The sequence below is a fragment of the Myxine glutinosa genome, chromosome 14 (genome assembly GCF_964187855.1).
Source record: "Myxine glutinosa chromosome 14, kmMyxGlut1.1, whole genome shotgun sequence".
Lineage (NCBI taxonomy): Eukaryota > Metazoa > Chordata > Myxini > Myxiniformes > Myxinidae > Myxine > Myxine glutinosa.
The window spans coordinates 12655938-12775784 of record NC_136274.1 but is presented as its reverse complement, the minus strand read 5'-3'; the positions used below and the strand labels follow the sequence as shown (position 1 = coordinate 12775784).

At 46.9% G+C, this 119847-nt stretch overlaps 1 protein-coding gene across 1 annotated transcript; it reads right to left on the bottom strand.

The window, feature by feature from the left end:
• Positions 1-13525: 13525 nt before the first annotated feature.
• LOC137439443 (solute carrier family 2, facilitated glucose transporter member 11) lies at positions 13526-109214 on the bottom strand. Its single transcript, XM_068135201.2, has 12 exons — positions 108982-109214; positions 97830-97928; positions 90690-90850; positions 90087-90211; positions 89525-89654; positions 81876-82024; positions 78283-78485; positions 75976-76086; positions 75650-75751; positions 69684-69759; positions 46132-46259; positions 13526-14835 (listed from the first exon to the last, which is right to left on the bottom strand). Exons 1-12 carry the CDS (start codon positions 109063-109065, stop codon positions 14638-14640), a joined length of 1566 nt encoding a protein of 521 aa, XP_067991302.2. The 5' UTR covers positions 109066-109214; the 3' UTR covers positions 13526-14637.
• Positions 109215-119847: the final 10633 nt, after the last annotated feature.

The window sequence follows — 119847 nt, the reverse complement described above, 5'->3', positions numbered from 1 at the left end:
ATCCTTCTGAGGTCGGCAAATTGAGTACCAGCTTGCTGGGATGAATGATCCCGGTGTGTACCCCGGTTTAGAATATGTATACCGTATCCCTGCGCATCGTAAGAGGTGAATAGGGGTTGGCATCAGGAAGGGCATCTGGCCATAAAAACATTGCCTCAAACAGGGAACCATGATTGTCATGGGGCCCGCAAGGCTAACCCCTGCAATGCCTTAAAACGATCATTCATTCATATTCATTCAAGTATCTTGCAAACAAATTTCACCTCATACAAATGCACAAAATATTTTTATTCAAGATAAGTTTTTTTAAAAATTCATTTCCACCACAATCTGGTTGGCAATATCAGTAGAACAAATGCCTGACATCTGCAACATTCGGTGACTTCGGACGTGATGCTTTGCTGACAAGTGAACGCTGCAAATCTGTGTCCCAGTCGTCAACTGAGAGATGATTATCTTTTTAAGGCCATTTTCCCTGCTAGAGCGGGGGTTAGCCTTGTGGGCTCCATGACAATCGTCATGTTTCCCTGTTTGAGGCAATGTTTTTATGGCCGGATGCCCTTCCTGACGCCAACCCTTTAGTCGCCTCTTTTGACAAGCAGGCGCACGGTGTACCTATTCTAAACCGGGGCACACACACCGGCATGGTCAATCGCTCCCCCGGCTCCAATTCACCTGCTCGGCTGTTTGACAAATAAAACCATGTCCGCGATGATCGCCAAAAACGGAGAGGACGTTCATTCACCGAGAGGAACTGAGAGAGAGACACTAATCACTCATGTGGTCGATGAACCAGGTGTGGGCCATCGTCTTCTATTATCTGCAATGCACAACCTGTCATGTCTCGGCAGCACCCAAGCTATTGCGCGTGGAGTCTCCAATATGGTGGTAGGTGGACAGGATCATGAAATGACCCTGCTCCGCACATAACATCATTGTCACCCTTGCAGTAAGCCTTAGTAGGTCTTCAACAAGGCTGTCGTCCAGTTGGGCAGTGAGTGGGCAGAGAGTGCTGACGCGATGTTGCTTGACCATCAGGATTGTGTGAGGTGTGGACCAGAGATGAAAGGTGCATCGATGGAGACTTAAGGACCATGGTATCCAAGTGGTCCGTGGCCCACACCAGGAACAGCCAGAGGTGTCATGGAGGCCCAATTTAGAAAGAATATTGTCGTGTGAATCCCTCAAGGTTAACACCAGGGACCGCGGAAGACCGAACGGCTTTAATGGAGGCGACGACCAAACACGGATTTTGCTATCACAGCATGGGAGAAAGAAGGGAAGAGGAAGAAGCGGCAAAAGTGCGTACCTGTAGAGGGAATGAACTCAAACGAACACGGGTTTAACAAGGAATGGAAAATAATGCAAGGGTTTATTTTAAATAAAGGTCGGGACAAGGAAACGCGATGATAAATCTAATAATGATCCTAAATCGGGATCCCGCACACCTCACTTCAGAAACGAACAAAGGACTGAATTAATAAAATAAATGTCTCGTCGTGTACCGGGGAAATGTGGTGCGTCTTATCTTTGTCTGTAGTCGTGTCTGCCGTCCAACGCGGCTCCAAGCTCCGGCGCGAAGAAACCCTTCGTCCGCTCGCTTCCACGCTTCGCCAGGCCTCGATGCGACTCGCTCTGCGGCACGCCACAAGGTCCCTCGCTCCAGTACCAACAGCACCGGATCCCGCTCCAAGCACCATGACGAACCAACGTCACTCAACACGAAGCACGAAGGTCCAGCACGTGAGAAGGAAGAGCCAATGAAGACCAGAGACAAGCGAATAAGGGGAAGGGCTTCAAGCACAGAGAGATCTCCAATACAAAGGGGTCCAGCACGCAGAGTCCAAGAGAGCAAAGAGAGAGCAAAATGTCATGCAGCGCGCCCCTTTGTAACCCTGCGTGTGACGTCAGCCCTGGCGCGCCCCCCAATCAGCGCCTCGTAGCTTCCCGCCGTCCACCGAACCTTCTAGCGCCTTCCCTCCAATGAACAACCTCCTTCTCAGTTGCGTCTTCGCGCCTCCCACCCTGATTGGCTGGAGGTCCGTGCCTTCTGCGCCAAGCAATCACACGTTCCCTGTGGCATGGGTTACAACTCGTCTCACACGATGTTGCTCAGCCAGCTGGTGGTGCGGCTGGTGGCGGCCATCCGGCGGTGCCCCGATCTGGCTTCCTGCCGGTCTTCTTCCATGGTCATTGTAAGGGAAGGGAACTAATTGTAAGGGAATGTAATGGAAGGGAACTGAATGTGTGCAAAACAAAAGAGATGATTTTGGACTTTCGGAAAGGTCACAATCATGAGCCTGTAACCATAAATGGTGATAAGGTGGAAATTGTTGGCAAATTTAAATACTTGGGCACCTTTATTGATAACAAGGTAACTTTTGATGGAAATACTGATGCTGTGTACAAGAAATCAATGCAGAGATTGTATCTTCTCAGGAAGTTGAATTCCTTTGGTGTTAGCTCTCGTGTGATGCGGATGTTAACAAATTCCTTACTGATCAGTGTTTTATCATTTAATTTGATTTCCTGGTGCGGTTATCTTAATGTGTGGAATAAGTCACGATTGAGAAAGGTCATTACACTGGCATTTAAAGCTGTAGGTGGGCCTTCAACTAGTCTGGAGTCTATACTTGTGAGCAAGGTGTGTACTGATGAAAGTCATTTCTTGAACGGACTTATTGAAAAACTGCCATCAGGGAGACGCTTTCGTGTAAGGAGGATGAAGAAGAACATTTTCAAAAGGTCATTTGTCCCATGTGCAATTCAAATGCTAAATTCAAATTCCGAGACATTTTGCTGTTTCGTCCATCTTCCATATTTTATATCTTTTTTTATTTCGTTTTCTTGTTCCCTTTGTGTTTTATGTTTTAATGGTCAACTTCCGGTGTCACCAAAGAATAATTTCCCTGAATATGGGACAATAAAGATTTATTATTATTATTTATTATTAACAAGGTGAAGATTTTTTCCGAAAGTCATCTTCATTATTTCAGAATTGCTCAACCTAAAAGGGGTGATGGGAAGGCTCCGAAGATGACTGTGCTGGTGTTTCAGCAATGAATTACCCCCCTGTCATGTCTGACATTCAGGAAGTGGAGAATGCACTGTGAATCATCTTATGGATTAAAATCATTTCATTGTTGAAATGTTGATCACGTGTGTTCCGAGTGTCATCTCCCAGCCTTTGAGATTCTTTTTTTTCTTTTTCTTAAAGAGGTCAATACTGTTCTGTTGGGCGAGCAAGATGGCCTAGATGTACGCACAATACGAATTTTGGTAGTTTGACCTTTTGACCTCAAAAATAGTTGGTTTTCCAATTTATTGACAATATGCAAATGCTGTTCAATTTTCAAGTCAATCGGATAAAAAATGGCGATTTTAGAAATTTGACTTCCAGATGACCTTTGACCTCAAAATCAATAGGCTTCTCAATTGTGACGACCTCTACAACCTCGTGAAGTTTCATGACGATCGGTTTAGAATTGTGACCTGTAGGCCAGTGACAAACAAACAGACAGACATGAACTGCATGAACACACTCAACCGCATGGACACGCCAAACCACATGAACACACTCAACCGCATGGACACGCCAAACCACATGGACACGCTCAACCACATGGACACGCTCAACCACACTGTCACGCTAAACCGCATGGACACGCTCAACAACACGGACACCCTCAACCTTATGGACACGCTCAGCTGTATGGACACGCTCAACAACTGCATGGACACGCTCAGCTGTATGGACACGCTCAACAACACGGACACCCTCAACCGTATGGACATGCTCAGCTGTATGGACACGCTCAACAACTGCATGGACACGCTCAGCTGTATGGACACGCTCAACAACACGGACACCCTCAACCGCATGGACACGCTCAGCTGTATGGACACGCTCAACAATTGCATCGACACGCTCACACGCTCAGCTGTATGGACACGCTCAACAACTGCATGGACACCCTCAACAACCGCATGGACACGTTCTGCTGCTAGGTGCCGTGGCTGACTCAAGGAGGTGCTGTGAACTTCTGTTCTGGAAGGTTTCAGTGCATTGGTTAAATATATTTTGGATACATTTGTGTGGTTTTAGTAAAATAGTGATGTATAATATTGTTACTGATCGCGGTTTAGGTGTTATAATGGGCCGAGCGGATGGTCCAACCGCGACCGTTACAGGATCCCCAATTGGCCCGATTCCACCCGACGTTGACCAGATCGCACCGCAGCTATTCAATAGGGAAAAGACAAAGGCGACACGGATGTGAAGAAGAAGAAGAAGACAAAAAGGTTGGAAATACTACTAAATTTATTCCTACTATTTACATGCTCAAAGTAACCAAGGAGAAGGAAAGATAATAAAATAATATACAGAAGAATCAGAGACACAGTGCAATTATTAACTTATACAAGCTTAATTAACCCAGGACAGAACAAACAGACCAAACTCACGTACACAAGAAGGGTGGAAAGGCAGGAGGTGGATGGCTGGAGGGAGAGGAAGGTCCAAGGGGGTCCTGCAGCACAACCGGCGCGTTTAGCAGCCGCCGTTCCTTCACGGCCCTGCTCCAAACCGCCGTTCAGGCCCCCAAGCTGCTGTTGTGGCTGCTGTGGACGTCGCGTGCTTTGCCAGGCCTTGTCCGACTCGTCTGGTCCAAACCCTCAACTCTTTCTTGGTCCGCTCACTCTTTACCACCGACTCCTCACCGCAACCAACGCAACCAACTGACCACCACCACCGACTCCTCACCGCAACCAACGCAACCAACTGACCACCGACTCCACTGACTGCCTCTTCACGACTCTCTCTCTTGCTTCTTGCGTGCGCGCCTTTTATAGCGCCTCCGGCGATTAAGCCGCCGGCCTTTTGGACACGCCCATCGGGGTGCTCACCTCGGCCCTGGTTGGTCGCGCGACCCTCGGGCTCCGCCCTTGATGACGACGGGCAGGCACGCCCCTCTTCCCCTCTATGACGAGGTGGAGACACGCCTTTCTTCTCCGACCCTGCCTCGTGGTCAATGGCGGTTATTGGAGGGGAGGTAATTGGCAATCGAGGGTTGGCAATCACGAGAGGGGATGTAAAAGGAAATGGAGATTTTGGGGATGGGAATGAAAGGGGATCTATTCTCTTTCACTGGTGCAATGGAGTACTTCAATTAATGGGAGACACAGCCTTACCCTAAAACACAGAATAAGAGATAACTATCAAACAGGGGTATTCTATTATTTGGCTGACGTGTATGCTTGTGGACTAATTATGGGATGCCCTTTCACCTTTACACAGCTCCGGAGGTAGGGGGGCGCAGAATAAACAATAATAATAAATAATAATACAGCACACAATCAAAAAAATACAGTCCTCATCTCCGCAACACTGCACCCTCCTCCTCTTAGGCACGTCCCGGGCCTACAACTTTTATTTAGTGTGACACGTAGGTGTAGTTCCCTCTACTTTTAACCTGACCCTGAGTGCGACAGTTTTAAAACATAAATAAATGTGTCCCGCTGCTCCATTGCACCCTGCCTAACAGACTTACGCCCACAGTTAACCGAATTGCGGAATGGTCTTCAAACTACACACTGACGGTGGGGAGCATTATTTACAATGACGCTATTTTTATTTACAAAACTAACCCAGGACCTGTGATTGTTCTTTCTGGGGGGGAGACAGTCTGCTCTGCATCGACGCACCATTAAAGCACCCAAAAACGCACCAATACAAGCACCCAAGCACCAATCGGTGCAGTCACCATTGTTCAAGAGTGTTCAACAAAAATAAATTCAACAACCCCTAACCCTGCAGGTGGTCTCTTGCTCTTCGGCTCCCTCTGCTGGTTATTATTATTTGGTCTTCCAGATGTTGTCATTTTCATTTTCTTACTGGCGGCCTAGTTGCAATAAAGTGTGCCCAATGTGTCCTTTTTATTTTCTTTATTTATGGCCCACAGGGCCGACTACGTGTGGTTCACCTGTGGGGCATCGGTGCCCTGTGGCCAAGGTCCGCCAGTAAGATTTCAGGCCCTCATGGCCAGTTCCAGCAGAGGGGCCATGCCCCAACCCATGGGGTCCATAAGTGGTGCTCGGCCACAGGCATGTGGTCCATAATGTGGTGCATTGATGCAGACAGCTGGTTCTGGGAATTTCGGGCGCACAATGGCCGACCCACGCACGCTCCCCTCAGCGCCCAATGGCGCACAGGTCATGTGGGAGACAAAAGAGGGACAATTGAGCGAGGGGTAAGGTCACAAGGGTACACATCAATAAGGCAATGCAAGGCGAAATGCGTACGGAGGGCGAAGTGAGAAAGCTCGTCCCTACCGTACGTCACCCCCATGTCACCTACACTACCCTTGCCCTTACCCCATATTTACAAAATCTACCCATTTACAAATTCGTCACTACTGTCACGTCTTCCCCATATTTCCCCTATACCAAATTCGTCTCCCCAATCCCTCTACTTCAAAATTTGCCATCACCAAATTCATCATCAATCCTCATAAGGAGGAAGAGATGGAACATCAAAGCACAATGTCACACCCACGTCATGATGCGTCTCACATTCCAAACATTTGCACAGTAAAAAAATAATCAAAACATGGCATGGTGTGGAGTTCCTGTCACCTCAGGTGAGTGGATGCAGATGGTGCGAGGAGACTTCATCCTAACTACTTTCTAAATGACATTAACACACTTTACACTACCCGGGGTCTCTCCCTGCCAATCCATTGGCCAACTTACACTATGGGTTCTAAAAACCAATTCCCATTGACCAAACTGTGGTGCTTCTCAATTTGGGGTCTCACTCCCCCGATTCATCTCCCGGTGCCCTCGCACAATTTCTGGGCTGCGACATGTAGCTCTCCCAGCAGGTCTACCCACCTGCACACCTCCACCACTGCAGTTGCCACCCGAGCTTACCTAGCTCCTCACCCTAACCTAACTAACTGGGGAAAGCCCCTCCTGGCTCTGTCACCCCACTCGGTGCCCTCTGGCACTGGGCTACCCGGGTCCGTCCTCCGGATCCTCGGGCCCCATCCACAACAACTACTACCGGCTCCCAGAGCCCACCTGCGGCCTCACCTGGCCGACATCCTCACAGTGGTGGAGTGCCCAACCAACTACACACACTAACAGGCTACACGCCCAGCCATTTCCACAACACTAATGCACCCATCCAAAGACCATTCTTTCACCCGCACCACAGATGCCAATATCCAACCACAATTTACCTGTACCCTCTACCTAACACTTACACTACCCGCCCCGGGTATCCGTGATGGGGGTCCACTCTTCCCCCATTCACACCTTCGCACCATCCACTCCACTCCACAATTTCCACCATACTCACTCCATGACCATCCATTCCAATACTCCATACCATTTATTCCATACACCTGTCCTCCATTCACCTGTTGTTGCACACCTGTGCAATCATACCTGGTGCCACCTGCACCCTCCTTTCTTCCTGGACCATTTGGTCAGCACAACACGCAATCACCACTACTCCCTCATACACTGCTCCATTCACCTGTTCAGTTGCACACCTGTGCAATCACACCTGTTCAATCACACCTGTTCAATTTTCAAACACACAGCATCATCTCATCTAACTACTCCCCTCTGAAACTTGCGCTTCCCAGTCGTCCCTTTAAACTATTGCGCTCCCACGTCATTATCATCCACACTAAACTACCTGCGTCCCCACTACAGGTATCAGTCACTAACTAACCTTAACGTTACCTAATGTCATCTTCGCTAGATCCCTACACACGATATATCCTAACCCACCCGGGCTAGTTTTCACTGCCATACACCCCATAATCTATAGCGCATTTGCCCCACCCTGTGAGGGATGACAGAGTTGCCATCCCACCACATGGGGGGCGTTCCCACTATACTCCCCCCCAGTCCTCTGACGCTACGAGCCCCCGTCGCAAGAGGTACTGGGTCCTGCCTCGGCATCTAGAGCCGAGGCGATCCATGAGGGCGCCTGCTCGCCGGCATAAGGTCTTATCCGGTCGGCATGGACGATCCGAGGGGGGGCCCGTGGCCCTATTTTGATTTTAATGACCACGTCACAGATTTGCGACAGGACGACTCCCGGGCCTTGCCAGGGGGAGGTGAGTTTCGGGCACCTGCCCTTCCGCCTCCGGGGATTAAAGAACCAAATCTTCATCCCCGGAGCGTATTGACTCCCCTGGCTCCGGTCGTCGTACCTAAGCTTCATCTTGGCCCCCGCCAGATGGAGCTGGCGGCGGGCGAAGGCATGGACCCGCTCCATGCCTTCCTCCAGGTGACGTGCGTAACCCTCCCTCGGCGGTGTATCCGTGGTGTCTGGCACGGGACCGCATAGCAAGTCGGCGGGAGCCCGTAACTCCCGCCCATACATTAGCAACGCTGGACTGCATGCGGTGGCCCCGTGCTGGCTAGTTCGGTAGGCCATCAACAGGTACGGGAGATGTTTGTCCCAGTCATCCTGACGGGTGGTGGTGAACAATGCCAGTTGTTGTATCAATGTTCTGTTGAACCGTTCCACCATCCCGTCAGATTGTGGCCGCAAGGGCGTGGTTCTTGTTTTCCGAATTGACAGGAGTCTGCACACATCTTTTAGTAATTGGCTCTCAAAATTTCGACCCTGATCGGTGTGCAGCTCCTGTGGAATCCCGTGCCGACATACAAATCCTTCTACGAAGGCCTGTGCTACCACCCCTGCTTCTTGGTTGGGGAGGGCATAGGCCTCCGGCCACTTGGTGAAATAGTCCATTACAACGAGGATATACTTATTACCTTGGCGGGTGCGGGGCAGCGGTCCTAGAATATCCATAGCCACCCGCTCAAGGGGGGCCCCCATCTGGTGTAATTGGAGGGGGGCCCTCATCCTCCGTGCTGGTCCCTTTTTGGCAGAACAGGCGTCGCATCTCCGACACCAGTCCTGTATGTCGCGCCCCATATTCACCCAATAGAACCTCCGGCGGACCCGAGATATTGTCTTTGTCCTGCCCAAATGGCCGCCGGAGCGGGTACCATGCACCTGTTGTAAGATGACGTTCTTGAATTTGTCTGGGACTATCACCAGCCAGGAAGTTCTATCAGAGGGAACCTCCACCCACTTGCGATATAAGATGTTGCCTTTCAACTCCAGGGTCTGCCACTGAGCCCAATACGCCTTTGTTTGCGCCCCGAGGGGGGTGACCTCTTCCCCCTTTGGTCTTTGCCCCAATTTGACCCAATTGAACACCGGCCCCAGGACAGGATCCTCCTGCTGGGCCGTGCTCCATGCCAAATCTCCAAATTCCTCGTCCGCGGTTAGTGGCAAAATTGGCCCTCTCACCCGGGTTGCCCGGACGACGAGAATCGGGGCAGAATCGCCCAATTGCTCCCTCTCCTCGTGTCTCGCACAAAATTTACAGTTTTCCCCCAGACAAGGACGCCGAGAGAGTGCGTCCGCATTACCATGGGCCTTCCCGGCCCTATGGGCCACATCAAAATCGTACTGCTGCAACTTTTCCAACCACCTTGCAATTTGGCCCTCCGGTTCCTTGAACCGAAGGAGCCATTGCAAGGAGGAATGGTCAGTTCTAACCAAAAATTTCCGCCCGTACAGGTACGGGTGGAAATGGTTCATGGCAGCCAGCATAGCCAATAACTCTTTGCGAGTGACGCAATAATTTCGCTCGGGCCTACTTAAGGCCTGACTATAGTAACCAATCACTCTCTCCACGCCCTCCTGTGTCTGAGACAAAACTGCGCCCAATCCTTCCTGGCTCGCATCCGTGTCCAGGGTAAATGCCCCGTTGCTAGTGGGGTAAGCTAGAAGGGGTGCGGATGTTAGACACCCCTTCAATTTTTGGAAGGCCTCGTGGCACTCCCGTGTCCATTTAAATCGCGTCCCCTTCTCCGTAAGCCGATGGAGGGGACGGGCCAACTCCGCAAATTTCGCCACAAAGCGCCGGTAGTAGGAGCAGAGTCCCAAAAATCCCCGCACCTCCTTGATGGTACGTAGTGCGGGCCACTCCTCTACCGCTTTAATTTTGTCTGGGTCCGTTTTTACCCCCTCGTGGCCGATCACGTGACCTAGATAGGCCACCTCTCTTGCAAACAAAGTGCACTTACTCGGGTTCAGCTTCAACCCTGCCTGTCTGAGGCACCCGAACACCTGGTCCAAATTAGCTACTGCCTGGGGGAACGTTTTGGCATGTACTAGGACGTCATCCAGGTATACCAGGCATGATTGCCATGGCATGCCGCCCAGTACATGCTCCATCAATCTTTCAAAGGTGGCGGGGGTGTTACACAAACCAAACGGCATCACAGTGAACTGATACAGCCCCTTACCTGTGGAAAATGCCGTTTTCTCCTTCCCTGCCCTATCCATCTCCACCTGCCAATACCCACTCTTGAGGTCCAAAGTTGAGAACCAATTTGAGCCCGCAACGGCATCGAGGGTGTCATCAATCCTTGGCAGGGGATATGAGTCCTTGAGTGTCACGCTTGATTACAATTTGTAAGAAAAAATACCGTGGTATATTGATTATTAATATAAAATGTACAATTTTGTTTCAATGGCAATTGGTTCACGTCCGTCTTATCAGTTGATGATCGTCATGTTACGATCGAGGAACAGATTATTTCAATCAAAAGTTGTATTTTGAACACGAATCGGAACTTGAATGGAAGAAATGGGAAGTTTGCCGTTTCGCATTACTTTGTCTCTGAATTTGTCCTGGTCGGACATGGGCAGAGAGTAGTGAGATTATTATTTTACTCTGTCTGCCTGGTTGTGAAATAAAATTGATAATCATTGCAAACAGGAAACTGACTGTTATGGATGTCATAAAGGATACAAACAACAAGCACAAATAACTAATGTAACGTGTTACATGGGGTGGTGTAATAGACGCTGCGTCAAAGGCGGTAAAACCCAGAATTATTATTCTTAACGACACAAATCTATGTTTGAAGTAAATCGATTGTTCGCTTCGCAACATGAGCTTTGATTTATTATTTGATGACAGTATTTGAGCCCTTTAAAATAAAGCGTGACACACACACACACACACACACACACACACACACACACACACACACACACACACACACACACACACACACACACACACACACACACACACACACACCAGGTCCGTTCCAGTTTTTGCCTGTAAAGCAATTCCAAAAAAAAATTCACCAACAACATCTTCTATGAACTTCCAATTTAATCATCAAACACTTTTGTAGTTCAAGCTTGAGAAATGTCTCGTTTCATTAATTCCAACATTAGAATTGCTGCCTCTGCTCGCAGTACCAGGCCATTCCAGGTTTTCTCAACATTAGAATTGCTGCCTCTGCTCGCAGTACCAGGCCATTCCAGGTTTTCTCAACATTAGAATTGCTGCCTCTGCTCGCAGTACCAGGCCATTCCAGGTTTTCTCAACAGATGTATTTTAATTAAAAATTACAATAAAATCAATGGAGTTATAAATCATCCAATAAACCGATAAAGTGCTTTCAGGTGCTGATAGTTTCAGGTATTGCTTATTCGCTTCACCAAAGTAAGGGTTTGGAGGACATGGCCGAGCAGCTCCTTACCTCCACCTTTCCGGTGTCTATGTTCACACGTGTGTCCTCAAGTATAAATCGGCCTTGGTAAGCCGAGGCAATTCTGTTGTGTAAGACGCTCAGTGCAAAATAGTTGCAACATTTAAAAATGTCGAACACCGTCTTTGTTCTGCGGTCATTTCACCAGCTGCTCTTTTCCTCCTCAAATACATCATCGTCCATCGTTAAGGAGTGAAGGTAAAATAAGATTTAATTTAAAAAAAACGTCAATACTTGTGAACGTCAATACGTCAATACTTCCTCCGTTGTGCGAAGTCCTTCCTAGGCACACCTGAGCTCCTCACCACATACAAGGCTTTCATCCGCAGCTCAATGGAGTACTGCTCTCCCCTCTGGGCTGGTGCTCCTGCCTCACACCTAGTTCAGCTTCACGCTGTTGAAGCCAAAGCTTTCAGAATCATTGGAATCTCCTGCGATGAAGCTGACTCCGAGGGCCTTTCACTCACTCACCGCAGGCAGGTTAGTGGTCTTTCTCTCTTCTACCGACTCCTCTCCGGCCTTGCTCCCCCCGCTCTCTCTGTGCTCTGTCCCCCAAATATTCCTTCAGGTCGCACAAGATCTGCCAGCAACCCTCTTATGGTTAAACTGCCAAAATCAAGACTCTCTGCTCACCTTCACTTTCATTCCCCTTTTTCCCCACCTCTGGAACAAACTCCCTCACTCTCTTCAATCCCACTCCTCCCTCCAGGTCTTTAAAACAGCTGTTCACCACCATCTCTTATCTTCCCCCATCCAAAACCTTGATCTTTTCTACCCCCGCTAATTCACCCCAGATACACTTTTTCGAAATTCCAACTTCTTTCCTGGAAGTCCTTGCAGTGTCCACATGTTTTATACCTCTCCCACCTCCCCCCAAGCCCTCTCCCTCCCACAGTTCTCTCAATGTCCCTGCTCTCAAATGTTGTGTTTGTGTCCTTCCCCCTCTCTCCCCATCTTGTCTACCGCTCCCCTTATTTTGTGTTTTATGTGTCGGTTTGACTTTTGACAGAAACTTTTGTCGGTTTGACAGGAATGAAGGTATTGGAAAGGGTGTTGGAGAGGAGGATAAGGAAGAAAGTGAAGATCGACGAAATGCAGTTTGGATTTATGCCAGGAAGAGGAACGACAGACGCACTTTTCATTGTGAGGCAGTTGCAGGAGAAGTACGTGGAGAAGAGGAAGAAGTTGTTTCTTGGGTTTGTTGATCTGGAGAAAGCATTCGATAGGGTTCCACGTGAAGTATTGACATGGGCATTGAGAAAGTTAGGAGTGGAGGAATGGTTGATCAGAGTAGTGATGGCAATGTACGAAAGAGCGCGCACAGCTGTAAGGACGAAGGACGGGAACAGTGGTGAGTTTGAGGTGAAGGTGGGAGTGCATCAGGGGTCGGTACTAAGTCCACTACTATTTGTAGCTGTGATGGAGGTGCTGGCTCAGAACGTAAAGGAGGGTTTACCGTGGGAGTTGTTGTATGCAGATGATCTGGTGTTGATTGCGGAAAGTATGGATGGACTAAAGGAAAAGATGAACAAGTGGAAGGAATGTATGGAGACAAAAGGTCTGAAGGTGAATATCGGAAAGACGAAGTTGATGGCAAGTGGTAAAGCATGTGGTGAGGTGGAAAGAACTGGGAAGTGGCCCTGTGCTGTGTGCAGGAAGGGTGTCGGAGTGAACTCCATTCAATGTACAATGTGCGCTGAGTGGGTTCATCAAAAATGTAGTGGTCTGAGAGGGTCATTAACCAGTGTGACAGCTACATTCAAATGTAAGGTGTGCACAGAGGGAGCTGCAGATGGAGGAAATGTTGAGTTGGATCTTGGAGACGGCATGAAGCTGGAAGGTGTGAAAACATTTTGCTACCTCGGAGACATGCTGAATGGAGAAGGTGGATCAGACTCGGCAACGGTTGCTAGAGTGAGATGTGCATGGAAGAAGTTTCGGGAACTGAGTGGCGTGCTGATGAGGAGGGGAGTGTCGTTGAAGCTGAACGGAAAGGTGTATGCTGCATGTGTGAGAAGTGTTTTGATTTATGGGAGCGAGACATGGGTAATGAACGTGGAGCAGCAACGAAGGTTGGAAAGGGTGGAAATGCGAATGGTTCAATGGATGTGCGGAGTATCGTTGAGAGAGAGGAAGATAAATGATGAATTGCAAAAGATGATGGGAATAGAGCCTGTGATTGATGCTGTGAAGAGGAACAGGTTGAGATGGTTTGGTCATGTGTTGAGGAAGGATGAAAGTGACTGGTTGAGAAGAGTGATGGAAATGAATGTAGAAGGAAGTAGAGGACGTGGAAGACCGAGAAAGACTTGGCTAAAGATGGTGGAAGAAGAAATGCGGGCAAGGGGGTTAACAAGGAGAGATGCATAAAATAGGGCAAAATGGAGAAGATTGCCATGGGGACCTCAAGGCCACCCCCCGCTCTAGCAGGGAAAATGGCCTTTTAAAATGCATGTTGTTGTTGTGTCGGTTTGACTTTTTGTGTGATTCATGTTCGCTCTTTCACGAGCCTCGATCTTGTATACAAAAAAAAACAGAAATGTCGCATTGCTGAACCTGAACATTACAGTGATCTCCAACTACGCAAACTCCGCAAAGTTCACATCGGATGTTCTACCTGGTTACGCAGGGTCGTTACAAGCTCAAGTCATGGTCACAGGTGGTCATGTCGTTCAGAAAGCTTTGATGATAAATTAAGGAAATCAGTGAAAGCCCTAATCAAGAATTTCATGAGATTTGGTCCTCATCTAAACCTTCAATATGATGATAATACACCTGCATTGCAGGTGGCCTTCAATAAATCACAGGTGAGCGAACCGCACCAACCGAAGAATTCTTTTGATCATGGCATGCAATATGAACTTTTACATTCTTCGGAAAAAGAAATTAAAACTTTACACCTGGTGTAGGAAATAATCTGGAATGTGACGTTGAGAATGGTTTATGCAATTTGGTGAATATCAAGGTGTCGGAGGTCAGGGCGGGTCTGAGGAGATCAGAATCATTGGGATGCGCGTGTTATTTAGCTTAAGTCCTCCTGATGTTCACTCTAGAAAGTTCTGTGCATTCTGGCTCAACGTAGACCTTCCTGTTGTGCCGCTGAAAGTAGGACGAAATCTCGAGGAAAGAGCGGTTCTTCGTCTCGGGGATGAAGAAGAATGTGAAAATTGCAGTTGCCACGCAGTCGATGAGGAAGAAGAGGAAGCAAAATGGTCCTAGTCCATCCTGAGTAAAAAAAAAGAGGACAAAACGCCATATTATATGAGCCTGGTTCACATTGACCTGCATTTTGGTTAATGAAAGACAAACTTAATATCAATGGATTCATATTTTTGAGAAACATGTTTGTTTAATTTTTTTTTTTTTTAATTTTTTTTGTATACAAGATCGAGGCTCGTGAAAGAGCGAACATTAATCACACTGAAAGACAAACCGACACATATAACATCGTGAGCGGTAGACAAGATGGTGAGAGAGGGGGAAGGACACAAACACAACATTTGAGAGCAGGGACCGAGAGACATGGAAACATCGAGAGATCTGAGAGAGGGAGAGGGCTTTGGGGGGGGGCATGGGAGGGGGGGGGGGGGGAGTGGGAGAGGTATAAAACATATGGACACTGCCAGGACTTCCAGGAAAGAAGTTGGTATTTCAAAAAAGTGGATCTGGGGTGAATTCATGGGGGAAGAAAAGATCAAGGTTTTGGATGGGGGAAGATAAGAGATGGTGGTGAACAGCTGTTTTAAAGAGGGAGGAGTGGGATTGAAGGGAGTGAGGGAGTTTGTTCCAGAGGCGGGAGAAAAGAGGAATGGAAGAGTGAAGGTGAGCAGAGAGCCGAGATTTCGGCAGTTTAACCATCAGAGGGTTGCAGGCAGATCTTGTGCGACCTGTAGGAATATTTGGGGGACAGAGCACAGAGTGAGCTGGGGGTGCAAGGCCGGCGAGCAGTCGGTAGAAGACAGAAAGACCACCTACCTGCCTGCGGTGAGTGAGTGAAAGGCCCTCAGAGATAGCTTCATCGCGGGAGATTCCAATAATTCTGAAAGCTTTGGTTTCAACAGCGTGAAGACGAGCTAGGTGTGAGGCAGGAGCACCGGCCCATAGGGGAGAACAGTATTCCATTGAGCTGCGGATGAAAGCCTTGTATGTGGTGAGGAGCTCAGGTGTGCCGAGGAAGGACTTCGCACGACGGAGGATGCCCAGTCGGCGACTGGCTTTGGAGGCCAGCTTGGAAATGTAGTTTTCCCAAGAAAGATCATGGCAGATAGTGAGACCCAAAAGCTTGAGCGACAGAACTTCTTGGAGAGGATTGTTGAGAAAGTAGATGGGAGGGTTGTCCAGTCGATCTTTTCGGAGAGACATAGTAAGAGTGTGAGATTTGTCCGGATTGAAAGACATGTTCCACTTGTTTGACCAGTCTCTGATTTTGTCCAAGTCTTCAGAGAGTGAGGAGGCTGCAGACTGCCGATCTGAGGGAAGAGGAATGGAGCGGCAGAGAGTGGAGTCATCAGCAAAGAGATAGAGAGGATTTTCCAGAGAGTCGGAGAGATCATTGATAAAGACCAGAAAAAGCACAGGGCCCAGAACACTGCCTTGGGGAACTCCAGCCTGAACAGGAAGGGGAGATGAGAGAAATCCATTCAGGGCCACACGTTGACTACGACCAGAGAGGAAGTCCGCAAGCCATGCATGGAGATTTCCATGGATACCATAGGAGGAGAGTTTGGTGAGCAGAGCTGGGTGCCAGACAGTATCGAAGGCACGTGATATGTCAAGGGAGACAGCTCTGATTTCCTGTTTGGCATTGAGGACCTCCATCCATTGTTGAGACAGCAGAAGCAGCATGTCCAGAGTAGAGTGACCTGGTCTGAATCCAAATTGATGATCAGAGATCAAGCCATTGGAGAAGAGGAAAGATTTCATATCCGAAGCAATGATGGATTCCATGACTTTGCTGATATTTGGGAGCAGGCTGATTGGTCTGTAGTTGCAAGGATCTGTTTTTGCACCTTTTTGTGTAAAGCGGTAATGTTTGCTGATTTCCAGGATGCTGGCAGATGACCTTGAACAAAAGAGAGGGTGAAAAGAACAGAGAGAGGGAGAGATAGAGCGGCAGAGCAGGATTTTAGGACCCGTGGGCTGATGCCGTCTGGTCCAGTTGCAGAATCAGAGTCGAGGTTAGACAAAAACTCCTCCACCTTGTCAGGAGAGAAGGACACAGAGTCCAGGAGCAGTTGGGCTCGACTGGTAAAGGTGGGAACAGAGAGAGATGGGGTTGGGACTAAAGATTTTGAGGCAAACACAGAGTTGAGGCATTCGGCTTTGTCACGTGCGATGTCAACTGTGTGGCCGTTTGAGGTAAGGGAGGGGATGGAGGGGGAACAAACACCAGAAACGGATTTGACCAGACGCCACCAGGATTTGGAGGAAGGAGACAGGTTTGAGAGTTCATTCTTGAGTGTGGAGAGATAGTGCTTCCTGGCACTCCTGAGGGTAGACACACACTTGTTCCGAGCTTGGTGGAAGGAACTGAGATTGCCTTCAGTTGGATTAGCCTTCCAAGAGGCAAAGGCAAGTTGTTTCAGGGCAACTGCCTCACCACAAGATTCAGTGTACCATGGACGGGAGGAAGGGTAAGACAACTGAAGACGAGATGGGATAAATCTGTGCATGAGAGAGAGCAATTTGCTTTGGAAGAATTCCCAGGAAGAATTGATGTCAGAGGCAGTGGAGATGGGAGACCACTCCAGACGATTGATGGCTGCTTGAAGACCCCCCATTCGGCCTGAGTGAAATGCCAGACTCGACGACGCTGAGGAGGCTCTCTGAGAATGGCCAGAGAGATGTCCACTTTGACAAGCACATGATCAGAAGAACCGATTGGAGCAGAAGAAGAGCAGCAGACATTAGCAGGGAAGTTTGTCATAACCAAGTCAAGAAGAGAAGATACTCCATTGGCTGAGATCCGGGTCGGGAAATTGACAGATTGTGTCAATCCCAGTGAATCACAGAAGTCCTTTGCTGAGGTGCCATGACTGGTGAGAGAGGAACCCACACCCAACCAGCTGGCATGATGACAGTTGAAGTCACCACATATGAGGAAGAGAGAGTTGGGATGAGTGGATAGATGTTGGTCCATGTTGTCAGACAGTGAAATGTAGATGGAGTCATCACTGTTTGGAGGATGGTACAGAACACAATATATGAACAAAAGGTGGGAGCGGAGAGGAAGCCGTAGCCAGAGGTACTCCTGGGGGTGAGGAGGAGAGAGGGCAGTGCAAGGAGAGTGAGGAAGAGAGTTTTTGATAAAGATAGCCACCCCACCACCAGGACGAGGCTCAGGTCTATCATACCGGAGGAGGGAGTAACCAGGAAGAGATATTAAGGAATCAGAGACATCTTGAAGGAGGAAAGTGCCTGTTAAGCAGATCAAGTCTGGATTGTCAGAAGCAACCTGTATGGAGAGATCAGTCAGGTTTGAGCGAAGGCCCCGGATGTTTGAGGTCCATACCGTTAATGAAGAGAGAGGGGGAGCATCGGGTACAGGACAGGGGAGGGGAGGTGTAGGGTAAGATGAAGGATGAGAGGGGGAGGTAGGAAGAGCAGTTGATAGTGTGTCAGAGATTACAGAAGAGTTCCAAGAAAGGGAAGGATGAGGAGGATGAAAGATTTGATGGTGAAGGGATGAGGCACAGTGAGGGGTTGTTTGAGGGGGGGCAGAGGAAAGTAGAAGGTTGGGGGGGGGGTGGAGGTATGAGATAGAAGGGAGATGAAGTGGGGAGGAGGCAGCTTTGAGGAGGAGGGGGGAGGAGGGAGAATTGGAGAGGAATGGTATGGGGGGAGATTTGAATGGGAGGGGTTGGGGGGGAGTTTTGAAGGGGAGGAGTGAGGGGGGAGTTTAGGAGGGGAGGGGCAAGGGGGGAGTTTAGGAGTGGAGGGGCAAGGGGGGAGTTTAGGAGTGTAGGGACAAGGGGGGATTTGGAGGGGAGGGGCAAGGGGGGAGTTTAGGAGGGGAAGGGCAAGGAGGGAGTTCAGGAGTGGAGGGGCAAGGGGGGAGTTTAGGAGTGGAGGGGCAAGAGGGGAGTTTAGGAGTATAGGTGCAAGGGGGGGGGGGGGATTTGTAGGGGAGGGGCATGAGGGGAGTTTCGAAAGTGGATGATTAATGAAAGACGAACATTGATAACAAATTGGGTTTGTTGTGATTTTCAAGTTAGCAATCCGATTCAGAACGATGGAGGAGGGGTGGAATGAATGTGAATTTAGACCATGTAGTGATTTAGAGTTATAAGGGATTGAATTTCTTTTTTTTGACGTGGAATGAGATGGAGAGGAATTTGAAAAAAGCCTTTTAAATAGGAAGAAAAACAGCGTGTTGTAATATACCACTGAATAAAACACTGAAGGGAAAAGTTTATACATATGTCAGCCATTAGGGTTTTAAACCCCATGGCTTAATTGATCATAACATCTGAAATTATATATCGTGCTTCTGAAAACTGATTTGAACTCAACTGCAGGCAGAGGCGAGTGGACAAAAAGTGGTTTCGAGGCTCGACGTGCAGGGTGGATCCTTAGCCTAGTAAATTAGTCCTTGAATTATGTGCCAAACAGTAGATAAAATGTTCGCGACCCACGTACAGGAAAACATGGCGCCAAACGCCTCCTTCACGAAGGGAATAATTAATTATATATCTTTGTAGTTTCAGTATGTCTCCTAAAGCAAGGACGTAACCTAACACCTCGGAAGAAATATAGACATTACATATACTTGATTGTAATGGTATTCAGCATGTGTATCCAATCATTCATCTACCATTTAGCCTAGTGTATGAGAATATTTTCTTCGGCCTGCGCTCAGGTCTGATATGTTTAGATAAAAAGCCAGAAAGGCGCAGCCTATCATTATGCTTACATCGTGTTGTCTAAATTTGACCTTCTGTAGGACGGGACAATGGGAGATGTTGTCCTTATGGCCCAGTATTGCTATGTTTTAAGCGCAGATTCTTGTCTAATATTTTGCTATAAATGAAATGCCTTTTTGCTCATTCATCAGCGAGTGTCTTGAGGAATTGTCTGCTGCGTGTAGGCGGTACATTCTCGAGCCTCGCTCCACACGTGTGTATATAATCGATTTTATTAAACATTGTTGTTCTTCTTCTTCTGATTCTTCTTCTTCTTCCTTCCCTTGAGGTCTTCGACCGAGAATTTGGTGTCAGGAGTGGGATACATCCAAGTGTGCAGACGAGGTGGATCCTCACGTTCCAGGTCGGGAGGGAGGCCTGCCGGCATCTAATTTGGTGGGTACGCATTTTTGCACCTCGAAATTGAAGCCTCCCGCCTTGCTTTGGACGTGTGGACCTCTGTCGGCTGTACCACCTGGCTTGCATTCCGAACCAAATTTAGTTTAAACCAGAGCAGCAGTGGGTAATGAATCGATTATACAGGGCGCCCGGGATAAGGAGGGGTATCCCTCAGGTAAGCTTCCTGCGTGGGAAGCAGGTAGACCCATATGTGGGTGATAGATAATAGGTATTAAGTTACTCCGGCGTGAGAACTGCGTTTAAGGTTAGGAATCGGGGGGCGACCCGATCTTAGGACTACCAGGAGGGACTAGCCCAAGAAAGGTAGAATAATGAGTATTTTAAGTTAAGCTACGCACTGGATGTGTTAGAGTTCACAGGTAAGTAGGATTGAAGTGTGCATGAGTGTGCATGAATTTATACTGTATTGTATGGAGAATGAAAGGTCAGTCACATGGTATTTGTGTATAAGGGAATGAATGATCTGTCATTGCAGCGTGTATTTGTGTTTATTGTGTGTGTGTCATTGATGTGTGTCATTGACTGACAAGGGATTCCCCAAATTGCCTACGGGCGTTGGGCAATCCGGATGAGTAAAATTGGCAGGGAATAATGAGAATGTTATGGAGAGCATGTGTAGACAGGGCTTTAAAACAAGTGTTCAATTACATCCCCACATTAACGGCTCTCCAGATGTAGCAAGGGAGAATGGGAGTGAAAGTCAAAAATAATAGGCTGTCAAACGACAGGGTGTTTATTCAACGGCATGGCCGGGGCTTGTATTTGGCCGACGTGGGATGACAGAATGCGTTGAATGAAGGCAAGAATGACATGTGATGCTGACGTGAGTCCAATCGGAAGGATGGATGGTTATGGTTTCACCCGGTCCGTTTATCTGTCTGTCTGTCCGGACACAGAGCTCTTGGGGAGAGCCAGAATGGGTTGGGTTGACCAAGATGAATGTGGACAATATATTAATTGTTTATATTAATCTATTAATCTCTGTATATTAATCTGTAAAAATATATTAATCTCTGTGTGTGTGTGTCCGTATTTGTCTGGCTTTCTGGCTGTCTATGGAGTCATGTCTCTGAACACTGATTTTGAGGGAGTTGCTGGTGCGGACCAAAGCGGTGTCCGCGGTATCTACTGGGGGTCGAATGTCACTCCCTCAGTGTCTGCGAACTTGTCGTTCGGCAGTGTCGAAAGACAGGTTCGATTGTCGGTCTGTCTGCTTGATTTTCGGGTCTCACTCTGAGTATATGGCATATACTCTGAGTATATGGTCGTTTTCTGTTTTGTGCTTTAATGGTGGTTGATTTGACTTCCCTGAAAGGGGGACTGAAAATGCTTTGATTTTTTCGTGGATTGCCCATTGGGCATGTTTAGGATTTAATAGAGTGGTGGAGTTCTGTGAAATATGATGACGTTGTCTTATGGACACTTTGTGAGTGACTAGACACGTGCCTGGAAGGGGAAATTGTATTCATAACTCATGTGGGTTGTGTCTGAAGAAAAGGTTTAAAGTAAGTATGAAGAAGGTCATGGAAAGTGCGAAGATGTTAAAGGAAAGTCGAATTAGATGGATCATTTGTCAATGACAAGTGACTTTGCAAGGTTTGCTAAGAAAGGGAGGGGAAAAGATTATAAAAGTTGATGGAAAAGACGGGAAATAAAGAAAAGTGGTTAGTTATGGACTGTTGTTTTGTGATAAGAAGGTGATTGGGGGCTGGTGAAGATTGGATCACGGCTCTGCAGACCAGGTGAACAGAACTCCACCAGGAGTGGGTATATGGGAATCACACCAATTAAATTATTGCTCAAAGGGAGGTGATAGAGCAAAATAAAAAAGATTGTCATGTGGACCGCAAGGCTAACCCCGCTCTTGCAGGGAAATGGTTTTGGGAGGCTAGTTATTTTTCAGATAATTTTTCCAGTGGGTTTATACTGATGTGAAATTCGCGTATCTAGGAAGGAAAGGAAAAAATTGTCCAGGTATTGATAGGATAACAGTGAAATTTTGAAGTGAAGTGAAGGATAACAGTGAAGAGTTAGTGTGTTCGTTGCGATTTTTGGGAATGGCAGGGTACGGTCGTACATGGATGATGGACCGACTGCGGAAAACGCCAGTAAGGCGTCGATACAATGTTGAACACCGAACGGTCCATGTGTTGGACAACAATGAAGGGTTCATAATTAATTTGGCACCTCAAGACAGACGTTCCGACATCCGCACCTACAGAGTTCGATGTAATACAATTACAAGCCGCGGCCTCAAACGTAGAACAGCAAAAATTGGATTAAATTGGGAGCTCAACGCCCCGCAGAAGGACAAATGTGGACGATTAATGACAAACCCGTGGCACCGCGAGCTTTATTGCCATGGTTGGCACGCATGGCGCATCCAAATGGCCATGTGTGCCATAGGGGGGTGAGGTGATGAGGCAGGTCACTTCCACCTGGGCAGCACCAGGCCTTTCGACTGTGGTTACCATGGTCTGTCGCTCGTGCGCTATATGTCAACGGCATCAGCCAACAACGGATATGGCAGCACTTGAATTACCTATCATGGATGACATGTTTTTTAAAGTTTTGCATAGATCCCTCCCATGTGGCACGCAGCATACATGAACGTGTTCGGGAAGCCCTGCCGGAGCCAGCAAGCAAGCCTATCCACACCACCATCCACACCACCAAGTTCTTCTGATCACACCAACAGCGGTGTTTTGGTGAGGGCAAGTCGTCCTGGGTACATGCCACACATTGTAAGTTGGCCATACCCACAAACACAGACACCTCAAACGCACCACCACAGATCGAGGATGCTGCACCACCGCCTGTTAGGGGTGGCAATCACACTTAGTTTAATTTACAGCTTTGCCAGCACTGGGGACACGAGGGCATGGGCGAACACGGAGACATATGTATATGGCGACCAAACTGTTAAGGTCTACCGGCAGAGAGTTATCTGGGGTCAGAGGATAAATATACCCTGCTGCCATGTAAAGGAAGACGTATGGACACGGATAATGTGGAGGGTGTTGTACACAGACTCACATGGAAGGAAGACAGGTTTTGCTGCCCTCAGTCGTTTGAAGCAAGCGCCACGACAAGGCGGCGCACCAATAGTAAACATGGCCAGGCCGGGTTACAAATGGGGAAAGGACTCGAACAATTTAACCACGCATGTATTACTGAACAGCGGCACTACTCTATTACTACAATGTGAATTCATGACCTCCCCCTACGATGATAGGCCACCATGCATTTCACACATATTAATTCCGCACCCACGGATCGAAAGCAAGAAAAAGCCAAAGGAAAATACGTATTGGACAGTGACCCGTGCAATGGCGGAGGTACAGAACCGATCACGGTGTTGGGTGTGTATGCATTTTCCCCACACCAGTACGACAGGGATAGAAATGGTAGTGCTACCCCTGTCCCTACGAGATATGTGCTCAGGACCCTTGCGTACCCCATGTCTGACCACAACCTTGGAACTGATAGGCCCAAAATCGCAAGCAGTGTGTTCCCGGGAGTTTCGATATACCCCACCCATTAAGCAGGCTTTGTTAGACAAACCACCTGATCCAGTCTGGGTGACAGAGCAAAAGGGACGGGTGTGTCTTATAGGAAAGGGACACGTTCAGATGGGAACCTCGGAATGCACCCATACCCTGCCATCCGACACCAGATGGAGAGAAAAGGGAGGCCCCCTTGTAATAACCATAGATGACCAAGCCCAGCATAACGTAACCAAGCTAACCATATCTTGGGGGACACCAAGCGCCACCCGCGTTGAGATCGGTAAATGCATGGCCTCGGCCCTTATCCCACCCCATGGAGTAATGTTTATTTGCGGAAATAAAGCATATCCATACCTACCCGAACAGTGGGGAGGGACTTGTTATCTGGGATCCATTTTTCCCAAGGTAAATTTGGTAGTAAAGCGCGGCGTTACGCGCGCTGCTTGTGAGCAAGGAGGAAGCGGACAAGCGGTAACATATAAACGTCTTTATTGTAAGACTACACTGTAACACTAAACTCCTCCGGGCTGGTCGCCCGGGGTATATCATGAGGCCACGCCTACCCCTCGGGCGTGGCCATCGCCCACTCGGTGCGTGGAATGATGTCACCACGCCAGTGGGCTTTTGTGTCCGCCACACGCGCCCCCCCAGAATTCCCGCGCACCTGGAGGGCCAGTTTGCGGGGCAGACGAATGACCCGGCCGAAGCGCCCCCTGGCGATCGGCGGCGTCCGGGGTGCAGGGATACCAGGTGGGATGCCCCTGGCTGCCCCTGGGATGGGTGCAGGACCGGGGGGCGCCGTGGCGGCGGGGCTGGGCGGTGCCGGGGGTCCGCCCGCAGGAGGGCGGCCCCGACGTGGGGGTCGGGCCACTGGCGGTGGATGGTCCACATCGAGGTGGGCCGGCTTGAGGCGGTCTACCGAAACGCGGTCAGGAGTACCGCCGATGTCCAGGGTGAAGTGCTTCGCCCCGGTCTCCAGCACGCGGAAAGGCCCGTCGTACGGGGGCCGCAGTGGTGTCCGATGGGCATCGTGGCGGACGAAGACGTACTCCGCCGTGCGAAGCTCCGGGGCGACGTGCATCGGTGGGTGCCCGTGGCATGCCGTTGGCACCGGGGCGAACCTCTGGGCGGTCTCTTGCAGAGCGGAGCGCTGCTGTGCCGCGGACCATGGTGCCGTGGAGTCGGGGAGGAACTCGCCCGGCACCCGCAGCGGTTGCCCGAAGACCAACTCCGCCGCGGATGCGCGCAGGTCCTCCTTGGGCGCCGTCCGGAGGCCCAGCAGGACCCAGGGGAGCCTGTCGACCCAGCCGCCGTCGCGGAGGGTGGCCCGGAGCGCGGCCTTCAATGAGCGGTGAAATCGCTCACACAGGCCGTTAGCCTGGGGGTGGTAGGCCGTGGTTCGGTGCAGCCGGACCCCGAGCCCCTGCGCAACCGCCCCCCAGAGCTCCGAGGTGAACTGGGGGCCGCGGTCGGATGAGATGTCTGAGGGGGCGCCGAACCGGGCGACCCAGGTGGCGATGAAAGCCTGCGCGACATCGGCCGCCGTTGTCGACGCCAAGGGCACGGCCTCCGGCCACCGGGTGGTGCGGTCCACCATGGTGAGGACGTAGGTGAAACCCCGCGAGGGGGGCAGAGGTCCCACCAGGTCCACGTGGACGTGGTCAAACCGGCGTTCCGGCACCGTGAACGGGGCCAACGGGGCCTGGGTGTGCCGGTGCACCTTGGCGCGCTGGCACGCGAGGCACGTCCTGGCCCAGCCGCGGACGGCCTTCCGGAGGCCATGCCAGACGAACTTGTCGGCGATCAGCCTTTGGGAGGCCCTCGCGCCCGGGTGGGACAGGCCGTGGATGGCGTCAAACACCTGGCGCTGCCAGCCCGCGGGCACAATGGGGCGAGGACGCCCGAGGGAGACGTCGCACAAGAGAGCCGCGCCCGCGCCGTCGAACGGCACCTCGGTGACGCGGAGGCCCGTGACGGCGGTCCGCAAGGCCTGGATGTCGGGGTCAGCGGCCTGGTCCGCTGCCATCCGGGCATAGTCGATGCCGAGGTGGACTGCATGGGCGACGGCCCGGGAAAGGCAATCCGCCACCGGGTTGTCCTTCCCCGCGACGTGCTGGATGTCCGTCGTGTACTCGGACACGGCCGAGAGGTGACGCTGCTGCCGGGCCGACCACGGCTCGGTGACCTTGCCCATCGCGAAGATCAGCGGCTTGTGGTCGACGAAGGCAGTGAACGCCCGGCCCTCGAGCAGATGGCGGAAGTGCCTGACCGCCAAGTGAAGTCCGAGCAACTCGCGGTCGAAGGTACTGTAACGGCGTTCGGGCGGGCGAAGCTGCCGGCTAAAGAACGCCAGCGGTTGCCAAGCTCCACGCACCCATTGCTCGTGCACCGCGCCCACCACGTAGTCCGAGGCATCGGTGGTGAGGGCGATCGGTGCATCGGGCGCCGGGTGCGCGAGCATGGTGGCGTTAGCCAAGGCGAGCTTCGTGCCCGTGAACGCCGTGTCCATCTGCTCGGTCCAGGTAACGTCGCCTTTGCCCGGCTTACCTCGGAGAGCTTCGTGCAGGGGGCGCAGGAGCTGGGCGATACGGGGCAGGAACCGATGGTAAAAGTTCACCATGCCCAGGAACTCCTGCAGCCCTCTGATCGTGCGGGGGCGCGGAAACCCCTTCACCGCCTCCACCTTGGCCGGCAGGGGGACGGCGCCGTGCCTGGTGACACGGTGCCCCAGAAAATCGATTGTGGCGGCGCCGAACCGGCACTTTGCGGGGTTCACAATCAGGCCATGCTGGCCCAGGCGTTCGAAGAGCGTGCGGAGGTGGCGCAGGTGCTCTTCGCGGGACGCGCTGGCGACGAGGATATCGTCCAGGTAGACGTAGACAAAATCCAAGTCGCGCAGGACGCTGTCCATCAGTCGCTGGAACGCCTGAGCCGCATTCTTCAGACCGAAGGGCATGCGCAGGAACTCGAAGAGTCCGAATGGCGTGATGACCGCCGTCTTCGGGACGTCCTCCGGCCTGACGGGGACCTGATGGTAGCCGCGTATGAGGTCCACCTTCGAGAAGAAGGACCTGCCCGCCAAACGGGCGGAAAAGTCCTGAATGTGGGGGACGGGGTAGCGGTCGGGAGTCGTGGCGTCATTGAGACGGCGATAGTCCCCGCACGGTCGCCATCCCCCGCCGGGCTTCGGCACGATGTGCAGCGGCGACGCCCAAGCGCTCTCTGAGCGCCGAACGATGCCGAGTCGCTCCAGGGTAGCGAACTCCGCTTTTGCCACCGCCAGCTTCGTCGGCTCGAGGCGGCGTGCCCGGGCGTAGACCGGTGGCCCGACGGTGGGGATGTGATGGGCCACCCCATGCTTGACGGCCCCCGCCGAGAAGGTGGGCCGCGTGAGGGCCGGGAAGCCGGCGAGGAGGCGGGTGAATGCGTCCGCTGCCGGAAGCGTACAGACCAACGTGGCCGGAACCGAATCGTTCGGCAAGCCGCTTGGCAAGCCGCTCGTTGAGCTGGGCAACGCACATGCGAGCGAGCTGAACGTCTCGGCCTGGACAAGCCGTCTGCGCTTGACGTCGACCAGGAGCCCATTAGCGCACAGGAAGTCCGCGCCAAGCAGTGCCATGGGCACGTCGGCGGTGACGAACGTCCATCGGAAAACCTGCCCTCCAAACCGCAGAGAGAGGCAGCGTTTTCCGTACGTACGGATGGGCGTCCCGTTCGCGGCAAGCAGCGCGGGGCCCCCACCCGCGGCGTGCTTGTCTGACGTGCCGGCGGGAATGACACTCACCTGTGCTCCCGTGTCGCACAGGTAACGGCGCCCGGAGAAGGTGTCCGTTATGAACAGCAGGCTGCTCGAACGGCCGGCGCTCATCGCCACAATTGAGCGCCGGCCCGGGCGTTTCCCGACCCGTTGAAGGAGCACGGCGGATGACACCGCCGAGCTTCGTGGCCGAACTTGGCGTGGAACCAGCACCAGGTGGTGGAGCTGGAGGAGTGCGGCTGGCTCCGCCAGGCCGGTGGAGTCGACGGGTTTCCCCGCGGTGGCGGTTTTCGCCGCGGCGGTGGGCGGGGCGTGGCGGCGTTCACGAGGTGCGTATCAGCATGCTGCTGAACCACAGCGTGCTGTAGAAGATGATGCTGTGGAACATCAGCGTGCTGTAGAAGATGATGCTGTGGAACATCAGCGTGCTGTAGAAGATGATGCTGTGGAACATCAGCGTCGAAGGCCGTGACGGCCACGCCAACGCTCGCCCGCGTGTCCGAAGCGGCGAAGTACTTGTCCGCCTCGGCCGCCAATGCTCGGGGTTCCGTTAGCCCGGTCCCGGCCAACGCGAGGCGAACCTGCGCTGGAAGTTGGCGACGGAAAAGCGCCCGGAATAGCGAACCGGGGGCTTCGTCGCCCAACAGTGACAGCATATGGTCCATTCGGACCGACGGGCGCGTCTCACCGAGCTCGGGGAGATCCAGGAGGCGGTCGGCCCGTGCGTCGTCCGTGAGGCTGAACGTGGCTAGGAGTAGCCGCTTGAGTGCCTCGTACTTGTGGCCGTCCGGTGGGTGGCGAAGGACGGACACAACTCGAGCGGCCGTGCCGGGCCCGAGGGAGGCGACGACGTGGCAGTAGCGCGTGTCATCGCCGGTGAGGTGCCGAAGCTGAAATTGGGCTTCGGCCTGGACGAACCAGACTTCGGCCTGAGCCTCCCAAAATTCCGGAAGTTTGACGAAGGCGGCCATGGCGATGGCGTCGCGTGTGGAAGGATCGCTCCGGCAGATCCAACGTCGAGGGTCACCAGTAAAGCGCGGCGTTACGCGCGCTGCTTGTGAGCAAGGAGGAAGCGGACAAGCGGTAACATATAAACGTCTTTATTGTAAGACTACACTGTAACACTAAACTCCTCCGGGCTGGTCGCCCGGGGTATATCATGAGGCCACGCCTACCCCTCGGGCGTGGCCATCGCCCACTCGGTGCGTGGAATGATGTCACCACGCCAGTGGGCTTTTGTGTCCGCCACAGTAGATCATTTTAATGAAACAGGGTACACCCCTACCCACGAGAGGAAGAAACGATTCTCTCTTTGGAACCCGGATGAAACAGTAAGACTGGACGGACGCTGGTGGCAGGTCCTATTAGGAGCATTTTTTCCCCAAGCGGGAGTGACTATGAATGATTGGCGAATAGATAGTCTCGCATTAGTAATGGAACGAATTGGAAACGAAACCCGAATCGCGGAACTACAATTGGAAGACGAATTAGTGCATATGCGAACAATGGTGATGCAGAATCGAGTGGCTTTGGATATGTTGTTAGCAGAAAAGGGAGGAGTATGTGGGGTTATTGATGGAAAATGTTGCACATATATCCCAGATCACTCGGAAGGCATAGAGGCCTCAATCAGTCGGCTCAAGGCCGCGACCCAGGGTCTCACGGATAGCCGAAAGGAAAGGGAAGAAGCCAATAATGTATGGTCCAGCATATCAGCCTGGTTCAGAGGATGGACAGGGGTCATTGTAAAATGGCTATTGACAGGCCTGGCCATAATCGTGGGAATCGTACTCACCGTGATTATAATGAAATCGCTAATCATGATTTGTGTGAGAAAATGTTTCACAGGATGGACCCCACCCACCACCACCAATGGGATGTTACTTTCACTATACGGGAAGGATCCAAAGGCCATTGGTGAACCGGCCAACTCTATCGTCTCGGACCCCCACGATTGGGTTGATGGCCTCGACGTTTCGTGGCAGGAGGATGTGGCTTTAGGGATCTATGATTCCTGGCTTGAAATCAATGAACCTATTGATGCTTGGGATTCTGATAATGATTATGATTTTAGTTGGGATGATTTAACCTGTAATTTAGAAAGTGTAGGTTCTTTTAAAAGTTATTGCTATTATACCAGCAGTGAGGAGCGGATGGCAAACATGTATCTGGGATATCCGGAAGAACCACCCTCACCACCACTTACACCACCTGTAACAACCACTTTGGGATCGTCTCAGCTCAAAACACCCAACACTTTGAATACTGACGTTGACACAGACTATGAGGAGATGGATATTGGTGATGACGAATGTGCCTCCTTGTCTTTCACAGAGCAATCACATGTACAAAGCTTGATGGCATTGGACGTCGATTGTTTGCCCTGATTCGCGAGGACCTCACCTGCATAAAGAGGGCCCTTAATCTGGCTGGCAACCGGGTCGCATCTACGCTGCAGCGAGGGTGGATTCGGAATCTGGCGGGCGGCAGCAATCTCTCAACCAGGCGCCGTCGTCGCGAATCATGGCTAACAATTTATGCGTTGAATGTGAGACGACCAGTTAGGGCCGGTATCTCTCTTTGAGCATACGTGACGCTATGTCGTGCCTGGCATGTAACTAATTGATGAATTTGGTGTCTTTCCAAGGAGGTGTCTTGTCAAGACAAAGGGAGGAATGTCAGCCATTAGGGTTTTAAACCCCATGGCTTAATTGATCATAACATCTGAAATTATATATCGTGCTTCTGAAAACTGATTTGAACTCAACTGCAGGCAGAGGCGAGTGGACAAAAAGTGGTTTCGAGGCTCGACGTGCAGGGTGGATCCTTAGCCTAGTAAATTAGTCCTTGAATTATGTGCCAAACAGTAGATAAAATGTTCGCGACCCACGTACAGGAAAACATGGCGCCAAACGCCTCCTTCACGAAGGGAATAATTAATTATATATCTTTGTAGTTTCAGTATGTCTCCTAAAGCAAGGACGTAACCTAACACCTCGGAAGAAATATAGACATTACATATACTTGATTGTAATGGTATTCAGCATGTGTATCCAATCATTCATCTACCATTTAGCCTAGTGTATGAGAATATTTTCTTCGGCCTGCGCTCAGGTCTGATATGTTTAGATAAAAAGCCAGAAAGGCGCAGCCTATCATTATGCTTACATCGTGTTGTCTAAATTTGACCTTCTGTAGGACGGGACAATGGGAGATGTTGTCCTTATGGCCCAGTATTGCTATGTTTTAAGCGCAGATTCTTGTCTAATATTTTGCTATAAATGAAATGCCTTTTTGCTCATTCATCAGCGAGTGTCTTGAGGAATTGTCCGCTGCGTGTAGGCGGTACATTCTCGAGCCTCGCTCCACACGTGTGTATATAATCGATTTTATTAAACATTGTTGTTCTTCTTCTTCTGATTCTTCTTCTTCTTCCTTCCCTTGAGGTCTTCGACCGAGACATATTTAAATAATATTAAAACAGAACCGCAAACAATCTTATATGCACAAAGTACCAACGGGGGGAGAGCCGAGAGGGACCACCACGAGTCACGTGGACAGGGCAAAAGGTGGATGGCAAGGAGATAATGGGGGCAGGGCGAACAGTACACCTGGACAGAAAGTACAGGATGAGACAACAGCACACGTGGAGAAAGGAAAATAAATGTTTTTGGTTTTGTTTTTTGTTTTTTTTTGGGGGGGGGGGGGGGGGGGGATTTAAAACGTTAGACAAAGAGTATTATGTTCGGGGTAGAAGGGAAAAAACTAAGAGCCAAGCAAAACACGATGTAGGGGACTTAAGTAAACAAACACCGATGGGGGTACAAGGCCGCACACGCGGAGCAGAACACGATTAATTAATTACGAGTTACAGGGAATTCAAACCAAAACTAACTATAAACAAACAATAACGCATGGACGATAAAATAACGAGTTTAAATTTGACAAACACACGAATGAAAAAATATCCGCTTTGGATGCCCGGAGAGAACCAGGCTTCAAGGTCGGAAGCTTCAACAACTAGGCCGCGTGGCGCGAAATACTCGACTATTTTTTACTGGTATGAAAGATTAACACCGATAATCTTTCGAGGGACACGCAAAAGGTACACACACGTATGATAAATACAGTTTCGACCATCTGTCGTTTGTAAGCAATACCCATAACCACATGTTCTCTGATGTAGTGAAATTGCAGAAAATGGATGAAGCAACTAACGAGGTCAGAAAAAGTGGAAAGGTAAATAATTATTGAATTTCTGTTCAAGGAAAACTCCATGCTTGTTGGAATTCAAGGAATATCTGATTGTTATGGTGATGGTTTGTTATGGTTGTTATGGTCCCCGGTGTGTACCCCGGTTTAGAATAGGTACACCGTATCCCTGCGTGTCGTAAGAGGCGACTAAAAGGGTTGGCGTCAGGAAGGGCATCCGGCCAGAAAAACATTGCCTCAAAAAGAGAACCATGACAATTACGACTACATATGGGCAGGGTACAGCCCGAAGTACCCCGTGGGGGACCCCACTCCCTCTCGTCAAAACTCAAGGGGCGGAACCCGATCTAAGCAAGGGTGGAAATCATTCCATTTATGACGACGAAACGTCTGATGCCCGACGTGGAGATCGGTTTCTGAGGTTTGGGACATGGAATGTAGGGACAATGACAGGGAGATCAGGCGAAGTGATGGAAGTATTGGTCAGAAGAAGAGTGGACATATGTTGTGTGCAGGAGACGAGATGGAAAGGAAGTGGTGTGAGAATGGTGAAGGGTAGGCAGGGACAGAAATACAAGTTTGTGTGGCAAGGGTGCCCGGAGGACGTGAATGGTGTTGGTGCCCTGTTTTCTGAGGAGTTTGTAGACAGTGTGGTGAGTGTGACGAGAGTGAGTGATAGGTTGATGATGGTGAAAATGATGATTGGAAAGCTCTTGGTGAACATCATCTCGGGATATGCTCCGCAGGTTGGTCGGAGCGATGAAGAGAAGGACAAGTTCTGGTGTGCTATAGAGAAGCTAATGGAAAACGTGAAAGATGAGGAGGTTGTTGTGGTAGGAGGAGACCTAAATGGACATGGGGGAAGGAGTATGGACGGTTTTGAGGGAGTTCATGGGGGTTACGGATATGGTGTGAGAAATGGAGAATGAATGATCGTTTTAAGGCCATTTCCCCCGCCAGAGCAGGGGTTAGCCTGAAACCAGGTTAGCCTGAAACTGGAGAAGGTGAAAGGATTTTGGAGTTTGCTGATGGAGCTGATTTGTTGATTTGTAATACTCAGTTCCAGAAAGAGGATAATAAGCTTGTTACATACACGTCAGGTGGGTCGACGACAACCGTTGACTACCTGCTGGTGCATAGGCGAGATAGGGGGCACCTCCGGGACACAAAGGTGATCCCGGGGGAGGAGGCTGTTTCACAGCACCACTTGGTTGTCTGTGACATAAGGGCGAAAGGTGCGAGGAGAGCTCGGCGGGTGAAGTATCAACCGAGAATGAAGGTGTGGAGGTTGAAAGAGGTGACAGTGAGGGAGGCATTAAAAGAGAGGCTGAGTATGGTGGAGGATGATGTGGTTGAGCTTGAAAGTGGTTGGATGTCAATGAAAGATAGTCTGTTGGGAGCCGTTGGTGAGGTATGTGGATGGACAAAAGGACCACCGATGCACTCGGAAACATGGTGGTGGGATGATGAAGTTGGAAAGAAGATTGACGAGAAGAGGAAGAAGTTCAAGGAGTGGCAGAAGGCAAAGGGTATGGGGGCAGAAAAGGCAGGGCATGAAAGTTATAAGGCAGCCAAGAAGGCCGCAAAGAAAGAGGTAGCAAAGGTACAGGAGGCATGTAGGAAAATGTTCAGAGAACGCTTGGATTCGGAAGAGGGTCAGAGAGCAGTATTCAGGATTGCAAAGCAGATAGCGAAAGAGAGGTGTGATGTGATGGGGGTGAGTTGCTTGAAGGATGAAGTGGGACAAATCGTTGTGGACCCAGATGGAATTAAAGGAAGATGGAAGAGATATAGGGAAATACTGTTGAATGCAGAGAATGAATGGGATGGCAACATAGAGAGTAACCCAGTTTTAGGACCGGCAGAGAAGATAACTGAGAAGGAAGTTGAGGAAGCGATAAAAGCAATGAAGAGTAGAAAAGCGGGAGGACCGACTGGAGTTGTGGGAGATATGTTGAAGGCAGCGGGAAATTTGGGTGTGAAGAGAATGACAGAGATCTGTAATCTGGTGGTGAAAGAAGGCCACATTCCAGGGGATTGGGAACCGAGTACCCTCGTCCCTCTATACAAGGGGAAAGGTGACTCTCTGGACTGTGGCTCGTATCGAGCGATAAAGTTATTGGAGCATGGAATGAAGGTATTGGAAAGGGTGTTGGAGAGGAGGATAAGGAAGAAAGTGAAGGATTGACGAAATGCAGTTTGGATTTATGCCAGGAAGAGGAACGACAGAGGTGCTTTTTATTGTTAGGCAGTTGCAGGAGTAGTACATGGAGAAGAGGAAGAAGTTGTTTCTTGGGTTTGTTGATCTGGAGAAAGCATTCGATAGGGTTCCACGTGAAGTAGTGACATGGGCATTGAGGAAGTTAGGAGTGGAGGAATGGTTGATCAGAGTCGTGATGGCAATGTACAAAAGAGCGCGCACAACTGTAAGGACGAAGGACGGGAACAGTGGTGAGTTTGAGGTGAAGGTGGGAGTGCATCAGGGGTCGGTACTAAGTCCACTACTATTTGTAGCTGTGATGGAGGTGCTGGCTCAGAACGTAAAGGAGGGTTTACCGTGGGAGTTGTTGTATGCAGATTGTAGTGAAATTATACCAAGGTGAACCCAGGGTGTGCTCGCTACAGAAGGGGCGTCTATAAGACCCGGGACAACCGGGGCGCGCGGACACTCCAGCGGAACTCACTGTGACATAGTCCTGTAGTTTGAATGGTATGTACGCCCCTAAATGCTGCGCTGACTGTCCTCTCTGTTGGACCATTGCTATATTGAATCGACCGTTGCTCATGAAATACTCTGATTTTAATGCCTGTTGCATGCATGTATTCTTACAGGATGTACTACAGATCTAAATGATATTAAACCTACCCAGAGGTCAAGTCGTGTCTGAGCTTGATTTTCACGACATTTAATATCATTTAGATCGCCGGAATGGCTGACCACAAGATGATCGTGGTACCGATTCTCGGAGCCGACCCTCAAGCTGAGGGATCAGCATCGGAGTTCACTCACTGGCTCAAAACGCTGGAGAATTACTTTGCTGCTCACGAAACAGAGCCCACCGCAGCGATAAAGCTGTCCGTGTTACAGTCGAAGGTCTATCACACCGTTTTCCGGAACATTTCTCGATTTGGGACGTACGTTACGGCTCTAGCCGAGCTGAAGCGCCTCTACGTAAAGACACGGAGCGCTGTGCACGGCCGGCATCAACTCTCTCAGCGGCGACAGCAACCATCTGAATCGATCGATCGCTTCACGCAGGAGTTGCGCTACCTGTTGGCAGACTGCGTGCAGGACGTCCGGACCCACGAGCAAGTGCAGGACGACTTGCTCCGAGATTCATTCATCTCCGGAATTAATTCTGGAGCTTGCGGCTCCGGCTCCTGGAGGTCGCGGATCTGACATTTACAGAGGCACTACGGCTGGCACGCGTATACACAGATGCCCGAGAACAATCCACCGCATATGATCACCCACGAGTCGTGGCGGGGACCTCGCAACTCGCGCGACCGGAGAGGGCTACCGCCGAGGATACGGAGGAGGATCCGACCACTACGGCCGAGTCTCTGGGAGCTCCTGAAGCGGACTCCGCTTCCGGCCTCACTGCTGACGCCGCTGCCCGGCCACGGCCTGACCGGTATGCAAAATGTTATTTTTGCGGGAATCGGCAGCACCCTCGCTCTGAATGCCCGGCCCGGGAGGCTACATGCCACCTGTGCTCCACCAAGGGCCATTTTGCAAAGGTCTGCAGGAAGGCCGCTCGGGGCACGCGTCCCCGCGCGACCTTGAATGGGCTCATCGCGGAGCCAACGGATCGAGCGCCGGACGGGGCGCCTCACTCGGCTTTGAAGAGCCGCTCTCCTTCTCGCGGGCCTCTGGCTACACGCCCGACCTTGGTGAGATACACCGGGCCACCGAAACAAATGGCGCGAACACGACCGGCCACAGCGCGACCGACCTTGACTGGCGTTCGAACGCCTAATTCAAACAAGCGACATGCTCCTGCTTTGGAAACTCCTCTCAAAGTGCGGCAAACGCAGCACGTGACTCGAACCCCATCTGACGGCGGCTTTTACGAATTACATGCACCCACTTTGGCATATGAATCTGCAGACGGCAGAGATCTTTCTCACGTGACGCGAGCGCCATCTGGCGGCGGCTCTTACGAATTACATGCACCCACTTTGGCATATGGATCTGCAGACGGCAGAGATCTTTCTCACGTGACTCGAGCGCCATCTGGCGGCTGCTCTTACGACCAACACACACCCACTCTGGCAAATGAAACTGCTGATGAGCCAACTGACGTCAATGCTCCTGCTGAGGCCCAACCTGCCGACGCTGCCCGAAGGATTGCAGCCGGCGTGGGATCCACCCGCGAGGCGCGATCTTCTCGCCCGGCAGGTACAATACCTGCCGGGTCTGCCGGCCTTGCGCAGGCCATCATTCCGCTCACGGTCGCGGGCGTTTTTGCGCAAGCATTGATTGACACGGGGTCCACGGATAGTTTTATCGATCAGCGACTCGTGCATCAACATGGGTGGCCGGTTCTCGGGACAACCCGCCGGATCTTCATGGCCTCTCAGGGACTTCGGTTGAGCACAAAAGGGGCGTGTCGATTGAAACTTGTGATAAAGGGACGCACGTTCCCGGACGTGTATCTCATGGTATTACCTGCTTTATGCGCTGACGTTCTGTTAGGACTTGATTTCCTTAAGCGGCATGGACGTTTGGAAATAGACTTCGGAGGGCCGGACACGCTCGCTGTGTGCGCCCTCGCTCAAATGGACATGGAGCCACTCTCACTGTTCCCCAACCTGACCACTGATTGTACCCCTATAGCCGTCAAATCGCGTCGCTACTCTCGCGCGGACGCGCAATTCATTGCGGAAGAAACAGCCCTGCTCTTAAAGGACGGTATTATAGAACACAGTAGGTCACCGTGGCGGGCCCAAGTCTTAGTGGTGCGGAGTGAGGCCCACCGCCGGCGCATGGTAATCGACTATTCGCAGACGATTAATCGTTTTACACAGCTGGATGCCTACCCCTTACCGGGGATGGACGCCCTGGTACGCCAGGTGGTCCTGTATTCCGTTTATAGCACTCTCGATCTGCGTAGTGCGTATCATCAAGTCCCCATCTCTAGGGCTGATCGCGTCTTTACAGCCTTTGAATCGGGTCAGCGGTTGTACCAGTTCACGAGACTTCCCTTTGGGGTAACTAACGGAGTCGCTTGTTTTCAGAGGGCTATGGATGACCTCGTTGCGAAGGAGAATTTGACCGATGTCTTTGTCTATCTGGACAATCTTACGGTTTGTGGGTATGACCAGGAGCATCACGACGCTAATCTGAAACGCTTCCTCGAGGTCGCGCGGAAATATCGCCTAACCATGAATGCGGCTAAGTGTCGATACTCTCTACGCACGGTAGACCTTTTGGGGTACACCGTGACCCATGGCTCCGTCTCTCCGGATAAGGAGCGTCTGCGCCCTTTGCTCGATATGGCTCCGCCTAGCGATCGGGCTTCGCTGAAACGCGCTCTAGGGCTGTTCGCCCACTACTCAAAGTGGGTGCAAAATTTCTCCGCGAAGCTCCGCCCCCTCGTGGCCTGCGACACTTTCCCCATGGGCCCGGCCGCCCTGGCGGCCTTCGAGGGCCTTAAAGTCGACATCGCTGGCGCCGCTGTCGCGACGATTGACGAGAGTGCCTCTTTCGTTTTGGAGAGTGATGCCTCGGATCATGCGATAGCGGCGACTCTCTCCCAAGGAGGCCGCCCTGTGGCTTTCTTCTCGCGGACTCTCACCTCCGCCGAGCGGAGGCATTCGTCTGTCGAAAAGGAAGCGTACGCGATCGTCAAATCAATTCGGCGATGGCGGCCGTATCTGCTTGGGCGGAGTTTCCAAATCGTCACGGACCAACAGAGTGTTGCGTTTATGTACGACACCTTACATGCTCAGCGCATTAAGAATGAGAAAATCACCCGTTGGCGTATCGAACTCGCCGACTTCTGCTACACCATCAAATACCGCCCGGGGAAGGATAACCTGGTCGCTGACGCCTTATCGAGGCCGGCCACTTGCGCGGGGGTTGTAACTTTGGAGGGGCTGCGCACTTTGCACGGCACTATGTGTCATCCCGGGGTAACGCGCTTCGCGCATTTTGTGCGCGAGGGCAATCTGCCGTACTCGATTGAGGACATCCGCCGCATCTGCCGTGATTGCGCGATCTGTGCGGAACTCAAACCGCGTTTTTATAACCCTCCTATGGGGACACTCGTTAGGGCTACTAGACCGTGGGAGCGCTTGGCGATGGACTTCAAAGGGCCGCTGCCAATGTCGAGCAACTCTCGCTATCTGCTCACTATCGTCGATGAGTATTCCCGATTCCCCTTTGCTTACACGTGCGGGGATATGTCGGCTGCCACGGTTATTCGGTGCCTGCAGAATTTGTTTTCTATGTTCGGGTATCCGGCCTACGTGCATACCGATCGGGGTGCGGTGTTCCTGTCCCAGGAGGTGAGGGGCTACTTGCTCCAGCATAATGTCGCTTCGAGCTACACCACCCCGTACCGGCCCCAAGCGAATGGGCAGATCAAACGCTTTAATGGGATTATATGGAGGGCCGTCATGCTAAGCCTTCGGACCCTCGGCCGAGGCCTCGATAAATGGGCGTGGTCACTACCTGCCGCTCTAAACTCGATCCGGGCTCTCCTATGTACTGCCACCAACCAGACTCCTCACGAACGACTGTTCCACCACCCTAGAAGCTCCGGCAGTATCCAATCTTTACCCAGCTGGCTCGCTGAACCGGGGCCCGCCTATCTCAAATGAGCGGTTCGCGCTAGCAAGTACGACCCCCTTGTTGACAAGGTGCAGGTCCTCCAGGCTAATCCCGAGCATGCTCGCGTGTTAACGGCGGATGGCCGCGAGTCTACTGTCTCCGTACGCCATATCGCCCCATGTGGGGACGACGACCGGGATATCGACGAACCCGTCTACGAGTCTCTGGACTCTATCGAAGCTTCCCCTATGGAAGGAACTACCACCGTTACTCCCGTCGTCCCCCACTCCCGTGCCCGAAGGCGCAGGGGCGCCCCCTCCGACTCCCACCTCCGGCGACTATTCCGACGCGGGGGACTCCGGGCTTGGGGACGCCGTGCCCGGTAGATTCCGAACACGAACTGGCAGGGAAGTTCGCCGCCCCGACCGCTACGGGTGGACCGACTGACGTGGATTGACGTGACCCATTCGTTTATTGCTGATGCTTGCTTGCAACCTGCCGAGCGGCAGTATAGTTCTAACGGCGGGGAGAATGTAGTGAAATTATACCAAGGTGAACCCAGGGTGTGCTCGCTACAGAAGGGGCGTCTATAAGACCCGGGACAACCGGGGCGCGCGGACACTCCAGCGGAACTCACTGTGACATAGTCCTGTAGTTTGAATGGTATGTACGCCCCTAAATGCTGCGCTGACTGTCCTCTCTGTTGGACCATTGCTATATTGAATCGACCGTTGCTCATGAAATACTCTGATTTTAATGCCTGTTGCATGCATGTATTCTTACAGGATGTACTACAGATCTAAATGATATTAAACCTACCCAGAGGTCAAGTCGTGTCTGAGCTTGATTTTCACGACACAGATGATCTGGTGTTGATTGCAGAAAGTATGGATGAACTGAAGGAGAAGATGAACAAGTGGAAGGAATGTATGGAGACAAAAGGTCTGAAGGTGAATATCGGAAAAACGAAGGTGATGGCAAGTGGTAAAGCATGTGGTGAGGTGGAAAAAACTGGGAAGTGGCCATGCGCTGTGTGCAGGAAGGGTGTCGGAGTGAATTCCATTCAATGTACAATGTGCGCTGAGTGGGTTCATCAAAAATGTAGTGGTTTTAGATCAGGGGTCAGGAACCTTTTTGACTGGGAGAGCCATAAAAGCCAAATATTTCTAAATATATTTCATTGAGAGCCATATAGTATTTTTAACGTATAATAAATTAAATATGTCTTACTTTTAATGCGACTTCTGGTGCTGCATGGTTTTGCTGATGGCCTTGTAGTCTGGTTCATACGTGGTGAGGTTGAGCTTCATGCAGGCGTTGAGGCTTCCATCAGTTAAACGTGAGCGTAGGTTGGTCTTAATGTTCCTCATATGCGAGAATGACTGCTCACATGCATATGTAGAGCCAAACATGGTCAATACGGCAATACTCACACGCTGCATTGTGTGGTATGTCACAGGAAGCTCGTTCCAAGTTTTAAGAATCAGCTGGTCTTCAGGTTGAAGATTTTTCATTTCTGTCCACTTGTGTTCCCTCGCCAGCTCTGCTCGCTGTCGCGCAAGACTTTCCAACTCTCCATTAAGTGACTTGAACTTACTCATCCACATGTCTGATGCCTTCAGGTCAGCAACTTCCAGCTCAAAGTCTCCGATAGAGACCCCGGGGATGCATGTCAGGTCGATTTTGTCCACTGCACACTCATGTGGATGAGTGATGAACTTGAAAAGACCAGTGCGTGCACGAAATTCTACAAAACGTGCTTTGAATGACTGCAGGAGATTGGACGTAAAGCCAGCTAGCTTTTGCAGGACATTCCAAACTGATTTTTTTTTTTTTTCAACTCAAAATTGTCTGGGAGCCATATGCCGTCACCGGAAGAGCCATATATGGCTCGCGAGCCATAGGTTCCTGACCGCTGTTTTAGATGGTCATTAACCAGTGTGGCAGCTACATTCAAGTGTAAGGTGTGCACAGAGGGAGCTGCAGATAGAGGAAATGTTGAGTTGGATCTTGGAGATGGCGTGAGGCTGGAAGGTGTGAAAACATTTTGTTACCTTGGAGACATGCTGAATGGAGAAGGTGGATCAGACTTGGCAACGGTTCCTCGAGTGAGATGTGCATGGAAGAAGTTTCGGGAACTGAGTGGCATGCTGACGAGGAGGGGAGTGTCATTGAAGCTGAAGGGAAAGGTGTATGCTGCATGTGTGAGAAGTGTTATGATTTATGGGAGTGAGACATGGGTAATGAACGTGGAGCAGCAACGAAGGCTGGAAAGGGTGGAAATGCGAATGGTTCGGTGGATGTGTGGAGTATCGTTGAGAGAGAGGAAGACAAATGATGAATTGCGAAAGATGATGGGAATAGAGCCTGTGATGGATGCTGTGAAGAGAAACAGGTTGAGATGGTTTGGTCATGTGTTGAGGAAGGATGAAAGTGACTGGCTGAAAAGAGTGATGGAAATGAATGTAGAAGGAAGTAGAGGAAGGGAAGACCGAGAAAGACTTGGCTAAAGATGGTCAAAGAATAAATGTGGGCAAGGGGGTTAACAAGGGGAGATGCGGAAAATAGGGCAAAATGGAGAACATTTTCATGGGGACCGCAAGGCTAACCCCCGCTTTTGCAGGGAAAATGGCCTTAAAATGCCTGTTGTTGTTGTTGTTGTTGTTGTATGGTGATGGTTGCCAGTCAAGGCCTTCATATTTAAGAGCAATTTTGGGGACAAGAAACCATTGACTAAAGAGGTTATCAAGTACAATCATTTTTAATGATCATCTTTTGTATGTGGATAGTCACAGCCCATGGAAGAGTAACAAGGGTTACGCCTCGGTCCCCCATCGGTGAAGTGATGCGAGTTGACAAAGTGGAAGACGCAAGGCGGCCATCTTGGATTTTGACAAAGTGACCCAATTTTCAATAGTGTTCTTCCTTATGCGTAGATACACCCACACACCAGATTAGAAGCTAGTAGTTCGTTTATTTTTCAAGATATTTCGCTCACAAGGTTCAGACATATATATGGTGGCGGCCATCTTGGATTTTGACATGGCGACCCAATTTCCAATAGTGTTCTTCCTTATGCGTAGATACACCCACACACCAGATTAGAAGTTAGTAGTTCGCTTATTTTTCAAGATATTCCGCTCACAACGTTCAGACATACATGGCGGTGGCCATCTTGGATTTTGACGTGGGTTGCACCCACACACCAAATTAGAATTCGGTCCTTCGCTTACGCACACATGCACGGACGGACGCACACACGGACAGAGGGGAAAACCATAGTCCCCTTTCGCTCCGCGGTGCGACGGGGGACAATAAGGTAACCTAACCCAAGAAATAAAGGAAACAACACACAGTGCGATAACAGGTGGACTTCACAAGCAAAGGAATCATTAATAAACAAAAATGGGAGAGAGGAAGAACAAAATAAGAGTTTGGATAAGGGAGGGTTCATAGGATGTAGATGGAGATAAAGAAAATGATCGTGAGTAGATGGAGGACGACAGGAGATGGTGGTGCATTGCCACCTTGAAGCCCTGGATTGGAAAGTGTAGGATTGATCCACTTCCAAGCCCTGGATTGGAAAGTGTAGGATTGCTCTGCTTTCCAGCCCTGGAATGAAAAGTGGAGGATTGCTCCGCTTCAGGAATGTGGCTCCACAAGAGGGAGAAAAGAGGAAGATTGGAGTGGAGGTCAGCAGTCAGTCTGGACATTGGGGGTCTAACAAGCAGAGGTGTTGCTGGAAGAGCACATGTATCTTGGAAAAACTGCATAGGTGGGAGGGTTAAAAAAAAAACAGAGGAAGCAAGACGAATAGAGGCAGGAGGAAACAGAGGGCACCAGCATGTCTTTGATAGGAGAGCAGAAGGCCCAGATTTTTAATGGAGATCACAATGATGGTGAGAGGAATGGATCCACATTGTCCAAAGGAGACAGAGAGGGAGTTACAGAGTGAGAGACAGAGAGGGGGTTACAGAATGAGAGACAGAGAGCAGGTTACAGAGCGAGAGACAGAGAGGGGGTTACAGAGAGAGACAGAGAGGATGTTACAGAGCGAGAGACAGAGAGGAGGTTACAGAGCGAGAGACAGAGAGGGGGTTACAGAGTGAGAGACAGAGAGGAGGTTACAGAGCAAGAGACAGAGAGGGGGTTACAGAGTGAGAGACAGAGAGGAGGTTACAGAGCAAGAGACAGAGAGGAGGTTACAGAGAGAGAGACAGAGAGGGGGTTACAGAGTGAGAGACAGAGAGGAGGTTACAGAGAGAGACAGAGAGGGGGTTACAGAGTGAGAGACAGAGAGGGGGTTACAGAGCGAGATACAGAGAGGGGGTTACAGAGCAAGAGACAGAGAGGAGGTTACAGAGCAAGAGACAGAGAGGGGGTTACAGAGCAAGAGACAGAGAGGGGGTTACAGAGCAAGAGACAGAGAGGAGGTTACAGAGCGAGAGACAGAGAGGGGGTTACAGAGTGAGACACAGGGAGGGGGTTACAGAGTGAGAGACAGAGGGGGTTACAGAGTGAGAGACAGAGAGGGGGTTACAGAGTGAGAGACAGAGAGGAGGTTACAGAGCGAGAGACAGATAGGGGGTTACAGAGTGAGAGACAGAGAGGAGGTTACAGAGCGAGAGACAGAGAGGGGCTTACAGAGCGAGAGACAGAGAGGGGGTTACGGAGCGGGAGACAGAGAGGGGGTTACAGAGTGAGAGACAGAGAGGAGGTTTCAGAGCGAGAGACAGAGAGGGGGTTACAGAGTGAGAGACAGACAGGGGGTTACAGAGTGAGAGACAGAGAGGGGGTTACAGAGCAAGAGACTGAGAGGGGGTTACAGAGTGAGAGACAGAGAGGAGTTACAGAGCGAGAGACAGAGAGGGGGTTACAGAGCAAGAGACTGAGAGGAGGTTTCAGAGTGAGAGACAGAGAGGAGGTTGCAGAGCGTGAGACAGAGAGGGGGTTACAGAATGAGAGACAAAGAGGAGGTTACAGAGCGAGAGACAGAGAGGGGGTTACAGACTGAGAGACAGAGGAGGTTACAGAGCGAGAGACAGAGGAGGTTACAGAGTGAGAGACAGAGAGGGGGTTACAGAGTGAGAGACAGAGAGGGGGTTACAGAATGAGAGACAAAGAGGAGGTTACAGAGCGAGAGACAGAGAGGGGGTTACAGACTGAGAGACAGAGAGGAGGTTACAGAGCGAGAGACAGAGGAGGTTACAGAGTGAGAGACAGAGAGGGGGTTACAGAGTGAGAGACAGAGAGGGGGTTACAGAGTGAGAGACAGAGAGGGGGTTACAGAGCAAGAGACTGAGAGGGGGTTACAGAGTGAGAGACAGAGAGGAGGTTACAGAGTGAGAGACAGAGAGGGGGTTACAGAGTGAGAGACAGAGAGGGGGTTACAGAGTGAGAGACAGAGAGGAGGTTACAGAGCAAGAGACAGAGAGGGGGTTACAGAGTGAGAGACAGAGAGGAGGTTACAGAGCAAGAGACAGAGAGGGGGTTACAGAGTGAGAGACAGAGAGGAGGTTTCAGAGCAAGAGACAGAGAGGAGGTTACAGAGCAAGAGACAGAGAGGATGTTACAGAGCGAGAGACAGAGAGGGGGTTACAGAGTGAGAGACAGGGAGGGGGTTACAGAGCGAGAGACAGAGAGGGGGTTACAGAGTGAGAGACAGAGAGGAGGTTACAGAGCGAGAGACAGATAGGGGGTTACAGAGTGAGAGACAGAGAGGAGGTTACATAGCGAGAGGCAGAGAGTGGGTTACAGAGCGAGAGACAGAGAGGGGGTTACGGAGCAGGAGACAGAGAGGGGGTTACAGAGCGAGAGACAGAGAGGAGGTTACAGAGCAAGAGACAGAGAGGAGGTTACAGAGCGAGAGACAGAGAGGGGGTTACAGAGTGAGAGACACAGAGGGGGTTACAGAGCGAGAGACAGAGAGGGGGTTACAGAGTGAGAGACAGAGAGGAGGTTACAGAGCAAGAGACAGAGAGGGGGTTACAGAGTGAGAGACAGAGAGGAGGTTACAGAGCAAGAGACAGAGAGGAGGTTACAGAGAGAGAAACAGAGAGGGGGTTACAGAGTCAGAGACAGAGAGGAGGTTACAGAGAGAGACAGAGAGGGGGTTACAGAGCAAGAGACAGAGAGGAGGTTACAGAGCAAGAGACAGAGAGGGGGTTACAGAGTGAGAGACAGAGAGGGGGTTACAGAGCGAGAGACAGAGAGGGGGTGACAGAGTGAGAGACAGAGAGGGGGTTACAGAGCAAGAGACAGAGAGGGGGTTACAGAGAGAGACAGAGAGGGGGTTTCAGAGCGAGAGACAGAGAAGGGGTTACAGAGAGAGAGACAGAGAGGGGGTTTCAGAGCAAGAGACAGAGAGGAGGTTACAGAGAGGGGGACAGAGAGGGGGTTTCAGAGCGAGAGACAGAGAGGAGGTTACAGAGAGCGGGACAGAGAGGGGGTTTCAGAGCGAGAGACAGAGAAGGGGTTACAGAGAGAGAGACAGAGAGGGGGTTTCAGAGCAAGAGACAGAGAGGAGGTTACAGAGAGGGGGACAGAGAGGGGGTTACAGAGAGAGAGACAGAGGGGGGGGGGGGTTTCAGAGCAAGAGACAGAGAGGAGGTTACAGAGAGGGGGACAGAGAGGGGGTTTCAGAGCAAGAGACAGAGAGGAGGTTACAGAGAGGGGGACAGAGAGGGGGTTACAGAGCGAGAGACAGAGAGGGGGTTACAGAGCAAGAGACAGAGAGGGGGTTACAGAGAGAGACAGAGAGGGGGTTTCAGAGCGAGAGACAGAGAAGGGGTTACAGAGCAAGAGACAGAGAGGAGGTTACAGAGAGGGGGACAGAGAGGGGGTTTCAGAGCGAGAGACAGAGAAGGGGTTACAGAGAGGGGGACAGAGAGGAGGTTACAGAGAGAGACAGAGAGGAGGTTACAGAACGAGTGACAGAGAGGGGGGTTACAGAGCAAGAGACAGAGAGGAGGTTACAGAGAGGGGGACAGAGAGGGGGTTTCAGAGCGAGAGACAGAGAAGGGGTTACAGAGAGGGGGACAGAGAGGAGGTTACAGAGAGAGACAGAGAGGAGGTTACAGAACGAGTGACAGAGAGGGGGTTACAGAGCAAGAGACAGAGAGGAGGTTACAGAGAGGGGGACAGAGAGGAGGTTTCAGAGCGAGAGACAGAGATGGGGTTTCAGAGCGAGAGACAGAGAGGAGGTTACAGAACGAGTGACAGAGAGGGGGTTTCAGAGCGAGAGACAGAGAAGGGGTTACAGAGCAAGAGACAGAGAGGAGGTTACAGAGAGGGGGACAGAGATGGGGTTTCAGAGCGAGAGACAGAGAGGAGGTTACAGAACGAGTGACAGAGAGGACCAAGCTCCGAGGGGAATCCAAAAATTCCGCCCGCTTTTCCATCTCTTCCTGCACCAACACACTAACATTTGCCTGGCACGTTATCCTTCTTTTAAATTCCTTTACTCAGGGGCTGTCTGCTCCGATTTATCCTGCCTGTGGAATAGCCTCCTAGGCCTATCCAACACTGGGTCCACCTTTTCCCATTTAGTCACAAGCATCTCAGGTGAGTCTGATGGTGGTGTTTTATCAGGATAATGCAGTGGGAATTCTGGATTGTCCAGGTTCAAATCCAGCTTAAGTCCAGGATTTCAACTCTCTGATCCTGGAACATGAGATCATATCAGAATTACCAAGCTGCTACGGAATTGTCGGTAAAAACCAAGCTCGCTCATGAATGACCGTAAAAGGTCAATGTCAATGAGTAATGTCTGTTCTGCCTGATCTGGTGAATATGTGATGGCAATCCACATTTTGACATTAACTCTAAAAATCCTTCAGGGTAAATTGTTCCGAGTACTAAAATGAAATATACACTGCAAAGCCCAGTTACCATACTCGTTTGGTAGAAGTATGATATTTGGAGTAATTCAACTGGTTTTCTTACCACCATGAAGGGGAACACCATGCCAATGATGAAGAGGAAGGACCAGTTGCTCATGCCGTACAAGGTGTAGGCCCCAGATCGAGCCTCCTGTGTGAAGAACTCCGCTGGAAGCAATGATGTAACACACCCTGAAAAACAAATTGACAATTGCTGCGATTATGACAATCAGCGGATCTTTTTCTATTGGAACTCTTAATATTCATAACTGGCTGGAACACCATGATAGAAAAAAACACCATGATAGAAAAAAAAACACCTTCATAGATAAAATAAACACCTTGACTAAAAAAGAAAACACCTTCATGGAAAAAAACACCATGATAGATTAAAAAACACCTTGATAGATAAAAACACCATGATAGATTTAAAAAAACACCTTGATAGATAAAAAAAAAAAACACCATGATAGATTAAAAAAACACCTTGATAGATTTTAAAAAACCACCATGATAGATAAAAATAACACCTTGGTAGATAAAAAAAACACCATGATAGATTTAAAAAACACATTGATAGATTAAAAAAAACACCATGATAGATTTTTAAAAACACCATGAAAGATTTTTTAAAAACCTTGATAGATAAAAAACACCTTGATAGATAAAAACACCTTGATAGATAAAAATAACACCTTGGTAGATAAAAAAAACACCATGATAGATTTAAAAAACACATTGATAGATAAAAAAAAACACCTTGATAGATTTTTAAAAACACCATGAAAGATTTTTTTACAACCTTGATAGATAAAAAAAACACCTTGATAGATAAAAACACCTTGATAGATAAAAAAACACCTTGATAGATAAAAAAAACACCATGAGAGATTAAAAAAACACCTTGATAGATAAAAAAAAACACCATGATAGATAAAAAAAACACACCTTGATAGATTACAAAAACACCTTGATAGATAAAAATAACACCTTGATAGATAAAAAACAACACCATGATAGATTTAAAAAACACATTGATAGATTACAAAAACACCTTCACAGATAAAAAAAACACCTTGATAGATAAAAAAAACACTGATAGATAACAAAAACACCTTGATAGATTAAAAAACACCATGATAGATTTTTAAAAACACATTGGTAGATAAAAAAACACTTTGATAGATAACAAAAACACCTTGATAGATTAAAAAACACCATGATAGCTTTTTTTTTTAAACCTTGATAGATAAAAAACACCATGATAGATAAAAAAACACCTTGATAGATAAAAAACACTATGATAGATAAAAAAAACACCTTAATAGACAGATAAAAAAACACCATGATAGATAAAAAAAACACCTTGATAGATAAAAAAAACACCATGATAGATTTTTAAAAAACACCTGGATAGATTAAAAAAACACCATGATAGATATTTTAAAAAACACCTTGATAGATAAAAAAACACCTTGATAGATAAAAAAAGCACCTTGATAGATTTTTAAAAACACCTTGATAGATTAAAAAACACTATGATCGATAAAAAACACCTTGATAGATAAAAAACACCATGATAGATAAAAAAACACCTTGATAGATAAAAAACACCTTGATAGATAAAAAAAACACCATGATAGATTAAAAAAAAACACCTTGATAGATAAAAAAAACACCTCGATAGATAAAAAAAACACCTTGATAGATAAAAAAAACACCATGATAGATTAAAAAAACACCTGAATAGATTTTAAAAAAAAACCATGATAGATAAAAAAAACACCTTGATAGATAAAAAAAACACCTTGATAGATAAAAAAAACACCATGATAGATTAAAAAAACACCTGAATAGATTTTTTAAAAACCACCATGATAGATAAAAATAACACCTTGGTAGATAAAAAAAACACCATGATAGATTTAAAAAACACATTGATAGATAAAAAAAAACACCATGATAGATTTTTAAAAAACACCATGATAGATTAAAAATACACCTTGATAGATAAAAAAACACCATGATAGATTAAAAAAACAACTTGATAGATTAAAAAAACACATTGATAGATAAAAAAAAAACACCATGATAGATAAAAATAACACCTTGGTAGATAAAAAAAACACCATGATAGATTTAAAAAACACATTGATAGATAAAAAAAAACACCATGATAGATTTTTTTAAAACACCATGATAGATTAAAAATACACCTTGATAGATAAAAAAAACACCATGATAGATTAAAAAAACAACTTGATAGATAAAAAACACCATGATAGAAAAAAAACACCATGATAGAAAAAAAAACACCTTCATAGATAAAATAAACACCTTGATTAAAAAAGAAAACACCTTCATAGAAAAAAACACCATGATAGAAAAAAAAAACCTTCATAGATAAAATAAACACCTTCATAGATAAAATAAACACCTTGATTAAAAAAGAAAACACCTTCATAGAAAAAAACACCATGATAGAAAAAAAAAACCTTCATAGATAAAATAAACACCTTGACTAAAAAAGAAAACACCTTCATGGAAAAAAACACCATGATAGATTAAAAAACACCTTGATAGATAAAAATCACCATGATAGATTTTAAAAAACACCTTGATAGATAAAAAAAAACACCATGATAGATTTAAAAAAACACCTTGATAGATTTAAAAAACACCTTGATAGATAAAAAAACACCATGATAGATTTAAAAACACATTGATAGATAAAAAAAAACACCATGATAGATCAAAAAACACCATGATAGATTAAAAAACACCATGATAGATAAAAAAAACACCATGATAGATTCAAAATACACCTTGATAGATAAAAAACACAATGATAGATTTTAAAAACAACTTGATAGATAAAAAAGCCACCATGATAGATAAAAAACCACCACGATAGATAAAAATAACACCTTGATAGATAAAAAACACCATGATAGATTTTAAAAAACACATTGATAGATTAAAAAAAACACCATGATAGATAAAGAACCACCACGATAGATAAAAATAACACCTTGATAGATAACAAACACCATGATAGATTTTAAAAAACACCTTGATAGATTTAAAAAACACCTTGATAGATAAAAAAAACACCATGATAGATAAAAAACCACCACGATAGATAAAAATAACACCATGATAGATAAAAAATACCATGATAGATTTTAAAAACACATTGATAGATAAAAAAAACATCATGATCGATAAAAAAAACACCTTGATAGATTAAAAAAACACCTTGATAGATTAAAAAAACACCATGATAGATAAAAAAAACAACTTGATAGATAAAAAACACCTTGATAGATAAAAAACAACACCATGAAAGATAAAAAAAAAACCTTGATAGATAAAAAACACCTTGATAGATTTTTTTTAAAACGCCATGATAGATAAAAAAAACACCTTGATAGATAAAAAAAACATGATAGATTAAAAAAACACCTGGATAGATAAAAAAACACCATGATAGATAAAAAACACCTTGATAGAAAAAAACACCTTGATAGATGAAAAAAACACCTTGATAGCTAACAAAAACACCTTGATAGATAAAAAAAAACACCATGATAGATAAAAAAACACCTTGATAGATTTTAAAAAACCATGATAGATTAAAAGAAACACCTTGATAGATTTTTTTTTTAAACACTATGATAGATAAAAAACACCTTGATAGATTTTAAAAAACACCATGAAAGATTTTTTTAAAACACCTTGATAGATAAAAAACACCTTGATAGATAAAAACACCTTGATAGATAAAAAAAACACCTTGATAGATAAAAAAAACACCATGATAGATTAAAAAAACACCTTGATAGATAAAAAAAACACCATGATAGATAAAAAAAACACACCTTGATATATTACAAAAACACCTTGATAGATGAAAAAACACCATGATAGATTAAAAAAACACCTTGATAGATTTAAAAAAACACCTTGATAGATAAAAAATAACACCTTGATAGATAAAAAAAAAACACCTTGATAGATAACAAAAACACCTTGATAGATTAAAAGAAACACCTTGATAGATTAAAAAAACACCTTGATAGATTTTTTAAAACACCATGAAAGATAATTTTAAAAAACCTTGATAGATAAAAAACACCTTGATAGATAAAAACACCTTGATAGATAAAAACACCTTGATAGATAAAAAAACACCTTGATAGATAAAAGAAACACCATGAGAGATTAAAAAAACACCTTGATAGATTAAAAAAAACACCATGATAGATAAAAAAAACACACCTTGATAGATTACAAAAACACCTTGATAGATAAAAATAACACCTTGATAGATAAAAAAAACACCATGATAGATTAAAAAAACACATTGATAGATAAAAAAAACACCTTGACAGATAAAAAAAACACCTTGATAGATAAAAAAAAACACTGATAGATAACAAAAACACCTTGATAGATTAAAAAACACCATGATAGATTTTTAAAAACACATTGGTAGATAAAAAAACACTTTGATAGATAACAAAAACACCTTGATAGATTAAAAAACACCATGATAGTTTTTTTTTTTAACCTTGATAGATAAAAAACACCATGATAGATAAAAAAAAACACCTTGATAGATAAAAAACACTATGATAGATAAAAAAACCACCTTGATAGACAGATAAAAAACACCATGATAGATAAAAAAAACACCTTGATAGATAAAAAAAACACCATGATAGATTTTTTAAAACACCTGGATAGATAAAAAAAAACACCACGATAGATATTTTAAAAAACACCTTGATAGATAAAAAAACACCTTGATAGATAAAAAAAAGCACCTTCATAGATTAAAAAAAACACCTTAATAGATTAAAAAACACTATGATCGATAAAAAACACCTTGATAGATAAAAAACACCATGATAGATATAAAAAAACACCTTGATAGATAAAAAACACCTTGATAGATTTTAAAAAACACCATGATAGATAAAAAAAAACACCTGGATAGATAAAAAAAACACCTTGATAGATAAAAAAAACACCTTGATAGATAAAAAAAACCATGATAGATAAAAAAAACACCTTGATAGATAAAAAACACCATGATAGATAAAAAAAACACCTTGATAGATAAAAAACACCTTGATAGATTTTAAAAAACACCATGATAGATTAAAAAAACACCTGAATAGATTTAAAAAAAACACCATGATAGATAAAAAAACACCTTGATAGATAAAAAAAACACCTTGATAGATAAAAAAAACACCTTGATAGATAAAAAACAAACACCTTGATGGATAAAAAAAACACCATGATAGATTAAAAAAACACATTGATAGATAAAAAAAAACACCTTGATAGATAAAAGAAACACCAGGATAGATTTAAAAAACACCTTGATAGATAAAAAAAACACCATGATAGATAAAAACCACCACGATAGATAAAAATAACACCATGATAGATAAAAAATACCATGATAGATTTTAAAAACACATTGATAGATAAAAAAAACATCATGATCGATAAAAAAAAACACCTTGATAGATAAAAAAAAACACCTTGATAGATTTAAAAAAACACCATGATAGATTAAAAAACAACTTGATAGATAAAAAACACCTTGATAGATAAAAAAACAACACCATGAAAGATATTTAAAAAACCTTGATAGATAAAAAACACCTTGATAGATTTTTTTTAAAACGCCATGATAGATAAAAAACACCTTGATAGATAAAAAAAAACATGATAGATTAAAAAAACACCTGGATAGATAAAAAAACACCATGATAGATAAAAAACACCTTGATAGAAAAAAACACCTTGATAGATGAAAAAAAACACCTTGATAGCTAACAAAAACACCTTGATAGATAAAAAAAACACCATGATAGATAAAAAAAACACCTTGATAGATAAAAAAAAAACCATGATAGATTAAAAGAAACACCTTGATAGATTTTTTTTTTAAACACTATGATAGATAAAAAACACCTTGATAGATTTTAAAAAACACCATGAAAGATTTTTTAAAAACACCTTGATAGATAAAAACACCTTGATAGATAAAAAAACACCTTGATAGATAAAAAAAACACCTTGATAGATTTAAAAAACACCTTGATAGATAAAAAAACACCATGATAGATATAAAAAACACACCTTGATATATTACAAAAACATCTTGATAGATGAAAAAACACCATGATAGATTAAAAAAACACCTTGATAGATAAAAAAAACACCATGATAGATTTTAAAAAACACCTTGATAGATAAAAAAAAACACCATGATAGATTTAAAAAAACACCTTGATAGATTTAAAAAACACCTTGATAGATAAAAAAACACCATGATAGATTTAAAAACACATTGATAGATAAAAAAAAACACCATGATAGATCAAAAAACACCATGATAGATTAAAAAACACCATGATAGATAAAAAAAACACCATGATAGATTCAAAATACACCTTGATAGATAAAAAACACAATGATAGATTTTAAAAACAACTTGATAGATAAAAAAGCCACCATGATAGATAAAAAACCACCACGATAGATAAAAATAACACCTTGATAGATAAAAAACACCATGATAGATTTTAAAAAACACATTGATAGATTAAAAAAAACACCATGATAGATAAAGAACCACCACGATAGATAAAAATAACACCTTGATAGATAACAAACACCATGATAGATTTTAAAAAACACCTTGATAGATTTAAAAAACACCTTGATAGATAAAAAAAACACCATGATAGATAAAAAACCACCACGATAGATAAAAATAACACCATGATAGATAAAAAATACCATGATAGATTTTAAAAACACATTGATAGATAAAAAAAACATCATGATCGATAAAAAAAACACCTTGATAGATTAAAAAAACACCTTGATAGATTAAAAAAACACCATGATAGATAAAAAAAACAACTTGATAGATAAAAAACACCTTGATAGATAAAAAACAACACCATGAAAGATAAAAAAAAAACCTTGATAGATAAAAAACACCTTGATAGATTTTTTTTAAAACGCCATGATAGATAAAAAAAACACCTTGATAGATAAAAAAAACATGATAGATTAAAAAAACACCTGGATAGATAAAAAAACACCATGATAGATAAAAAACACCTTGATAGAAAAAAACACCTTGATAGATGAAAAAAACACCTTGATAGCTAACAAAAACACCTTGATAGATAAAAAAAAACACCATGATAGATAAAAAAACACCTTGATAGATTTTAAAAAACCATGATAGATTAAAAGAAACACCTTGATAGATTTTTTTTTTAAACACTATGATAGATAAAAAACACCTTGATAGATTTTAAAAAACACCATGAAAGATTTTTTTAAAACACCTTGATAGATAAAAAACACCTTGATAGATAAAAACACCTTGATAGATAAAAAAAACACCTTGATAGATAAAAAAAACACCATGATAGATTAAAAAAACACCTTGATAGATAAAAAAAACACCATGATAGATAAAAAAAACACACCTTGATATATTACAAAAACACCTTGATAGATGAAAAAACACCATGATAGATTAAAAAAACACCTTGATAGATTTAAAAAAACACCTTGATAGATAAAAAATAACACCTTGATAGATAAAAAAAAAACACCTTGATAGATAACAAAAACACCTTGATAGATTAAAAGAAACACCTTGATAGATTAAAAAAACACCTTGATAGATTTTTTAAAACACCATGAAAGATAATTTTAAAAAACCTTGATAGATAAAAAACACCTTGATAGATAAAAACACCTTGATAGATAAAAACACCTTGATAGATAAAAAAACACCTTGATAGATAAAAGAAACACCATGAGAGATTAAAAAAACACCTTGATAGATTAAAAAAAACACCATGATAGATAAAAAAAACACACCTTGATAGATTACAAAAACACCTTGATAGATAAAAATAACACCTTGATAGATAAAAAAAACACCATGATAGATTAAAAAAACACATTGATAGATAAAAAAAACACCTTGACAGATAAAAAAAACACCTTGATAGATAAAAAAAAACACTGATAGATAACAAAAACACCTTGATAGATTAAAAAACACCATGATAGATTTTTAAAAACACATTGGTAGATAAAAAAACACTTTGATAGATAACAAAAACACCTTGATAGATTAAAAAACACCATGATAGTTTTTTTTTTTAACCTTGATAGATAAAAAACACCATGATAGATAAAAAAAAACACCTTGATAGATAAAAAACACTATGATAGATAAAAAAACCACCTTGATAGACAGATAAAAAACACCGTGATAGATAAAAAAAACACCTTGATAGATAAAAAAAACACCATGATAGATTTTTTAAAACACCTGGATAGATAAAAAAAAACACCACGATAGATATTTTAAAAAACACCTTGATAGATAAAAAAACACCTTGATAGATAAAAAAAAGCACCTTCATAGATTAAAAAAAACACCTTAATAGATTAAAAAACACTATGATCGATAAAAAACACCTTGATAGATAAAAAACACCATGATAGATATAAAAAAACACCTTGATAGATAAAAAACACCTTGATAGATTTTAAAAAACACCATGATAGATAAAAAAAAACACCTGGATAGATAAAAAAAACACCTTGATAGATAAAAAAAACACCTTGATAGATAAAAAAAACCATGATAGATAAAAAAAACACCTTGATAGATAAAAAACACCATGATAGATAAAAAAAACACCTTGATAGATAAAAAACACCTTGATAGATTTTAAAAAACACCATGATAGATTAAAAAAACACCTGAATAGATTTAAAAAAAACACCATGATAGATAAAAAAACACCTTGATAGATAAAAAAAACACCTTGATAGATAAAAAAAACACCTTGATAGATAAAAAACAAACACCTTGATGGATAAAAAAAACACCATGATAGATTAAAAAAACACATTGATAGATAAAAAAAAACACCTTGATAGATAAAAGAAACACCAGGATAGATTTAAAAAACACCTTGATAGATAAAAAAAACACCATGATAGATAAAAACCACCACGATAGATAAAAATAACACCATGATAGATAAAAAATACCATGATAGATTTTAAAAACACATTGATAGATAAAAAAAACATCATGATCGATAAAAAAAAACACCTTGATAGATAAAAAAAAACACCTTGATAGATTTAAAAAAACACCATGATAGATTAAAAAACAACTTGATAGATAAAAAACACCTTGATAGATAAAAAAACAACACCATGAAAGATATTTAAAAAACCTTGATAGATAAAAAACACCTTGATAGATTTTTTTTAAAACGCCATGATAGATAAAAAACACCTTGATAGATAAAAAAAAACATGATAGATTAAAAAAACACCTGGATAGATAAAAAAACACCATGATAGATAAAAAACACCTTGATAGAAAAAAACACCTTGATAGATGAAAAAAAACACCTTGATAGCTAACAAAAACACCTTGATAGATAAAAAAAACACCATGATAGATAAAAAAAACACCTTGATAGATAAAAAAAAAACCATGATAGATTAAAAGAAACACCTTGATAGATTTTTTTTTTAAACACTATGATAGATAAAAAACACCTTGATAGATTTTAAAAAACACCATGAAAGATTTTTTAAAAACACCTTGATAGATAAAAACACCTTGATAGATAAAAAAACACCTTGATAGATAAAAAAAAACACCATGATAGATTTAAAAAACACCTTGATAGATAAAAAAACACCATGATAGATATAAAAAACACACCTTGATATATTACAAAAACATCTTGATAGATGAAAAAACACCATGATAGATTAAAAAAACACCTTGATAGATTTAAAAAAACACCTTGATAGATAAAAATAACACCTTGATAGATTTAAAAAAACACCTTGATAGATAACAAAAACACCTTGATAGATTAAAAGAAACACCTTGATAGATTAAAAAAACACCTTGATAGATTTTTAAAAACACCATGAAAGATAATTTTAAAAAACCTTGATAGATAAAAAACACCTTGATAGATAAAAACACCTTGATAGATAAAAAAACACCTTGATAGATAAAAAAAAACACCATGAGAGATGAAAAAAACACCTTGATAGATAAAAAAAAACACCATGATAGATTAAAAAAACACACCTTGATAGATTACAAAAACACCTTGATAGATAAAAATAACACCTTGATAGATAAAAAAAACACCATGATAGATTTAAAAAACACATTGATAGATAAAAAAAACACCTTGACAGATAAAAAAAACACCTTGATAGATAAAAAAAACACTGATAGATAACAAAAACACCTTGATAGATTAAAAAACACCATGATAGATTTAAAAAAACACATTGGTAGATAAAAAAACACTTTGATAGATAACAAAAACACCTTGATAGATTAAAAAACACCATGATAGATTTTTTTTTTTAAACCTTGATAGATAAAAAACACCATGATAGATAAAAAAACACCTTGATAGATAAAAAACACTATGATAGATAAAAAAACACCTTGGTAGACAGATAAAAAAACACCATGATAGATAAAAAAACACCTTGATAGATAAAAAAAACACCATGATAGATTTTTAAAAACACCTGGATAGATAAAAAAAAAACACCGTGATAGATCTTTTAAAAAACACCTTGATAGATAAAAAAACACCTTGATAGATAAAAAAAGCACCTTCATAGATTAAAAAAAACACCTTGATAGATTAAAAAACACTATGATCGATAAAAAACACCTTGATAGATAAAAAACACCATGATAGATTAAAAAAACACCTTGATAGATAAAAAAACACCTTGATAGATTTTAAAAAAGACCATGATAGATAAAAAAACACCTTGATAGATAAAAAAACACCTCGATAGATAAAAAAAAACACCTCGATAGATAAAAAAAAACACCATGATAGATTAAAAAAACACCTGAATAGATAAAAAAAAACACCATGATAGATAAAAAAAACACCTTGATAGATAAAAAAAACACCTTGATAGATTAAAAAAACACGTTGATAGATAAAAAACAAACACCTTGATGGATAAAAAAAACACCATGATAGATTAAAAAAACACATTGATAGATAAAAAAAAACACCTTGATAGATAAAAGAAACACCAGGATAGATTTAAAAAAACACCTTGATAGATTAAAAAAAACACCTTGATAGATAAAAAAAAACACCATGATAGATTTAAAAAACACCTTCATAGATTACAAAAACACCATGATAAATAAATAAAAACCACCTTGATAGATAAAGAAAAACACCTTGATAGATAAAACAAGCGTTACGCCTAGGTCCCCCGTCGGTGAAGTGATGCGTGTTGACAAAGTGGAAGACGCAAGGCAGCCATCTTGGATTTTGACGTGGCGACCCAATTTTCAATAGCGTTCTTCCTTTTGCCGAGATACATCCACACACCAGATTAGAAGTTGGTACTTCGCTTATTTTTCAAGATATTTCGCTCACAAGGTTCAGACATATATATGGTGGCGGCCATGTTGGATTTTGACGTGGCGGCCCAATTTTCAATAGCGTTCTTCCTTATGCCGAGATACACACACACACCAGATCAGAAGTTGGTATTTCGCTTTTTTTTCAAGATATTCATCTCACAAGGTTCAGACATATATGGCGGCGGCCATCTTGGATTTTGACGTGGCGACCCAATTTTCAATAGCGTTCTTCCTGATGCCGAGATACACCCACACACCAGATTAGAAGTTGGTACTTCGCTTATTTTTCAAGATATTCAGCTCACAAGGTTCAGACATACATGGCATCAGAAATACATGGCGGCGGCCACCTTGGATTTTGACGTGGGTTGCACCCACACACCAAATTCTAATGCGGTCCTTCGCTTACGCACGCACGCATGCACGCACGCACGCCCGCACGCATGCCCGCACGCAAACACTATGTAGAAAAAAAACACAATGATAGAAAAAAACACCATGAGGCAGTATTATCATTTCCTGTAAGCATGGATTAATTTCAAGCAACTTTTACGTAATTCATTATCTCCGAGGTTAATTTCCGTGTTTCGGGGTGGGGGGGATAGGGGGAGGTAAACAGACAGACAGCAATAGCCTATTGAATACACTGCATAGATTCTTGTGAAATTCCAAAATCATCATATGTCTTAACAGCAAATAAAAAAAACCCCGGGAACAATTGAAGCCGCAGTCTGTTATTATGCATCACGCAGGTTCAATTTTTGGTGTAATTGGAAAAATTATAATATTCCCAAAGGTTAGAATTAATTTGAAGCAACTTTTGCTGAATACTTTCATTTTATCTCCAAAGAGCTTTTTTGTTCCAGGGTGGAACGAACAGAGAGATAGACAGACAGCATTCATGTTTTATATACAGTGCATTCAGAATGATAAGATGATTTAAATCAAATATTATTCAGAAGAATTTAAACGATTTCAGCATGAGGCTGCAACATAACAAAATGTGAAAAAAGTGAAAGGGTCTGAATACTTTCTGAATACACTGTAAATATACAGCCGGACCTCGCTATCCGTGGGGGATACGTTCCTGGCAAATCCGCGAATAAGGAAACCCACGAATAGCGGGGCATTGTTTCAATGGAAAAAGGGGTGATATCCGCAATCCCAAAAAATCCGCGAATAGAGAAGACCAAACCGCCAAGTGCGCGAAGGTCAATGAAAATCTGGTGAATGTATGCCGTGGCATTGTTTCAATGGGGAAAAGGGGGGAAAGGGGGAAAAGGAGGATACGTTATAGTTCCTGGCGGTTCCTGATTCATGGAGGAAAATTTTTAAAGTTTAACATGTTTTCGACTGCAAATGCACATGATTACAGTTTCACAAAAAAAAAATTTTTTATCAGGTACCATTTCCAATTTATTGAAGGAATGCGCTTAAAGTGCTTAACCGTACCGTACCTTGAAAGTTAAAAAAAACACAACACCATCATGTACCGTTTAAAATTTTTATTTTACAAACACACGCAACTTTCAAATTATGATGATGGTGATGATGATGATGATGATGTATTAAAATCCCATGAATTCCTCGAACTTTGAGGATGACCCAAATGATAGTCTTGCAACGTCGTGCACTGAGGGAGAGCCAGGCGAGGGACCAGTTGAGGGTGTTGGTGAGGACGCTGGTGGGGACACAGAGGGTGGCAGGAGAGGATGGTGTTGGTAGTGTTGAGGTGGAGGGAGCAGAGTGAAAGAAATGGATAATGGAGAACTGCCTGGAAGATTGCCGCAGGTTTTGATGCAGCTCTTTGTAGGGGAGAAGCAAATCATCCAAGCCCCTCTTGAACTTGAGGTACCTCTCCATGACTGGATCGGCATCTTCCAACTTGCCGACAAGCTCCCGCATGCCATGCAGCAACTCACCCAGGAACTGGACTGTGAGGTGAGACCTCTTCCTCATCACTGCCCGCCTCCTCCTCCTCGGATACCGTTATAATGGTCTCCAACTCCTCCTCGGTGAGGTTGTCGCCATGTGAGGCAATGAGATCCTCCAACTCCTCGGGCTGCATGTCATCAAATCCTTCCCCTTCCACCTGCTGTGCCAACCCGACAATCACTTACCTCTCCTCAGTATTATTGTGAAAGGCAGTAAAGTTTCTGACTGCCTGTGGCCACAGGTTGTGCCAGCACAAGTTGATGGTGGAGGCTCTCACCTCGTCCAGCGACTCCTTGATGGCGCCAATGCAGTGGGCAATGTTGAATTCCTTCTAACACTGCCCGACTGTGAGCCCTGGGCCAGACTCTATTGCATCCAAAATGCAGCGAAAGGTGCGACGGGTGTAATACGTTTTAAACGTTTCACACCTTGGTCAAGTGGCTGGATGAGGGAAGTGGTTATATTATAGTCAGGTTCACGATGTAATTTCGTTGGAATTTTTGGGGGATTTGGAAAACTATATATTTTTGGAAACTATATTGTATAGTCAGTCAGAAAACCAATGTTGCTATTTGCACAGACTCCTGTATGGCGGCCATCTTGGATTTTCAAAATTGCCGCCGTAGAACTAATTTTTCTCAATATCTCAGCTTCTAAATAACATAGAGCTTTGATTCTAACGGCTAAACATACATTTTCAAGGGCCCCGAATCCAATGGTAACAAGTTCGATAAGCTAGACATGACCATAGAGCTCCTATGTGGCGGCCATCTTGGATTTTTCAAACTGGCCGCCGTAAAACTGATGTAACTCACCTTCTAAAGAGCACAGAGCTTTGATTCATCATTGAGTAAAGTCATCATCATCCTCATCATCGCTTTCGTTCATCACATCTTGAGAGTCCTCATCATTTTGGCACTGGATGTCACACTGACAAAGGTCTGTACAAGCCAAGTTGTTTGTTCTGCAGGAACATCTAGATGAAGAACAGTCTGTTTTGCACTGACATCTAACCATTTGAATGATGGCCTTGGGGGCTGGAGGCTCCTCAGTTGTGGTTGGTTTCACTTGTCCATCCGTGTCTTTGTAAAAGCCGTTTTGCAGGGGATTCAGCTGAGGATCCTGTTGAGCAATGCTTACCTGACCCCACACTCTGGCTTGGATATGGACTCGAAGGATGTGCTGCTTGAGAGCTCCAAGAGTAGGAGGAAGCCTGTCACTTTCTGCCATGTGTTTGCAAAAGAGATACCATCGTAGTTCGGGGATGCTGTCGATGTGGATGCCATTTGGAGAGTAAGCAGCGCATACAAAGTTAGCTAGTGTGGACAACATGTCCTCCGTCACTTCAGTTGCATCTGAAAGCATTCGCACGGTGTCTATGACATCTTCACTTGCTTTGAGGTAGACATGCAGCCAGGTTGCTTTGCCTATTCGAGAGAACCTCCCAGTGTTGTCTGCCCCTGTGAAAGCATGAAAGGCTGGCAACGCCTTTGCTCTTTCGACCCCTAGAGCTGTCCACAGTGGCTCTATTTGAAGTATTCCAGAGGCCATGGAAATGAATGTATTCCTCAGCAGTAGGTCATAGTTTGCTATGACTAGTACCAGGACATCTGTGTCGGGAGAGAAGAACACCAACTGCACATCATGTGGGTTTCGCTGGGATGCCAGCACGGCCTGGTGGATCAACAGGGTGTCAGCTTCTTCATGGTTGTTGTCCTCGAAGAGCAGGTCACTGTTGCTCCTAGTACGCCCTGAAGCAGACGTGATGATCAACTTGGATGAGTGACTGTTGTATTCTAGAGTTTTCGCTGCCAGATAGTCAGTCAGATCAGCCTTTGTTTTGTCATGAGAAAGGAATCTGCTCATTGGGATGTGTTTGATGTTGGTGTCATCTCTGACTTGATACTGTACTGCATCCTTTCCTTGCCTGCTTTTAGCCCTGGTAGCACTCTTCAAAGAATCGTTTTTGTATGTGTCAAAGACCAGTATGATCTCATCACAATCTTTTGTTAGAGACATGAGTCTGTCATTGAAGCATTCACCCAGATCGTTGACTTTCACTACAGTGGCTGGTTTCTTTGTCAGCTTATGCACAAGTACCATCCCATCCACCAGTGCAATCTTCCGACTTGTAGGTTTACTAGATGTGGATGCCATAGTTCTTGTGTCCATTGGATCTTCTTGTAGAACACTTGCAGCTGGTGTCTGCTGCTGATCTTCGGGGTGAATTTCTACTCTTGCTAACTTGTCGAGGAGATGAATTAACTTCGACTTGTCAGTGCATGGAAGAATTGTCCCATCTGGAGCGAACAGTGCTCTTGGTGTCACAGTGAACTCGTAATTTCCGATGGCATATTTCTGGTTGACGTCTCTGTTTGACTTGGCAAGGACCATGAGCCTTCCGTACAGTTCCTTAGTCTCCTTCAGATCCACAGTCCTGTCTCTGAGTTTCACTGTGGTTCTCTTGTTCCCAGACGTGAACATCTTGTTGTTCTCCTTCTTGACTGGTGCCCAGAGGCTAACATCTCCATTGATACGCTCCGACACGTAGTCTTCATACAACTTCTGACCAGTGACATCAATGTTCAAGATCTGTGGTACATACTCGTCTGGGATGTAAGCATTCGTTATCACATTGTGCAGCTTGTCACCTTCAGTGTCAAATGGATTCCCGTGACTCAGTATCGCAGCCTTGATCTTGTTGATTGCTTCATGCTCCCTCTTGACTGCACTTGGACCAAGGTCATGATGTTCTGTGATCTTGTCACCTTCCAGGCCAAACTGACTCTTGAAGTCTTTTGACAGGCGTGATAATTCTGGTGTAACCATGAAGAATCTCTGTCTAGCATTGGCATTGTTAGAGATGCCAATCAATCCAGAGTGAATCTTCATCAGCTTGTTCAGATGTTCACATGCATGATCTGGTCCAATGGATACAAACGGGATGTCATTCTTGGTTACTGATAGATTGCCAGCTCCTAGTTCTTCCCAGGTCCTAGGGTGATTGGTTCTTAGGTCATACATGTCTGCGATGTATCGGGGCCAGAGCCGCTTGTATTTGATCTCTCTCATGAACATTAGGAGTATCTGTGTGTTATTTGGCACTATGCCACAAAGGCCCACAAAGGGCAAAACACTCGCAGTAGAATAGTATTTCTCATTACAGTCAACACAGTCAGGTTCAGCATGTCCAGATTTTAGATTTCGTTGGATTGTTTTTGAGATTTAGAAAAATCAAAACTCCGTCTTATTTAGAAGATGAGATCCTGAGAAACATCAATTTTACGGCGGCCAGTTTGAAAAATCCAAGATGGCCGCCACATAGGAGCTCTATGGTCATGTCTAGCTTATCGAACTTGTTACCATTGGATTCGGGGCCCTTGAAAATGTATGTTTAGCCGTTAGAATCAAAGCTTTATGTTGTTTAGAAGCTGAGATATTGAGAAACATCAATTTTACGGCGGCCAGTTTGAAAAATCCAAGATGGCCGCCACATAGGAGCTCTATGGTCATGTCTAGCTTATTGAACTTGTTACCATTGGATTCGGGGCCCTTGAAAATGTATGTTTAGCCGTTAGAATCAAAGCTCTATGTTATTTAGAAGCTGATATATTGAGAAAAATTAGTTCTACGGCGGCAATTTTGAAAATCCAAGATGGCCGCCATACAGGAGTCTGTGCAAATAGCAACATTGGTTTTCTGACTGACTATACAATATAGTTTCCAAAAATATATCGTTTTCCAAATCCCCCAAAAAATCCAACGAAACTTTAAATCTGGACATACTGAACCTGACTATTATGGCAGCATGAAGAACCCTTCAATGTTCGGGTGAGCCACGTCCAGGTTTGCAGGGTGGCCAGGAGCGTTGTCCAGGAGCAAGAGAACCTTGAACGCAAGGTGTTTTTTCCACCATGTACCTCTCCACCTGAGAGACGAAACAATTATGGAACGAATCCAGGAAGATTGCTACCGTCACCCAGGCTTTCCTGTTGGCCCTCCAAAAAAAGTGCAGGGTTTGCTTGTTCTTGCCCTTGAGAGCATGCGGGTTCAGGGAACAGTACAACATCATGGGTTTCAGCATGAAGTCCCCTTTTGCGTTTGCACAGAGGAGAAGAAATACCCAGTCCTTGGTAGCCTTGAATCCCGATGCTGTCTCCTCACGCTTCAAGATGAAAGTTCTCATGGGCCTCTTTTTTCCAGAATAGGCCGGTCTCGTCAGCGTTCAACACCTGCTCTGGGAGGTATCCCTTCTCTTCGATCAGCCTTGCTGGTTGAGCAGGGAATGCTTTTGCCGCCTCATGGTCTGCGGAGGCACGCTCCCCTGAGTGCTTCACATTTTTGAGACAGTACCGCTCCTTCATCCCGCTTGCAGTGAATGAACTTGCGCTGCTTGTACCATCATCGCTCGGCATATCACTCATGCTGGCACCACCCGCACCAGACAGATGATCGTAAATTTGTTTGGCCTTTTCGCGAATGAGAGGTCTACTCAAAGGCATATTCTTCTGCATGTTGTCCTTGATCCATATGCTGAGAGCCTTATAATAATAATAATAATAATAATAATGCATTTATTTTATATAGCGCTTTTCAGGAAGCCCAAAGACGCTTTGACAGAGTGCAAAACATAATGCATAGCAAAACATAAAAACAATTGCAAAAAAAGAAGAATCAATAGGGAAATATTCAAAGCACAAAGGAGGGAGAAGGAGAGGAGATAGTCAGGGGTTAGATGCTGTGGGTTAAATGTTGAATGCAGTGTTGAACAGGTGGGTCTTGAGTGATGTTTTGAATGTGGTGAGTGAGGAGGAGTCTCTGATGGTGTGAGGTAGCGAGTTCCAGAGGGCTTCTCCATCCTTTCTATGTGGACATCCCGGACATGGGTGACCACCTTCGTACTCAATACAGCGCTCGCTGAAATACTCTCATGAATCACTTTCTCGTTCTTCTGTATTTAGAAAACGGTGATTCATTGATGCCATAATACCTGCCCACAGAGGCCGCACTCTCTCCCTTTGAAAGCCGGTTGAGCAGATCCACTTTCTGGCTAAGGCTCATGACTTTCTTCTGCCTCTTGGTAGTCGACGCATCGCCGGCACTGGTCTTGCACTTGGGCACTGGTCTTGCACTTGGGCACTGGTCTTGCACTTGGAATTGAACGATGAGCAGAGCAAGTCAAAAATGCAGGTCAACGCAACGGGACGAGAACAATGATCGAAATCGAGGACAGTCTGGATATGAAGGATTGAGAGCATTGTGGGTATTGAGCCCATCTGCTAATTTCAATATGTAATAGTTTTAATGAAGCATTTGCATTCTATAATTTGCGGAGGATGACATGTTTTAGTCGCTGATAGAACATCCCCCGAAGAGTTTTCATTGTGTAACATCTCTGATGATGCTTTACCGTAAATTGCAAACTGTAATCGATTTAATGAAGTGTTTGCATTTTCTAATTCGCGGGAGTTGACTTGTTTACACATCTGGTGGGATATCCCACGAAGCTCTCGATTATAGTCCAGCTAAAATTCACGGCCGCAAAAGCCATGAACACGCATATCACATAGCAGATCATGCTTGCGGCTCGTATAAGATGTTTTTTTTGCGTACGTCCACCTGCTTTTTGCATGGCTGATAAAAGATGGGTTTTTTAAATGTCTCAAGCGAGCGGCTCGTTTTTTTGTGCCCTTGAAAAACCGCGAATTCGCGGAACATGGCCGCGAATATGGGGAAAAACCCCGCAGTTTCACGGAACACAGCCGCAAAAAGAAAAAAAACCGCGAATTTGAGGGACATTTTTCCTCCAATAGAGAAACGTCGCATTTTATCAACACGAATAGTGGGATCCGACTGTACACTACCGGTCAAAAGTTTAGAATGCCTCAATTTTTCCAGTTTTTATTGAAATGTATGCAGTTTAATGTCTCAATGTACTCTGAAATTAAGCATAGAACAAATAAACAATTGGAGATAAAAAAGAAATCATAGAATCATTTTGTTTAACAAAATTTAATTTAAATTTTTGACTTGGCAAAGTAGCCACCTTTTGCAGATACAACCGCCGAACACACTCGTGGCATTCTTTCTACAATGGAAATCAAATATTGTTTGCGAAGTTCTTACCAACACTGTTGCAGAAGTTCCCACAAATGTGTTGCACTTGTAGGTTGCTTTGCTTTCACACTTCTGTCCAGTTCATCCCAAATCAGCTCGATGGGGTTTAAGGTCTGGAGACTGTGCTGGCCATTCCATGATTTGAAGCCTTCCGTCTTGTTCTTTTCCTCGAAGGTAGTTTTGACATAGCCTGGAGGTGTGTTTAGGGTCATTATCTCGCTGTAGGATGAACCCCTGACCAACTAGGCATATACCAGAGGGTATTGCATGGCGCTGCAAAATGCTATGGTAGCCCTTTTGGTTCAGGGTGCCAGTCACTCTGTGCAAGTCGTCGACTCTGGATCCAGCAAAAGAGCCCCAGACCATCACGCGTCCTCCTCCATGTTTGACAGTTGGTGTCACACACTGAGGAACCATCCTTTCGCCTACACGACGGCATACAAAAACCCTGCATGATGAACCAAAGATTTCAAATTTTGATTTATCAGTCCATAAGACCTTCTTCCAGTCTTCATTCATCCACTGGCGGTGCTTCATGGCCGAGGCAAGCCTCTTTTTCTTATTTTGCCATCTTAGCAATGGCTTTCTTACTGCCACTCGACCTGTCAAACCTGCAGCTGGAAGTCTTCTCTTCACAGTTGAAACTGAGACTTGCTTACTTCGACCAGTGTTAAGCTGTACTTGAAGCTGTTGTCATGTGAGCTGCCTATCACGCAAGCTGTTGACTCTCAGAAACCTGTCTTCTGATTCTGTTGTGGCTTTGGGTCTGCCAGACCTCTTCCTGTCAGAGTTTCCTCCACTTTCCAATATACTACTTCCTGCAGTGCAATATTGTCCAAATAATGCTTCAGAGGGTGTAATAACAGTCTGTTCCAATACTGCTTTCATACAGACAGGTGGTTTGTAATCAAGTAATCAGCAGAGGTTGGGACACCTGTAGGAATTGTTTGCATCAACTTTCAAGGCTTAATTTACTTACATTGCTGCAAAACAGCTTTTGGTTGTTAACCCATTACTTGTTCCCTGAAGAAGGCCTTTTTTTTATTTTTACAATATAACTGTGCAATTTACATTATTTTCCCGTTTTTGCTAACCTAAACTTCTTTTTTTTACCTCGAGCAGTTTACTGCTTACCTTTGTACCATTTCAGGTTATTCACTGGACATTAAACTGCATAAATTTCAATAAAAACTGGAAAAATTGAGGTGTTCTAAAACTTTTGACCGGTAGTGTGTATATATGTGTATATATATATATATATATATATATATATATATATATATATATATATATATTAGTATATATATGTATATTATAATTTCTATAGCTGTATACTGTGAAATAAACATCAAAATAATGTCCATAAATGAAAAAAAGAAAAAGCGTCCGCAAATGAAATTGTACGTAAAATATACATAAACGCGTTCGGAAAAAATTAAAATTTAAAAACCTCAATTGATATCAAGCATTTGAAAATTGTAATTCCTACAAGAGTAAACTGTGAAATGAAAACTTATATAAAAACTGTAAATGTGTCCGTAAAATAAATAAATAAGTAAGTAAACCTTAATTGATATATATCAGGAAGTCGGTGATGCATAAAGCTTCCATAATCATAAAGCTTCTATTTATTATGTACCAATGTACGAAGCACGGTTTGTTGTTGCTTACAATGTGTAAGCATACCCCAGTAGTGTATATAAAGAAAGAATAGATATCTACAGAAACAAAAAAAATACTCCAACAGCATGGTAAATGTATAAAATAGAGGAGACTTTGAGTGGGGAAAAAAAAAGGACACTGGAAAGAACAAGAGCAGGTGGAGGAAGACACAGAGGGTGAACAAGGTGGAGGAAGACATGGAGAGTGAACAAGGTGGAGGAAGACAGGGAGAGGAAGACACGGAGAGTGAACAAGCTGGATACAAGCTTGTGAAGAGACAGAAATGAACAAATAAATAAATAAGTGAAATATGTTAAAGAGGAGGGTGAGGGAGCGAGAGGTAGGGGGAGGTGAGTTGGGGCAACCTGAAAGGCTGGTAACATGGAAATAGGTGGGTGTGTGGAGGGTTAATGAGGTGTAGAAAAGATTATGGGTATGGATGGGAGTGCAGATTTAAAATGGTGGAGAACAGCTGTCTCGATGCATTGGTGGGAAGGGTGACATTGAACAGACAAAGGAAGTTGTTGTTGTTGTTGTTGTTGTTGTATAGCCCTGGACAATTCTTTCAAACAAGCCCACGGCACGGAGACAGCCGATTCATCTCGCAGAAACGACCCAGAGATCCCCCACATCCAGGAGGGTGTATCCCGCCTTCACAAAGTCAGGGCCATGACAGAGTTGGAGGAAGAGAGAGAAGAGACAGAGACAAGAGGGGAAGGGCCAGTCTTTGGAGATCGAATGGCAATCTTTCCATGACCACGCTGCCCTGATGAATTCTGGCAGAAGGGAGGATGAATGGGGAAGATTTGCCCCCCGGCTTGCGTTGTAGGGTACAAAGGAAGTTGGTTCCACAGGTGAGACAAAAGAAGCAGGAATATATAAAATGTGTCAGTTAAAGGATTTGTATCGACAGAGAAAGGAGGGGAAGAAGAAAATGGGAGATGAGAAATGAAACAGCTAATTTGACCTGAATGACATCAGAATGAATGTAATTGTGAATGACTGTTTTGTGGGGTTTTTTTTGGGTTTTTTTAGAGAGGAAGAAAGAACGAGGGAAAGGTTTTGAGGCAGGGTATACAAAAAACAACATACGAGGCAAATGAAAAGGGACGCGGAATGAATAAAATATAGCAAGGAGTGAATAATAATAATAATAATAATAATGCATTTATTTTATATAGCGCTTTTCAGGAAGCCCAAAGACGCTTTGACAGAGTGCAAAACATAATGCATAGCAAAACATAAAAACAATTGCAAAAAAAGAAGAATCAATAGGGAAATATTCAAAGCGCAAAGGAGGGAGAAGGAGAGGAGATAGTCAGGGGTTAGATGCTGTGGGTTAAATGTTGAATGCAGTGTTGAACAGGTGGGTCTTGAGTGATGTTTTGAATGTGGTGAGTGAGGAGGAGTCTCTGATGGTGTGAGGTAGCGAGTTCCAGAGGGTGGGAGCAGCGATGGAGAAGGCCCTGTCCCCCCAGGATCTAAATTTGGTCCGGATGGGGGGGGGGTCAGGAGGTTGGTACCAGCAGAGCGGAGATTGCGGGTGGGAGCGTGTCTGGAGAGGAGGTCAGCCAGGTAGGATGGGGCCAGGTTATGGAGGGCTTTGTAGGTCAAGAGGAGGATTTTGTACTGGATTCTCTGGGAGATGGGGAGCCAGTGAAGCTTGTAAAGGACGGGGGTGATGTGGTCACGGGTCCGGGAATGGGTGAGTAGACGGGCAGCGGAGTTCTGAATGTATTGGAGTTTATTGGTGATTGTTGAGGGTGAACCATAAAGGAGGCTATTGCAGTAGTCCAGACGGGAGGTGATGAAGGCGTGGATGAGGGTTTCTGCAGCCGTGGAGGAGAGGGATGGACGGAGACGGGCGATGTTTTTCAGGTGAAAGAAGGCTGTCTTTGTGATCTGTTTAGTGTATTTGTCGAAGGAGAGGGTTTGGTCAAAGATGATGCCAAGATTCCGGATGTGAGGGGAGGTGGATACTGGGAAACCGTCGATGTTGAGGGCAAAGTTATGGGTGGACTTGGTGAGCGTTTTTGGGCCAATGATGATTATTTCAGATTTATCACAGTTAAGTTTGAGGAAGTTGATTTGAAGCCAGGATTTTATTTCAGAATACGAATGAATGAATGAGAAAGCAGGCCTGTTGAACACGTCGAAGGCCTAACCAGCCGAGGTAGATGCACAAGATCGAATAACCAAGTCGACATGCAAAGACAGTGATAATCACACGATACGAATAAGAAACAAAACCAACAGGAAGTTGAGAGCAATAGACAGCAACAACGACAAATCCGGAACAGTTTACTTAGCTGTGGAAGCAGGCCATGGCCAAGTTGTGTAAAAAATGAGAATTAAAAGCCAACAGATGGCAGCCTCACCTGGGCCGATGCCAAAGCTAAGGATACAGGCAAAGACACATGATGCACTGAGGAAGGGCATCCAATGCACATATTCCTGAAAAACAGAAGATGAAAACGCAAATAAATGGGGAAAGCACAACATTTGAAGAACCTTGCCTGAGGATGGACACACACCTTTTGCAAGCCTTACCGGGTGACCTAAAAGTTACCCTGCACCTGGTTTGCTTTTATTTGACAAGAAGAGTGATTGCAAGTCATGTAGAATGAAGAGGAAGAAAAGACTCTTGGAACTTACCAACCAATGCTGATAATTTTAAATTTTCTTTTTTATATCTAACCTCAACCTTAATCCTGATCCGAGCGTCAACCCCAAACCTAAACCCAACCCTGATCCGAGCGTTAACCCAAAAATAAACCCAACCCTGATCCGAGCGTTAACCCAAAACCTAACCCCAACCCCAACCTTAACCCTAACCCGAGGCATAATATTTTTTTGCACAGTCAGTCTCGGTCGGTAATTCAAGGGTCCTTCTTCTTCTTCTTTTTGTTTCTATGAATGAAATGAATGAATGAATGATCGTTTTAAGGCCATTTTCCACGCTAGAGCGGGGGTTAGCCTTGCGAGCCCCATGACAATCATGGTTCCCTGTTTGAGGCAATGTTTTTATGGCCGGATGCCCTTCCTGACGCCAACCCTTAGTCGCCTCTTACGATGTGCAGGGATACAGTGTACCTATTCTAAACCGGGGTACACACTGGCTCACCGCTCTGTTTCTATATGGCTTGCAATTCTTTTTGTCAAATATAATCGACAGTAAAAAAAAAACAATTTATCTTATTTTTGTAGAAATGGCTTAGGTCAGCACTTATTGGGCCAGGTAAAGTATTGGTCAGCAACATTTCCTGCCCGGTAAGTATCGGTCTTTAGGAGTTGTGGAGGACGAGAAGACGAGGCCATTTCGTAGGGTTTGAAGCTCGTTTATTCGAACAGAAATCTCCAGCACTCATATCGCAAACGGAACTCGTACAGCTTTTATAAAGACAAAACCCTCTTCGGAGGGCGTGGCTCCAACAACCGTGCGTACGTCACGTCCACACAAGCAAAAGCCCCACAGGCCCGTGCACGTGGATTATGACCAAATAAGGTAACCGCTACATGCAAATAAGGTAACCGCCACATGCGAATAAGTTAACCGCGACATGCGAATAAGGTAACCGCTCCATGCAAATAAGGCAACCGCAACATGCGAATAAGGTAACCGCGACATGCGAATAAGGTAACCGCTACATGCGAATAAGGTAACCGCTACATGCAAATAAGGTATCTGTGACATGCGAATAAGGTAACCGCGACATGTGAATAAGGTAACCGCTACACGCCCCCCCAGAGTGCACTCGCACGGGCGTGCATGTAGTTCGCGGGCGCGCTCGGCAGTGCCGAGAAGGCTCGAGCAGTGCTCGGCCTCGGTGGGCACGAAAAAGGGTTGAGCCAACCGAGGGGCTGGTCAAGGCCTCGGGGGAGGCTGCCGAGGTTCCTCGCGGGCCTCCCGAGGATTCAGAGTAGGAGTAGTAGTTGCGCGAGTTGCAGCTTTCTACACGCGAGCTGTAGCTGTAGTTGTAGAGTTTTCGCGAGTTGTAGTTATAGTGTGTAGTTGCGCGAAGGTGACGAGCAGCGCTCGTTGGAGAAGGCTCACCGCTCTGGTCGCAGAGGAGGTGCTTGGCCGTAGTGCACGCGAAGGCTATGAGCAGCAGTACTCGGCCTGTGTGCGTGAAGTTAAGAGCAGCAGTGCCACCTACGTCCCATCGGAGGATCCTGGAGAAGGCGCACCCCTCTGTTCGCAGAGGAGGTGCCGCGCGCAGTGCGTGCAAAGTTATGAGCAGCAGTGCCACCCGCGTCCCCATCGGAGGATCCTGGAGGAAGCGCACCCCTCTGGTCGCAGAGGAGGTGTCGCGCAGTGCACGCAAAGTTACGAGCAGCAGTGCCACCCGCATCCCATCGGAGGATCCTGGAGAAGGCGCACCCTTCTGTTCACAGAGGAGGTGTCGCGTGCAGTGCGCGCAAAGTTATGAGCAGCTGTGCACGCGAAGGTGACGACGCAGCCGTGCCGCCAACGTCAGTGCGCGCGCAGGAGATGAGCAGCAGTGCCACCCATGTCTCGTAACTGCGTTCCTTTGGAGGATCCTGGAGCAGGCCCGCCCCTCTGGTCACAGAGGAGGAGCCGAGCGCAGTGCACGCGAACCACATGGCCGCCCGTCGTTCCCAAAACTCCGGCAGTTCGATCGAAACTGCGTTTGCCGTGTTCGTTTGAAGCCCCCGAATCCGTTCAGGAGCAGCCGGGGTCACCAGTGTAGGTGTCGCCATGCTCGTTGGAAGCCCCCGAAAACGTTCGCAAAACTCCGGCAGGTCGATCGAAACTGCGATTGCCACGTTCGTTTGCAGCGCCCGAATCCGTTCGGGAGAAGCCGGGGTCACCAGTTTAGGAGTTGCGGAAGACGAGAAGACGAGGCCATTTCGTAGGGTTCGAAGCTTGTTTATTCGAACAGAAATACTCTGCACTGATATCACGAACGGAACTCGTACAGCTTTTATACAGCCAAAATCCTCTTCGGAGGGCGTGGCTCCAACAACCGCGCGTACGTCACGTCCACACGACCAAAAGCCCCACAGGCCCGTGCACATGGATTATGACCAAATAAGGTAACCGCTATATGCAAATAAGGTAACCGCGACATGCGAATAAGGTAACCGCGACATGCGAATAAAGTAACTGCTACATGCAAATAAGGTAACCGCGACATGTGAATAAGGTAACCGCTACAGGTCGGTAATTAGTAGGACCGTTCCTGACTATTGCGTGTCGGTGTTATAATTTTTGAGCGTAATTTGCCAATTGGGAGCAACCATCATTTGGGAGCCTTCAATGCTTGTGGTAAAAAAGATAGTTCTAGGCTTTGAGAAAACAGAGGATTTGGCCGTGGACCATCTGAATAGGCCTGGAAACTTCAACAGTTCCATTAGCAGACACCAATCAATCATGACCTGGGAACCTGAAGGTCATCAATGAGCCAGCTGTTTTTTACCAACAATCCAATATTGACCAACAATCGAATTCTCCTTCGACTAGCTTTATATCCAAGAATCGAAATCCTAAACACTGCTGCATTTAGGGCCGATTTGAACCTACAACCTCTGAGACGTCATTGCATCGTCATTACCACATGGCCACCGCTCGCACAGTCAGAACATTTGTTTGTATACATAGCTGAGGCTTGTGGAAGAGCTAGTACACTGAATGGACCAGGACACAATACAACAGGAACAGTAGAGAGAGGAGGTGGACACCTACAACTGAGTTGAAGGCCAGGACAGAGATTCGAGGACAATGGGTGTGGGGAGGAATGGGGCGGAGGGCAGGAAATGACGCATGGGGTGATGGGGAGGGGGCAGGAAATGACGCATGGGGTGATGGGGAGGGGGCAGGAAATGACGCATGGGGTGATGGGGAGTCGGGGAGAGGGCAGGAAATGACGCATGGGGTGGATGGATACAGAAGGAAATTCTCAGAAGGGAAAAACTGGAAATTTGGTGGGGCATATGGGGGAGGGGTTAATGAGGGTAGGAAAGGTAGAAAAGATCATGATTTTGGACTGGGGATGATTTGAGATGGTGGTGAAAAGTTTTCTTAAAGACCTGGAGGGCAGAACAAGATTGAAGAGAATATGGAAATTTGTTCCACAGGCAGGAGAAAAAGAGGAATTAATGAGTGTTGGTGAGTAGTAATCCTGGATATTTAGGTAGTTTCACCAGAAGGGGGTTCCATGTGCGTCCTGCAGAAACCTGAGGAGGAAGGGGGACGGGGGAGGAAGGGGGGGGGTGAGGGTAAGCAGAGCTTGTAGCGGTTACCGCTGGGTGTACACAATCGCCTTGCACCTGCCAGGACGCGGCCAGGGCGCAATCGCCATGCCGGGCTCGTCCGGACGGGCCCAGACGCGCCTCTCCCGGGCATGCCCGGACTCGCTGTTCCCGGGCTCGCCCGAACCTCCCGGGCACGCCCGGTCTCGTCTTTCCCGGGCATGCCCGCTCTCGCCTTTCCAGGGCTCGCCCAGAGCGCCCGGGCACGCCCAGCCTCGCCTTTCCAAGGCTCGCCCAGGTTGCCCGGGCAGGTCCAGACTCGCCTTTCCAGGACTCGCCCTTGACACCCGGGCATGCCCGGTCTCGCTTTTCCCAGGCAAACGCTCCGGCATAAATGTGTATATATATATTGCTGCCCGATAAATGGGCTTTTCAGAGTACCCGAGTTTGATACGTGCAATAAAGCAACTCGGACGAATTTCCGTCTTTGGTCGCGTCAATCCTTTCGACTCGCGTTGGAGCACAGCTCCTTCAAGCTGTAGATAGATAGAGTTTGGCCAACTAAACAATAGGCGCCATGTTGTTACCCAAGGTGAAGTGCACACGTGCGTTCAAGCGTGCGTGCAACTCACTGCTATTAGGGACGGGTTAATTTTTATGTTCCTGAGTTTCATACATTGTTTGGTCAGTTGCGAATGAGTGGAAGTTGGGATGGATGAGGGGAAGGAGGGATGGATGAGTGGAAAGAAGGATGGATGAGTAAAAGTTGGGATGGATGAGTGGAAGTGGGGATGGTTGAGGGGAAGTGGGGATGGATGAGGGGAAGTGGGGATGGATGAGTGGAAGTGGGGATGGATGAGGGGAAGATCCATCACTCATCCATCCTTCCTTCCACTCATCCATCCTTCCTTTCACTCATTCATCCTTCTGCTCATCCATCCCTCCTTCCACTCATCCATCTCTCCTTCCACTCCTCCATCCCTCCTTCCACTCATCCATCCCCACTTCCACTCATCCATCCCAACTTCCACTCATCCATCCCTTCTTCCCCTCAACCATCCCAACTTCCACTAAGCGAATGCATGCAATGCGATGCGCGTTCTGCTAGTTACGGAGGTTGGGTAACAACATGGCGCCTGTGAATCACATGACAGTGCTTAACCAATCATAGGGCAGACCAGTTTAAACCGGGTTGACCTAACTCTCTCTCTATCTACGGCTCTGGGGGTGAGAGGGTAGCAAGGCCCGGAAAGAGCAGAGGGTGCAAGACCAGAAAGGAGGAGGTATAAGGCAGAGAGACCACTGTGTTGTCTGTTTTTTGCTACAATAATTATAGGTAAAGTAACGTAAGATATCGACCGAAGTCAAAGGTGACTTGAAGGAACCTCTTTAACTGGCTTCTCCCACTTGAGTAGCGAGCGCACCACTGCTAACCCAGGATCTACTGTAAACTGTTGTTGATCCCCAACAAGCTGGTACTCATTTTAACGACCATGAAAGATGACAGGCCGTGCCGACACTTCTGGTGTTATTATATGGCACCGCTGGGGTTTTAATCAAGACGTCTGAAACCAACCGCCTTGATGGTTAAACCACCACCAGGCAGCACAATAAAGTTAATAATTATAACCCTCAACTAATTCTGGTCCACCCATTAATACATGTGAGAACACGATTCATCTCTTCAGTCTGCGCCGGAAGCTTTCATGCTGGTGGTACAGGTAGCATTTAATTCTACTTTATTAGAAACTAGCAGGGACCCGCAGAACTAAAACCCTCCCTTTTTTGGGCGGTGCATAGGCAACGAAGTGCTGCTTCGCATGCTCCCGGAAGTTTGTATTCTAGCAATGTAAACGTAGGGAATGGCGATTGTGAACATGACAGATTTGATGGTGTTCAGCCTGAACTGCATGAAAATCAAAATGCCCGTGGGTGGAGTCAGCCTTCCTACTAATGACGTCATTGTGGGTGGAGTCAGCCTTCCTGCTAATGTGGGTGGAGTCAGGACAGCTGTCCAACCAATGGATAGAAAGAGAGAAACTGAAAGACGGACAGAAAACTGCAGCTACTTTAATATACAGACTGTAGACCCAATCGCTTAAAATATGTATGGTAGTTGCCACGAGCTCACCTGTAGAGAAAGAGAAATGGTGATGATGACACATGACAGCGCCATCATGCTGTAACCTCCAATCAGTAGAGGTTTTCGTCCTAAGCGCTCAATCAAATAGCTCTGTGAAACGGAACAAGGCAAACAAGATGGCGTCTCTTCTGGGACGTTTCGGGTTTCAAACACAACGAATATAAATCAGCACAATAACTTATGTGCAGTTGATATCATGGGGAGGAGGACAGAGGACGGATTAAGATCTGATTTGTGGTAGGTGTACATTGCAGGTGTGCGTGCCTAATGAGCAGTGTTATTTGCTCGGCCAGGAAGTGACCAGGTAGACATACACTCATCAGAAGTGCCAGCAGTTCACAGAGGCCTGTGCCAATCGCAATGTACGCCATATCTCCAGGAGCGACACCTGACGCACTGAAGATGTATACCAGGTATGAGTAGATCTGGGGATGCAATCAAGGTATGGAGCGAAGGAAGGAATAATCGTGGAAGTCCCAACACCACCATTACAAAGTGAGGCTTATACAAGGAAACAAACTCACAAAAAGACCTGTTTGCCAGGTACATGTACAATAATTAATTTATTCAATCTATTCCAAGTATTTCTTTACATTCTCACCCAACACGGCTAACGTCATTCAACGTTCACATTTGAAGGTCAAAATGGCCAAACAAAGAGGAAAGAAACCAAAGGAGGTGATGAGATTTGCCAGGACAGCTTGGTTCGTATTTATGTACCGAGTGGCTACCTGGGACATCAGGTGTGGTATTTGACATCAGGCATGTGTAGGCAATGTTTTTTATCTGTTTTATCTGGCAATCATTATATGTTTTTATCCCTGCGCATCGTAAGAGCGTGACCAAGGGTTGGCGTCAGGAAGGGCATCCGGCCATAAAAACATTGCCTCAAACAGGGAACCATGATTGTCATGGGGTCCGCAAGGCTAACCCCCGCTCTAGCGGGAAAAATGGCCTTAAAAACGATCATTCATTCATTCATTCATGTGTAGGCAATGCTTTGTACATGTACATCGAGAAGAATTAAAGCATTTTGTACTACAAGAAAATTTATACACAAACCAAGAGTCCAGTCTCCCTGAATGTCACCAGATGCTTTGGCATGGTCGGCCGAGAGGAAATGGAAAACTTTGTTTTTTCTGGAAAGCTCCGAGAATGAAATCCTATGTTTCCAAAAACAAATTCTTATTTGGATTAGTCCCACTCCATTGATTGCGATCTTTAAATTTTTTTTTTTCTCTTGCTATTTTTTTTTGCAGCTTCTTCCTGCAATGACTGATTTAATTATTCATACCAATTTCAATTCTTGAGACATTTTCAAATACACGTCATCATTATGTCTGCCTGATCGTATAACTGATGCTCCACGGACTCATCGGACCACTAGATAGGTCCACAGTCAAGTACCGCACACCATCCTCACTCGCCATCTCCAATATTTTGTCCAAGGTCTGGTACCGCACACCATCCTCACTCGCCATCTCCAATATTTTGTCCAAGGTCTGGTACCGCACACCATCCTCACTAACCATCTTCAATATTTTGTCCAAGATCTGTTACCACACACCATCCTCACTAACCATGTCCAATATTTTGTCCAAGATATGTTACCACACACCATCCTCACTAACCATGTCCAATATTTTGTCCAAGGTCTGGTACCGCACACCATCCTCACTAACCATGTCCAATATTTTGTCCAAGGTCTGGTACCGCACACCATCCTCACTAACCATCTTTAATATTTTGTCCAAGGTCTGGTACCACACACCATCCTCACTAGCCATCTCCAGGAACTGTATGTACATGAGTATGTAAGTATGTACATACAGTACATATGTGTGTATGTATGTATATATGTATGTATGCATGTATGTACATATGTATGTATGTATGTATATATGTACATATGTATGTATGTAGGTTTGTCCAACGTATGGTACTGCACACCATCCTCATTTATTAGCCATACATTATGTTTGTATGTGTATGTGTATGTATGTATATGTATGTATGTGTATGTATGTATATGCATGTATGTGTATGTATGTATATGTATGTATGTGTATGTATGTATATGTATGTATGTGTATGTATGTATATGTATGTATGTATGTCTGATCATTATAGCAAAGACACCAACTGGGCCAATCTCCACTAAATGTTGCATACATGCTCGGGGTACCCAGGGACAGGTTTGGGAGGCAAAATAATTTCCTCCTCATTCACAACCCCCGCCCTTTCCTTCCGCAACCCCAACTCCCTCCGGTGAGAATACGGAGACGACTTGTGATTGTAACCTGTACACGGAATATAGTGCAAGTGGTTAAATCACTGACCCCTGCTGAATGGATTGACACCTTTTTTCGCTCCCGGAAGGAACGGGTGTTACTACTCCCAATAGGAGATGTGTCAGTCCATCCATGACATGAAGAATAAGCAGGATCTCCAGCAGGGAGGGAGCATTGACACCATATTTTGCTCCGAGAGGGAGCGCGTATTATCAGTAAAATAACGTTGTAACGTTTTCTGAAGAGGTTAACTGTCCTTTAAAGAGAAAGTGCTTGATTTGTAAATCAAATGATCCTGACAGAGACAATTGGTTCAAAGTTTTTACGTACCACGTCTAATCCAGACAGCTGTTGTCCTGCACCAACCAGTATCACAGTGATCAACGCTCGTCGTAAGGTGGGATCTCGCGCGACCACCAACGCCGACTTCTCCATGCCCGCGTCCCCAATGAGAGCGTGCTCCTCTCGCATTCCCGCCATCTCGTTCTCCATCTCCATTTCTGTCATGTGCTTTCCACCCAACCACTTCAGGGCTTCAAAGAGATCAGGGAGTAGAGGAAAACCCCACAATTATCGAGAACCACTCTTACTCTATTGACATCCTGGATATATACAAGTGGAGAAAATACTAATGAAGTAAACCGGAACATCTCTTAATGATGAAAAGGTCCTCCCTTTAGTTTTCATTGCTTCTTTAACATCACTTGCCATACATATTGTAACGATTTTGAGAAGTGTGTAACGAATTTGAGAAGTGTAACGGTTTTTGAGAAGTGTAACAATTTTGGAGGAAGTGTAACGAAGTGGAAACGTTACAATGTGAACGTTACAAACGTACGGTACCACCCTGTAATGTAAATAATGGTCGCAGTCAGCGTCCTAGTTAAATTGCATGAAAAGTACACGCAGGCCACGATATATCTTTTAAATAGTGTATTTCCTTATTCCATGTAGGCTAAGTATGTGTTTTCCCACTAGATTGACTTTGCATTGTATCAAACAAAATAAGCGTAGGCCCTTCCAATTTTCCCAAAACCTCCCTTCCAATTGCCTTCCGCATTTTGGCCGGTTTTCTTCAAACCACCATTGGCCACGAGGTAAGGTTGGGGAAGAAAGGCGTGTCTCCACCTCGTCATAAGAGGGAAGGAGTGAACCAGCCCTAACAGCCAATCAACACCGCGGTGAGTGACCCGGTAGGCGTGCCCTCGGAGTCGGCGGCTTGATTTCGCTCGAGGTGATAAAAGCGACTGCAAGGGACTGCTTTACCAGATGACTGGAGATGAGCTGGAGATGACCCTGGGAGAGGAGCAAAGAGGCTGCACCAAAGAGAGGCGGTGAGATGCGAAACGCTCCAAGCAAAAGAGGAGAGGTACTCGGCAAGGAGACCAGCTTTGGAGAGACGCGCTGAAAGGAGGGAGACGGCCCCACCCCAGGAGAGGAGCAGGTGTGCCGAACCAGCGCGTGCCGTCGACCACAGCGGATACACGACGAGGGTTTCCCGCCAAAACCGCGAGGAATTGCGAACGGCGGCCTCCCGACCTTGCCTCCATCTCAAGCCTTACCTGCCTGAACCATCCCCTGTGTAAGTGTGAACGTCCTGTCCTGCTCGTTTGTCTTGGGGCTAAGTAAAAATGAATAGTGTAAGTTAAGGATTCGCTGTGTTACTGCTTCTTCCATCCATTGCTTGTGTGTGTATAATAAAACCTGTTCTTCCTCCGTATTCTTCTTCTTCTTCTTTTTCATTCTCTTTCGGTCGCTTTAGAGATTTCCCGATTGAATATCTGTGGGGCGATCGGGTCAACGTCGGGTGGAATCGGGTTTTAATCGGGGAGGAACTGTTCGGACGCGGTTAAATACACCACCGCTCGGTCAATATAACATCTAAAAGCCGCGTCTGTAACAATATTAAGGAGATTTAAATGAATACAAATTATAATGGTATTGCGACGGTCGTCGTCCATGAACAACTCCAGGTAGCACGATGAGTCTTTACTAAAGACCACGCTTACCAGTCGCCGCATAACCTCTTGCAGGATCCAACGCCCAGAGTCGTGTTACCATACAATGAAGTTCCAGGCACGAGCGAGTGTCGTGCCGACAGCAACGTCACAGATCTTAATTGATTGGCCAAACAGAACCAAGTCACATGCTGTGATCTCACCTTGAGCCCAATCGCTCCATTAACCAATCAATCAGTTGGTTAAAAGCCGTCAGTACGTAAAGTTTTTCTGTGCACCTTGAAAATGAAATTGCATAAGATAATGTGCATGTGTGTGATGAATTTGTTTAAAATTTTAATAAAGTTTGTATGTACTATGTACCAACCAATTGGAGATATGTTGGGTGTGATGTATTATTCAGGACAAGTGCTGGACAAGCGCAATGTGTGTACACATTATAGGAAACAATTGGATAAGATGAAAGAATTATACACATGTGCAGCGCAGCCTATTTTACCAGTCCCTTTTGGATCAGAATTGCACATTACATAAACTTGCAAGTGTTGACATTGCAGACATATTGGACAAACATGATATGTACATGATGAATACTGATAATAATTAGAGATGATGGATGAATTGTATATGTACACTTACTTCTGCAATAGAATAGAAAACTAATATTATGTATGGCATTTCAATTCTTTACAGAAGCATGAAGGACCGCGAAGCGATCCTCTTCAATCCAGTTACAGTCTCGTGGTTTCAAAGGAACCACGAAGAGACTGTCACTGCATTGAAAATACATTTACTTCTTCATGCAGGTGTATGAATCAAATTGGCGCCCCTTTATATGAACGTTTCTAGAGTATTACTTGGTTCCTCCTAAGAACACAAGGGTAGTCCAGCATGCACACGATATTTTTTGAATGTCCCTTCTTTTCTATACTTTGCCACATGGCACATACCCTTATATAAAGGGGCCTTTTATATGCCCCTGACATTTCCCTCAAGAATGTCCTTTATTTTCAATCAATTTTATTTTCACATCACAAAAATGGATGAAAAAATGCATGGAGACATCACATACATCAATTAAATTACACCAATTAAAAACCAACCTATTTCCGGCGGTCTGTATGGAGGTCCCGTCCCTAAATTTGGGGTTTTTTGGGGGGGATAAGGGGGTGGTTTCCCTTATGAGCCAAGCAAAAACTATGGCTCTTAGGTGGTATTTGTTTTGAAAGCCATTAATTAGACGTATTGGCCGATGTATATTCCAAGTTTCAATGTATGGCCTTTGAGATTTGTCTGATAATATGGACCAACTTCTATCTACTCATCCAAACTCTCTCTTCCTCATATGTGGTGATATGAGATATGAGCGCCAACACATATCGAGTGGACGGACGGACTGACAGACATCAATGTTGATTTGAGGGTTTTCTTAATAAACCCCAAGAATGCGGAAACGGACATTGCTGAAATTTGGAACATCGACGTACAAATATTTACTTCTGAAATTTGCAGCCGGTTTCGTCCAGTAGAAGCCGAGAAACGTATTTTCAGTCCCCATGTTAAAGTTGCACACAGAGAAACGATCCCATATAAAGGGAGGGGTGCTTTGCACCTCCCTTAATTCCCATTTGTGTTATTGTTTCTTTTCCCTGTACACAATGACGCTGGTAGAAGAAGCAGGTTATTGTACTGGCAATAGATCGGTTAGGGACGGTCTGATGAACAAAGTTAACTGAAGTACAAAACCCTCAGGGGATATTTCAGGGGCACCATGAGATGAGACTGACAACTCTATTTTGTCCGTCAACCTCTATTTTGTCTCCATTTACAAAAAAATGTTTAAACGAATAAGTACTGAAAAACAGAAATCAATGCCCAATTATACCATGGAAATGGTACAAAAGTGGTTGGGGCCTTCACTGCAGATTCCCCCATGCCTTCCCCTGAATGGCTGTTGGAACAAACCTTTGCGACACTCATCAACATCATTTTTGTCGATGAGCAGGAAGCGAGGCGACTCGGGGCACGATGGCAGAGTAAAGATCTGAAGAAGAGCTGGGATAGCCGTAACAGAAAGAATCAAAGGCCATCCTCCAGGCCGGCCAAGGATCTCCCTGTAAAGGTAAGGTAAAAAGCCACCACGTCTTCATTAGAGTCCCTTGTGGAAAATCCCATCAAATTCCCGACTTGATTCACTTGTAGAACATTCCACAAGATCCAAATCGAATTGCTAGCACCTGGTGATGTGCATATTAAACGAGTCCATCCCTCCACAAATAACTCATAAATATTACCGGTAAGTGTTTTTACAACTACAGGCTGCGAGCAACTGCTCATTACCACAACATGGCCGTATCCGGAAGTAACCAGAACATTCCAGAACTTTCAAGACCTTTCCCACAGAGCTTAAAATTGGACTTATAACTGTAACCTTTTTTACTCGACTCAGCTTTCAGAACAAACATCTCACCCCAACAAACATTACAGAACCATGAATATATAACAACAATTCACTCTATATCGAATCACAAGTACGTAGATAAGTGTTAACATTGAAATGAACCAAACGTCACCTCCTCATGAATTCAAAAATCACTCGGGAAGAATTTTTCACTGTTAATGGAAGTTACCTTATTTGTCACAGTTAGGATAATCTACCTTGTTTACTTGACCCAATACCATGCCCACCCCTTAATATATCCACGCAGTGTTTCATCACTCGGTTAGCGCTAGGGTAGTCAGCGTTACCTTGACTCATCATAGGTACGGTATATGTTCTTAAGAAACCTTCAATTTTCCATCGATATTGTTTACGTCTTCCCTGAAGACTACGATCTTTCTCTACACTGTTGACCTCACAATAGGATGGAGTTCAGCTCCTTTTTCTCGAATCCTTGAATCAAATCTGCCTTCAATTCCACTCCCAATTCCTGGAAGCTTTCCGTCAATTCTGGCTTCTATATCTCTCCCGATTTGAGTATGCGTTTGACCCAACTGTTCATGGATACCAAACCTTCTGAAATTTCCGTGGTAGCTTCCACAAATCCATGCCTAATGTTCAACATGCGGGCTACGACAGCTCAATTTCCTCAAATCTCTCCTTTGTAGGCCATTGCTTTAGCAGTAAATTCTGCTGACAAATGATCAATTTCCACATTTCCTTCATTTATCCTAGCATCCACAACAGAATTTTGTTCATCCATTTTAGGATTACATGTAGAATTTTGTCCATCAATCCCAGTCTTCAAATCATCCATCATCGTATTTAAAATGAGCATTTTGTGCATCGAATTTTGTATTAGAAATGTCATTTGACAACAGCTGCATCTTAATCCCAGCACACACTAGCCGACGCAACGCAACAAGACCATTGTATGGCAGTTTAGGCTGTACTATGACAGTTTAGGCTGTGAAGGCCTTTGATAACCGTGTAACGCGCCATGTATTCAAAAATACGATCGCTCTGCAGTAGAGATGGCGCCCCTGAATGTCGTGTTTCTCCGCGCTATCGACAGACTAATACTGTTGTGGAATCAAACTCAGACCTCTTGTAAGAAATGAGGCTTTATTGAACTATTTCTCTACCCGTTCCTACAACACAAGAATGCAGATTAGTAGTTCCATAAAGAAGGCAATCAAAGCATACATCACTTTCTAGTTTCTTGCAGCAAGCAAATACACACCTGTTAATCTCAGCAATCGACAGCGCTGGGATACAGAATGCCACACGATCGCGCACCGAATGGACACAGTTTATATAAGTTCCCTCAAGGTCGTCGCTTCACGCGGTTTGTCTCTTCACTCAGCTTGAGACATTCCCACTTATTTCATCAAAAATACGCTCCACGACCTCATGACAGAGTGTTGGACGCGTCCTCTGGAAGTCAGCAGAAGAATGCTCATCTTCTGAAGCAGGGTCCACTAGCAAGTTGTGAAACGCCACACAAGCCGGGCGTCTCTCCACCCAGAACTTTACCCACAGCCGCATCTTTCTCCTGGCACTACATTATCGATGTCCGAGCACAAATGCCAAACCTGCAGGGTTCAGGGCTTTCGCCCTTCTTTTTTATTTTATTTTTTGTGTACAGCGTCAAGGCTCGTATAAGAGTTAACACATTACACACGAGAACAGGCACAGACCCATAAAACATACAATAAATAAAGTGAGAAGGCGACAAGAGGGGAGAGAGAGGAAAACATACAAGCACAACAACAGTAGAGAACAGAGACGTTGGTAGATCTGTGGAAAGGAGATGGCCGGTGGGGGGTTGGGGGGGGGGGGAGGGGGGAGAGGAGGGAAGGGGTACACGGTATAAAGCAAATGAACACTACTAGGGATTTCAGGAAAGAAGTTGGAGATTGAAAGAGGTGGATTTGGGGATGGGGGAAGATAAGAGAATGGTGGTGAACAGCTGCTTTAAAGACCTGGAGAGAGGAGAGGGATTGAAGAGAATGTGGGAGTTTGTTCCAGAGGTGGGAGAAAAGAGGAATGAAAGAGTGAAGGTGAATAGAGAGTCTTGATTTTGGCAGTATCACCATAAGAGGGTTGCTGGCAGTTCTTGTGCATCCTGCAGGAATATTTGGGGGGCAGAGCACAGACAAAGCAGGGGAAGCAAGGCCGGAGAGGAGTTGGTAGAAGACAGAAAGACCACCTACCTGCCTGCGGTGAGCGAGTGAAAGGCCCTCAGAATCAGCTTCATCAAAGGAAATTCCAATGATTTTGAATGCTTTGGTTTCAACAGCGTGAAGACGAGCTAGGAGTGAGGCAGGAGCACCAGCCCAGAGGGGAGAGCAGTATTCTATTGAGCTGTGGATGAAAGCTTTGTATGTGGTGAGGAGCTCAGAAGTGCCCAGAAAGGATTCGCATGATGGAGGATGCCCAGACGGCGACTGGCTTTGGAGGATAGCTTGGAAATGTGGTTTTCCCAGGAAATGTCATGGCAGATAAAGAGACCCAAAAAGCTTGAGCAACAGAAGTTCTTCAAGAGGATTGTTGAGAAAGTAGATGAGAGGGTTGTCCAGACGGTCTTTACGGAAAGACGCAGTGAGAGTGTGAGATTTGTCAGGATTGAAAGACATGTTCCATTTGTTTGCCCAGTCTGTGATTTTGTCCATGTCTGCAGAGAGTGAAGAGGCTGCAGACTGCCGATCTGAGGGGAGAGATATGGAGCGGCAGAGAGTGAATTCATTAGCAAAGAGATTGAGAGGATTTTCCAGAGAGTTGGAAAGATCATTCATAAAGACCAGAAAAAGCACAGAGCCCAGAACACTGCCTTGAGGACCTCCAGACTGAACATGAAGAGGAGATGAGAGAAATGCATTCAGGGCCACACGTTGACTACGACCAGAGAGGAAGTCGGCAAGCCATGTGTGGAGGTTTCCATGGATACTATAGGAGGCGAGTTTGGTGAGCAGAGCGGGGTGGCAGACCATATCGAAGGCACGTGATATGTCAGGGGAGACAGCTCTGATTTGCTGTTTGGCATTGAGGACCTCCAGCCATTGTTGAGACAGCAGCAGCAGCATGTCCAGAGTAGAGTGACCTGGTCTGAATTCAAATTGATGATCAGAGATCAAGCCATTGGAGAAGAAGAAAGATTTGATATCAGAAGCGATGATCGATTCCATGACCTTGCTGATTATTGGGAGCAGGCTGATTGGTCTGTAGTTGCAAAGATCTGTTTTTGCACCTTTTTGTGTAAAGTGGTAATGTTGGTTGATTTCCAAGCTGATGGCAGATGACCTTAAGCAAAAGAGAGGGTGAGGAGAACAGAGAGAGGGTGTGTAAAAGAGCGGCAGAGCAGGATTTTAGGACCCATGGCCTGAGGCCATCTGGTCCAGTTGCAGATTCAGAGTCGAGGTTTGACAGAAACTTCTACACCTTGTCAGGAGCGAAGGACACAGAGTCCAGGAGCAGCTGGGTACGACTGAGTAAGGTGGGTACAGAGAGAAATGAGTTTGGGACACAAGATTTTGAAGCAAACTCAGAGTTCTCCTCTTGTTTCTGCATTCTGATGTCGCATCTGATCTCGTCTGACAAAACGAGTTCGTACAAGATTAGTCACCACGGTATTGTTGCATCCCATCGACGAACGTCTGCCAGTGTGAAGCGGGCTTTAGGTTGAGAATCTGCACCCTCAACCTTATTGAAAACTGAACAAAATACACTTATTTCATTCTTGATTTCAGTCTGTTTCCATATTTTTCAAATTAATAGACAAAATAGGGGACAACAAAAAATTGTCACTGGAGGGCACAGTAGCGAACCCGATCAAAATCCACCACTGGAGACCATGATCCCACTCTTGACTGCAATTGTTATGTGATCGTGTGTGGCCATCCACACGCCACATTCAGATAACCAGGGCCAGAATCACCGATCTGTTTTGATCCACAGGCCGCATTCAGATAACCAGGGCCAGAATCACCAATCTATTTTGATCCACAGGCCGCACACAGATAACCAGGGCCAGAATCACCGATCTGTTTTGATCCACAGGCCGCATTCAGATAACCAGGGCAAGAATCACCGATCTGTTTTGATCCACAGGCCGCACTCAGATAACCAGGGCCAGAATCACCAATCTGTTTTGATCCACAGGCCGCATTCAGATAACCAGGGCCAGAATCACCGATCTGTTTTGATCCACAGGCCGCATTCAGATAACCAGGGCCAGAATCACCGATCTGTTTTGATCCACAGGCCGCACTCAGATAACCAGGGCCAGAATCACTTCTTCTTTTTTTCTTTCTGTTTTTGTATACAGAATCGAGGCTCGTGAAAGAGCTAACATTTATCACAAAAAGAAATCAAACAGACAAACAAACAAAGTATATAAAAAGGGGAGTGGTAAACAGGATGGGGAGAGAAGGGGAAGCACATAAACACAACATTTGAGAGCAGGGACATCGGGAATGTATGGGATGGAGAGGGATTGGGGGAAGGCGGCGTGGGAAGTGGGGAGGGGGGGGGGGTAGGAGAAGTATAAAACACAAGGACACCAAGGACTTCCAGGAAAGAAGTTGGTATTTCAAAAAAGTGGCTTTTGGGTGAAATTAGCGGGGGTAGAAAAGATCAAGGTTTTCGATGGGGCAAGATAAGAGATGGTGGTGAACAGCTGTTTTAAAGACCTGGAGGGAGGAGTGGGATTGAAGAGAGTGAGGGAATTTGTTCCAGAGGTGGGAGAAAAGAGGAATGAAGGAGTGAAGGTGAGCAGATAGTCTTGATTTTGGCAGTTTAACCACAAGAGGGTTGCAGGCAGATCTTGTGCGACCTGTAGGAATATTTGGGGGGACAGAGCCCAGAGAGAGCTGGAGGAGCAAGGCCGGAGAGGAGTCGGTAGAAGACAGAAAGACCACCAACCTGCCTGCAGTGAGTAAGTGAAAGGCCCTCGGAGGTAGCTTCATCGCGGGAGATTCCAATGATTCTGAACGCTTTGGTTTCAACAGCGTGAAGGCGAGCTCGGTGTGAGGCAGGAGCACCAGCCCAGAGGGGGGAACAGTATTCCATTGAGCTGCGGATGACAGCCTTATATGTGTTGAGGAGCTCAGGTGTGCCAAGGAAGGACTGAGCACGACGGAGGATGCCCAGTCGGCGACTGGCTTTGGAGGCTAGATTTGAAATGTGGTTTTCCCAGGAAAGATCATGGCAGATAGTGAGACCCAAAAGCTTGAGTGACAGAACTTCTTGGAGAGGATTATTCAGAAAGTGGATGGGAGGGTTGTCCAGTCGGTCTTTTCGGAGAGACATCGTAAGAGTGTGAGATTTGTCAGGATTGAAAGACATGTTCCATTTGTTTGCCCAGTCTGTGATTTTGTCCAGGTCTGCAGAGAGTGAGGAGGCTGCAAACTGCCGATCTGGGGGATGAGGAATGGAGCGGCAGAGAGTGGAGTCATCAGCAAAGAGATAGAGAGGATTTTCAAAAGAGTCAGAGAGATCATTGATGAAGACCAGAAAAAGCGCAGGGCCCAGAACACTGCCTTGGGGAACTCCAACCTGAACAGGAAGAGGAGATGAGGGAAACCCATTCAGGGCCACACGTTGACTACGACTAGAGAGGAGGTCCGCCATCACTGATCTGTTTTGATCCACAGGCTGCACTCAGATAACCAGGGCCAGAATCACCAATCTGTTTTGATCCACAGGCCACATTCAGATAACCAGGGCCAGAATCACCAATCTGTTTTGATCCACAGGCCACATTCAGATAACCAGGGCCAGAATCACCGATCTATTTTGATCCACAGGCCGCACTCAGATAACCAGGGCCAGAGTCACCGATCTGTTTTGACCCGTAGGCCGCATTCAGATAACCAGGGCCAGAAACACCGATCTGTTTTGATCCACAGGCCGCATTCAGATAACCAGGGTCAGAATCACCGATCTGTTTTGATCCACAGGCCACATTCAGATAACCAGGGCCAGAATCACCGATCTGTTTTGATCCACAGGCCACATTCAGATAACCAGGGCCAGAATCACCGATCTGTTTTGATCCACAAGCCGCATTCAGATAACCAGGGCCAGAATCACCGATCAGTTTTGATCCACAGGCCGCATTCAGATAACCAGGGCCAGAATCACCGATCTGATTTGATCCACATGCCGCATCCAGATAACCAGGGCCAGAATCACCGATTTGTTTTGATCCACAGGCCGCATTCAGATAACCAGGGCCAGAATCACCGATCTGTTTTGATCCACAGGCCGCATTCAGATAACCAGGGCCAGAATCACCAATCTGATTTCATCGACATGCCGCATTCAGATAACCAGGGCCAGAATCACCTATGTGATTTGATCCACAGGCCACATTCAGATAACCAGGGCCAGAATCACCTATGTGATTTGATCCACAGGCCACATTCAGATAACCAGGGCCAGAATCACCGATCTGTTTTGATCCACAGGCCGCACTCAGATAACCAGGGCCAGAATCACCTATCTGATTTGATCCACAGGCCGCACTCAGATAACCAGGGCCAGAATCACCTATGTGATTTGATCCACAGGCCACATTCAGATAACCAGGGCCAGAATCACCGATCTGTTTTGATCCACAGGCCGCACTCAGATAACCAGGGCCAGAATCACCGATCTGTTTTGATCCACAGGCCGCATTCAGATAACCAGGGCCAGAATCACCTATGTGATTTGATCCACAGGCCACATTCAGATAACCAGGGCCAGAATCACCGATCTGTTTTGATCCACAGGCCGCACTCAGATAACCAGGGCCAGAATCACCTATCTGATTTGATCCACAGGCCGCACTCAGATAACCAGGGCCACAATCACCGATCTGTTTTGATCCACAGGCCGCACTCAGATAACCAGGGCCAGAATCACCGATCTGATTTGATCCAGAGCGGTGAGAGTAAACAGGCCGTTTAACAAAACCCTCGTAAAACAGGACTCATGTTACAATTTTGTTAAAAGACAATGAAGTTTGTATTTACAATTTACACATTTCACCCAAATTACCCACATGACCTCAAACATATCCTTAATGAAGCAAATACGTAAAATCAACAGTTCACCAAAATACGTCAGCACAATGTTTGAATTGTGAAACCAGGAGGGCCAGAAGGCGTGGATAAGATTGCCGACGTACGGTAGGCCCACCACCTGGCCGACCATGATGCCGAGCGGAAGGAAGATCATTCCGCACATTGACATGACGCCCCTTAAGTGCTGAGGCGCCGTTTCCCCAAGGTACATGGGTTGCAGGTTTAAGCCCAGACCTGCACACAGCAATGTCACACTCATTACTTCACTGCATTGTTTCATATTTTGTGGTACAATGTGGTGTGTGTGTGTGTGAATGTGTGTGTGTTTGTGTTTATGTGTGTGTGTGTGTGTTTGTGTGTGTATGTGTGTGTGTGTGTGTGTATGTATATGTGTATGTATGTGTGTATGTATGTGTGTATGTATGTGTGTATGTATGTGTGTATGCATGTGTACGTGTGTATGTGTTTATGTGTGTGTGTGTATGTGTGTATGTGTGTGTCTAAATCTGTCCACATCTTCTTAAGATATCACGCTCACAGACAAACAAACAGACAAACAGACAATGGTGAAAACATAAAATCTGTCCACCTTTCGTGGTGGAGGTAATTATAGTTGTGTTACAAAGATGAAACAATATGTTTAAACAGTAACAAAGCAGTTTTCACCACAGTTCATGCCAATGACGAATCGTCCCAAAATGATGAGCTCGTACGCACGGAGCGGGTAGCTCACTCCCATGATGACCGCCGCCAGCAAAGCCAGGGAATTGTTGGCAAGTAGAGCTTTTTTCCTGTCGTTCATCAAGCAGACAGAAGTGAGTGTTACACTGTGGTTGCTTCATCATCTTCAATGAAAACAATCCCTTTTATCAGGAGAAATCAAGCCGGCAGTATTTACCTGAATACCGTGCACCAAATGCACAACAAAGGTCATCGGAGGCACGAAGGGAGTCGATGAGAGGTGAAATCAGGTGAGCGTCAGGCAAGATGAAGTTAACAAAAAGACAAATAAAGTCAGCAAGACATGTTGGGGCTAGTTAGACATTATAAAGTTAATGAGATGTATGGCGTCACGTACAAGCAAGTCATTGAGTGGGGAGTTTGTGAGAGGCTTGAGAGTTAGGTTGTGAGGAGTTAGTGGCATGCACAAAGTTAGTAGGAGGTCCAAAAAGGTTTATAGTGAGATCATGAAGTTATTGACAGAAACAACCAAGTTAGACACCGAAATGAAGTTAGTGAAGGCACAGATTAGACAGTGCCCCACGTTACCTGCCGAGTTTAGAGGCAAGAGGACCTGTTAAGAAGGAACCCAGGGCACCCCCTGCTGTGTAGATGGAGACCATCACTGACCACAAAAGTGTGACCAAGTTGTCATCGATAAACATGCTGTGGCGCTCGCAATAGGTATTGTTGATAAAGTTTTTTATGTCCTAGGTGGTGGGAAGAAAAGTCCAGTAAACACTGTATTTTATTGTGGTTGGGGTGAGGAAAGGGTGGTGTTGGGGTGAGGAAAGGGTGGTGTTGGGGTGAGGAGAGGGTGGTGTTGGGGTGAGGAGAGGGTGGTGTTGGGGTGAGGAGAGGGTGGTGTTGGGGTGAGGAGAGGGTGGTGTTGGGGTGAGGAGAGGGGGGTGTTGTGGTGACGAGAGGGTGGTGTTGGGGTGAGGAGAGGGTGGTGTTGGGGTGAGGAGAGGGTGGTGTTGGGGTGAGGAGAGGGTGGTGTTGGGGTGAAGAGAGGGTGGTGTTGGGGTGAGGATAGGATGGTGTTGGGCTGAGGAGAGGGTGGTGTTGGGGTGAGAAGAGGGTGGTGTTGGGGTGAGGAGAGGGTGGTGCTGGGGTGAGGAGAGGGTGGTGCTGGGGTGAGGAGAGGGTGGTGTTGGGGTGAGAAGAGGGTGGTGTTGGGGTGAGGAGAGGGTGGTGCTGGGGTGAGGAGAGGGTGGTGCTGGGGTGAGGAGAGGGTGGTGTTGGGGTGAGGAGAGGGTGGTGTTGGGGTGAGGAGAGGGTGGTGCTGGGGTGAGGAGAGGGTGGTGCTGGGGTGAGGAGAGGGTGGTGTTGGGGTGAGGAGAGGGTGGTGTTGGGGTGAGGAGAGGGTGGTGTTGGGGTGAGGAGAGGGTGGTGTTGGGGTGAGGAGAGGGTGGTGTTGTGGTGAGGAGAGGGTGGTGTTGGGGTGAGGAGAGGGTGGTGCTGGGGTGAGGAGAGGGTGGTGCTGGGGTGAGGAGAGGGAGAGGGTGGTGTTGGGGTGAGAAGAGGGTGGTGTTGGGGTGAGGTGAGGGTGGTGTTGGGGTGAGGAGCGGATGGTGTTGGGGTGATGAGAGGGTGGTGTTGGGGTGAGGAGAGGGTGGTGTTGGGGTGAGGAGAGGGTGGTGTTGGGGTGAGGAGAGGGTGATGTTGGGGTGAGGAGAGGGTGGTGTTGGGGTGAGGAGAGGGTGGTGTTGGGGTGAGAAGAGGGTGGTGTTGCTGTGAGGAGAGGGTGGTGTTGGGGTGAGGAGCGGATGGTGTTGGGGTGATAAGAGGGTGGTGTTGGGGTGAGGAGAGAGTGGTGTTGGGGTGAGGGGAGGGTGGTGTTGGGGTGAGGAGAGTGTGGTGTTGGGGTGAGGAGAGGCTGGTGTTGGGGTGATAAGAGGGTGATGTTGGGGTGAGGAGAGGGTGATGTTGGGGTGAGGAGAGGGTGGTGTTGGGGTGAGGAAAGCGTGGTGTTGGGGTGAGGAGAGGGTGGTGTTGGGGTGAGGAGAGGGTGGTGTTGGGGTGAGGAGAGGGCGGTGTTAGGGTGAGGAGAGGGTGGTGTTGGGGTGAGGAGAGGGTGGTGTTAGGGTGAGGAGAGGGTGGTGTTGGGGTGAGGAGAGGGTGGTGTTAGGGTGAGGAGAGGGTGGTGTTGGGGTGAGGAGAGGGTGGTGTTGTGGTGAGGAGAGGGTGGTGTTGGGGTGAGGAGAGGGTGATGTTGGGGTGAGGAGAGGGTGGTGTTGGGGTGAGGAAAGGGTGGTGTTGGGGTGAGGAAAGGGTGGTGTTGGGGTGAGGAGAGGGTGGTGTTGGGGTGAGGAGAGGGTGGTGTTGGGGTGAGGGGAAGGTGGTGTTGGGGTGAGGAGGGGGTGGTGTTGGGGTGAGGAGAGGGTGGTGTTGGGATTAGGAGAGGGTGGTGTTGGGGTGAGGAGAGGGTGGTGTTGGGGTGAGGAGAGGGTGGTGTTGGGGTGAGGAGAGGGTGGTGTTGGGGTGAGGAGAGGGTGGTGTTGGGGTGAGGAGAGGGTGGTGTTGGGGTGAGGAGAGGGTGGTGTTGGGGTGAGGAGAGGGTGGTGTTGGGGTGAGGAGAGGGTGGTGTTGGGGTGAGGAGAGGGTAGTGTTGGGGGTGAGGAAAGGGTGGTGTTGCGGTGAGGAAAGGGTGGTGTTAGTGTGAGGAGAGGGTGGTGTTGGGGTGAGGAGAGGGTGATGTTGGGGTGAGGAGAGGGTGGTGTTGGGGTGGGGAGAGGTTGGTGTTGGGTGAGGAGAGGGTGGTGTTGGGATGAGGAGAGGGTGGTGTTGGGGTGAGGAGAGGGTGGTGTTGGGGTGAGGAGAGGGTGGTGTTCTGGTGAGGAGTGGGTGATGTTGGGTTAATGACATCATTGAGCATTCCATAGTGTCACCATGGTCTGCCATTATCTCTCAGGTTGGCTGTGGCTTTGTCAAGAGGAACAAAACAGGGCGTTTGAGGGAACATTGCTTAAATGAAAGCTTCAGCTGAAATATTACATTGTAGCGGCTACCGCTGGGTTTTCACAATCGCCTTGCACCTATCAAGGACGCGGAGCGATCACCATGCCGGGCTCGTCCAGGACGCCCGGGCAGGCCCGCGCTCAACTTGCCAGGCCTCGGTCGGGACGCCCGGGCATGCCCGGGCATGCCCGGGCAGGCTCGCCCTCAACTTGCCAGGCCGCAGCCAGGACGCTGGGCCACGCCCCCTCTCGCCTTTCCTGGGCAAACGCTCCGGGATAATATGTATATATATTGCTGCCCGATAAACGGGCTTTTCAGAGTGCCTGAGTGTTTGGTTTGATTAAAGCAACTCGGATGAATTCCAGCTTTTTGTCGCGTCCATTCTTCCGATCGACGTGGGAGCCCTAGCTCCTTCATTGGTGACCTACCGACATGGACACGGCAGTCGCCCTTAAACTGCCTACCTTCTGGGAGGCTCACGCGGCAGTTTGGTTCGCACAGGCGGATTCCCTGTTCGCCCTGCGAGGCATCACGGCCGACGACACCCGCTTCCACCATGTGGTAACAGCGCTCGGTTCGGCCACCGCGGTCCGCGCCCTGAGCCTCCTCGAGAGCCTGCCAGCCGCTGACAAATACGGCGCGATTAAGAAGCTTCTCCTCGACGCTTTCGCCCTCCCATCGGCGGAACGCGCACGGCGCCTGCTCGACCTGCCCGAGCTCGGCGACACGCGCCCTTCCGAGCGAATGGACTACATGCTTTCACTGCTCGGCGAGCACTCTCCGGCATTCCTGTTCCAGGAGCTGTTCCTCCGTCAGCTGCCTAACCCGGTACGCCTCGCCTTGGCAAGCACCACGATCACAGATCCCCGGGCCCTTGCCAGAGAAGCCGACAAGATCTCCGCCGCAGGACAGCGCATCGCAGCGGCGACATGGGACCCACCGCCGTCCGACGCAACACCCATGGCGCCCGAGCACCCGGCACGGTCGACGACCGAACTGCCGACGCAATTGGCGGACGCTACACCGAGCCGACCACCTCCAGCACGACGACCGGGGCCTCCACCTGACCAAGCGTGGTGTTACTATCATGCCAGGTTCGGACAGAAGGCCCGGACATGCCGACCCCCGTGCACCTTCGGCAGGCCGGGAAACGGCCGGGCCGGCGTTCATTACCAGCCATGAGCGCCGGCCACACGGGCAACTTACTGTTCATCACGGATAAAGCGTCCGGACGGCGCTTCCTGTGCGACATCGGCGCCCAACTGAGCGGCATACCCGCCTCTGACCAGGACAGGCAATCCGCGGTTTGCGGCCCCTCCTTGGTTGCGGCCAACGGATCGACCATCCGCACCTTCGGCCCGCGCAACGTCACCCTCTGCTTCGGCGGCCAACGCTTTGCTTGGACGTTTGTAACCGCAAACGTGCCCATGGCTCTGCTAGGCGCCGACTTCCTCTGCGCACACGGACTGCTGGTGGACGTCCAACGGCGTTGTTTAATCAACGCCGAAACCTTCAGCTCCCTGGTATGCACATTGAGCAGCTCCGCGCCGACCGAGCTGGCATGCGCCGTCCCGGCGGCGAACGAGTTTGCTCGCCTGCTCACGGAGTTCCTGGCCCTCACGCGGCCGACGTTTTCGGCCGTCGCAGTACGGCATGGGATCGAGCACCACATACCAACCACGGGCCCGCCGGTCTACGCCAGGGCCCGCCGCCTCGACCCAGCCAAGCTCGCCGTGGCGAAGGCCGAATTCGACGCGTTGGAGCACCTCGGCATCGTGCGGCGCTCCGATAGCGCGTGGGCCTCGCCACTGCACATCGTGCCAAAGCCGGGGGGTGGATGGCGCCCGTGTGGCGACTACCGCCGTCTCAATGACGCTACCAGCCCCGACAGGTACCCGATCCCGCATATCCAAGACTTCTCCGCCCGTCTGGCGGGACGGGTCATTTTTTCGAAAATTGATCTCATACGGGGATATCACCAGGTACCTGTCAGGGCGGCCGACGTCCCTAAAACGGCAGTCATCACGCCGTTCGGCTTATTCGAATTCTTGCGGATGCCGTTTGGTCTCAAGAACGCGGCTCAGGCGTTCCAGCGCTTGATGGACGGCTTGCTGCGTGACCTGCCGTTCCTTTTCGTTTACCTGGACGACATCCTCGTCGCCAGCACGTCCCGGGCCGAGCACCTCCTCCACCTCCGAACACTGTTCGGGCGCCTCAGCGAGCACGGCCTCATCGTCAACCCGGCCAAATGCCACTTCGGCACGACGGCCGTTGATTTTTTGGGCCACCACATCACCAAGAACGGGGCCGTGCCGCTGCCAACCAAGGTCGAGGCCATCACCACGTTCCCGCGTCCCCGCACCATAAAGGCCCTGCAGGAATTCCTGGGAATGGTGAATTTTTATCACCGCTTCGTGCCCCGCGCTGCTCAACTCATGCGGCCCCTCTACGAAGCCCTCCGGGGCAAGCCGGCCAAGCACGACATCGCCTGGTCCGCAGCAATGGATGCGGCCTTCCAAAGCTCAAAGCGGGCCCTCGCCGACGCAACACTGCTCGCTCACCCGGTGCTCAACGCTCCCATCGCCCTCACCACGGATGCCTCCGACTACGCGGTGGGCGCCGTACATGAGCAATGGGTGAACGGGGTTTGGCAGCCACTCGCTTTTTTCAGCCGGCAGCTCCGGCCGAACGAGCTCAAATACAGCACGTTTGACCGGGAGCTCCTCGGTCTACACCTGGCCGTCCGCCATTTCCGCCACCTCCTGGAGGGCCGACCTTTCACGGCGTTCGTCGACCACAAGCCGTTGGTTTACGCCATGGCCAAGGTCAAGGAGCCGTGGTCGGCCCGCCAACAGCGCCACCTCTCCGCCGTGTCGGAGTTTACCACGGACATCCGGCACGTCGCCGGCAAAAACAACGCCGTGGCCGACTGTCTTTCCCGGGCCAGCGCGAACGCGGTCCACCTGGGCGTGGACTTTGCGCTTATGGCGGCGGACCAAACCACCGACACCACGGTGCAAGCCCTCCGGGCGGCGGACACGGGCCTCCGCCTGGCCGACATCCCCTTCGCGGACACTGTCCTGCTCTGCGACGTCTCCCAAGGCCAGCCTCGCCCCATCGTGCCCGTCACCTGGCAACGCCGCATCTTCGCCTCCCTCCACGGCCTTTCCCACCCGGGCCGGAAAGCTTCCCAGAAGCTGGTGTCGGCGCGATTCGTCTGGCACGGCCTTCGTCGGGACGTCCGCGATTGGACCAGCACCTGCACGGCCTGCCAACGGGCCAAGGTCCACCGACACACCCAGGCCCCGCTGGCACCTTTCACCGTGCCCGAACGATGTTTCGACCACGTCAACGTGGATCTGGTGGGCCCCCTCCCCCCGTCACGGGGGTTCACACACCTGCTCACCATGGTGGACAGGACCACCAGGTGGCCGGAGGCCGTTCCCCTCGTCTCCACCACCACCGCCGACGTGGCGCAGGCTTTCATCGCCACCTGGGTCGCCCGCTTCGGCGCACCGGCGGACATCTCGTCAGACCGCGGACCACAGTTCACCTCCGAGCTGTGGGGCGCGGTCGCCCGCAACCTGGGGGTCAAGCTCCACCATACTACGGCCTACCACTCCCAAGCAAACGGGTTGTGCGAGCGATTCCACCGCTCCATGAAGGCCGCGCTCATGGCCGGCCTTCAAGACGGCGGTTGGGCCGACCGGCTGCCGTGGGTCCTTTTGGGCCTCCGCACGGCCCCCAAGGAGGACCTCCAGGCATCCACCGCCGAGCTTGTCTATGGCCAGGCGCTACGCGTCCCGGGCGAATTCGTGCCCGACGCTACCAGTCCCTGGTCCGCAGCTCACCAGCGCTCGGACCTCCAGGAGGCCGCCCGACGGTTTGCCCCCGTGCCAACATCCCACCACGGTGACCCCCAGTCCTACGTCCCCCCAGCACTTCGCACAGCGGAGTATGTTTTTGTGCGTCACGACGCACATCGGGGGCCACTCCGGCCGCCGTACGACGGGCCCTTCCGGGTGCTGCGACGGGACGACAAGTCGTTCGTCATCGACATCGGTGGCAGGTCGGACCGGATTGCGGTGGACCGCCTCAAGCCGGCACACGTGGACGTCGACCACCCACCACGGGTGGCCCTTCCGCCACGGCGAGGCCGCCCCCCATCCACGGTGCCCCCCACTCGACCGCCCACCACCACACCGGACCCCCTCCCACGACCCACCAGGGGTCGCTTCGGCCGGGTCATCAGGACCCCCCTCAAATTGAACCTGCCGGTGCAAGTCGATTCTGGGGGGACGTGTGTAGCGGCTACCGCTGGGTTTTCACAATCGCCTTGCACCTATCAAGGACGCGGAGCGATCACCATGCCGGTCTCGTCCAGGACGCCCGGGCAGGCTCGCCCTCAACTTGCCAGGCCGCAGCCAGGACGCTGGGCCACGCCCCCTCTCGCCTTTCCTGGGCAAACGCTCCGGGATAATATGTATATATATTGCTGCCCGATAAACGGGCTTTTCAGAGTGCCTGAGTGTTTGGTTTGATTAAAGCAACTCGGATGAATTCCAGCTTTTTGTCGCGTCCATTCTTCCGATCGACGTGGGAGCCCCAGCTCCTTCAACATCATCTTTCCACAAACTGCACATTATTGCATTTGTCATCAATTAATATTTCAGTTTCATCATCACTCTAACTTAAACTCATTGTGATGTGACACCAGGTGTCACCTACCCATGTTGGTGCATTCATGACGGAGATATTGAAGCCATACTGGAAAGTTCCACCAATGCCCGTTGCCGATGCCAACAGCAATAAGTGGCGAGGTGGAAGCTGCAAAAAGAAGAGGTGCCAGGAAACAGGAAACAGGAAACAGGAAACAGAACATTAGAAGTTGCATTTTAAAACATGCCAAACACACGAGACAGGCAATGAATGACTTTTTCCTTTTATCCCAAAATGACACACAAAATCTGCTCTTCATTCATGATATTAGTAAAACGAACAACAACAATAATGGTTTTCATCACTAATTACACTTAGTGAAAATTAGAATATGGTTGTTAAATGTTTTGCTTGATTTTTTTTTTTTTTTTTGTATACAGAGTCGAGGCTCGTGAAAGAGCTAACATTTATCAATCAAACAAACAAGCAAACAAAGTATATAAAAAGGGGAGAGGTCGACAAGATGGGGAGAGAAGGGGAGGAAGCACACAAACACAACATTTGAGAGCAGGGACATCCAGAGATGTTTAGGAGGGAGAGGGCTTGGGGGGAGGCAGGATAGGTATAAAACGCAAGGACACTGCAAGGACTTCCAGGAAAGAAGGCAAAAGTCACCTCAAAAAAGTGGATTTGGGGTGAAATTAGCGGGGGTAGAAAAGATCAAGGTTTTGGATGGGGGAAGATAAGAGATGGTGGTGAACAGCTGTTTTAAAGACCTGGAGGGTGGAGTGGGATTGCAGAGAGTGAGGGAGTTTGTTCCAGAGGCGGGAGAAAAGAGGAATGAAGGAGTGAAGGTGGGCAGCGAGTCTTGATTTTGGCAGTTTAACCATAAGAGGGTTGCAGGAAGATCTTGTGCGACCTGCAGGAATATTTGGGGGACAGAGCCCAGAGAGAGCCATGGCTCTCTCTATGCCAGAAGAGAAGATGCTCCGTTGACTGAGATCCGGGTCGGGAAATTGACAGATTGTGTCAGTCCCAGTGAGTCGCAGAAGTCTTTTGCTGAGGAGCCATGGCTGGTGAGAGAGGTACCCACACCCAGCCAACTGGCATGATGACAATTGAAATCACCACATATGAGGAAGAGAGAATTAGGATGAGTAGACAGAAGTTGGTCCATATTATCAGACAGCGAGATGTAGATGGAGTCATCACTGTTTGGTGGACGGTACAACACACATATGAACAAGAGGTGGGAGCGAAGGGGAAGCCATAGCCAGAGGTATTCCTGGGGGTGAGGTGGAGAGAGTGCAGTGCAGGGCGAGTGAGGAAGAGAGATTTTGATAAAGATAGCAACCCCACCTGCAGGACGAGGCTCAGGTCTATCATACCGGAGGAGGGAGTAACCCGGGAGAGATACTAAGGAATCAGTGACATCATGAAGGAGGAAAGTTTCTGTTAAGCAGATCACGTCTGGTTTGACAGAAGCAACCTGTATGGAGAGATCAGTTGAGTTTGAACGAAGGCCCCGGATGTTTGAGGTCCATACCGTTAATGAAGAGGAAGGGGGAGCATCGGATACAGAACAGGGGGGAGGAGGGGTAGGGTAAGATGTGGAAGAGGTGGAAGAGGTAGGGAGAGCTGTTGATAGTGTGTCAGAGATTTCAGAATAGCTCGGAGAAAGGGAAGGATGGGGTGGACAAAAGGTTTGATGGTGATTGCGTGAGGCACAATGAGGTGTTATTTGAGGAGGGGGAAGAGCGAGGCAGAAGGTTGGGGGAGATGGAGGTGAGAGTTGGAAGGGGGAAGAAGCGGGGCGGACGCTTTGAGGAGGGGAGTGAGAGGGGGGAAATTGAGAAGAAATGAGGGTGGGGAGATTTGAAGGGGAGAGCGAGGGGAGCATTTAGGAGGGAAGGGACAAGGGGAGGGATTTGAAAGGGATGGGATATGGGGGAGATTTGGAGGGGAGGGGTGAGGGGGGAGTCTAGGAGGGGAGGGGTGTGGGGGGAGTTTAGGAGAGAAGGGGCAAGGGGGGAGATTTGAAAGGGATGGGTGATGGGGAAGATTTGGAGGGGAGGGGTGATGGGGAGGATTTGGAGGGGAGTGGCAAGGGGGAAGATTTGGAGGGGAGGGGTGATGGGGAAGATTTGGATGGGAGGGGTGATGGGGAGGATTTGGAGGGGAGTGGCAAGGGGGAAGATTTGGAGGGGAGGGGTGATGGGGAAGATTTGGATGGGAGGGGTGATGGGGAGGATTTGGAGGGGAGTGGCAAGGGGGAAGATTTGGAGGGGAGGGGTGATGGGGAAGATTTGGATGGGAGGGGTTATGGGGAAGATTTGGAGGGGAGTGGGAAGGGGGAAGATTTGGAGCGGAGGGGTGATGGGGAAGATTTGGAGGGGAGGGGTGATGGGGAAGATTTGGAGGGGAGGGGTGAGATTGGATTTTAGAAAGTGTACGATTTATGGGAAACGAACATTTATTGCAAAATGATTAATTATTGTCCACACGACACGGCAACAACCACAAAGCAAATGTGAAATTAAACCAAATATAAATAAACCATATTGCAGTGTGTAAGGATAAACACAAATTTTCCTGTTATTTTATAATTTTCCAAAGTTCTTTATTATTTCTGCACAACAGCAGATAACAGGGACATCGGAAGATCTGTGGGAGGGAGAGGGCTTGGGGGAGGAGGCATAGAAAGGGTGGGGGGGGGGGGAGGAGGAGGGGCGGGTGGTCGAGGTGTAAAACACAAGGACACCAAGGACTTCCAGGAGAGAAGTTGGTATTTCAGAAAAGTGGATTTGTGGTGAATTAGCGGGGGTAGAAAAGATCAAGGTTTTGGATGGGGGAAGATAAGAGATGGTGGTGAACAGCTGTTTTAAAGACCTGGAGGGAGGAGTGGGATTGAAGGGAGTGAGGGAGTTTGTTCCAGAGGCGGGAGAAAAGAGGAATGAAGGAGTGAAGGTGAGCAGAGAGTCTTGATTTTGGCAGTTTAACCATAAGAGGGTTGCTGGCAGATCTTGTGCGACCTGTAGGAATATTAGGGGGACAGAGCCCAGAGAGAGCTGGGGGAGCAAGGCCGGAGAGGAGTCGGTAGAAGACAGAAAGACCACAATTATTATTTATTTAACTTAAAAAAACAAATTACACTTCAGTGTTTGTCGTGCTGAGAATGTTGTTTTCAAGGCAATTTTGTCACACAGTCAACAGCAGCTATTGACAGCGTTTGCTTAGTCAGCCTCCCTCCCATTCACCATTGGTCAGCAAGTGTGAACGCTTCAGGACCAAACGGAACACCGTCCCTGCCGACAAGGAACCAAGATGGCGGAGTCGAGCAGCAATCATAATCACATTAGACCAAGAAACATGTAGTCGGAGTTATGGGATGTTTTCATTGGCAAGAGATAAACACACTGGATGTCGTCACATGTATTCCACATGACGTCGTTGTTCACAACGTCAAATGCTTTTTCCAAAGTTGACGAAAAGTTATCGCAAAACTTCAATTCAATTCATTATGTGGTTCTGTTAATGTTGTTAAAGTGAAAATGTGATCTCTGCATCCTCGTTGGAAATATGCATCGGAACACCTTGTTTGCAAATACACAGCACCGTTACATCTCTCCAGGTAACACATTCAATCTCTCTCATCTGATGTACCACACTTTTCACAGAGCGTCGGTGCCACCAAAGCAACTTCTTGAAGCAAGGGTTACACTGGGTGGTTTGCCATTGCCTTCCCAGCAGTGGTTCGAGCAGCCTACTCTTTGCGAGGGATTAAACCGTGGGATCTTTAACGTCCAACAACTAATGCTGGCAGACGGGACACCCGGCTTAAGGTCCATCCGAGGGACTGCACGCATTGGTTCATGAATCTACCTGGATATAAAACACCAGGATGACAGTTTATAGCTGGTTGGGGATTCGACCCCAGGCGAGACAAGTTAGAGGAGAGTGTGCCCACATTTAATAAGGTCTCCTTTTATGATCGGTACAACTTTCCACTCTTCTTGTCGCCATACTGCATGAAAGTTAACTCCGCCGTTGTGGGGTCCCAAGCCCCCAGATGAGAAAGGAGGGTTGCACGCTGGGCCAATAACCGACTTCCGTTAAAATAAAGCCCAGCAGAGAAACCTAAAGAACTCATGGGGAAAAAATTATACGTGTAAAAATTCACCAACATCCTAAAAAAAATTCCCCCATAACCAGAGAGTGAGACCCAGAGTTTGGTCATGGCTGAGAGTGAGACCCAGAGTTTGGTCATGGCTGAGAGTGAGACCCAAAGTTTGGTCATGGCTGAGAGTGAGACCCAGAGTTTGATCATGGCTGAGAGTGAGACCCAGAGTTTGATCATGGCTGAGAGTGAGACCCAGAGTTTGGTCATGGCTGAGAGTGAGACCCAAAGTTTGGTCATGGCTGAGAGTGAGACCCAGAGTTTGGTCATGGCTGAGATTGAGACCCAGAGTTTGATCATGGCTGAGAGTGAGACCCAGAGTTTGGTCATGGCTGAGAGTGAGACCCAAAGTTTGGTCATGGCTGAGAGTGAGACCCAGAGTTTGGTCATGGCTGAGAGTGAGACCCAGAGTTTGGTCATGGCTGAAAGTGAGACCCAGAGTTTGGTCATCGCTGAGAGTGAGACCCAGAGTTTGGTCATGGCTGAGAGTGAGACCCAGAGTTTGGTCATCGCTGAGAGTGAGACCCAGAGTTTGGTCATGGCTGAGAGTGAGACCCAGAGTTTGGTCATGGCTGAGAGTGAGACCCAGAGTTTGGTCATCGCTGAGAGTGAGACCCAGAGTTTGGTCATGGCTGAGAGTGAGACCCAGAGTTTGATCATCGCTGAGATTGAGACCCAGAGTTTGATCATCGCTGAGAGTGAGACCCAGAGTTTGATCATCACTGAGAGTGAGACCCAGAGTTTGATCATGGCTGAGAGTGAGACCCAGAGTTTGATCATCGCTGAGAGTGAGACCCAGAGTTTGATCATCGCTGAGAGTGAGACCCAGAGTTTGATCATCGCTGAGATTGAGACCCAGAGTTTGATCATGGCTGAGAGTGAGACCCAGAGTTTGATCATGGCTGAGAGTGAGACCCAGAGTTTGATCATGGCTGAGATTGAGACCCAGAGTTTGATCATGGCTGAGATTGAGACCCAGAGTTTGATCATGGCTGAGATTGAGACCCAGAGTTTGATCATGGCTGAGATTGAGACCCAGAGTTTGATCATCGCTGAGAGTGAGACCCAGAGTTTGATCATCGCTGAGATTGAGACCCAGAGTTTGATCATCGCTGAGAGTGAGACCCAGAGTTTGATCATGGCTGAGATTGAGACCCAGAGTTTGATCATCGCTGAGAGTGAGACCCAGAGTTTGATCATCACTGAGAGTGAGACCCAGAGTTTGATCATGGCTGAGATTGAGACCCAGAGTTTGATCATGGCTGAGATTGAGACCCAGAGTTTGATCATGGCTGAGATTGAGACCCAGAGTTTGATCATCGCTGAGAGTGAGACCCAGAGTTTGATCATCGCTGAGATTGAGACCCAGAGTTTGATCATCGCTGAGAGTGAGACCCAGAGTTTGATCACCGCTGAGAGTGAGACCCAGAGTTTGGTCATGGCTGAGAGTGAGACCCAGAGTTTGGTCATGGCTGAGAGTGAGACCCAAAGTTTGGTCATGGCTGAGAGTGAGACCCAGAGTTTGGTCATGGCTGAGAGTGAGACCCAGAGTTTGGTCATGGCTGAAAGTGAGACCCAGAGTTTGGTCATCGCTGAGAGTGAGACCCAGAGTTTGGTCATGGCTGAGAGTGAGACCCAGAGTTTGGTCATCGCTGAGAGTGAGACCCAGAGTTTGGTCATGGCTGAGAGTGAGACCCAGAGTTTGGTCATGGCTGAGAGTGAGACCCAGAGTTTGGTCATCGCTGAGAGTGAGACCCAGAGTTTGGTCATGGCTGAGAGTGAGACCCAGAGTTTGATCATCGCTGAGATTGAGACCCAGAGTTTGATCATCGCTGAGAGTGAGACCCAGAGTTTGATCATCACTGAGAGTGAGACCCAGAGTTTGATCATGGCTGAGAGTGAGACCCAGAGTTTGATCATCGCTGAGAGTGAGACCCAGAGTTTGATCATCGCTGAGAGTGAGACCCAGAGTTTGATCATCGCTGAGATTGAGACCCAGAGTTTGATCATGGCTGAGAGTGAGACCCAGAGTTTGATCATGGCTGAGAGTGAGACCCAGAGTTTGATCATGGCTGAGATTGAGACCCAGAGTTTGATCATGGCTGAGATTGAGACCCAGAGTTTGATCATGGCTGAGATTGAGACCCAGAGTTTGATCATGGCTGAGATTGAGACCCAGAGTTTGATCATCGCTGAGAGTGAGACCCAGAGTTTGATCATCGCTGAGATTGAGACCCAGAGTTTGATCATCGCTGAGAGTGAGACCCAGAGTTTGATCATGGCTGAGATTGAGACCCAGAGTTTGATCATCGCTGAGAGTGAGACCCAGAGTTTGATCATCGCTGAGAGTGAGACCCAGAGTTTGATCATGGCTGAGATTGAGACCCAGAGTTTGATCATGGCTGAGATTGAGACCCAGAGTTTGATCATGGCTGAGATTGAGACCCAGAGTTTGATCATCGCTGAGAGTGAGACCCAGAGTTTGATCATCGCTGAGATTGAGACCCAGAGTTTGATCATCGCTGAGAGTGAGACCCAGAGTTTGATCATGGCTGAGATTGAGACCCAGAGTTTGATCATCGCTGAGAGTGAGACCCAGAGTTTGATCATGGCTGAGATTGAGACCCAGAGTTTGATCATCGCTGAGAGTGAGACCCAGAGTTTGATCATCGCTGAGAGTGAGACCCAGAGTTTGATCATCGCTGAGAGTGAGACCCAGAGTTTGATCATCGCTGAGAGTGAGACCCAGAGCTTGATCATGGCTGAGATTGAGACCCAGAGTTTGATCATGGCTGAGATTGAGACCCAGAGTTTGATCATGGCTGAGAGTGAGACTCAGAGTTAGGTTGTTGAGAAAGGTGACGTGTTCTCCGGTGACGTGTTCAACGCTCACAATATGCACAGCTTGGCCGTCTGAAGCTCGTTTCACAGCACGTTCAATTATATTTTGAAAAATAATATTCAAGTAATCATTTCGACTTCGGACGTCACATGTCGTTTTGACATCAATCGCATCCACGTTGATGTGACACGTGTGTTTGTCATTGCCTTCCTTTGTTTCTCTGAGCACGCTGCTGGTGTACTTCGAACACAAAGGCAAACACAGCAGAGTGTGTTAACACATTGTTGTCCAAAGCTTACGCTAAATAACAAACGAACATCTGTGAATCATTCATGGAGAAGATAGACGTGTCTGAGAAACGAACCTGTCCAACAACTGGAACAACGTATACGCCATTTCATAGCATCGTCGCCATTTTCAATCCACTTCCTCTTTATGCATCCGACAGATTTCATCAACACAAAGAACACTCGCTGTGTAGTGGTTGCACCGCTATGTGGTACATCATCAATGTGGTTCTCTGGGACTGAGGAAATCTTGGTATATTACTATTTAGTTCCTGAATTCCATTCCTAGCAGAATACAGAGTATATTAAGCTGAATTTGGTGCTGCGTCATGGCGCCGGTAGGCCTGTGTAGGCCTGTGACGGGCCTTGTCCATGTAACAAAACTGTGGAAGATGGTTCTGGCAGGGTGAGATTGCTTAAACAGGAAAAAGAGATCGTCCCTTACCGCATAACAGTTGACGCACCACCTTCAGTGGGGATGCGTTGAAAGGGAACTCGAGAATGGGGACTTGAACAGGGATTTGAGGATTTCATCCCAATGATAGTCTGTGACGTCATAAACCGTGGACTCCCAATCAGTGCAAAGTAATTTCACGATGACCACTCACGATGATGCATCACAATCTGATCACAGCCAATCATAAACCTACAAATGACGCATCAAAATGTGATCGCAGCCAATCAGGAACCTACAAATGATGCATCACGATCTCATCACAGCCAATCAGGAACCCGCAAAGGTACCTGGGCTCCCACCACAGATATTGCTGGGAAATTTCCCTCAAGTCACAGTTGCTGTTTAATGGCTCCGTTTCTTTTTCCAAGAAAGGATATAAAGTGTTTGAAATTGGACATTAACTTCCTTTAACTAACCCGAATTTGATCTCTCACGAGAATAATGTGTAGGAATTCCTTTCAGACAACTATCGTGACCATGTTGACTGGGATGTTGGTTCCACAAGTGAGGGAAAAGAGGAACAAATGCCGAAAGGAAAATAAAAGGAAATAAACGATAATGTTGTTGTTTGTTGTGCAGAAGACAAACCTGGTCATCACCAACATCTACTTCACTCTCCACAAGGAAATCCGAACTGAAAGTCTTCAATATGGTTCATATGATGATATGAAATCGTTTACAATTCACATGTTATTTCTTTCAGGTTTTCATTTTTTAATTATTTGGTAAAAATTTCTAAAAAATAAAATTCCACTTTAACATTATGGGATATTATGTGTAGATCAGTGGCAAAAAAAATCGATTTAATTCATTTCACATTCAGGTTGTAACAACAAAATGTGAAAAAGTCAAGGGGTGTGAATACTTTCTGAAGGTGCTGTGTGTGTAACAATTTTTTGGATTTGAGCCCCAGTTCATGTCCCAGGGGGTCAAAATGGGGAAAAAATTTCTAACTCTAAATTTGACATTGGGTCATTCCTGGTGGAACCATTTACCATCTTCCAACTTTGCTTTAGGTGGGAAGCGTGGGGATTTGCGATGGCGCTCCATCGACTACTCGCTGTGGTTGGTGTTTGTTGCGTATAGCGAAAAGTGGGGTTAAGCAATGGGTTCCTCTGTCTGTCTGTCTACTTGACAGATGTCAGTATATGATCGAGGAACTACTCCTCAATTTCAATTGGATGTTATATATTTTTTTACGCTGTAGAACAACATGAATCAAACCACGAACCTGCGGTTTATCAGCACTTGGGCTCGGAATTTGGCAAATTGTACGGACTCTCGTCACAGGGGAGTAAGGAAATTATTTCACTCCATCTAGCTGTCTGGTAATCAAACAAAATAAAAAATCATACCAAACAAGAAATTTCCTGTTTTTAAGAACATCATAAAGGACACAAACAACAGGGACAAATAAATAACGTAACGTGTTAAATAAGGTGGTGTAAAAGACGCCGTGTCAATGGTGGTAAACTTCCGATTTCTTTTTTCTACAGCCATTAAAATCCCAATATTTAATATTTCAATTAAATTATATATTTGAACACTGTAGAACACAAATATCCTTGTTTGCACTTCCAAAATGCTTGGAAATGTGGTTTTTCCAGGAAATATCATGGCAGATAGTGAGACCCAAAAGCTTGAATGGCAGAACTTCTTGGAGAGGGTTGTTGAGAAAGTGGATGGGAGGGTTGTCCAGACGGTCTTTTCAGAGAGACAGAGTAAGAGTGTGAGATTTGTCAGGATTGAAAGACATGTTCCACTTGTTTGACCAGTCTGTGATTTTGTCCAGGTCTGCAGAGAGTGAGGAGGCTGGAGACTGCCGATCTGAGGGATGAGGAATGGAGCGGCAGAGAGTGGAGTCATCAGCAAAGAGATACAGAGGATTTTCCAGAGAGATCATTGATGAAGACCAGAAAAAGCACAGGGCCCAGAACACTGCCTTGGGGAACTCCAGCCTGAACAGGAAGAGGACATGAGAGAAACCCATTCAGGGCCACACGTTGTCTACGACCAGAGAGGAAGTCCGCAAGCCATGCGTGGAGATTTCCATGGATACCATAGGAGGAGAGATTGGTGAGGAGCATGTTCCGTATCCCTGTTCTGTATCCCTGTTCCGTGTCCAAGTTCCGTGTCCAAGTTCCGTGTCCAAGTTCCGTGTCCATGTTCATGTTCCGTGTCCATGTTCCGTGTCCATGTTCCGTGTCCATGTTCCGTGTCCATGTTCCGTGTCCAGTGTCCATGTCCCGTGTCCATGTCCCGTGTCCATGTCCCGTGTCCATGTCCCGTGTTCATTTCCCGTGTCCATGTCCCATATCCCGTGTCCATGTCCCATATCCCGTGTCCATGTCCCATATCCCGTGTCCATGTCCCATGTTCCGTGTCCATGTTCCGTGTACATGTTCCGTGTCCATGTTCCGTGTCCATGTTCCGTGTCCATGTTCCGTGTCCATGTTCCGTGTCCGTATCCCGTATCCATGTCCCATGTCCATGTCCCATGTCGATGTCCCGTGTCCATGTTCCTTCCAGTGACTGATAATTTAGATGAAGAAAGTTAATCGTTTTCATCTCAAGGTTTATCTGGTACATTTACTTGGAGTACATATTGTTATTTAGGATTAAGATAATCACGTGGTTGTTTATAACAAATTGTTCAAAATGATGAGCGAAATCTTAAAATCAAGGTTAGAATAAAACTTTTTCTTCAAGATAATTCAAACATTTAGTTTGTAAACACAAAATATTTCATGAATCATTTTACGTACAAAAGTAAAGTTTGAAACAAAAACCACCAACAGGAAACTTCCAAGTTTGATGGTTTGGACACATGGTCGTGTACACGGTCACAGGGTAACTACCGATGCTGCATCATGGATCACAGCGATCTCACCTCGAGCTGTCTGGTCTGGCAAGGGACCCTTCGGGGGTGCTGCATCATGGATCACAGCGATCTCACCTCGAGCTGTCTGGTCTGGCAAGGGACCCTTCGGGGGTGCTGCATCATGGATCACAGCGATCTCACCTCGAGCTGTCTGGTCGGGCAAAGGACCCTTAGGAGGTGCTGCATCATGGATCACAGCGATCTCACCTCGAGCTGTCTGGTCGGGCAAAGGACCCTTAGGAGGTGCTGCATCATGGATCACAGCGATCTCACCTCGAGCTGTCTGGTCGGGCAAAGGACCCTAGAGGGTGCTGCATCATGGATCACAGCGATCTCACCTCGAGCTGTCTGGTCGTGCATAGGACCCTTGGGGGTGCTGCATCATGGATCACAGCGATCTTACCTCGAGCTGTCTGGTCGGGCAAAGGACCCTTAGGGGGTGCTGCATCATGGATCACAGCGATCTCACCTCGAGCTGTCTGGTCGGGCAAAGGACCCTTAGGAGGTGCTGCATCATGGATCACAGCGATCACAGCGATCACAGCAAACAAAAGCCATTATTAGGTTCCAGGCTCACCTTGCTTGTCGGACCTGCGGCTGTCTCCTTCACCGTGAGCGACCTGGGCTGCGTCTGACCGTGCGTGACCGTAACCAGCGCCATTCCCCCGTGCGCAAAGTTCCCTCCACTCCCCCAGGTAAGAGGGAAGTCTCAGCGAGCTTCGTACATTGGTCTCTTTGAGTAGATGGACGAGCCGAGAGGCTCGCAGAGGGGTTCTGATGGTGAATGGGGTAAGGGGTCTGCTGTCGATCAGAGAGGGAGCCGGGAGGATCGCGAGAGACGAGGGCGGGGTTTGTTGGGAAGTGGGAGGGGCCATTTCACAGTAAGCGGACACGTGCTCGTAGGGATATCTATTTATGATGTACGTGAGGAGGGATTGGTGCCATAAACAGGGAGGGAAAGGGCAGTGCAGACAGATAAATGATGAATTTGTAGATAATCCCCAGTGGCGGATCCAGGGGGAAGGTGCGCACCCCCTCCTTCGATCAGGGAGGAGAGGGTGCAGGGGATGCGCACCCCTCCTTCGATCAGGGAGGAGGGTGCAGGGGGTGCGCACCGCACCCCCCCCCCTCCTTTGCAACGCAAGGCATGGATGTGCTGGAGGCATACTCTATATGGATGTGCTGGAGGCATACTCTATATGGATGTGCTGGAGGCATACTCTATATGGATGTGCTGGAGGCATACTCTATATGGATGTGCTGGAGGCATACTCTATATGGATGTGCTGGAGGCAAACTCTATGATTGACGACAAGAAGGACGCGCTCACTCAACTACGGTCAAATGCTGAAACTGAATTCTCTCTGTGGTTCGATCACGCTAAGGCCATGATAGAATCTGTAGGAGGTGACGTCATAATGCCGAGAGTTGTAAAACGACAAGGTAGTGATCTGATTTGTACACTGATCTTTACTAGTCTGTGTTGATTCGTACACTGATCTACACCAGTAAACTGATTCGTACACTGATCTACACCAATAAACTGATTCGTACACAGATCTACACCAGTAAACTGATTCGTAAAAGGAACCCTGTCTGGCTGTAGTCCTGTTGATTTACACCTCATTGGAATCTCCTTACTCTGTCCATTTGCTCCTTCATCGTTTCCCATTGATATGACGTCGATTCTCCTCTTGTTAAGCTCCTTCCAAACTACATCATTCGATCAAAATTTGCCTTCTTCATATCAAATAATCCTATTTTGCTATCCCGAATACTAACTCTCAAAACTACATGGTATTCATAGAATACTGTCATGTTCCCGGGGTGAACACCCCTGGGGACGGATGCCGAGCAAGCTTTACACTCCGAGGCGTTAAATTTAACTATTGTGGAGTTAATACGCGCGGGGGAATGAGGCAGCGAAGGGTAGCAAAGCTCTTACCTTCACGGACCCCACTGGACGTCTTCCAACCTGGATAATCAACTCAAACCGACACAGAATTATAATGCAAAAATACCGGCTTTATCTATCTATAATTCCAGCAATCTCTGTGTGTATGTCTGTGTGTCTGTGTGTCTGTGTGTCTGTGTGTCTGTGTGTTTGTCTGTGACCGCTGTTTCTCGACAACCACGGGTCCGATATACTTGAAACTTGCCAGGTATATTGCTGGGGACCCGAGGATGTGCCTTTTCAAGGTTTGTAATTAATCGGACAAGTACCTACCGAGCTATGTCCAAAAAACGCTTCAACCAATCAGAGAGCAGCGAGCTATCACGTGTGCCGAACCGTTAATGCAATGCAAGCGTTAATGCGTTAATGCAAGGCTTTTCTTTTTTTCCCTCTTCTCTTTCTACTTTTCCTTGCGATTAAATTGCAAACAGCCAAAATACGTTGGCGCTAATTGAATAATTGGCCATTAACACTAAAATAATCGTAACTGCGATATGCCAACTTCCGGACAGTGCAGCCTTCCATGTTGTTGTTGTTTGCAGCAGCTGTTTGCAGCAAGGCAAGGCTTTTCTTTTTTTCCCTCTTCTCTTTCTACTTTTCCTTGCGATTAAATTGCAAAAAGCCAAAATACGTTGGCGATAATTGAATAAATGGGCATTAATAGATAGATAGATAGATATGCGATATGCGAACTTCCGGACAGTGTGCGCGTTACGAGCTGACCGCCATTACGGTACGTAATTCGATTTCTTATGCGCATTATTTCTCCCAATTCAGTCAGAGCGAAGGGCGGAAGCGAAGAGCGTTGTTATTTTTTGTTTACGGGCGTACGGGCGGGGTAGAGCGTACGGGTAGCGTTTTTTTTTTTTTTTGGCAAGGAACGGGCACCCACGTACGGGCAATGCCCTAGTCTATCTATAATTCCAGTAATCTCTGTGTGTATGTATGTATGTATGTATGTATGTATGTCTGTGACCGCTGTTTCTCGACAACCACGGGTCCGATATACTTTAAACTTGCCAGGTATATTGCTGGGGACCCGAGGATGTGCCTTTTCAAGGTTTCATATTAATCGGACAAGTAGTTACCGAGCTATGTCCAAAAAACGATTCAACCAATCAGAGAGCAGCGAGCTATCACGTGTGCCGAACGTGCCGAACAGACTCTGCCTCGGACGGCACATTTGAGAGCGTATTCATTTATTTCACGTTGGCAAACTATGTTGGCGTTAAACTATGTTTTAAAACTAATTAAAACTAATTTGCGATTCATTCGCTTTCCTGCGCGTTTGTGCACGCGATGGCGATTTATTTACCAAACTCCGCAAGCCGTTCGCTTTGGACCAAACCATTTCATGTAAATAGAGGGGGGGGATTGTCACCGTACTCGCAAGCCGTTCGCTTTGGACCAAACCATTTCATGTAAATAGAGGGGGGGGATTGTCACCGTACTCGCAAGCCGTTCGCTTTGGCTTTGCGAATGGACCAAACCATTTCATGTAAATAGAGGGGGGGGGGGGGGGATATAATTTTAGATATATATATAGTACGGGCATGCCCTAGTTGAAAGAAATGCTGGTAACAAAAGAATGCACGATAAAACTAATCTTAACTGGAGCGCCCCATACAGACTCGTATACAACACAAGGGGATGATAAAAGAACGAAAGTAAAAATGTAGTGTACTCAGCCTCGAGTGTCTCTTGAACCTCGTCGGAGATCGTTGAGGCCCCGCGTCCCTGCGTGGGAAAACACACCTTGGCACGCAGTTCGTCCACCTGCCAGCCGCAGAATGGTTCCCAGAGACTGTGCGCGGGAAAACAGGCCTTGGCGCGCAGTTCGTTCTTCCAGCCACCGAGCGCAAATCAAGCAGGCCGCGCCCGTCCACTCACCGTCTGCTCCACACAGCACCGCGGTCTCTCAGCGCGAACAGCCCCCGCCCCCCCCCCCCATCCCCACCCCAAACACTGTCAGCACTGAGTTAGGGAAAGGAAAATGCGGCCGCTCGAACCGATCACCCGGACCAAAAAGCGCCAATGTCCGACTGCACAACACCAATGTCCTTGGCTCAAGAGGACGGAAAATGTGAATGTTCGCAATGAAATCCCGAACCAAGAAGAAGACGAATTGTGAACGCGTTTCGTTAGCTCGGGACCCAAAGAGAGATATATAAAATGGAGAGAGACAGAGACAGAGAGACAGAGAGACAGAGAGACAGAGAGAGAGAGAGGGAGAGAGAGAGAGAGAGAGAGAGAGAGAGAGAGAGAGAGAGAGAGAGAGAGAGAGAGAGAGAGACAGACAGACACAAAAGCGTCCGTCCGCCTTCACCAACACCAGGAACCATGTGAGAGAAAAATGTCGCGACACAGTCTTTTGTTCCCAAGGCTCTTATGTCATCCAACGATGTCTGTGCATGCTGCAATCAGCGAGTCCATCTCCTCACTCTATGGTACCGGACCAATCACTGCTCTTCGGGGCGTGAACCCACGGACCTGCCTGCTTGATGTTGTGATGTGGTGGCTGGTGGCACCGGTGCTATTGTTCAATGTCATGGTTCTGCTTATTTTATTTAGTGTTATTATGCATGCCGATTGCTTGGCTTGCCTATGTGTGTGGTGCAGTGTCATAAGGAACAGAGGAGATCACAGAGGCCTTTACATACCGGGGATTTACCATTAATCCCTAACTAATTAGCATAACCCCACCCCTCGTCATGGGGACAAAGATACACTTCTGCGACATCCGGTCTAACGGATTCCCCACTTATGTACATGGGGGGTTTCTTCTTCTTCATCATGACATCCAGAGCACACGATACTTTACAATTCTACCTGGACTAAGTAACCCATTGCCTTCCCCCTATTAACGTAACAATATGTTAGAAAGAATTGATAGAATAGTTTTGGTTATAATAATTATTACTTTCAGTCGGTATATTAATTTTTACATTCTAACGAAACGCCACGCTGAGCTATTGATACACCTCAACGCAGAGTTCGTCCAAGGTGGAAATCCCCCTTGGGAAAAGGGACAAATTAAGTTGCCACAACCTCCGTCGTGTGACCCTTCGTCCCCCTGGCGAGTTTGGTTGAGATTGTATAAATAACGACTGAATGTATCACGCACAGACAGACAGACGGACGGACACCTCATTCCATAATATGATTACACACACTCCAGAACCGCTCAAAAGAATGAGTTGAAACTTATGTTTGCATTCACGTTGTGCACAAAAGAGTTTGGAGGGTTAAAAAATTGTAGCTTCGGGGGTTCAAGGTCTGACTCCAATTGTCCTTGTGTAACTGTGTATCACAAGGACCATCTGGTGCAAGGTGCTATTAGAGGTCAAGAAAATACTGTACTTTAGGAGTTGCAGAAGACGAGAGAACGAGGCCATTTCGTAGGGTTCGAAGCTCGTTTATTCGTACAGAAATCTCCAGCACACTCTAACGCGAACGGAAGTGGTACAGCTTTTATAAAGCCAAAAACCCTCTTCCGAGGGCGTGGCTCCGACAACCGCGCGTGCGTCACGTCCAACAAACCAAAAGCCCCACAGGCCCGTGCACGTGGATTATGATCAAACATAAGGTAACCGTCACATGCGAATAAGTTAACCGCGACATGCGAATAAGGTAACCGCTACATGCGCCCCCCCAGAATGTACTCCACAGGCATGTACGTAGTTCGCAGGCGCGCTCGGCAGTGCCAAGAAGGCTCGAGCAGTGCTCGGCCTCGGTACGCGTGAAAAAAACGCTGCCGTGGGGTTGAGCCGACCGAGGGGCTGGTCAAGTCCTCGGGGGAGGCTGCCGAGGTTCCACGCGGGCCTCCCGAGGTTGCAGAGTCGGAGAAGTAGTTGCGCGAGTTGCAGCTTTCTACACGCGAGCTGTAGCTGTAGTTGTAGAGTGAAGTTGTGCGAAGGTGACGAGCAGCAGTGCGCGCGAAGGTAACGAAGCAGCCATGCCGCCACGTCAGTGCGCGCGCAAGAGATGAGCAGCAGCATGCGCGAAGGTAACGAAGCAGCCATGCCGCCAACGTCAGTGCGCATGCAAGAGATGAGCAGCAGTGCCACCCACATCTCATAACTGCATCCCTTCGGAGGGTCCTGGAGCAGGCTCGCCCCTCCAGTCGTAGAGGAGGAGCCGAGCACGGTGCGCGAACCACATGGCCGCTCGTCGTTTCCAAAACTCCGGCAGTTCGATCGAAACTGCCGTGTTCGTTTGCAGCCCCCGAATCCGTTCGGGGGCAGCCGGGGTCACCAGTTTAGGAGTTGCGGAAGGCGAGAAGACGAGGCCATTTCGTAGGGTTCGAAGCTTGTTTAATGGTACAGAAATCTCCAGCACACTCTAACGCGAACGGAAGTCGAACAGCTTTTATAAAGCCAAAAACCCTCTTCGGAGGGCGTGGCTCCGACAACCGCGCGTGCGTCACGTCCAACAAACCAAAAGCCCCACAGGCCCGTGCACGTGGATTATGATCAAACATAAGGTAACCGTCACATGCGAATAAGTTAACCACGACATGCGAATAAGCTAACCGCTACAGTACATTAATTATCTGCATGAAAAACCATAGACATCACAGAAATTTGGGAATTAACGCATCCTGCAATCCCTGAGGACTGATACTTTCATTATCGTTGCTAGTTACTGACAATGTACAATTACAGCATTTGGACAGTGGGGCGAAGAGTCAGCTGTACAAATTTACAGATGACACAACGCTTGGAGTTAAGGCAGACAGCAGAAAGGGTGGTAATCAGATTCAAGAATGTCTGTATATTTAATGGATTGTGCAAAAGATTGGTAGATGTAAAGAGGATCACACAAGGAGCTTCAACGCAGGAGGGACCAAAAAACCCATCTAGTCTAGTAGGAAGACTAGGTCCCCCTGCACCCCCCGGAGATATACTTCTAATCAGTGTTTCTAGATTGGAAAAAATGTGTAGAAAATGACTAGCTATGGCCCCAAGCTGAAAAAATGTCCCACATACCATTTTTATGCAAATTACTGCTGCCATTATCAAAAAAACGATTTTTGACATATCTCAGCCAATATTGCAGATAATTGAAAAATGAAGGTGTCTAGACCCATGTTTTGAAGGGCATAGATCATGATAGAACTATTCATAACATGATTACATGTGTCTATGGTATACTAGTATGCATATTAATGCTGTAATTACAAAATAATCAGTTTTACAAATGATAAGGATACGTTAATACTGCAGATAACTTAACATGGTACATAAGGGGTCTAAACCCAGGTATTTTCAAGGTTAAATGTCAACAAGATGCTCCTGAGTCTTGCATAGGGGCGGGACATTGGCAGTAACATTGGTACCACTCAACTTTTCTTCCCACCATTGACTTTGTATTGCGAGAGATTTTCACTTGCTTATTTAAAGGTTTCTCACCCAGCCCACGTAAAATCTACCAACTCCTGCTGTTAACTCCCAAACATATTTTTTTATGTTATCCAATCACAGTGCAGAAATGACAGACTAGAGATCCAAATTAGTGCTGCTATAGCTGCCATTTTACATTTCCATCCATGTAACATGCGCGCTCGCGCGCTCGTATCAATTGGTAATGTCGCGCGCTCGTATCAATTGGTAACGTTGATGTTATTGAATACCTCAGTTGAAAGTTCAGTCTTCCATTCCATCTGTGTGTTGTTCTTGGTATTCATCCTCCAATCTAGCCAGGTAAGATGCTAACTATAATGTTACTCACACTCTTGACTTCAGTTTCTGCATGAAATCATAAACAGGCAGAATAACAGCTGAGCCAGCTAGCACCATGTTAGCTAACGTTAAAGCTAGCCTCATCTATGTACAGTATGTTCCTAATGTCGGTGTAACTTAAACTTTTGTTAATGCCAAACATGAGACATATCTGTTGACTTCTGTATATGAATTGAACCAGAAAGAGGCACGACAGCTGAGCTAGCTACAGTAACTTAGCACAATGTTTCATTGGCCTAGATAGCTAACGTTAGTGTGGAAGAATTTAGATGTTTTAGCTATTAGCACTTTTGATGCCACTAAACATGGTTTAGTCAGCTAAAAAGTACCCTAGTGTAGAACATGACTCAGAACCTCTGTTACCTCACTGAAAACTCAGAGCCTCCTTTCACAGGCACTTTTAACATCATTCGTGATTTCTTATTTGTCATTTAACAGTGATGGTAGACATCGACAGCAAGCATGCCCAAAAGAAAACGGAGTGTAGAACCTGCAGCCCAAAGCTCTCCTCCTACATGCATCCTTCATGTACCATCCATGTCTGATCATGGGGATTTCACGCCCCTCCGTAAAATTAAAGGATCTGCTTCAGAAAAACTGCAACTGCTTCAAAAGATCCGGGATAGACGTCTCAACCAACCGCATGACTCCCCATGTCGTATGCAATCAGTATGTGATCAGATCCCGGCAACTCTTCCTGATGACCTAGAAAGAGTAGGATATCACAGCAAGTGTTATAAGCACTTTGTCCGCCACTTTCATCGTCTGGGAGATGATACAGAACCAGGGCCATCAACCTCATCATGGCATCACTCTCCTCGTAAACCAGGAGGTTCTGCTGAACCCATCTTCCCGCCAGAGTGTATATTTTGTGAGAAAGTTGAGACCAAAGATGCTCATCGCAATACTGAGAGGCCTACAACCTTCCCATCCTTTAAAAACAAAGAAAATGCATGGGAGCAAATCGAAACACGGGCTGAGAAAATGGGTCTCTATCGACTCCATCGAAAGGTGAAAAACAAAGACCTCTTTGCATGTGAGGCCAAACACCATCCGTCATGTTTTAAAGCTTTCCGCACAGCATTCTACAACTATGAGCGTGCGATTCACAGAGCCGAAGCACCAAAGGAGCAGGCTTGCATGTCAGCCGCCCATGAAAAGGCATTCAACTCAGTACTGGAACACATTCAAACCCAGGTCATCCAGCAGAATAAAGTTCTACAGCTTTCTTCCTTGCGCTTGCTCTATGTCGAGGAACTGAAACTGAATGGATATGAGAACTCAAATTATCGGTCAGAGAAACTACTGAAACGCCTACAGAATGACCCAATCAAGGAGCATATCCACTTCACGAAGGTTGATCATGACAAATGTGATGTCATTTCTTTCTGGCTTGTGCACAGCTCAAACATAACAGTTTCCAATGCTCTCGCACGAGCATTCACACTCGGAAGCACAAACAAGAACCAAAATGTTGCCCTCCAACTTCGCCAGGGTATTCTACAGGCTTTCAGAGAGTGTAAAGACCAACCATGGCCACCAACAGCTGAAGACATGGAGCTCAATCCTGAAGACATCCTACCTCCAGACCTTGTCCGCTTTCTCAGCGTGCTAATGACTGGCAAGGAGGGCATCGAGACAGAAAAGGTGAAGCGTCTGGTCTTCTCCATTGGACAAGATCTGTGCCGTGCAGTGTCAGATGGAAAATGGAAGTTACCAAAGCACATTCTCCTCTGTGTGACTGTAAGGCACCTGTTCCGAAGCAAACAGCTCACCACAATACTACACAGGCTTGGACACTCTGAGAGTACTATGTGTTCTATGTGTTCCTGGGGTACTATGTGTTCAGCGGAGAAGACTGCACCAGTGCCTTCAAAGGGAAGGGAAAAGTCGGGCCCTTGAAAAAGCTGGAGAAGAATCCCAGGTTTCACAGGGCATTCGGTGAACTGGGTGACAACTGGGATGCCAACCCTGAGGTGGAGAGGCAGTTAGAAAAATTCACCTGTGTGATGTACGGCCAGAGTCGCGAGTCATCAGTGGACATTGTCCGTGCCAAGCTGCTACGAAAAATGGTGGGAGAGGACAAGACCCTCACATCCAAGTCCAAGGTTGATCTGGCTCGCCTTCCTCCATGCCAGTCTGCCCTGAAGCCGCACATCCAGCGTGTGAACCACCGCGTAGCATTGTACAAAAGAGCCGATCAACCTATCATCGAAAAGCCAAAACCTTATGAGGAGCAAGGATGGATAAGGACTGATGAAGGACTGTTGAAACCAATGTGGTCCAGTGGTCCCATCCTACCAACCTCACTGGTGGATCTTCTGAACACAGGAGAGCACGAAGAGGAGGAGGAAGAGGAAGGAGAAGAAGAGTTTGACTCTGACGATTTCGATGAAAATGATGATGACTGACTCAGTGTAGAATCACTAATGCTAATGATGTTTATCTAAAACAAGCAAGAGAAGAGTGGTCACATTGAGTGCTAGGACTATTTTGACAGTTGTAATATTTAGAAAAATAAAACTTTGTGTTAACGTCTGTGTAGACGGACCTTAATATGAGTCTATTATTTCGTAAAACTGTGATTATTTTGTAAATAAAGCACTAATTAGCATACTAGTATACCATAGACACATGTAATCATGTTATGAATAGTTCTATCATGATCTATGCCCTTCAAAACATGGGTCTAGACACCTTCATTTTTCAATTATCTGCAATATTGGCTGAGATATGTCAAAAATCGTTTTTTTTGATAATGGCAGCAGTAATTTGCATAAAAATGGTATGTGGGACATTTTTTCAGCTTGGGGCCATAGCTAGTCATTTTCTACACATTTTTTCCAATCTAGAAACACTGATTAGAAGTATATCTCCGGGGGGTGCAGGGGGACCTAGTCTTCCTACTAGACTAATCAGGTATGTATTGATTACTGTAAATTCTGCAGAAAAACTCTTCATCACTTATAACTTGTATATCCTTCATTATGTTAAATATCTCATCAAATTCTCTCGTAATCGCCTCCTTTCTAATGTACAAATTTCTGTCTCCTTCAGCCATACCGTTACCTTTACCTATAGCTGCCTGGTATTGTCCTGTGTGCTTACCCCCAGTGTCTATTACCACCCCAGATCCTTGTCCTGTGTGACACACTCCAAGATTGCCCCTTACATCATGTAATCTCTATTTTCATTATTCATACCCATCCCTGGCACCTTACACTTGTTCAGGTTAAATTACATCTGCCAATCTTTTGCCCAATCTTTCAATACTTTCCTGAATCTGATCACTAACTTCTCTGTTATCGACCTTACCTCCAAGCTTTGTGTCTTCTGCAAGTTTGGAAAACCTGCTCTCTTCACCCCACTGTCCAAATCGTTGTAAATTATGAACTTACCTCCTTCCAGCAATTAGACATCATCCCACTCACAGCCATTCTTTGCTTCCCATCACTAATCCGGATATCTACCTGACCAGCCAGTCCCCAAGCCCTCGCCTAGGCTAACAACCTCATATGTGATACCATATCAAATACCTTCTTAAACTCTAGATATACTATATGTTCACTGCTATTCCCTCATCCACCCAATCAGAAACTGCTTCACAAAACCCTAAAAGATTTGTTAGACAAGACCTACTTTTGGTAAACCCATGCTCACACTCTGTAATCTACCATATAAAACACGTCAGTTTGTGTGTTTGTACAAATGTCTGTCCCCCTTCATAAGGTAGGTTTTAAAGGCCAAA

What these genes read in the sequence shown, in the direction of transcription:
- LOC137439443 (XM_068135201.2), bottom strand. Translation starts at nt 109,065, where the DNA reads ATGGCGCTGGTTACGGTCACGCACGGTCAGACGCAGCCCAGGTCGCTC. An exon ending in CCGCAGGTCCGACAAGCAAG is followed by an intron (nt 97,929 to 108,981) that starts GTGAGCCTGGAA and finishes TTCTTTTTGCAG; the next exon opens with CTTCCACCTCGCCACTTATT. An exon ending in TCATGAATGCACCAACATGG is followed by an intron (nt 90,851 to 97,829) that starts GTAGGTGACACC and finishes CCCACCACCTAG; the next exon opens with GACATAAAAAACTTTATCAA.